Source organism: Micropterus salmoides, unplaced genomic scaffold (genome assembly GCF_014851395.1).
Source record: "Micropterus salmoides isolate LMB-PRFRI ecotype aquatic unplaced genomic scaffold, ASM1485139v1 Ms_hic_scaffold_1, whole genome shotgun sequence".
NCBI lineage: Eukaryota > Metazoa > Chordata > Actinopteri > Centrarchiformes > Centrarchidae > Micropterus > Micropterus salmoides.
The window spans coordinates 20,906,257-21,022,636 of record NW_024040040.1 but is presented as its reverse complement, the minus strand read 5'-3'; the positions used below and the strand labels follow the sequence as shown (position 1 = coordinate 21,022,636).

At 41.8% G+C, this 116,380-nt stretch overlaps 3 protein-coding genes across 6 annotated transcripts; 2 read left to right on the top strand and 1 right to left on the bottom strand.

The window, feature by feature from the left end:
• Window positions 1-7,204: 7,204 nt before the first annotated feature.
• Window positions 7,205-33,062, top strand: acvr2ab (activin A receptor type 2Ab). The gene is made up of 7 exons (XM_038722140.1): window positions 7,205-7,444; window positions 14,363-14,506; window positions 23,969-24,114; window positions 24,227-24,341; window positions 25,004-25,142; window positions 25,262-25,392; window positions 26,762-33,062. Exons 1-7 carry the CDS (start codon window positions 7,220-7,222, stop codon window positions 26,951-26,953), a joined length of 1,092 nt encoding a protein of 363 aa, XP_038578068.1. The 5' UTR covers window positions 7,205-7,219; the 3' UTR covers window positions 26,954-33,062.
• Window positions 33,063-37,536: 4,474 nt separating this feature from the next.
• Window positions 37,537-43,847, bottom strand: orc4 (origin recognition complex, subunit 4). The gene is made up of 14 exons (XM_038722127.1): window positions 43,796-43,847; window positions 42,918-43,063; window positions 42,710-42,786; window positions 42,029-42,119; window positions 41,820-41,895; window positions 41,485-41,570; window positions 41,346-41,394; window positions 41,081-41,232; window positions 40,820-40,993; window positions 39,092-39,178; window positions 38,898-39,006; window positions 38,712-38,807; window positions 38,369-38,436; window positions 37,537-38,218 (listed from the first exon to the last, which is right to left on the bottom strand). Exons 2-14 carry the CDS (start codon window positions 42,972-42,974, stop codon window positions 38,036-38,038), a joined length of 1,305 nt encoding a protein of 434 aa, XP_038578055.1. The 5' UTR covers window positions 42,975-43,063; window positions 43,796-43,847; the 3' UTR covers window positions 37,537-38,035.
• A 2,945-nt stretch (window positions 43,848-46,792) lies between these two features.
• LOC119905256 (methyl-CpG-binding domain protein 5-like) lies at window positions 46,793-105,391 on the top strand. Of its 4 annotated transcripts, XM_038722104.1 has the most exons (9): window positions 46,793-46,871; window positions 73,809-74,409; window positions 82,908-83,023; window positions 83,275-83,377; window positions 86,185-86,356; window positions 86,889-89,297; window positions 103,353-103,558; window positions 103,649-104,782; window positions 105,308-105,391. In XM_038722104.1, the coding sequence occupies exons 4-9, from the start codon at window positions 83,288-83,290 to the stop codon at window positions 105,374-105,376; spliced, it is 4,080 nt and encodes a 1,359-aa protein (XP_038578032.1). In that variant the 5' UTR covers window positions 46,793-46,871; window positions 73,809-74,409; window positions 82,908-83,023; window positions 83,275-83,287; the 3' UTR covers window positions 105,377-105,391. The 4 variants fall into 4 exon arrangements, with proteins under 4 accessions (XP_038578032.1, XP_038578022.1, XP_038578012.1 ...); XM_038722094.1 differs by lacking the exon at window positions 82,908-83,023 and having other exon boundaries at window positions 103,652-104,782; XM_038722084.1 differs by lacking the exon at window positions 82,908-83,023.
• Window positions 105,392-116,380: the final 10,989 nt, after the last annotated feature.

Below are 116,380 nucleotides of genomic sequence, written 5' to 3'. Positions count from 1 at the left end.
TTATAATTACCTTATTTATTTATTCTCCCTTATAAATCTTCAACTTTATTTATTACTAATTTTTTTAATATATTTATTTATGTGTGTGTTTTAATATTTTTGTCTGTTTTATTCTTCCTTTGTATTTATTTACCTTATTTATTTCACCCATGGTATTTATTTCTGCCTGTCTTTTTTAAATTTTTTGTATGCATTTCTGCCTCATTATGCAATGAGGAGGGGCTGTGTCTCAAGGGGTCCTCTTACTCTGCTATTGGTGGACCAGTCGACAGGAGAGCTCCTACTCTGCCTGCAGACTCAACGATCTTGCCCCTCACACAGTCAGATGGCTTCCTTCAGTGCACTAGGTGTTTAACAACTCTGAAGACAATACTACCAGCAATGTCTTCCTTCTCTTTTCACGTAGACGCTCCGACAGACAGTGCTTTCAGTTTGCTGCATGCATGGACCAGAACTGCGTAGGGAAAGCACACGGTCAGCTGGCTGCAGCTAAATCTGGAGTGCACTCGTATTCAATTCTGTATGGTAAATTCAGTTTTAACGGAGCAGAGCGAGCTGACAGGCAGAGTTAAGACTTTTTTCTGTCCGTTTCTCTCTTTACAAAGACGCATGTTGCATTCAGAGTCTTCTCTGAGATGCGAGCACGACATACAACACAATTTCTCAAATACACATCGGATATCAGTATGAAAATAAGATTGATTGGATATACTCACAGGAAGTATAAAACCTGTTACATGCGTCTATTAAAAGTAAAGTAACACAAAAATGTCAGGAAATTACTTTACTTAGATTTCAGGACTGCAGTTGTACATTTGAAATACCTTCCTACCTTTCTGATAGGAACCTTCTTGAGGTGGTATAAAACATTTCTTCATATATTCTGATTTGAGTTATGGACAACTATGACCACATGAATTAAAAAAATTAAACATTTCACTGCCCAGTCAGCTATAACAAGTTCTTGTTCATTAGACTACATGCTGTACAGTATTTGTGGACAGATTTTGTCCCAGGATTTTATGCATTTCTCTTCTTCGTTGCATGGTTTAGAATGATAAGGTGAGAAATGGTCTGTTCTGAGTTCATCCTGCACTGCAGCAGCTAATAAAGTCCATTTAATCCCAAAAACGCTTTTCTTTTAGGCAGGCTGGAGCAGAAACCAGTAACGATGAAATGTGTGCTGTTCTCACATTCTTCCTCTGTATGTACACATAACAACAAGGCAGGGAAATATAAAGGAATTTATTTATTGTTTGGGTATACATTATTGCATGTACATGCTCACATCTGAAACAAACTTTACGTGCTTGATAACTCTCCCACCCCGCAGACATCTACACACCATACCGATTTATATTCATAGCGGCAAGTGCTATGTAGCTCCACATAGGGGACACAGGAAGTGACATATAGCACCTTCTTGCAGCGTCATAACCGCGTAACAAATTCACAGCCGCACCGGCAGAGCTCCAGAATGTGCAACTCGGCCGGCTCACACGCGGACGCGCGCTTACAAGTGCGAGGGCCCGCCCAACGCTGCTTGCAGCTTTAATAGTTATTTCGGCTCAGTTTGATCTCGTTTATTGCAATTAAATCACAGCCAAGGGTTTACTTTGTGTTCATATAGCTGTAGTACCGCGGGGCTGTGTTTATTCGCTTAAAACGCGTGCGTGTGAACACTCAATGTCCAGTGGTCAAACTCGCGCGAGTAAAGCGAAGCGAATATTAAATTCGCTTTCGGTGTGAGCGCAGCTTTAGACGTCACTGTAGAGCAGCTGTTCTGCTGTAGACAGAGCCGCGCTGAACGAAAAAGCTCCACAAAAAGCCATATTTAAACATGTGGCTCTCTTCCTTCTCTACCTCACTATCATCTGCTCACAAATTCCCTTTCTTACACGTGAAATCCACCGGACCGGAGCTGTCTTCTGAGTTACGTGCATGCTATTTGTCCGAGCGGACACAGAGTGGGGGAGAGAGGGAGTTGTGGGGCAGATGCGTTGTCCAGCGCCAGAAACCATAATGAAAAGAACAGAAAGTTGTGAACACTTGTCATAATTCGGGCGAAATGTGACCCGTGAGAGGACAATGACAAACGGGAGTCTCCCGCGAGCTAACTGGAGCTATGTTGCTCTTTGTTTACTTCTGCAGCCTGCAGCTCCGTGTGACGTCGTGTTATTCTTCTATATTCTATGTGAACTGTCAAACAAAAAAATCAGATTTGGGGAACAAAATCGGAATTGAACATTAAGGCCTGCAGTCTGAATGTAGATGGTTCCCATTTTAAATTATTTTGTTGACTTAAAATGTTCGGTTCTAGCAACCATTTTTATATTTTTCGAAGTAAGGTATAAAAAAATGTATGCTTTGATATTAGTACATAAACTCTGCTATTGTATCCACAATAGCAAAACACATTACCCAGCCCTTGTTGTTCTTAACCCAACAATTCTGTCTTTTGAGTATACATAGGAATCCTTTCATGCATCTGTCATTCATCTTGGTCTGTTTTCAGTTGTTCTGCTTACGAGCATCATTTAAGTTCCTATAATGTGCCATCTCACCTTTGGGGCCGTGCTTAGTAACACCTTCCTTGATGGGATGTGGGATTACAGATACCTGTGGCCCTTCGCGTGTCTCAAACCATAGCTTTTCAGCCATGGTCTGGAGTATGTGGGGGGAACAAAGGGTTGTTGAAGGATGACTCATCATCTCCTACCTTCCTTCTATCTGCCTCTATTGCATCCAGTAACTGACAGAAAATAATTTCTCTGTTTGCTTCTTATGTTCCTTTTCAACAAGCACGCCTTTCACATTATGGTGGAGGTAAGAGCAGTTCAATTGAAGTTGAAACCATATTAGCCCCCCCCCCCCCCCCGGGTTCAGAGCTTGGTATGAATTCTCCACCTCAATCCCAGACCGCCATTTTGTTCTTCTCTTTGCTTTTTCGACAGTGTCTTGTTTACTCGGTTCGTAACGCATTTCTGTCTGTCTTTTGTTTTATTTTTTTGTTTTGTTTTTCTGCCTGGGTTTATTGCATGGATGGGTTTTTTTTGTATTCCCTGCTGAAAATGTATTGTGCATGGTGGTAAGTAGCCAAAATGGCTCCGAATGCAGCCCCCTTCTTTGTACGAATGTCCACCTGTAATGTTTATGTAATGTATTGTGTGTGATGTGACCCAGTTTTCAGAATGGTATCTGTTAGACCTATGGCTCACCATGTTCCCCATGCAGAGAGACTGAGCGCAAGTGTTTGAAACTGAATCTGCAGCATGGTTTTCCATCTTATATGAGACTGAGGAGGAGTACAGATACTTTTGCATAAGTAGGAACATTTCCACTTACCTGGAACATTTTTCAAGCCAGAGTGTAAATTAGTTAAGTATAAGCATAAGCCTTTGCAAATGTGTTTTGGCTCAAAATGTATCGCACTAGAGTAGAAGTATGACTGCACACAATACTGAATATCCTAATGTAAAAAAGTATTTCGCTAAATAAAACCTAGACTCTCTAAAAGAGAGAGAGAGAGACCCTGGCTTATTGTCGGTCTAGGTTTTGTAGGTTATCTCCTTTTTAAGGTTATGTCAACAACACCTTGTTTTTGATATGACCTCAAGCTTTATGGTCACATTACTAATAAGATATGACCTTAAGGCTTTTGTCCAGAATAACTGCCCATTATACTTTGATGCCTTAAAATCATACTTGGCATTTGGATTCTGTTACGTTTACGAATACTTATCTGCACCCAAACCCAGAAAAAAACAAACCAGACCTAAAGGACCTGTTGTGATGTAATAGATGAAGGTGTAACCTGATTAGGACATGGGAGATGGTTTAGGGTTGGGAAGAACGCCGTGAAGCAGCAGATTCTGTTTTCCTGTTGCCTGTGGTCTGCTGACTAAGTGTAATGTACCCCCGTTGAGGCCACGGTGCCCTGTGATCGGACAAGGGATCCAGTGACTCCTGAGGGAGTCCTGGCTGGCCAGGGCCGCCTCGTCAGGCCAGAGCCCGGAAGACAGACAAGAGTTACCAGAAACAATGCAGACACAAAGAAAGAAAAGAGTCCTGCACTAACTTGGATGGTTAACTACTGAACGGTAGCTGAAACTAGAAAAAATAAGAAAACCCTGGCACCAGCAAGTTTTTAATTCAACTCATCTACCTCTCTCCTCCTCTACCAATGTACATTCTTGTATATACAAAACAGCATTGAAACAAATGTAGAAAACAGCTTCTGTGAAACTACAGATTTGTTTTTTTGTGGTTAGCACAATGTGTTCTTGAAGATGTTTTGCAAGGTGCCAACTTGGGACCATTTGGGCCGCTCTGTAATCCAACCTCAGCACCATCGAGGGCCATTTTCCCCCGTTATTTGTCTGGCATTCGGTGTGAAAGCATAGCGTAGAGACAGCAGGTCTGCCTCGCAGCTCTGTGTTAGAAGGAGAAGGCTTTAAGTAAACACACCAATTCCCACTCAAATTCTCCATTACCCCTTTGTTCTGCCAGGCAGTTTGTGAAAGACATGGACACACTGCTCCATATTTCATCCACAAAACAACAGAAAATAGTTTCTCCTTTATTCTTACAGGCTTCTTGTTAAATAGACAGACTACTACAACTTCCACTCATGAACGGATTAGACTGGATAAAACTTCATCATACCTGGAGAGTAATTTGGTAATTTCAGGAGCAAAAAATACAAGACAGAGTTTGCAGCCATGCTAGCAGCTCTCTGAGGCTGTCCTGACTGGCCTTACTTCAGCATGCTAACCTGCTAAAAATGACAATGCTAACATGCTGTTGTTTAGCAAGTATAATGCTTACCATGATTACCATCTTAGGTTAGTGCAGTGGTTGTCAAACTGGGGGGAAGGGGTATATTTTACAATTTTCGTGGGTAGGGTTGTGCATGTTGAATAGACTTAAAGTTGCATGAATATGATTCATATGGTGACCAACAAACAAAAGTGCTCTGATGCTAGCAAGGCTGTTTTGCTAACCTGAATCATTTTATTTCAGTCACCTGTTAATGATAGATGAAAATGAAGTCCACTTTTGCTGGGGTGGGGGGGGGCATGAACTTTTTTTTGGCTTCTGAAGGGGGGCGTGACAGAAACGATTGACAACCACTGGGTTAGCGTGTTAGCAAGCTAACATTTGTTAATAAACACTAAACACAAACTACAGCTGAGGCTGATTGGAGTGTCATTAGTTTTTCAGGTATAAAAAGTAAATAAGAAGTTTGATGAAAAGTCAAGGGATCAACACTGTTATTACGAACAAACCGTTCATTGATTTCACTTTCACGTCCTCTTATTGAGAAGCACTTGAACAGCATTGTTTATGCAATATGTTGTGACCTGACTGTCTGGCCTTTGAATTACTTTAACAGTTTTTTTTATTAATAAACCTTTTTCTAAGGGTACCTATCATAAAAGGCACCTCTCCAAGAATAAATGCCAATAAATGTTCATTATGTTTTATATTACCTTGTTTATACATTAAAATCCTGTTTTTTGGACAACATCACAGTGTACCAGCAGGAAAAAATAAGAACTTACTGAATTAATTTTTTAATATAGAGGATACACAAATTTAAATGTAAAATGATGAAACTTTCCGATTTTCAGTCTAAAGATTAGTACTTTCTTTTTGTGTGCACTAAGGGTCAAAGTTCATGACCAGTCATAACATTTAAAATCAAACCTATAAATGTTACTAAATGATATACAGTTTTTTTCTGTAGCCACAATAATCTTGTCAGGACAGGCATTAAAAGTTGAAGCCATACCTGTTTTACTGCTCATGCAGTTAAATGCTCCTTGGCTTTAGCTCATTTTTCAAAGTGGGAAGGCTTGGATTTCACCAGTGTTTGTCTTTAAGAGAAGTTGGGTGCCAGAGTCTCCACAGTAAACTGAGTAGAGCTAACCTGTGTGTGCTGAAATGTGCCTTTTTTTAAATTCCTCACAACCAAAAAGAAGTCTCTGTTGTTTCCATATATTAAATCCTGTTTGTCACTCGTAGCAGTAGCAAACCTTGTAACGCAGAAAGAGGGCATTTTATGGAAAGTCAGAAAAACAGACTCAGTTTGACGAGCACTTCTGATATAGTTTCACAGTGTTTCAGTGGATCCTGTGGGCCTCAGGCTCTTGAAACTTGCTCCAGCTTATCAAGCACCTTGTAAGCTTTCAGTTCAAGTAAAAACATGAACATTGGTGGTGTTGCAAGGGGAACGCTTTTTCTTTTTACTGACAGCAGCGATACAGAGGCACAGAAGAAAAGTTCAGATCTTACAGCAGCATATCTGGTTTCATCAAAGGCCATCAGTCATGTGCTAGTCTTTCTCCTCTACCTTGATCCTTTTGGAAATGTGATTTCCTCGTTGCATGCTTCTTTTTATCCTTCCCCTCTCTCTCTCTTTCCTCGCTCGCCCTTTGTCCTTCTCTGTGAAGTCACATGTGAACGTGATCAGCTTAATCCCGATCACCAGCTGTGTTTAACCTACTTTAGATTTGGAACACTTGGCTTCCTTGCTTTCACTTTTGTTTATGTGGGATTAGCATGAACACGCAGCGCACGCATGAGGTTTGACCTGGCAGGATGGGACCTTTTATTGAACCATTTTTTTTTCATTTGAATCAGCCCTGCTTCTTCATTCATGTTAAAGCCTCGTCTATTCTTTATGTGCCTTGCTCAGTGGTAGTCAAGCTTTTAGCAGCTCATTGGATTCAAACTGGCAATCTTCCAGTTACTATCCCTCTTCTGTGAACCCTAACACAGGCAGCCCTGAGAGGTTTAATTGAATTTAAAATGAATAAATCCAAACCCTGCTTGTTATACTGTGTCCTCACTGCAGGAACAGTAAATATAATACGAAACTTAAACATGCAGCACTTCCTGAACCAGACTTTCCAAAGTGCTTTAACAATCAAATAAACCAAACAGTAGACCCATAAAATAAATAAAGCAAGTAAAAGAAAAACGCAGTGAGGCTCCACAACATAAAAGATAAAGAAATGGGCTAAAAACAGCATGTTGGCAAAAAAATTATAGAAGCGCATCATCACATAAAAGCAAAGTGAGTCTATAAAATGTAATTGGTAAGATGTGATTTAAGATGTGAAGATGATAGTAATTCTGCTGGCCTAAGCTTCTCAGACACGTTGTTGCTGAGCCAAAAGCCCGGTTACCTTCAGTGTAAGCCAATGCTATTTAAATGCCCTGCAAAAAAAAACAAAAAACAGCTAAAAGAATAACACGGTCATCTCCATCTTTTTTCTCTGCCCTCTCTCCACAGGATCCCGGGCCATCACTCCCGTCCCCTGTTCTGGGACACAAACCTCTGCAGCTGATCGAGGTGAAAGCCAGGGGGCGCTTTGGATGTGTGTGGAAGGCTCAGCTGCTGAACGACTATGTGGCCGTGAAGATCTTCCCCATTCAGGTATTATACTGGGCTTTGACCTCTGGCGGCTTTCGTAGAGTGTGTACAAGTGCTGGTCATATAATTATAATATCATCAAAAAGTTGATTTATTTCAGTAATTCCATTCAAAAAGTGAAACTTGGATATTATATTCATTCATTACACACAGACTGATATATTTCAAATGTTTATTTCATTTAATTGTGATGATTAAAACTGACAACTAATGAAAATCCCAAATTCAGTATCTCTGAAAATTAGAATATTAAGACCAATACAAAAAAAGGATTTTTAGAAATGTTGGCCAACTGAAAAGTATGAGCATGTACAGCACTCAATACTTAGCTGGGGCTCCTTTTGCCTGAATTACTGCAGCAATGCGGCGTGGCATGGAGTCGATCAGTCTGTGGCACTGCTCAGGTGTTATGAGAGCCCAGGTTGCTCTGATAGTGGTCTTCAGCTCTTCTGCATTGTTGGGTCTGGTGTATCGCATCTTCCTCTTCACAATACCCCATAGATTTTATATAGGGTTAAGGTCAGGCGAGTTTACTGGCCAATTAAGAACAGCGATACCATGGTCCTTAAACCAGGTACTGGTAGCTTTGGCACTATGTGCAGGTGCCAAGTCCTGTTGGAAAATGAAATCTGCATGTCTATAAAGTTAGTCAGCAGCAGGAAGCATGAACGCCTTTGACGCTGACGTTGCTGACGTACTGCGGTAAGCGTGTCGACTCATTTCCGTTTCCGGTGCTTGTCTGTTGGTACCGTGTTGTGCTGCTCTTGCTAAATAACAGTTACATTTGTTAGATTACAGCAGCCAACTGTCCGCTAAACACTTATTCTTACAGTAATTTTGCCTAAGCACTCACAGTTCTTTCCATCTTTTAGTGACTGTTGTTCAATCTCATAGTTGTTCTAAAGTTTTGGTAGCTGACGCTACAGTACTTTAGCTTAGCCGTTAGCGACTTTAGCTTAGCAGCTAGCGATGGCTTCTCCTTCTACCTCTCTCTCTCCTACTTTCTCCTGCTCGGTGTGTCAGATGTTCAGTTACTCCCCTGCCTCCTTTAGCGGTAATGGTACGTGTAATAAGTGTAGTTTATTTGTAGACATGGAGACGAGGCTCAAGTGATTTAGAAGTCCGGCTCCGCACCTTGGTAGATCAGTCTTTAGCTATTGTAGCTAGCCAGTCCTCGGTAGTCAGTGCGGAACGGCCTGAGTTAGTCTCTGGTAGCCGTCCCCCGGGATTTCCTGAGCAGCCAGGAAGGGGTGGCTGGGAGACTGTCCAAAGGAGGAATAGTCGTAAGCATTCAAAGTCCACGGGGCACCATCAACCTGTTCACATTTCTAACAGATTTTCCCCACTCAGCGACACACCCGCTGAGAAACCAACTCTGATCATTGGCAGCTCCATTTTGAGAAACGTGAAGTTAGCGAAGCCAGCGGCCATAGTTAAGTGCATCCCTGGGGCCAGAGCGGGCGACATTGAATCTTATTTGAAACTGCTGGCTAAGGATAAACGTAAATACAGTAAGATTGTTATTCACGTCGGCGGTAATGACTCCCGGTTACGCCAATCGGAGGTCACTAAGATTAATGTTGAGTCGGTGTGTACATATGCAAAAACAATGTATAGCCGCATGTCGTCATTCCGCCGCTGGTTGTCAAGGTGGTGTCCAGCAAACGATGTGGGCTTTGTAGATCATTGGCAGACTTTCTGGGGAAGACCTGGTCTGATTCAGAGAGACAGCATCCATCCCACTTGGGAAGGAGCTCTCATTTCTAGAAATCTGGCCAAGTTTATTAGTGGACCAAATCCATGACAACCCAGAGTTGAGACCAGGAGGCAGAGTCGCAGTCTAACACACTTCTCTGCTCCTCCATTTCAGGAGTTACTTAGTGAAAATCCTATAGTGACTGTGTCTGCCCCCCGACCATCGAAATTATTTAAATCAAAGGTAAACAGAAGAGGAGCTGTACATAAAAACCTCAAAAAAATTAAAACCACAAGAGCAATAGTGCAAACGAATAGGAGAGTTAAATATGGACTCTTAAACATCAGATCTCTCTCTTCTAAAGGTGTACTAGTAAATGAACTAATATCAGATTATAATATTGATTTATTTTGTCTTACTGAAACCTGGCTGGGTGATGGAGAATATGTTAGCCTAAATGAATCCACCCCTCCCAGTCATATTAATACTCACATTCCTCGAGGCACAGGCCGAGGAGGTGGAGTTGCAGCTATCTTCAACTCTAGCCTACTAATCAGCTCTAAACTAAACTATAACTCATTTGAAAGCCTCGTTCTTGGTCTTTCGCACCCAAGTTGGAAATCACTGCAACCAATTCTCTTCGTTATAGTGTACCAAGCACCTGGCCCGTACTCTGAATTCTTATCTGAATTTGCTGAGTTTTTGTCAACTTTAGTCCTTAAAACGGACAAAGTTATTATTGTAGGGGATTTTAATATTCACGTGGACGTTGAGAATGACAGATTTAGTACTGCGTTTATCTCTCTGTTAGATTCCATTGGCTTCTCTGAGAGTGTTCATGAACCGACTCACTGTTTTAACCACACCCTCGACCTTGTTTTGGTGTATGGTATTGAAATTGAACATTTAGTGGTGTTCCCACAGAATCCCTCTTTGTCCGACCACTGTTTGATAACGTTTGAGTTTGTATTGCTGAACTACACGCCATTGGGCAGAAATTTCTATACAAGATGTCTGTCTGATAGTGCTGTAGCTAAATTTAAGGATGCGATTCCACCAGCTCTAAATACATTATCTAGTCACAAAGTAACAGAGGACTCCTATGCTAATTTCAGTCCCTCCCAAATCGATCATCTTGTTGATAGTGCTGCAGGCTCGCTGCGAATGACACTCGACTCTGTAGCCCCTCTAAAAAAGAAAATAATAAAACAAAGACGGTTAGCTCCATGGTGTAATACTGAAACTCGCAAATTAAAGCAAATATCGCGGAAACTTGAGAGGAATTGGCGTTCCACCAAACTGGAAAATTCTCGTTTAATTTGGCAAGATAGTCTTAAAACTTATAGGAAGCCCTCCGTAATGCCAGAGCAGCGTACTACTCGTCATTAATAGAGGAAAATAGGAACAACCCCAAGTTTCTTTTCAGCACTGTAGCCAGGCTGACAGAGAGTCACAGCTCTATTGAGCCAAGTATTCCCATAGCTCTCAGTAGTTTCAACTTCATGAGCTTCTTTAATGATAAAATTCTAGCTATTAGAGACAAAATTCACCAAGACCTACCCTCAACTGGCACCGAATTATCTCTAAACTCAGGAACCTTAGAAACAGCTGTAGAACCAGATATATGTTTAGACTGTTTTGCTTCCCTCAATCTTTACCAACTAACTTCAATAATTTCTTCATCTAAACCATCAACCTGCCTTTTAGACCCCATCCCGACTAGGTTGCTTAAAGATGTTTTACCCTTAGTCAGCACTTCTATGCTAGATATAATCAATCTATCTTTATCAACAGGCTATGTACCACAGTACTTTAAAGTAGCTGTAATTAAACCTCTTCTGAAAAAGCCCAAACTTGATCCGGATGTTTTAGCCAACTATAGACCTATATCTAACCTTCCATTTCTCTCTAAGGTTCTGGAGAAAGCAGTTGCTAAACAGCTGTGTGACTTTCTACAGAGCAATAGTTTATTTGAGGATTTTCAGTCAGGATTCAGAGCTCATCATAGCACAGAGACAGCACTGGTGAAAATTACTAATGACCTCCTTATTGCATCAGACAAAGGACTTGTCTCTGTACTGGTTTTATTAGATCTTAGTGCTGCATTTGATACCATTGACCATCAGATCCTATTGCAGAGACTGGAACATTTCATTGGCATTAAAGGAACCGCTCTAAGATGGTTTAAGTCCTATTTATCAGATCGATTTCAATTTGTACATGTTAACGATGAGTCCTCAATGCATGCCAAAGTTAGTCATGGAGTTCCACAAGGATCTGTCCTCGGGCCAATCCTCTTCACTTTATATATGCTTCCTTTAGGCAATATTATCAGGAAATATTCCATAAGCTTTCATTGTTACGCAGATGATACTCAGTTATATCTATCGATCAAACCAGATGAAATTCTTCAGTTAGCTAAACTTCAGATGTGCCTTCAGGATGTTAAAATCTGGATGACCTGTAATTTTCTCATGTTAAACTCAGATAAAACTGAAGTTATTGTTCTGGGACCCAGCACCTCCGTGATGCATTATCTAAAGATGTAGTTTCCCTTGATGGCATCGCCCTGGCCTCCATCACCACTGTGAGGAATCTTGGAGTTATCTTTGATCAGGACATGTCGTTTAAGTCTCACATTAAGCAAATTTCAAGGACCGCCTTTTTTCACCTACGTAATATTGCAAAAATCAGGAACATCCTGTCTAAAAATGATGCAGAAAAACTAGTGCATGCATTTGTTACTTCTAGGCTGGATTACTGCAATTCCTTATTATCAGGCTGCTCGAAAAAGTCCATTAAGACTCTTCAGCTGATTCAGAATGCTGCAGCTCGTGTTCTGACAGGAACCAGGAAAAGAGATCATATTTTTCCTGTTTTAGCTTCTTTGCATTGGCTTCCAGTAAAATCCAGAATAGAATTTAAAATCATTCTTCTTACCTACAAAGCTCTTAATGGTCAGGCACCATCTTATCTTAAAGAGCTCATAGTACCTTACTACCCCACCAGAGCACTGCGCTCCCAGAATGCAGGGTTACTTGTGGTTCCTAGAGTCTCCAAAAGTCCTTAAAAGTCCAAAAGTAGACTAGGAGCCAGCGCGTTCAGCTATCAAGCTCCTCTCCTGTGGAACCAGGTTCCAGTTTGGGTTCAGGAGGCAGACACCATCTCCACATTTAAGAGTAGGCTTAAGACTTTCCTCTTTGATAAAGCTTATAGTTCGGGCTGGCTCAGGTTAGTCCTGAACCATCCCTTAGTTATGCTGCTATAGGCCTAGACTGCTGGGGGATTTCCTATGATGCACTGAGCTCCTCTCTCCTCTACTTTCTCTCCCTCTGTATGCAACCTCATCCCATTATTGCATGTTACTAACACAACTTCTCCCCTTTCCGGTAGTCTTGTGCTTTCTCGTCTCTCCTCCTATCACTTCCTGCAGATTTTCTGGCTCTGGAGCTGTGGAGTCTGGATCTGTGGCTGCGGGTCACCTGCTGCCCCCGTGTTCCTGCTCGACACCCTCTGCTACAACAACTATTGTTACTAGTCCTATTGTTATTATAATCATTAACATTACGATTGTTATCATTAACACTACTATAAATATCTGTACCATTTTTCACTTAGTGTATACCAACATCACCTTTACTGTCTGTACTTCTGTGTGTGTATATTGTGTAGGCTGCCTCCCTCCCCTCTCTCTCCTTCCATCCCTCTCTTTTTCTCTCTGTTCCCCTCCTGCCCTCTCTCTCTCTCTCGCTCTCCCTCTCTCTCTCCCTCTCTCTCCTTCACCCCAACCGGTCGAGGCAGATGGCCGCCCACCCTGAGCCATGGTTCTGCTCGAGGTTTCTGCCTCTTTAAAAGGAAGTTTTTCCTTGCCTCTGTCGCCTAGTGCTTGCTCTTGGTGGGAACTGTTGGGCTTCTGTAAATAGCATCATAGAGTATGGTCTAAAGTATGGTCTTTATGAAAAGCGCTGTGAGATAACTGTTGTTGTGATTTGGCGCTATATAAATAAAATTGAACTGAATTGAAAGTGCTCTAAAACTTCCTGGTAGACGGCTGTGTTGACCTTGGAACCTCAGAAAACACAGTGGACCAACACCAGCAGATGACATGGCACCCCAAACCATCACTGACTGTGGAAACTTTACACTGGACTTCAAGCAACGTGGATTCTGTGCCTCTCCTCTCTTCCTCCAGACTGTGGGACCTTGATTTCCAAAGGAAATGCAAAATTTACTTTCATCAGAGAACATAACTTTGGACCACTCAGCAGCAATCCAGTCCTTTTTGTCTTTAGCCCAGGCGAGACGCTTCTGACGCTGTGTCTTGTTCAAGAGTGGCTTGACACAAGGAATGCGACAGCTGAAACCCATGTCTTGCATACGTCTGTGCGTGGTGGTTCTTGAAGCACTGACTCCAGCTGCAGTCCACTCTTTGTGAATCTCCCCCACATTTTTGAATGGGTTTTGTTTCACAATCCTCTCCAGGGTGCGGTTATCCCTATTGCTTGTACACTTTTTTTTTCTACCACATCTTTTCCTTCCCTTCGCCTCTCTATTAATGTGCTTGGACACAGAGCTCTGTGAACAGCCAGCCTCTTTAGCAATGACCTTTTGTGTCTTGCCCTCCTTGTGCAAGGTGTCACTGGTCGTCTTTTGGACAGCTGTCAAGTCAGCAGTCTTCCCCATGATTGTGTAGCCTACAGAACTAGACTGAGAGACCATTTAAAGGCCTTTGCAGGTGTTTTGAATTAATCAGCTGATTAGAGTGTGGCACCAGGTGTCTTGAATATTGAACCTTTTCACAATATTCTAATTTTCTGAGATACTGATTTGGGGGTTTTCATTAGTTGTCAGTTATAATCATCAAAATTAAAAGGAATGAACACTTGAAATACTGTATATCAGTCTGTGTGGAATGAATGTATACATTATACAAGTTTCACTTTTTGAATGGAATTACTTAAATAAATCAACTTTTTGATGATATTCTAATTATATGACCAGCACCTGTAGATGAATTAGGTTACTGTTTGTCTTTATTTGACTGTTAAAAAACGCTAACATCTGTTTATTTTACTGCAAGTGATTATTATATTCATATTTAATCACTTCTAATACTAGTTGTCCCTATCTTACTTTTCTTCTTCGAGATATATTTGACACTTTTGTAAATTAGATGGCTTGACAACAAAAATAACATCTGTGTCTGTCTCTCTGCTCTTGTCCAGGACAAGCTGTCTTGGCAGAACGAGTATGAGATCTACAGCGTGAGCGGCATGAAGCACGACAGCATCCTCCACTTTATCGGCGTGGAGAAGAGGAGCAACAACCTGGACCTGGAACTGTGGCTCATCACCGCCTACCACGACAAGGTGCGCTATCAGGGCTGGAGATATACCACCTGCAAACTGCAACGTTTTTGTCTTTTATCTATTGATTTATTTTTTGTTTTATAACATGAGACATAAGCCGCTTTTCCATTACCAGTACCAGCTCGGCTCAACTGGCCTCAACTGGCCTCAGTTTGGCCGTGCTCCGTTTTCCATTGCACATAGTATCCAGAGATAGTACCCCTCAATGTAGCTGGTCGTCATAGCGACGCCACACACAACTGCTGCAATATAATGTTCAATGCAACACACACACCAGCGACACACAAACAGCGGTCTCTTGATTTAAGTTAAAAAGTTTCAACATTTCTCAGAATGTTCCTCTGCCGTTGTTGCTGCAGCGGTCTGTGTGACGGTGGGAACAGACGGCTCTGTGAGCGGGCGGCTGGCCAGCCTTGGGAGCTACTCCCGCGGGTTGCCGCAGGCTTCCCCCACGGCCCCTCGTGGAGCCCCCCAATTTTTGTTCCACTATCACTTTACATAAAACTGTCAATATTCGAAATCTACACAGTTGATTTCTCACCTCAAAATTTCTCAGAAGTGGATTTAGTGATGAAATAACATATGAAGATTGTAAAATATAAAATTTTCTGCTGCTGGCAGCGCGCGCAATGATGATGCTGTGAATAGTGACTATTCTCTCTGACCAATCGGTAGTCTGCCATGTTTTCACGTCACATTTTAGTATCGCCTCAGCTCGCTTGGAACCTCGATGGAGGTGACATGAAAAAAGTACCTGGTAGCAGGTACAGGTAAAACATTTTTTGGAAAAGCAAAAAAGGCGAGGCAAGCCGAGTCGAGCTGGTACTATGCAGTGGAAAAGGGGCTTAAGGCAGTAGGTAATGTTTTAAAGAATCCTTTTTACCTAAACAGCACCTGCAATTAAATTGAATTAACTAATAAAAAAAAGTGTAAAAGAAAGTCCAAGAGATGAAGTGTAAAAGAAAGTCCAAGGGATGATTTTAGTTAAGTTTGAAGTTAAGAAGATAAGCTTGCTTTAGCTCAACACTCCCTATAGCATCCCTGCATCCAAAATAATTAATTTTAATGTCTAACTGAAACCAAAACAAAGAAATAAATCCACATAGTAAGAAAGATCCAGAAGAATAAAAATGGACCAAACTATGCTACTAGAGAAATCTGATTACTGATAACGCCTATGTTCCAGCTACCGCCTGATTTCTTCTACTAACCATGTTGTTTGTCCATGTAAACATCTTAATATAGTGGTCGTAGTGCATCTTCTCATGCTTATTGTACACCGATCAAAAGACTTCCAGGGCAGGCAGTTAATACTGGAAAAGGGGAAAACATGCATGAAAACTCCACCTTGTATTGCCTTCAGAGCTAATCCTTAATTACAACATGCTGTTCATGCTTTTTTCAAGCCTTGTAAATAAACAAGGCTTGAAAAAAGCATGAACAAATGTAAAGGTATGCTTGAGGTTTGACAGCCCCGTTGTGCTTCACTCACCCTCTCAATCTCAGTCTTTGAAGCATCTGGGGCTTCGAGTGCCTCTGTGTTTTGAGGGTCATTACCGACGAAGTGGAGAGTGATTCTCGTACGCTTCATTTGCTTGAATTTCCCAGCCAAGCCAAGAATTTGAATCACCGTGCTTGAAGATATCATTTCTGCGTGAATAAAGGTTGAAAAATTAAAGGTTGTGGGTGAGGTGGTGAGGTGGTGAGGCTTTACCCCAATAATAAAACTCTTAGTGAGCCACTTAACCCTGCAGCAGCTCTACAAGTGCTACTCTGATGTGTAGAAATAACATTGAAGAAACTTGTTTTTAAGGAGTTTTAGGAAAAGGTCATACAACCAGCTATTTATCAGAAACACAGTTTTTTGGTGCCTTGTCGAGCATGCACTGTAATTATTTTGTAAGCAGTCTTTTGAGGATACATTAACTTAAGATAAAAACTTTAACCTACAAAAAGCTTTTCCTTCTTGCCAGATTTTAAGAGCAGGTATCAAAGTATTGGCCACTTGAGTTTGGACTGAACCTTAGCTTGTGGAACAGCTGGAACAGTGATTGCAGGGTTCAGCGTCACGTTGACAGCTGATTTATGCCTTGATGTTTGACACATCTGAAAAGCTTTATGCGTTGAGGTTTGTAGGATCGGTAGCATGCCGTGGCTTGCTTTAAAGGATACAAGCTCCTCCAAAACTGTATTTTAATCTTTTCATATCTTGGACACTGCATAGATATTAATAGCTTTCAATGGATGCCTTTCAAAGGGATATTGTCTGAATGGGATCTTGAATTTTCATAATTTAACAGAAATTAATACAGCATTGAAAGCATTTGTCTGAAAAACAGGACAAAGTAAACAGATAAGATTAGATTTTTTTTTCCTACATCTGTTGGAGCTGCCTGCCCTCTAGTGGTAACTCCAGCAATTCCCCCCATCTTTGGCCTTGTCGCAAGTGACCTTGTATCATATTGACATACATTATGTAAGAACAAGGATAAGGAATGAAACAGATGACGCTTCAACATTAGGGTTGAAATCTTGGACATGCATTTCTTGTTTGGAGCCAAATCTCCCATCTTATTTCTTTTTTCTTACCTGCAATATTTATATAAAGGTACTTCTTCAAATGTGGCCAGTATCTAGAGATGATCAGCGTCCGTGCATATAACACATTTTTGGCAGATGTCTATTTCTAGTAGGTTGTTTCTTATTTTACCATTTTAATTCTACTTCATTCTCCACCTTATTTTAGTGTTTACTGACAACTTGAATCTGCTCACCTTGTGTTTCCCTTCAGCTCGCTCTCTCTTCTGTGTCTTGTAACGTAATAGATAACATCTCTCTTGTGTTTCTCTGCAAAATGCTAAAATATGTCTGCAAATATACCTGGGCAGTCGTTAACATACCTACAAGTGAATCCTGAACGTGGGAAACACTGGAAGAATTTGGACCAATGATTAAGACGGTGCTCTCCACCACCATCACTATAACACCAAATGATATAATATGAACTATCTTCACATCTGTGACGTCTGTGACTGTCTCTGATGTCCTTTTGTTATCTCTGTCGGTTTGTTTTTTCTTTCTATCTGCTGTACTCAGGTCTGTCCTGACCTGTGAGATGACCTGATGACTGACTGTTTTTTTCCTTTAATTTGTCACCCATCTGTACCTCTGCAAAGTAAAATAGTGCAAAACCTATTCAGAAATGTGAGCAGGTCTTTGCTGATAAAGCGCTTGTGTGGTCCACAAACCACAAACACCACAATAATGAGTAGATCAACAAATAGCATTTATCCGAGCTCTTATTATTCACCATGAACAATAAATTTTGAGGAAGTCTGCTTGGTGACTAAGGACTACTGTGGTTTTAAAAATACACCCAGGAGGTACAACATTTTATTTATCACCTTTCTTTGAAAAATTTTCTTTGAAGCCCCAGAAGTCACTTCCTGTTGTTCTGCTGTGATAATCATCCGTAAAGTTTCAGTATTCAATATTACAATCAAGCAGAACTGTAGGAGGCGTCAGTGCAGCCGTGCTGTAAAGACATTCTTTTATTGTGGGGTCCCTTGTAAAAGACAATACTACCAACAAGCTTTACTGAATTTCCACCCCATTAGGAATGTTGCTGTTACAATGGAAACAAGCATTATTTATTGTTGCATTATTGGTCGAATCACTTTTCATAACCCACATTTCTCGATGCGTTGAGTAGGTAATTTCACTGTGAAAAGTAATAAATTTAAATATTTAATACATGTAGAAAAGATTTAGGTTTCTAGGTCTAGGCATCTTTTTTAGGGCCCGAGCACGACCGTGCGAGGTCCCTATTGAATTTGCTCGGATTATTAGGGCCCGAGCACGACCGTGCGAGGTCCCTATTGAATTTGCTCGGATTATATATATATATATATTTTTTTTTTTTTTTTTTTTTTCTGCAAAGTAGGCCCAAATGACATGGCCTAAACATACTCGAAAACTCACCAAAATTTGCAAACATGTCAGAACCGGTGAAAAATTTCGTATTCTACAAGTTTCCCACATGGGCGTGGCAAAATGACTCGCTAGCGCCACCTAGAAAATTGGAAATGATTAGCCCCTCGTTCACGTTCAACCTACATGTACGAAATTTTCTGGGGACATGTATCGTATCAAGACGCACAAAAAAGCCTCAAGAACCCATAGCCTAAAGTCAACAGGAAGTCGGCCATTTTGAATTTTATGGCCATTTTTGGATGATTTACACACTTCGTACTTTAACGAACTCCTCCTAGGGATTTTGTCGGATCGACGTCAAATTTCTGCTGTGCCTTCTAAAGGCATTGACGATGAAAAGTTGTGCTATTTGCGAGTTTTCGTCAATGGGCGTGTCCGTGGCGTCGATGATTCGCAATGAAACAGGAAGTTGTTGTAACTTTAGTGTACATGCTCACATCTGGACCAAACTGTACATGTAGGATGAGAGTCCCGCCCTGAACACATGTACATGCTGACATTCACAGACAGTCATAGCGCCACCTGCTGGCAACAGAAAGTGACTTTTAACGAAGCAGCCCCCGCCGCACGTTTTACCTACGTGCACGAATTTTCTGTGGTACGTGTATCTTGTCCAGACGCACAAAAAAGCCTCTTGGAGCGATGCCCTAAAATCAACAGGAAGTCGGCCATTTTGAATTTTACGTCAAATTTTGGATGATTTACACACTTCGTACTTTAACGAACTCCTCCTAGGGATTTAGTCCGACCGACCTCAAATTTTTGCTGTGCCTTCTAAAGGCATTGAAGATGAAAAGTTGTGCTATTTGCAAGTTTTCGTCAAAGGGCGTGTCCGTGGCGTGGCGTCAAAGATCAGCTCTTCGCCATGACACGGAAGTTGTCGTAACTTCAGTGTACATGCTCACATCTGGACCAAACTTTACGTGCTTGATAACTCTCCCACCCCGCTATGGAGGACCGATCCTGACACAGTCAGAAATAAATACAGAAATAAATAAATGCTCAATAAATAAATAAGCATCCAATTAAATACACAAAAAAATAAAGTAAATAAATAAATGTAGGTAGTAATTAAATTATACAAGGGAGACATAAATGTATATATTTTAATTAGTGCCTTTACTTATTCACCTTTGTTATAATTACCATATTTGTTTATTCAACTTTATTTATTACTAATTTTTTTAATGTATTTATTTATGTGTGTGTTTTAATATTTTTGTCTGTTTTATTCTTCCTTTGTATTTATTTACCTTATTTATTTTCACCCATGGTATTTATTTCTGCCTGTCTTTTTTAAATTTCTGTATGCATTTCTGCCTCATTATGCAAATGAGGAGGGGCTGTGTCTCAAGGGGTCATCTTCTCTGCTATTGGTGGACCAGTCAGACAGGAGAGCTCCTACTCTGCCTGCAGACATCAACGATCTTGCCCCTCACACAGTCAGATGGCTTCCTTCAGTGCGCTGAGGTGTTTAACAACTCTGAAGACAATACTACCAGCAATGTCTTCCTTCTCTTTTCACGTAGACGCTCCGACAGACAGTGCTTTCAGTTTGCTGCATGCATGGACACAGAACTGCGGTATAGGGAGAAGCACACGGTCAGCTGGCTGCAGCTAAATCTGGAGTGCACTCGTATTCAATTCTGTATGGTAAATTCAGTTTTAACGGAGCAGAGCGAGCTGACAGGCAGAGTTAGAGACTTTTTCTGTCTGTTTCTCTCTTTACAAAGACGCATGTTGCAGTCAGAGTCTTCTCTGAAGAGGGCAATGAAGTCTCAGTAGTACCCGATGCGAGCACCACATACAACACAATTTATCAAATTACACAACGGATATACAGTATGAAAATAAGATTGATTGGATTATACTCACAGGAAGTATAAAACCTGTTACATGCGTAACACAGTAATGTCAGGGAAATTACTTTACTTAGATTTAAGTACTGCAGTTGTACATTTGAAATACCTTCCTACCTTTCTGATAGGAAGCCTTCTTGAGGTGGTATAAAACATTTCTTCTTATATTCTGATTTGAGTTGTGGACAACTATGACCACATGAATTAAAAAAATTAAACATTTCACTGCCCAAGTCAGCTATGACACAAGTCTTGTTCATTAGACTACATGCTGTACAGTATTTGTGGACAGATTTTGTCCCAGGATTTATTATGCATTTCTTCTTCTTCGTTGCATGGTTTAGAATATAAAGGTGAGAAATGGGTCTATTCTGAGTTCATCCTGCACTGCAGCAGCTAAAAAAGTCCATTTAATCCCAAAAACGCTTTTCTTTTAGGCAGGCTGGAGCAGAAACACAGTAACGATGAAATGTGTGCTGTTCTCACATTCTTCCTCTGTATGTACACATAAACAACAAGGCAGGGAAATATAAAAGGAATTTATTTTATTGTTTGGGTACATTATTGTTCAGTGTACATGCTCACATCTGAAACAAACTTTACGTGCTTGATAACTCTCCCACCCCGCAGACATCTACACGCCAATACCGATTTATATTCATAGCGGCAAGTGCTATGTAGCTCCACATAGGGGACACAGGAAGTGACATATAGCACCTTCATGCGGCGTCATAACCGCGTTGCAAATTCACAGCCGCACCGGCAGAGCTCCAGAATATGCAACTCGGCCGGCTCACATGCGGACGCGCTTACAAGTGCGAGGGCCCGCCCAACGCTGCTTGCAGCTTTAATATATATATATTTTTTTTTTTTCTGCAAAGTAGGCCCAAATGACATGGCCTAAACATACCCAAAAACTCACCAAAATTTGCAAACATGTCAGAACCGGTGAAAAATTTCGTATTCTACAAGTTTCGCACATGGGCGTTGCGAAATGACTCGCTAGCGCCACCTAGAAAATTGGAAAAAATTAGCCCCTCGTTCACGTTCAACCTACATGTACGAAATTTTCTGGGGACATGTATCATATCAAGACGCACAAAAAAGCCTCAAGAACCCATAGCCTAAAGTCAACAGGAAGTCGGCCATTTTGAATTTTATGGCCATTTTTGGATGATTTACACACTTCGTACTTTAACGAACTCCTCCTAGGGATTTAGTCGGATCGACGTCAAATTTCTGCTGTGCCTTCTAAAGGCATTGACGATGAAAAGTTGTGCTATTTGCGAGTTTTCGTCAATGGGCGTGTCCGTGGCGTTGCGTCAAAGATCAACTCTTCGCCATGACGCAAAAATTGTTGTAACTTCAGTGTATATGCTCACATCTGAACCAAACTTTACGTGCTTGATAACTCTCCCACCCCGCTATGGAGGACCGATCCTGACACAGTCAAAAATAAATACAGAAATAAATAAGAGCTCAATAAATAAATAAGCATCCAATTAAATACACAAAAAAATAAAGTAAATAAATAAATGTAGGTAGTAATTAAATTATACAAGGAGACATAAATGTATATATTTAATTAGTGCCTTTACTTATTCACCTTTGTTATAATTACCTTATTTGTTTAATCAACTTTATTTATTACTAATTTTTTTAATGTATTTATTTATGTGTGTGTTTTAATATTTTTGTCTGTTTTATTCTTCCTTTGTATTTATTTACCTTATTTATTTTCACCCATTGTATTTATTTCTGCCTGTCTTTTTTAAATTTTTGTATGCATTTCTGCCTCATTATGCAAATGAGGAGGGGCTGTGTCTCAAGGGGTCATCTTCTCTGCTATTGTTGGACCAGTCAGACAGGAGAGCTCCTACTCTGCCTGCAGACATCAACGATCTTGCCCCTCACACAGTCAGATGGCTTCCTTCAGTGCGCTGAGGTGTTTAACAACTCTGAAGACAATACTACCAGCCATGTCTTCCTTCTCTTTTCACGTAGACGCTCCGACAGACAGTGCTTTCAGTTTGCTGCATGCATGGACACAGAACTGTGGTATAGGGAGAAGCACACGGTCAGCTGGCTGCAGCTAAATCTGGAGTGCACTCGTATTCAATTCTGTATGGTAAATTCAGTTTTAACGGAGCAGAGCAAGCTGACAGGCAGAGTTAGAGACTTTTTCTGTCCGTTTCTCTCTTTACAAAGACGCATGTTGCAGTCAGAGTCTTCTCTGAGATGCGAGCACGACATACAACACAATTTATCAAATTACACAACGGATATACAGTATGAAAATAAGATTGATTGGATTATACTCACAGGAAGTATAAAACCTCTTACATGGGTCTATTAAAAGTAAAGTAACACAAAAATGTCCGGGAAATTACTTAGATTTAAGTACTGCAGTTGTACATTTGAAATACCTTCCTACCTTTCTGATAGGAAGCCTTCTTGAGGTGGTATAAAACATTTCTTCTTATATTCTGATTTGAGTTGTGGACAACTATGACCACATGAATTAAAAAAATTAAACATTTCACTGCCCAAGTCAGCTATAACACAAGTCTTGTTCATCAGACTACATGCTGTACAGTATTTGACTACAGATTTTCTCCCAGGATTTATTATGCATTTCTTCTTCTTCGTTGCATGATTTAGAATAAAAAGGTGAGAAATGAGTCTGTTCTGAGTTCATCCTGCACTGCAGCAGCTAATAAAGTCTATTTAATCCCCAAAACGCTTTTCTTTTAGGCAGGCTGGAGCAGAAAACAACTCACCTTTCTCAAGTTGTACAGTAATGTCACATGTGTATGAAGGTGGATCAAACCAGCTAATCTTAAATGTCAAAGTAGAGAGGAGCCTAGTAGGCCTATTTATTTTCATTCATTACACAATATGAATAAGCTATGCAGACAGTTGTAAAGAAAGAGTTACACAGTATTAGGGGTGTGGGCTGTATTAAAAGTATCCACTGTTCTCCCATGCTCTAACACACAGTAACGATGAAATGTGTGCTGTTCTCACATTCTTCCTCTGTATGTACACATAAACAACAAGGCAGGGAAATATAAAAGGAATTTATTTTATTGTTTGGGTACATTATTGTTCAGTGTACATGCTCACATCTGAAACAAACTTTACGTGCTTGATAACTCTCCCACCCCGCAGACATCTACACACCAATACCGATTTATATTCATAGCGGCAAGTGCTATGTAGCTCCACATAGGGGACACAGGAAGTGACATATAACACCTTCATGCGGCGTCGGAACCGCGTAGGAAATTCACAGCCGCACCGGCAGAGCTCCAGAATATGCAACTCGGCCGGTTCACGCGCGGACGCGCTACAAGTGCGAGGACCCGCCCAACGCTGCTTGCAGCTTTAATTTTTTTGTCATTTGTTTTATCCTCTGTCATAATAATTTTTGTAATAAAGTGAAATCCCCCCCCCCCCCCCCCCATTTCTTTTTATTATATAATATATTCATAGCAGTTTAAAGCCCACCGGGGTTATTGAATGACTGTAAGGAAAACAGGCCAGAAACTCTGACATCTATTCCTCTTTCTGTAGTAAACACACCTTTTCTCTCCCTGGCTTTCCCCAGGGCTCGCTGACAGACTACCTGAAGGCCAACGTGGTGTCGTGGAACGAGCTCTGCCACATCACTCAGACAGCAGCCCGTGGCCTGGCCTACCTCCACGAAGACATCCCGGGACACAAGGATGGACACAAGCCGTCCATCGCTCACAGGTACGCTGTCGAAATATCTGGGCTCATAGAGATCTTTTTGCCATGCTTAAACTCTGGCTACAGGAGTTCTACACTCAAGTACATATTAACCTTGTCTCTTTTTGTGTCTTAGGGACATTAAGAGTAAGAATGTGCTGTTGAAGAATAACCTGACAGCCTGCATAGCCGACTTTGGTCTTGCCCTGCAGTTTGAAGCAGGAAAATCTGCAGGAGACACACATGGACAGGTACAGTTTATAGATGGTGTAAAACATGAAATACTCATCCACCTCTTTGCCGTGTTTCCTGCCTTTTTAGGTTGGAAACTGGCTTCAAATAGAAGTGTTTGTTATGGCGGCACTTTTTTTGAGTGTAACCCCAAAGAGTCCTGAGTTCTGTGGGGAATGTTACTGAGCCACCATCATGAATATTGGTTTGTGAAAATACCTGATAGCGTCTAAGGGTGGCAGTGTGGGCAAAAAATTGAGTATGGGGACTTGTTCTGTTCTTGTAGGCCTTGAAGGTCTGGAAAATATTGGTAAATATTGTAGGTTATAACAGATCGGGTCCATTTATGAGTTCTGTGTCACGGGTCAGTTTACAGAATGTTCTCCACACAGTTTAATCATCTGTTTGGTTTCAGTGAAGTTTTGAGTCAAAGAGAGAAACTCTTTGCTTTTATTAAAATAGTTTTAATGGTTAAAAAAACATGTCAAAATCATTTGAACTGATTGACTGTTTTGGTTTGATGTATCTGCCAACTAAGCAACAACACCTTTCGATGACAAGCATCAATTTTTGCCGTCTCAGCCCATCTGTGAGCTGCGTCATGACTTTCTTCTGTCTTGTGCTTCTGTTCTCTTTCTGTCCTGATGCTGACCTTTTACCTCTGGTCCCTTTGAAACTGTAGGTGGGAACACGGCGCTACATGGCTCCTGAAGTCCTGGAGGGCGCCATCAACTTCCAGCGCGACTCCTTCCTGCGTATCGACATGTACGCCTTTGGCCTCGTCCTTTGGGAGCTTGCGGCGCGTTGCACCGCCGCTGACGGTGAGACTGACGCATCAACAGAAAAACACTGCATTCAGTTTTGTTTTGTCCAGCAACATGTGCACACTGTGTGTAGTCAGATTAGTTTTAACGTTGGAGATGTGGTTGTATGTTAACAGGCCCAGTGGATGAGTACATGCTGCCATTTGAGGAGGAGGTGGGTCAGCATCCGTCACTGGAGGACATGCAGGAGGTCGTCGTTCATAAGAAACTGAGGCCCTGCCTGCGAGACTGCTGGCAGAAACATGCGGTGAGCAAGGACAAGAGCTTTGTTGACGCTGCTGAGTTCTTAAGGGATTGTTCTGTAATCGGGTGGTCTCTGGTTTGATTTGATCAACTTGTTGCACAATATTTAATAAATATGGTATGTAAATAAATAAACCAGGAATGCCTAAAACAGGACTGTTGGACATCTCAAAGGTAGTTCAAAACCTAAAATACAGTCAGTTCTTTTTATGAGGTTTTAAAGTTGTTTACCACATTACTTAAGTTTCATTTTATAGCAAATATCAGATGTAGTTAGATTTGTATTTGGTATTTTTTCAAGGCAGTGTTGCGTAGGAAGGCATAGAAGAGAATTTATCAAGTCAGCGTTGAAATGTCTGTCTGCAGACCTCCACTGGTGCAGGCTCCACTCTGAGGTGGGCTCCACTGTCAGGACAGGAAACACATGCAAAAAATGCAAAATAAAATCATGCAATTTGACAATAAACAGGAAATGCACTCACAAATTATAACATAAGATTGTGTAGACACTTCTAGTGGAAGTGATTGATTTATATTTAATTAATTAGTCAACCATGTAACATGAAAACTATTAATTCCTTAAAGGTAGCATGTATATTAATATAGCCTGATCTGTTATGTAGCACATAATGTGGGTATCTGTCTACTAGTACCAGTATCTTATTTACATGTGCTATTAATTTTTTCTTTTAAAAATAGGACATAAACTCTGTCCATATAGCCTCACGTCAGTTAGTGAGCATCAATTCACAGAAAAACATAAAGGTCGTTGATTGAACAAGGCCTTCCTGTCTTTCTCAACAAACACACACTTGTCATTTATAATTTTCCTTATATTGCATTTTACTGCAACCAGCTGAATTTTAACTATTGGAACTGGACTATATGAACCATTGCTAGTAAAAATTGAAAACGTATTTAAATACATCCTGTATAACTGTATCATTAATTCTGTAAATATCCACTTTTTAAAAAAAATTTAAGAGACACATTCACTCAACTGTAAGTAAATAGTAGTGTCCACAGAAAAAAGCTAATCTGATCAGACTACTTAAGGAGCTAACGCTAACCAGTGTTGACGTGTACTACCTTCAAAACGACAAATAGCCCACGCCCATGTGTAACATTCAGTAATTTGCGTGATTTTGATTTACAAATATTGATAGCGGTGGCTATTTTGATGGCGAACATATGCCAAGACCCCATGTATTCAGATTGTTTTAAATTTTTGATAATCAGTCACCTACCGTTGCCACGACTTGTGGTGTAGCGAAAAGGGACCACGAACTCATCAGTGAAGCTCTGACAGGCAGAATCTCTCTCTCTCTCTCTCTCTCTCTCTCTCTCTCTCTCTCTCTCTCTCTCTCTCTCAGGGTCTGGCTATGCTTTGCGAAACCATCGAGGACTGCTGGGACCACGAGGCCGAGGCTCGCCTGTCCGCCGGCTGCGTCGAGGAGCGCATCGGCCAAATGCAGCGCCAAGCCCCAATCATCGGCCCTGAGGAGATCACTGTTGTCACCATGGTGACAAATGTGGACCTCCCACCTAAGGAGTCCAGCTTATGATTGGCTGATCAGCAGACACTGGATGAGCTAGCAGAAACACGGATCAACGCGAGGGGATGAACTGCTGACCCTGGATGGTTGGCAGAATGTTTTTTTCTTTCTTTCTTTCTGTTTTTATCTTTTGGGGGGGGTTGTTCCTTAAAAGTGCGGGCCGCTACTCGCATTCAGGAAACACCCTGCGCCCACCTCACCACATCATATGATATCCACCTCATTTTGATATGTGTGCCTGAGGATTTTAACATTTTAGCGAAACGCTTCAGGATGTTACAACGACGTCACCGAGTGATAGTGCTGCCACGCTGGGACAAACACTTTATTCATGTATTGTTTTTATATACATACACTCACATAGGAGGGTGACCTGTTCTGCTCGGTTTTCTACAGAGAGAGAGAAGACCCGCCCGAGAAATCTCACAGACCTCTCAATGCATTTTAGTGTAAAAAAAAAAAAAAATGCAGGAAAAAAGACGAGCACTTGGCTCTGGATACATTTGCTGTTTTGTCGTGTTTTGCCTGTTTTGTTTTTTTTTGTTTTTTTTTTTTTTGAGGAAATGACTATCGTTCTGCCAATAAGCAACGGCTTCTGAATGTTTATAGTGTAATGCTGCTGTACATAGTGTATTATGGACTCAGACAACTTGGTAATCAAGCTTATTTTAAAGGGGGAAGGGGGGTCCATTTTCAAGCATTACGACGATAAAAACCATAAACCTCCTTCAACCAGGTATACCTCACTTCAGATGGACACAGTATAAATTAGTCCCTCTCCCTGTTCACAGTCATAGCTCACACTTTCCACAACCTTGGCTCGTGGCATCCAAACATTCTGCTGTCACCCGTGTCACCCATGGGTAATGTAGTCAGCAAAGCCTCTGTAAATGGCCATACACACCGTAAACACGAGTGTTTCTCCCTTTTTCCCCTCCCTTTCTCAGTCTCACGTTTAGTTTGGCTCCACTTTGATATTTGACTGAATAATAACTTTTCTCCTTGTGGTTCTGTTTTTAGATTTTCTTCAGGTAGTGTCGGGGGGGGGGGGGGGGGCATGCCCCCATGATGAAGTTGTCATGTAAAGTGATTTTTCCCTTTTGGTTTGCCGTGTCAACTGTCAACAGAGTTATAGTATCTGTAGCTGACAAGACTCATTTTGGCCATGAGATCTGGATATACTGTGTGTGTGTGTGTGTGTGTGTATATATATATATATATATATATATATATATATATATATATATATATATATCTGGATTAGCGCTGGGTACCTTTTTAGATATTTGGTATCGGTACCAAATGAGAAGGTATTAAAACATTTCAAGGTTGTCAAACTCTTGGAGCATATTCTTCTTGTTCTTATCATTTTGTGTGGTCTGGTTCTATTTAGAAAAAGCAGATTAACCAATCATCCAATATGTAGAGGTATCAGATTTTAAAGTGCAGTTTTGAGGAGGTTTCCACGGGTACCCAGCCCTACTTTGGAATTATACCTGTATTTAGCTGAGCCAGCATGCTTTTGATTTGATTGCACACATCTTTATTGGATTACTATCAAGAGTTTCTGCTCTTTTTTGATACACCTCAGGAATCTTTGCTACTCACCACCTCCTCACACCCTCCACCTCTTCCTCCTCATCCTCACCTGTCTCGGACTGAAATACCTCCTCTCTCGCTGATTCTTACGCTTCCCCTCTCTCTCTCTCTCTTTCTGGCCTCATCTCGACTTGGAAGGGTTTAGCTGTGCTGCCATGCTCAAAAATGTGAAAAAAGTGTACTCTCTGAGTAGAAATTGTAAGCTATAATCTGTTCTGTCTGTAGAACCTGGTCGACCCTTGCCTGTCCCTATACAGGTGTTTATTTAATCCTATAGAACCAGTCTAAACCTAGTCAGTTAGTTAGCAGGTTTTGATAGTCCTTGGTCTGGCCTTGACCCCGAAGGCCAATTTATGCTTTTGCGTCAAGTAAAGTCTAGTAAAATTGGCTTCAAACCGACCCATTTCTTGGGAAGTTACGTTTTTGGGGAGGTGTTTATTCAGGCTACACGTAGGCTACAGCGTAGATTAGTTTGAATGTGTTGATGCTGTCTTATTAAACTAAAGTTCTTGAGCAACAGATCAGACCTTTGTAGCTGTGGACAACTAGCTGGATAGACAGCATGTCTTGTGTCTTTTGTTAAGACAGACTGCTCTAAGTTAACAGGTACAAGTAGGTGGTAAAAACAGTAAACTGCCAGTATGGTGCGGTTTATGGTCCTCACACAGGGCTGAAAGGAATGGTTTTAAAATCCTGCAGCAAACGGCCACACAGCTAACCAACAAGTTGAGGCGAGGAATCTCTTTGTCCTTTTCATCCTGGTGCCATTTCTACTTATCCACGTTAGTTACTCTTGTAGATGTCAGGCAAAACGGATGTATCTGTCACTGTTGTGAATGCAACGATGACATTTTTTGAGTCTTTATTTCCCCTGAGGGACATTGAACACTGGTGCCGGCAGACCTGCAGTCTCTCCTCAAGCTTTGGGGCGGTTTCACAGGATACAGTTTAAAACAAGCTTTTTAAAATCAAGTCTACCAAACCATTTCACATTCAGGGCAATACACGATTATGCTTTTTAACATGCTTAGCATTTTAAGCAGACGCTGTACTGTAGTGCTCGAGGAAATAAGAGCCAAGTCAACAAGTAAAACGCAAAAAAAATGAAATTGGATTAGTGATCATTTCTGGCAAAGCAAACAAGTCTATGATTGAGCTAAATATTTGTTTTGTGTGTATTTCTTTCAGTTGTAAAATTCAGACTTTACAGGGCTTAACAGTTGACCTGATTAACCATTTTCCACCAAATAACCCAGGAACTAGACGAACTAAAACGTGAAGGATCTTCAGACTGAATGTTTTCTTGAGCATGTTTGTATTTGCTTTCCTGCTACACCTCTAAAATGTTAGAGATCGGGTAAATCAGGAAGAGGTGACCCTAAAAGTACGACAAGTTTGAAATATTCTTTCAGCTCATGATGAGAATAGTACAACACAGCAAACCTGAAGGAAGTTGAAGCCATCATCTTATTTACTTATTGTAGCAAGTATGATATTTGCCCAATATTGCTTCCTTTGCTGCTGCTGTTTTTCAGTTAACTTTTGTTCAAAAACAGCCATTGTCTAAAGTCCTCATGAAGCCTAAGCAGTCAGGGACGATCAGTACTGCAAGCCCCAGCAGCCCTTCAATAAGTACTACCTCATTCGCAGGGATTTCTTTGGGGTAGGAAGTATGGCAAATAAACCAAAATCATAACCAGGTTCCTCTAGTAGAAAAAGGATTCAAATTCTTCAAAAAGTTCTGAAACTGGGGAAAAGTTCCAGTTTGGGTGATTATTTGTTGGAGTAAACTCCAGTTTCTTCCCATAAGCTTGAGACAGAAACTAAAAGGCTGTGTTGCATTATCTCATTCTGTGAACATTTTCCCTTACTATACAAGACTGAACAACAGCAGAAGGCTTCTAAAGGATCATTGACATCTCAACACATGCTGACTGGCACAAACAGAAAGGGAAAACAGCAGTGTTGCCCCTTCTTTTTTGTCCTTATGTTCGTGTCCTCAAATGCAAAACTTCTTCACCAGTATTTTAAGCAGCCAAGTGGATCAAAACAGCCTCCAAATGTTGGTTGGTTACCTGCCAAAGTGGCCGGTAGAGTCCACAGACCTACCAGCCACAGCAAAAAAAATAACAACAATGTGCCAGCGTTTGGTTGGCGGTCGCATCCCAGTACTGTAGGTAGATGGTGGAACATGTTCAATGTTTGAAAGCTTGAGTTTAGACTGTGCTTGAGAAACCGGCCCAAAACCAACAAATACCATTCAGGGATTCAGTACTATGCTTTTCTAAGTTCTCGCGAGTTATATGCAACCAGTGCCGCAAACTACCCTACACTTCTGTAGGATCAGCTGCAGGAGTGACTTTCAATACACACACACGAATAACTTGTAGCATTTTAATTTTTTTTTTAATCCGTGACCTTGCATATTGATATGTTGTATTTATTTTTTAATTTACAGGCCTATGGTTTTGGGGATCAGAGCTCAGGTGCAACTCGGAAAGTTGTAAGAGTTGGCACGATTTATGGTGTTGTGGGGGGGGTGTTCGGTTGTAATTCAGGAAATACTTTCATTAATTCAAAAAGAGAAGATATAAACTGTAATGTGATTCTTTCTATTCAGTCTATGGACAAACAACCGAGAATGAATGTTCTTCAGACTCCTGGATTCTAGTATTGTGTGTACTTTGATGGATAGAGCCCGGCCCTGTATAACTTTAGAGGGCTTTGCGTTTGGTTGGTTTCGTGTGATTGTCCCCTGTAGAAACTAGTAAAGCCAACGCACTCGGAGATCCATTCATACACCTCTTGGTTAGTACGGCTGCCGTCTGAAGAAGTGAACCAGTACCTGCTCAATGAACTGCGGCAATGTACTAGAAGGCTGACCATATGATCCATCCAGAAAGAAAATTTTGTGCATTATTTAATAGTTTATGTTAAAGCTCCCAAGAAGAACCTTAACAGTCCTGCTGCACCAAAAAAAGTACCAATATCTGCTTCCTCAGTCTTTAAGAAGCATTTGAGTTTATCCAAAAATACATCCCTGGCTCTGTTTGTCTTGTCTGAACTTGTGTCCAGGTGTGAACACAAGTCTCGTCTGCCATTTTGTCAGACAATCACAGCTCAATCTCTTGGCTTCCCCTCAGGTCTCGAGCTATCTTAGCAAACCTTTTCTGTCTCAACTGTGGTCTAAATGTAGTCAGAACGTTGTCATTTGAAGGTGTATGAATGGGTTTTCTCAGCATGCAGGTTTTACGAGTTTCTATCTCGGCTTCCTCCAGCCCAGCACCTCACATTGCTGTGCATATAAACTACCAGTGAAACATTTGTCTTGTTGCCCCCGCTATTTTAAGCAGTCTAGGACTTGTACAGACATGAGAACATAAATACCTGTATCAACTATATACTCTGAGCTGAATCTTTATAAGTGCGTGTTGAACTTCAGTGTTTCCTCTACATTCATTTATACTTTTCTTGTGTTTTTACTCAGCAGCAGGGCTTGGTCCTGCTGCAAAGAAATTGTCCTTCATTATGCGAAATATAACTTAAGTTGAGCTTTGTGTAATCTAAGAACTAGAGGTTCATTGGAGTACCAAGGCACCCAAGAAAGCACTTAAGTTTTCTCTGCAGGAAATAAATGACAAACATTCAGCCCAGGGCGTCCTTCAAGGAGCCTACTACTCCACTGACATTTACATTTTAAAGAACCCTGAAGCTCTTTAAGAGCTGTTGCAATACTCCATATGTGATAATGCAATCACCCACTACAGGTATTTCATTCCAGCATCTCGATGTCCTGCTTTTTGCCACTGTTGGTAAGAACTTTAGAGGAAACATTGAACTCCAATGACCTCGACACTGACACTGTCTTGGCAGCAGGATGAGTCTGGTTGCCAGGCCTGAAATTTCTACAAAAAAAAAGCAAACACTACAAGCATTTTTGACCCCATATTTCTTGAGGCTCTCGAGTTGCAGCGTTGATCCAGGATCTGCCAATGCAGCTTCTGACGGTATTGATGCTCACAGGGTTTCTGGTTTTCAAGGCTGGAAGAAACTCAGAAATGTGATCATTTTTGGTTCATGAAACTTGAGTGGGTTGTTTAAAAAAAGTCTAAAGTGATGAAAATGTCTTGTTTCTTTACTCCTGATATGTGTGACTACGCTTTATGTTTCTGACAAAACAAGAAACTAAGGTCTGGAATTTCAAACTGGAAAATGCGTAGGAGGTACAACAAAAGCATCCCACTAGTTGTTCTTGAACAAGTTTTTACCAGCTCCAGGGGTTCTCACCCTGACCTCTGACCTCCCAGTGAAGGGACACTGGAGGATTATAGAAAAGATAAATCCCATTTTAAAGTGTTATAGCAGGAAAAACCTTCAGAAACCCTGGAGACATTATCACAGAGGAGACTAAATTGATCCCTGATCAGCGCTGTGACTCACGGCTAATGTTGGCCAGCTATGGTTTTTATCAGCTGAAGTGATCCACGTGATGTAAATAAATGTGTTTTTAGATTGTGAATGCTTCTGTTTTTCCTTTTTCATTGAGTCACATAGTCTGACTGAGATTACTTCATTCCTATGCATGTGACAACTGAAATGAGAACCTCTTACTTGACAGGTTTTTAATTTCCTGAAAATAACATCCATTTAAACCCAAGTAAATATTCATTAATTATTCTTTTATTTGATATATGTATGATAGCATGCCTGTCACATGTTAGCACATTCAGCTGACCTGCTCTGTACTGACTAAAAGACTAGGTTGCACTAGCTAGTATAAAATGTTATTTCCTTTCCAGGAAACTGGTGAAATTATTCAGTAATGGTTTGGAAATTAAGAACCTTTAAAGTGTTACCAGTAGGGTAAGTTATTTTGCAGAATAAGGTTTCATGTAAAACCATGAAAAGTACTCAGGCCAGCTGTAATATTACAATTCATGTTACAGGTTAACATTTTTTTTCCACACAGAGGATGGTATTCTGTAATAATAGGCTGCAGGATCCTATTTGTGAACATTTTAAAACCTTTATTTAATCATAAGTTTTGTTGAGGTTTTGGAAGATTTTTAATTTGTTCCATTTAAATGAAAAATACCAGCATTAAAGAGTGTGGGAGTGAGATTTCCTCATCCTTCAGCTAGAAGTGTCCTTGAGCAAGACCATAAAAATCTAGGACGTCTCCTTCAGGGAAGTAATAGAATTAAATTATTACTTGCACTAACTTTATTTTTTTGTTTCAAGCTTTTGAATGACAATGCCATCAGAGGGTGGACAAGCCTACAATTGTAAGTCCTACAAATGTTCTGGTACCTCTGGATGTTGTTTAATAGACCTGTTAGCTGCATATGTCGTGTTTTTCTAGGATGTAATAGGAAATTAAAGCTGCAAGCAGCGTTGGGCGGGCCCTTGCACTTGCAGCGCGTCCGGGTGTGAGCCGGCCTGGAGCTCTGCCGGTGCGGCTGTGAATTTGCTACGCGGTTCCGACGCCGCATGAAGGTGCTATGTCACTTCCTGTGTCCCCTATGTGGAGCTACATAGCACTTGCCGCTATGAATATAAATCGGTATTGGCGTGTAGATGTCTGCGGGGTATGGAGGACCGATCCTGACACAGTCAGAAATAAATACAGAAATAAGTAAGTGCTCAATAAATAAATAAGCATCCAATTAAATACACAAAAAAATAAAGTAAAAAAATAAATATAGGTAGTAATTAAATTATAGAAGGAGACATAAATGTATATATTTAAATTGGCGCCTTTACTTGTTCACCTTTTGTAATAATTACCTTATTTATTTATTCTCCGATATAATCTTCAACTTTATTTATTAATTACTTATTTTTTAAATGTATTTATTTATGTGTGTTTTAATATTTTTGTCTGTTTTATTCTTCCTTTGTATTTTTTTACCTTATTTATTTTCACCCATGGTATTTATTTCTGCCTGTCCTTTTTACATTTCTGTATGCATTTCTGCCTCATTATGCAAATGAGGAGGTGCTGTGTCTCAAGGGGTCAACTTCTGCCCATTGGTGGACCAGTCAGACAGGAGAGCTCTAGGCCTTCTCTGTTTGCACACATCAACGAGCTGCTCTTCACACAGTCAGATGGCTTCCTTCAGTGCGCTGAGGTGTTTAGCAACTCTGTTTGAAGACACTACCAGCCATGTCTTCCTTCTCTTTTCATGTGGACACTCTGACCTACAGAGTTTTCAATTAGCGACTTATACGTACACAGAACTGCAGGAAAGTGAGCTGTTGTTTCTGAGAGCCACATCAGTTAGCCGCAGCTAAATCTGGAGTGCACTCCTATTCGACTATGTACGGTAAATGCTCCCACACGGAGCAGCTCCTTCCTCTGCTGTTTTCAGCTGCTGTTTCAACAAAAACGCCATTCAGAACATAACCATATTCTTCAGAGGAAAAGAAGAAGGAGGAGAAGGAGAGCAACAAATAACCCCCAAACAATAAAATAAATTCCTTTTATATTTCCCTGCCTTGTTGTTTATGTGTACATACAGAGGAAGAATATGAGAACAGCACACATTTCATCGTTACTGTGTGTTAGAGCAAGGGAGAACAGTGGATACTTTTAATACAGCCCACACCCCTAATACTGTGTAACTATAACAAGTAGAGAACAGAAGAAAAAGATGTTCTTTCTTTACAACTGTCTGCATAGCTTATTCATATTGTGTAATGAATGAAAATAAATAGGCCTACTAGGCTCCTCTCTACTTTGACATTTAAGATTAGCTTGTTTGATCCACCTTCATACACATGTGACATTACTGTACAACTTGAGAAAGGTGAGTTGTTTTCTGCTCCAGCCTGCCTAAAAGAAAAGCGTTTTGGGGATTAAATGGACTTTATTAGCTGCTGCAGTGCAGGATGAACTCAGAATAGACCCATTTCTCACCTTATTATTCTAAATCATGCAACGAAGAAGAAGAAATGCATAAGAAATCCTGGGACAAAATCTGTCCACAAATACTGTACAGCATGTAGTCTAATGAACAAGACTTGTGTTATAGCTGACTTGGGCAGTGAAATGTTTAATTTTTTTAATTCATGTGGTCATAGTTGTCCACAACTCAAATCAGAATATAAGAAGAAATGTTTTATACCACCTCAAGAAGGCTTCCTATCAGAAAGGTAGGAAGGTATTTCAAATGTACAACTGCAGTCCTGAAATCTAAGTAAAGTAATTTCCCTGACATTTTTGTGTTACTTTACTTTTAATAGACGCATGTAACAGATTATATACTTCCTGTGAGTATAATCCAATCAATCTTATTTTCATACTGTATATCCGATGTGTAATTTGATAAATTGTGTTGTATGTCGTGCTCGCATCTCAGAGAAGACTCTGACTGCAACATGCGTCTTTGTAAAGAGAGAAACGGACAGAAAAAGTCTCTAACTCTGCCTGTCAGCTCGCTCTGCTCCATTAAAACTGAATTTACCATACAGAATTGAATACGAGTGCACTCCAGATTTAGCGGCAGCCAGCTGACCGTGTGCTTCTCCCTATACCGCAGTTCTGTGTCCATGCATGCAGCAAACTGAAAGCACTGTCTGTCGGTGCGTCTACGTGAAAAGAGAAGGAATACATTGCTGGTAGTATTGTCTTCAGAGTTGTTAAACACCTCAGCGCACTGAAGGAAGCCATCTGACTGTGTGAGGGGCAAGATCGTTGATGTCTGCAGGCAGAGTAGGAGCTCTCCTGTCTGACTGGTCCACCAATAGCAGAGAAGATGACCCCTTGAGACACAGCCCCTCCTCATTTGCATAATGAGGCAGAAATGCATACAAAAATTTAAAAAAAGACAGGCAGAAATAAATACCATGGGTGAAAATAAATAAGGTAAATAAATACAAAGGAAGAATAAACCAGACAAAAATATTAAAACACACACATAAATAAATACATTAAAAAAATTAGTAATAAATAAAGTTGAATAAACAAATAAGGTAATTATAACAAAGGTGAATAAGTAAAGGCACTAATTAAAATATATACATTTATGTCTCCTTGTATAATTTAATTACTACCTACATTTATTTATTTACTTTATTTTTTAGTGTATTTAATTGGATGCTTATTTATTTATTGACTTCAAATTTCTGCTGTGCCTTCTAAAGGCATTGAAGATGAAAAGTTGTGCTATCTGTGAGTTTTTCGTCAATGGGCGTGTCCGTGGCGTCAAAGATCAACTCTTCGCCACGACACAGGAAGTTGTTTTAACTTCAGTGTACATGCTCACATCTGAAACAAACTTTACGTGCTTGATAACTGTCCCACCCCGCAGACATCTACACACCAATACCGATTTATATTCATAGCGGCAAGTGCTATGTAGCTCCACATAGGGGACACAGGAAGTGACATATAACACCTTCATGCGGCGTCATAACCGCGTAACAAATTCACAGCTGCACCTGCAGAGCTCGAGAATATGCAACTCGGCCGGCTCACACGCGGACGCGCTTACAAGTGCGAGGGCCCGCCCAACGCTGCTTGCAGCTTTAATTCTAAATTGCATTCTTTCACCTGCCAAGGGTTTTTGTACTTCCTGTCCAGGCTAACGTTGACCGCAGTCTTTCACCACTAGAAGGCAGCACTCAAACACTCACAGCAACTGATTCTTGTTTCAGTTCTGAAATTTGGGCTAAAAGATTGTCAGAATTAAATAACAGATGTCTAGTTTTACTCACAATCTCATCAAGAGGTCTGTTTTTTGTAAAGAATGTCCATTTTCACAATCTATATTTGATCAAATCCACAATTATTTTTCAAACATTAAAGGCTCAAAGGAAGGAAGGAAGGAAGGAAGGAAGGAACAAAAACCTTGTTGAAAGTGTACAAACACTGCTGGATCTTACGGATGTCATGGTGATGATCTAATATATCCCTGTAAATTTTGTCAACAGGTGTTCAGTGTTTCCACTTAAACATTCACTTGTAATTCTGTTCTGCACCAACAGCCTAATATCGGTGGTAAACGTGACTTTATTTAAGAAAAAAAACAAACAAACAAACAAAAAAAACTTCATCCTGATTACAAGTCGACTTTCAAAATGTGAGTAACTTTATGCTGAAGCTGTCATTTCAATGTGATTATGTGATCTTCTGAGTGAAACGTGATCCCAGGAATACAAAACTCACCATTTCTAAAATGACCACTGACCGTGACTTTTCAAAACACTAACAAAAAATATTCTGAGCGCTTGAAAAAAAATACTGGACTGAAACAAATGCACTGCTTGTGTAGATATAACTCTCTGACATACTGGCGGCCTTGATTTTCCCTGGTTCCGGATAGCTTTCACTGGGGGCCTTGGTTCGGGATGTAGTGCTCAATTCACCAGTCCAGTATCTGGATGTAAGACAAACCTCAGAAGCTTCTTTCTTCTGTATTATTTTCCCCAAACTTCTCTGTAGCAGTGCTGGTGAAGAACAGCAAACAGCTACGTAAAGTCCAAATTTAATCAGCTGAACGCCGACATGGCCCACTGTTTGATGTCAGTGGGGCATTGTGGATACTTCTGCAGGGCCTCCATGATCTGGCTGTGGTCTAGCATGAGCCTCATCAGCTGGTATTCCCTCTGTGTTTTGGCTGAGGGGCCATCGACCGGCCGGATGAGCTCCAGCTGCTGCAGGTGTTCAAAGGCCTGAGGATGAGGAAGAGGTCTTTAAATTTGCCATTTTTATATACAAATAAATATATAAATCTCTCTTAAAGGTGTCTTCCCATTGGGGCTGGACAACCTCTCAAACAGCATATAAAGTAGCATAGGACTCTTTAAAAGCTTTATACAGACCTTCATGATGACAGGCGGGTCAAAGTTGTACATGGAGTTGGACTTCCTCTGCAGGAACTTCTTAAACTCTAAAAACAACATGTCAAACTAATTATGTACACTGGCTGATGTCTGATTGTTTTTAGCATCAGGACTAAACCTTTTTCCTTGATGACTTGTGTTTTTCCTTTATAAGCTCTTTTTTTTCGCATATTTGCACAAGTACTATAAAACTAAAAGCCACTTTTCCAATGTCATCTTGAACAGCTCTCCTGTGTCACTATTGTGTTGTGAGATTTTTTTCTTTCGTCCATCATTAAAACGTCAAAACAAACCAAAAACTACACGCAGCGTCCTGTCGTACCGTTGTGAACCATCTGGAGGTTGAACGGCTCTCCTTCATAAACGTCATTGAGGTGTTTCATGGCGATGACAAGGCACAGCTCCAAGATGGACAGACCTAGAGAGAGAAAAGCAAACAAATATAAACACATGGACTTAGTGGAGAGGTCTACGTGTGAAGACATTTCTCTCTGGATTTTGTTTTTACCGTGGAGCATATTAGCTTTGGTGTCTGCAAAACATAGTCTGCTGGCCTCCAGCAGGTCTGCAGGTTTGATGGCAGGTTTAGATACAGACACGCGACACAGACACAACATCTGGAAGTAAAAACAGAAGAATCAAACTGTAGATACTTTACATGGAGAATGAATCTTAAATAAAAGGATAATGATGGTTTTGTACCAGCAGCATGTGCATTGAACGGAAGTCTTTGCTGGAGTTGAAGTGTCTCTGTAAAACATCCTCAACCGATTTGTCTTTAACCAGAGTCTGAATAAAAGAAAACATAAGAAATAATAAATAAAATGTGATTAATGCTACAAGCTGCCTTTTAGTTTCTGTAAAATCAGACCACTGGTGTAGCAGATATGGACCTTAAGTACAGGTGCATCTCACAACATTAGAATGTTGTGAAAAAGTTATTTTTTCCCCATAATTTAAGTTAAAAAAAATTAACTTTTAATATACTCTAGATTCAATAAAGTGCAATATTCCAGGCCTTTTTTGTTATAATCCTGATGATTACGACTTACAGCTCATGGAAATAAAAAATCCATATCTCAAAATATTAGAATGGAATAAAGAATGTCTAATACAGAAATGTTGACCTCTGAAAAGTTGAAAAGTTCTGAAATAGGTTTATTTCTGCTCTCAGTACTTGGTCAGGACTCCTTTTGCATGAATTATTACATCAATATGGCATGTCATGGAGGGAATCAACCTGTGGCTCTACTGAAGTGTTATGAAGCCCAGGTTGCTTTGATAGCTGCCTTCAGCTCGTCTGGATGGTTCGTCTGCTGTCTCTCATTTTCCTCTTATAATATGCCAGAGATTCGCTGCGGGGTTCAGGTCAAGTGAGTTTGCTGGCCAATCAAGCCCAGTAACACCATGGTCAGCAAACCAGTTCCTAGTGGTTTTGGCCCTGTGGGCAGGTGACAGGTCCTGCTGGAAAAGGAAAGCAGCATCTCCATAAAGCTTGTCAGCAGATGAAAGCATGAAGTACCCTAAAATCTCCTGGTAGACACTGCATAGATTCTGGACCAAGACCAGCTGATAACATGGCACCCCGAATCATCACTGACTGTGGGAACTTCACACTGGATTCTGTACCTCTCCACTCGTCCTCCAGACTGAGACCTGAATTTCCAAATTAAATGCAAAATTTACTTTCATCTGAAAAGAGGACTTTGGACCACTGAGCAACGGTTCAGTTCTTTTTCTCCTTAGCCCAGGTAAGACACTAGCAATGTAACACCTGTAGGTCATTTCCTGGACTCCTCTGTGCTTGGTGGATCTTGATGCACCGAGTCCAGCCTCAGTCCCCTCCTTGTGAAACTCCACCAAGTTCTTGAATCTGCTTTGCTTGACATACCTCTGAAGGCTGCAGTCGTCCCTTTTGCTTGTGCACCTTTTCCTTCCACACTTTAAACCTTCCAGTCAGCTTTCCATGAACATGCTTTGATCCAGCCCTTTCAGCAGTGACCTTCTGTGGCTTCCCTCCTTGTAGAGGGACTCAATGAGTGTCTTCTGGACAACTGTCAAGTCACAAGTTTCCATGATTGTGGTTGTGGGTACTGAACCAGACTGAGAGATTAAAGGCTCTTCTCATGTCAACATTTCTGTATTGTACATTCTTTATTCTAATATTTTGAGATATGGAGTTTTAATTTCTATGAGCTGACAGCCGTAATCAAAGATTAAAACTAAAAAAGGTTTGAACTATTATACTAACATTTTCACAGTATTCTAATTTTCTGAGATGCACCTGTATAGCGCCTCCTCCAGGTCAATCTGTGGTATTTTAATGCAAGAACTAGAAGACCAACACTAAAACAGAAACCCCAGGTTCAGACATACTCTTCTCTGATTTGAGATCTCTAGACTGAGCCGAGATCATTTCACTGATTTCACCTTTACGCTGGTGTTCCAGTCCTGAGCGAAGCTGTCGTCGGGGAAGTTGTGCAGCAGGCTAAGCTGGATTCGGACCCGCTCCAGGTACTGAGGGAACGTCAGGCTGCTCAGCAGGTGGATCTGACGGTGGGAGAACCTCGACTTCACCCGCTTCTCCAACAGCTCCAGAACATCCTAGATGCAAATGACCACAAAAAAAGCATTAAAGCAAAACTCCACCAGCCTTATCTTGAAAGGTTGGGAGGACTGAGCGAGGCCCACCAGTCTGCAGGTAAGGCCGACCACAGCAATGGGAGCCTGGGCAGACTGGGAGACGTCAAACAGGTTGTAGAGCAGCGTCTGGTTCTTATGGTGGGCAAACAGGTCGAACTCATCCAGGACGAACAACACCGGGCTGCTGCTACTGCGATCACCTGGTGTGAAACCCAAACAGCAACCGTAGGTAACACTCAAAGCATAAACCACACCTTTATGGTCTTTAACTGAGATGATTCCATTTGAAAAACTGCATTATCAGTTTTCTAACCTTTCTTCAGCGCCTCCAGCAAGAAAGCCATATTCTCTGCAAAACTTCCCTGAAATGAAGCAGAAACAGGTTTTCTGGAACCGTTTCATTTCAACATTTGTGACAAAACTGTTGATAAAACTCTTTCCAGATAACTTACAAACACTTTGTCACCGACAACGTTTTCCAGGTGGAGTTGCCGCGTTATTTCTTTTAGAGCTATTCTGTCATCAGTCTGCAGGAGACCTACAGCAAAAAGACAAATGTGATTACCTGTACTCAAAGACATTTTTAATAAATAATAATAAAGTAAGGCTGCACAAAGACATCTATGAATCCATGTGCATTTAGAAACAGTAGATTCACTGGTTGAATATCTTCTATGGCCACAGGAAAGAACAAATCCAGAAATGAGAAATCTAAGAAGTAAGTAAATAAGTGTTTACGTTCTCAAATTCTGAATAAATAAAACTGGGTTTGGTGAGAAATCAGTACCATTGAGATGAACCTGTAGCAGGTTTTTTTGCACTTCTTTTTCCTCCAGCAGATCTCTCAGCACACACTTCAGCAGCTGCAGACACATAAACACAAACAGGTAGGACAATACAACCCCTCGCAGGATTTTAAAACCAATTCCTTCTTGTTTCAGCCATTTTTAACCCATAAGCACATAAGCAGCATGGGTTCTGGCAGTTTAGGCTCACCATTGTTTTTCCTGCCCCCCTGGGGCCGACGATTAGCACCGAGTTACTCTCCCCGTGGACGGCAGTGCGCTTCAGCAGCTCCAGGAGGTGTCTGAAAATACAGTGCTTTGACTACAATACCCATAATGCATAATACTAATATCAGTAATAATGTGTTATTTCGTAAAAGATACATTTTTGTTTTTTGTACTCTACTTAAGTGTCAGTAAAGTTTATGCAGTTCTCAGCTCCATGTAACGAGTGCAAATGACTAAATCCTCAGTCTTTGCAGGTGGATTTCTCTACCTGCTGCAGAGAGCAACACCGGGGATACTCGTGTTGTGTCCAAGTAAGCTGGGAACTGGAGCTTTTCCAGCCTCCAAAGTGGGACAGTGCTGTCAGCCGGGTAAGACTGAACTGGGTCAGTGAAGCTCACACCAAGTCCCCGATCGTCTCTTCATTACAGATGACAATCCTACAACAGCTTCTATTTAAACATTCAAGGATTTCTGAATCATATCTTCATCTTGCCCCTTCTAACTATACCACATCCCTCTCTAAAGAAGAGACCTGTAAATTACCCACATTTATATCTAAACTAGAGCTGAAGCACAAAATTCATCTGCAACTATTCTGATATTCTTTCTAGCAAAAATGACAAAAAGTCTATGGTTCCATTTGATCAAAATGAAATAAACCCACTTGTGTTGAGCTTCCACTCCCTCCGGCCTGTCAGGGAGCTGCTGATGGCAAAGCCGCTCCCTTAAGATCTCCTGAACCTGAACAAATCAGAGTAACACAAATTATCATGTGCTTGCCAGCCAGACGCTCATATGTATGTAAATAATCGTGAAGAACAGTCATCTCTCTATTGACATAAACAAGTTAGAAGAGAATAACTGATACGAACCTGTGTGATGCATTCCCCTACTGGCAAATGAGCATCTTTCATCTTCCTCTTACTCATTGTCCCTCTAAGCTGCAAAACACTTTGTGTATTGATTAGACTGCCTGATGTGTGGTGCCCAAAATGTGCAGCAGGGGCTTCAAAGGGTCCTTATTGACATTCCAAGAAAATGACAACTACTTTAGTATGTTTTTATCTTATTAAGCAGCATTACAATATGAAATAGTAATTATATCACAATTACTTTCTAGGCTCCAGTTTTACTTTCTGCCCACTTAACGATCTCGTCACCAACAGTACTGAGCTACAACTCTGAACATACAAAGTGGTTTCAATGAGCCCCTTAGTCCTGGACTTCGACAAGTTGACACCAAACTCCAATCCAGTATTCGTCAAAACACTTTAATGCCGCTTAGTGACATACGTGAGTTAACGTTGTAACGTTTAACAAGGTCTATCATACATGAGGATAACCCAGCCTTCAATTCGGCATATAGTTAATGTAACAAGAAACATCTAACGTTATTTAAATACAATTTCCACTTTAATAACTTCCCCGGAGGTGTGTTTACATATATTATAAAATACCTGAAAGTGACTCGTAATTATTCAGAAGCAGTCGCAAACTGTATTCAATACTATATTAATATTTGCCGTCAAGCAAGGAGGAACTAATCTGTCATAATTTAAGAATGGAGTTTGGTCTCACTTTCTCTCCACGCTGAAAGTAACGTCACCGGGGCTCGTTAACTGCGCGCCGAAGAGGCAAACTACAACAGCAACAAGCTTTATCTTAACGAGCTAAGCTTACTCAGAGTATGTGTTACATTGACGTTAGTCTGCCTACAAATGTATATACATATAATAATAACGACACATACCAAGGGAAACCAAAGTACCAAGAGGTCCGAATCTTCGCGGGAATACTGCTCTGACGACTGCAATGACGACTTCCTGCTTTGACTGAACGGACTCTACGGCTCTGATTGGCTGAGGCTGTCAGATACAGTATGTGTATCACAGTTGCTCTACACAACAACAACAACAACAACAACAACAATAATAAATAACTGCAAATGGCAGTGTATGCATCCACTGCTGAAAACAGTATTTACTGCTATTTGAGTTAACTTTTAGCCTACTAAAAACTACAGTGCCCATGCATTTTAAGAAACTACTGAGACTTAAAAAACCCGACATATTTATATGCTTACTTTATAAACAAAATTAAAAAACGACTATTTATTTGTCTAGAAACATATTTGAAATGGCCATATCTTATCCAAATCCATATCCAAATGTTTAAGCCTATATATCCTACCTCCCACCTCCTTAATCTTTTTCAGACAAACAAAATCTAGTCAGGATTCATTAGATATATATATTAAGTGTACTTAATTGAACAAACTTTTATTTTAGGAAACATCTGTGTAATTCTGACAAACTCTGAAGGTGTGATGTATAGCATTTTTAAATGACACTGACTGCCCTTACACAGGCAATTATATGTAATTATGAATGGATTTATTTAAATCTGTAAAGCCATAACTGCCACCACTGCTCTGATCTCGATAAAATTAGGAGGCAATGGTTCATCTGAATGGCTCATGGGTTGCCAGCATAACAACATCTTTTACTCATTCACAATGATGATGAAGCTTTCGAGGTACTTTTGGTTGACTGGTGATAATAAAAAAACCACCAGTTATCCATCCACCAGATATCTCGCAAATCGACTCCGCTCACATTTACCCTGTCACATTATTCTAAAATACAACTCACACTCTCCACTCACATGTTTGCCCTTAAAAATACATGAAGAGGTCCTTTTACAGCTGCCAAATACACTGAATTCATTTAACGACTCCTCAGGTTTGACCTTAAGACAAAATTCAAGCATTTGCACCCGGAGCTGCATCTTATCTGTTTTTTCAGATGATTGAACTCTGAGGGAAATTATCTGTTTTTGCTTCAGTACTACTATCTTTTATATTTTCACATTTTTACCCACTTAAATTTTAGCATTATTTTATAATGGTTGATGAAATGCTAAACAGGTGATAGAGCAGGCGTTAAAAGTCTTAATGTGATACTTTCAAATTAATCAAATTAATTATTCACATTAGTACAATTTGCGGCTAATAGTCAAACAATCTTGTTGGCACAATATGCCTCATTAATATGACACAATATCTCCAAGCTATTAGCAAAATATTTTTTCTCCCCTGTTAATAGGATTATTATTAGTGAGTTTCATTACATTAACAAGGGTGTGATTTTTTTATAGCCCTGACAAGGAATGTGTATTTCTGTTGTATTTAATACTAAGGTTCGTGTATTTTGGTTTTGCATGTTTTAGCAATAGTGCAGAACAGATACACTTTATATTTTCATTTTTAAATTAATATTTATTTTCATGCATGCAGCCATTGGTTTCTATTCACCTTGATACAATACATATTTAATATGTACAGAATTTAAACAATAGTTTGTAGGCTATGTAATCCATCACACATGCTTTATTATAGATATTACCATGTAATACCGGTAATAATCATTAAGAGATAAAAAAAGTCTTAACTTTTAATGATCCTTTATCTTGTTCAGCCTGTCTCCTTCTGTTATACAGACTTAGAAAAAAATATCTGTTTTTTTATGTTTTTTCCAGTCTGTCTCACTGAACTGGTTGAAAATATGTTAAATGAAAACCTTTGTTGGACTGCTGGTACATATATAAACACCAATTCAAGATACACTAAACCATAACGATTTTATAAAAAGGAACATCACAGCAGAGGAGAAAATATTATCCGCTGTGGTCTACCCATAATTACTTCAATTTTAACATGACTGTTATATTAGTATTCATTTGAAATGTCTTGCCAAGCCTTTTCACCCTGCCAAAAAGTGTCAACATTTCTGCACAATTTTAGCATCGATCATCAGCTGCTTTAATGCAGAAATGATTTGGATTTGCCTTAGCCATCAGATATCAGTGGATCCCTTATAATAAGAAAGATACAGGTTGATAATCACAGCGTCCATTATCTTGTATTCTGTCACATTACTAAATAGGGTGACCAGATGAGAAAGGGTAAAATCCGAGACCGGTGGGGGGGGCTATCGGTACATTGAGTGTCAATGAACATTAACACACGTGAAAATCAAAACACAACGCTAAAATGTATTATTTTTCTTCATGAAGTCACCTGTCTATTATTAGGAAATACACATCTGTGGATGTAGGTAAGTCATGATCTTTTACCTAATTTTTATATTTATTTTATTCATGTCATCAGTGCAGTGTCACATCTGTCTGCGCAACGCGCGTGTCAGATCTCTCCGCCGTGCACTTTCCCTGTCGTCGCGACAGTAACGTCCACTAACTACAAGAAAACAAAAAGGGGAAAAGAGCCAAGTGTTACTTTGTGGGTATAACAACGCTGTTGACACAATTTAAAGATAACCTGCAACCCCTGCTGGAGCAAGAAAACTATACAACGATAAGTAGGCCTATTTAATGTTTAATTGGGCTATAATCAAAACTCATGTTAGGTCTCATTTTCGGGACAAACCGGAAAGGGGTCGGGACAACTGCTCGTAATTCGGGACTGTCCCGGATTTTTTGGGACGTCTGGTCACCCTATGACTAAAGTCAAATAAGGGAAATAACAGATACATGAACTTTTCTTCATTTTGCCCCAGGAACCCTGGAGAGCCCCAGACCCCTCTGTGGGAACCATTAGAGAGAAGCCCACCCACATATCCAGTTGTTCCTCGTTCTTTTTATAGTTTTATTCTAAACTTTTGCCATGCAGAGGTTATGTGTCTGAGCTCTGGAGGTAACGTGCATCACCTCCCATCTGGTGGCTGCTCCTGCCGCGCAGGCGCAGTGCGGCTCTCCATCATTTCCAATATCCCAGTGTAGGAGAACCAGCAGAGCCACAGAACTAATGGGTAGGCTTCTTATTTTTAATTTTTCAAAGGTCAGAAACGTACTATTGCTCGGCCATTTCACTGTTTCAGTGCCGGTATGCATTCGCCGGGATGCCCGGGTAAGAACGGACTATTTACGGTTTGATTTGACGCAGACAGAAACGTTGGTGCCTGAAAAGCGTCTCTCTCTCTTCTTCTTCGCTCTCTCTCTGCAAACGCATCGGGTTTGCACGGCTGTTACCTAGCATGTAGCATGCTAAGCTAACCCGTGCTAACTCGGCCTGGCCATGGCCTTGCCTTGCCTGGCCCCTTGGCGTAACCTAAGGCGGGCCTATCTGCTTTTCACTTCGACATTTTAAAGTCGGAACTTGGGTTTTGGGTCCTCAACATGCAGGGGTCCGGTTACGGTTCGCCAATAAAAAGCTAAAACGTTATTAGCGTAGCCGAGCTCGCCCTCTAATTCATTTTTGTTACAACAAGCTAGCTGTCTCAGCTAACTAACGGTAGCTAGACAGCTGACGCTTGGCATGTTAACCCTCAGCTAGTTCAGTTGCTGTTTCCAATGCATCAAACAGCACAGTGAGACTGATTTCGCTTGTTGACACGGTCACTTTTTTTTTTTTTTAACGCGGAGGCCCACAGACGATGGAGTTTCAGCTGCACGTCTCGCCCTGTGACTAACTAATGTTAAACAACCTTTAACGCCAGACGGCCGTCTCTAAAACGTTAATAAAGCAAACACTTGGCACAGTTGGTAGGCAGCCTGGCTAATGTTCACCAAGCTAATTGGCTATTATCTAACGCTCAGGCAACTGTGGTTGCTTTGGTAATGTACACAAGCGGTTGTCATGTTCTCCAGTTTTAGGGGGGAGAAAGTCTTGTCATGGAGCTAGCGACGTAGCCAACTTGATTAGCTGTCAACTTTGAAGGCTGCAGCAAAACAATATGGCTAATTCACCCCTAAAGCTAGCCTTAGCCAACTCAATGGAGTTACAGCGAGATTTAAATGCTAGGCTGAGAATTAATGGATTTAATCTAGCCAGGTACTGAGAGAGCAGTGGTGGATATTCTGTGGTTCAGTGTGAGGAGACCAGGACATTCTACTGTACCATTTTGATGTTGCACAGTTTGGGTCTAACGTTAATACCTTTAAAAAAAAAAAAAATCATGCCTAGGATTGTTACTCAAACAGTAAATGCTTTGTGCAGGGAACTGGTATTGCTACCTCTCCACTCTTGCTTTATTTAACTGCATATTACAAACCCTGTTCACTTTAAGACTAAATGCATTTTTATAGATTAGATATGCAGATCTCAATGCACTAAATATTCAGAAGTAGTTAAGGACATTTATGACTATAGACATACCCTGGACTGCCTAGTCAACCTTTTATATTACTTCCCAAACACTGCCTCTATTCAAGGTGACATATAGTAGAGCCACAGTCCTCTAATTTACCTGTGTCTGATCATGAATGTTCCACTGAATGCACCTGATTGTAATTTCTGATTCTTGGTGTAGCCTGCCTGTCTTCTGCCAGCTGGATCTAAACACCTCTGCAAATAACATACATGATGTATAGTGTGTGACAAAATAACGTAGACCTTAAATCTCACTGAGACATGAGGCACATTCAGGCTCAGACAAAAATGTCTTTTTAGGTTGCGCTGGACTGAGAACGTGTTCCCATGATTTTAATGTTCTGACAAAGCGTATCCTCTCACTTTTTATCTCTTCTAATTCACTTTATTTGTTTGGCACTCAGCAAAGAATTAAGGCTTCTGGTTGGTAATTTACTGTACTCCAAATGCTGGTAAAGATTTTGTTGTGTTCTCCTACAGTCATCGTTTAAGGGTTTTGTTCTGATCTGAATCATGAGGTGAAGTTCACCGGCTGCTGTACCAAGCTAGGAGATAAAAAGTTTACTTTTCTTGTTCTGGTCAGGATGAGTCAGGACAATTTAGAAAGGGATTGTGGGTTGGATAGACCTTCATGAGTTGAGTTAATTCCAGACATTAAGCTCCAGTGATCACTTCAATAAATAAAGAGCTGTTAGGATGCAGTCAATTTACTGTAAAATAACAAAATGTACCAAATATCACAATATGAACCACTTAAGAGACATAAGAGAAAGACAAATACTTCTTGACCATGTAATTAAATGCACACAAGCTACTTTGTCTGATCATATTCTTTCAAATTTAGACATTGAGATGTAACATTTTCATTTACATAAGCTGCCATCCTTAATGGTAAATTCAGTAACTCAAGAGCCTTTGGCTGGGGTTCCACTTGTCATTGTGATCTGAGGTCTTATCTAAAACATTTTCTCCTTACTGGGACTGCATTGCTATAAGTCTACTTTATTTATGTCTTTTTCTGCATTACCCTTTCCCCGAGTCCTCTTCTTGTTCCATATGCTGCTTGTATGAAGTTGAAGACTGGATTGAGTCCAAACTGTGTAGCATTCCCATCACATGCAAGGTTGTTTTGCGCCAAAACGCTAATAAACTTCCTGTGGTGCTGTATCTTTTCCTCAGTGTTATGTTGGGGAGGAAAATGGGAAATAATTTAGATTTTTGTTGATTGCTTTCACCTAGTAGAATAGGTCATATTTACTTTCTTAGATGCTACAAAATATATGACACTATTTTTGCAGTCGGGTCCCAAGTCGTGGACATTGGCGACTCTGCAGTTACGTTGTCAGGCTCCATGTTACTCTCTTTGTCATTTATTAAGGATTAGGGACAGTCCTGCCCAACAACATTTGTCATGGCAAAACAATAATGACAACAACAGCACACGCTGAGGACATGGTGGAACATTTTATTATAGGATTCAATTCAGGATCCTTTTCCATATTTATTTCCAAAATGAATAGCTGATTTGACCAGGTGATTAAAAACGTTTCATTGAATTACCAATTGTAACCATCGTCTCTTGAGTCACAGGAGTCGTCAGGCTTTGGCACTAAAATGCTCCAGAAGGACAAAAACTGTGTTCAGCTGCTGCACAATAATTGATCACATTTCACAATTTCCCTTTTTGTTTATGCTAGCAGCAATTGCAGAACATCTTAAAGGTCTAATATCTAATCGCTGTTATGCCTTCTTGGCCCTTAACCTAACTCGTACATGATCCATGGTTGTTTGTACTAGCAATGTGCACTCATCAAAGCTTGTGCGTATTTGGATATGCTATTTGTTGTAATTTTGTTGGATCTAATCCTCTTATAAATATTGTTTTCAGCCTGCTCTTGGCCCTATCAGCTCTACATACATTTCAGCAGTATACCACTTACAATTACAAACGGTTCTACTCTGTCTCTTGAAGTGCAGTGAAGCTTCATATTGCTGGTGCCATTGCAACTAGTCATTGGAAGAGAAATCTGCATTAATGCACACAATTTGCATGACATTTGATGCCGGGTATGCCGTTAAAGCTGAAATATATCAGCTTTGTTTGTTTTAATCTTCCAGAGAAAGTCAATCGGCAATAGTTTCACCAGTTCACCGGTATCTAAAGTATTTGTTGTATTGCTAAGTCCAATTTTATTTGTTAACTTAAATTGGACATCTGTGGCATAGGTTTTGATTTATAACTCAACACCCGTTTATGGCACTCCTGCAACACCAGACAGATGTTTCGTACGTGACCAGGCCATATTATGTTAAAGTTAAATCCCCCACAATAACAGTGACATTTGTCATTCACTTTGAGATATGATATGATGGTGGGCTATGCACGTGTTTGTATAACTGAAGTCATCCGGGTAACTTATAGGCTATTTCACCTTCTTTCATTACTGAATAGAGGAATACTCGGGTGCAGTAACCGTGTCTACGTTAGGAGTGGGAATCTCTGGGCACCTCACAATTCGATTATGATTCAGAGGGCTGCGATGCGATTTAGAAAATGATTATCGAGGCATAATTTTCTTCTATACAGGATCTCTGGATAATTACAAAGCATTTAATTTGCGCATTAAAATCGAAAAAAGAAACATCTCCTAATTAGCTTAAAAGGACTAGTTTGCATCCCTAATTTATTTCACTAACCTCATCTCCATGATCCCTGATTTCTTTAACAACCAGTTATCAGACTCCTCTGAAAACTGAAATATAATTATCAGTATGTACAGGATGTATACAGGACAGAGGTTTACATCAGTTTAGTCTAAGATTGTACCAGATGTTCTCAACCCTTGACAAGTAGGTAAGTTAGTAATGACATACAGCTGAGCTAATCAAGGTTACTTCGTTACTAATTTAACTAACGTTATAAGCAGCCAAAAACGTGCTGTGCAGGGGAGATGTTAGCTAGCCCTAACCACCTTTACTTTTCCAGCAGTTGGAGAAACTACGTACTTCTATTAACATATACACTGTGACCTGGACTGCACATTTACTACCAGACTGAAACTTACTGCTAATATTTTCCTCCGCTAACTTTCATCGTCATGTTCTGCCCCTCGCTCTCTCTCTTTCGCTCAGCCTCACTCGTACACACACACACACACACACACATATACAGAGAGCTGCCAAGCGCTGAGTGTTAACATGCTCACACAGTGCGTGAGTTAAAATCATTACTTGCGCATTGATATTAATGATTGTGTGACATTTAAGTAGGGAGGTTATTCATGCCGCAGCGGTGGTGTGCCAAATACAGGGGTGGTCTCTGTTATGTGCACGCTATAGACCATCCAGGCGCTGCACTTCGCGAGTTCCACTTTTTGCGTTTTGTCAACATTATGTTATCAATTAACATAAATAGTCGATTTTTTTGACCCTTGTTAATAAAGTCAGAATCTTCCACGTCCGCATCGCGATGCATCTAAGAATCAATTTATTTCTCCCACCCCTAAGTCTTGAGTTTATCCATTTACTGAGATAGAGAGCGGGGGTCATGGCGAGCAGAGGTTTTCAGTGGTCCAGGTGTGCGTTACTCAAAAGGTGAAGACTACTGAGAGTCTCTGCAACTTCCTTAACGTTGTCTCCATGATCAGCCATCTCCACTGGCATAAGCAGTTAGCAGGAACAAGCAATCTAAGCTGATGACTTGTTTCCACCACATCTATAGCCCCAATCTGATCTGTAGCCCCAATATTTAATTACAAATGCAAAAAGGCCAAAAATGTAATCTTAAAAAAGATCACCCTGCAGTAAAAGGTTACAGATTAGCAGTTTCTCATATGTAATTTGTACATGGTAGGCTGGTTCTAGAGTGTCAGGAAATGGTGGGGGAGAAATATGCAGTAAAATGGTAAGAGGTGAGATCTAAATTTGTGCCTTCACATTAGCAAGGTGGCAGATTTAGGGAGTGTTTCTTTGCCAAAGGTTGAGATGGAAACATTTGGCTAAAACACCTATGTCATTTCTAATCAAAATGTCTTTGATTTGAATCTGGTCCAGGATTTTTTGCTGCACATTACTCCCTTCTCTTCTTATCCTTCCTGTCTCTGATTTGAACAAACAAAAAAGACTAAATACCAAATAGAAACCTTTAAAAATGGAGGTGTCACTGTAAACGGCTACTCTGTACTAAGCTGAAAAACAGGACGTTTCTTCTTTTGATGTGAACACAACAATAGAAATTATGTTTTCTCTGTTGCATTTTCTAAATATGGAGTTCTGGGAAAGGAGATCTTAATGATGTGGTTCTCTGATACGAAGCTACACACCTCTCCTCCTGAGATGGTGAGGTACGTCTGTTGCTGCTGCGTATTTCCAGATAAACAGCGTACGTTTAGCTGCTGCTTCGTTTTTACTGTGCCACGGGTAGCACTAACTCCTTACCTCTCTTCCTCTGTGGTAGTGTCACTGGGTTTGGTCTCAGCAGCTCACAGGGCAGTTATGAGTCAGCAGCAACGGCGGCTGAGAGGAGGCTTTGCATGGAGCTCCATTACTTACATACTGAATTCAGCCCCATTTACCAGCTTTGATGGGCTTCTACTAGTGTTTGAAATTCACCTTCTGCGAGTGGGGGAAAATCCACCAAAATTACTACATAAAAATTATATAGGTTTATTAGGTATCTATCAATAGTGTCATATTTTGATTATCTAATATTTCTTCATGACAATTCTGATGTCTAAATTGGTTATATCAAGTTTTAGGGAGGGTCGCGAAATATTTTCAACTTCAGAAAGGGGTCAGACTGCCAGAAAGGTTAAGAACCCCTGCATTAGTACATGTACAGTGGGTACGGAAAGTATTCAGACCCCTTTAAAATTTTCACTCTTTGTTTCATTGCAGCCATTTTCCAAAAATCAAAAAAGTTCATTTTATTTCTCAGTAATGTACACTCAGCACCCCATCTTGACAGAAAAAAACAGAAATGTAGAAATTTTTGCAAATTTATTAAAAAAGAAAAACTGAAAAATCACATGGTCATAAGTATTCAGACCCTTTGCCGTGACACTCATATTTAACTCAGGTGCTGTCTATTTCTTCTGATCATCCTTGAGATGGTTCTACACCTTCATTTGAGTCCAGCTGTGTTTGATTATACTGATTGGACTTGATTAGGAAAGCCACACACCTGTCTATATAAGACCTTACAGCTCACAGTGCATGTCAGAGCAAATGAGAATCATGAGGTCAAAGGAACTGCCTGAAGAGCTCAGAGACAGAATTGTGGCAAGGCACAGATCTGGCCAAGGTTACAAAAAAATTTCTGCTGCACTTAAGGTTCCTAAGAGCACAGTGGCCTCCATAATCCTCAAATGGAAGACGTTTGGGACGACCAGAACCCTTCCTAGAGCTGGCCGTCCGGCCAAACTGAGCTATCGGGGGAGAAGAGCCTTGGTGAGAGAGGTAAAGAAGAACCCAAAGGTCACTGTGGCTGAGCTCCAGAGATGCAGTCGGGAGATGGGAGAAAGTTGTAGTAAGTCAACCATCACTGCAGCAATCCACCAGTCGGGGCTTTATGGCAGAGTGGCCCGACGGAAGCCTCTCCTCAGTGCAAGACACATGAAAGCCCGCATGGAGTTTGCTAAAAAACACCTGAAGGACTCCAAGATGGTGATAAATAAGATCCTCTGGTCTGATGAGACCAAGATAGAACTTTTTGGCCTTAATTCTAAGCGGTATGTGTGGAGAAAACCAGGCACTGCTCATCACCTGTCCAATACAGTCTCAACAGTGAAGCATGGTGGTGGCAGCATCATGCTGTGGGGGTGTTTTTCAGCTGCAGGGACAGGACGACTGGTTGCAATCGAGGGAAAGATGAATGCGGCCAAGGACAGGGATATCCTGGACGAAAACCTTTTCCAGAGTGCTCTGGACCTCAGACTGGGCCGAAGGTTTACCTTCCAACAAGACAATGACCCTAAGCACACCGCTAAAATAACAAAGGAGTGGCTTCACAACAACTCCGTGGCTGTTCTTGAATGGCCCAGCCAGAGCCCTGACTTAAACCCAATTGAGCATCTCTGGAGAGACCTGAAAATGGCTGTCCACCAACGTTTACCATCCAACCTGACAGAACTGGAGAGGATCTGCAAGGAGGAATGGCAGAGGATACCCAAATCCAGATGTGAAAAACTTGTTGCATCTTTCCCAAAACGACTCATGGCTGTATTAGATCAAAAGGGTGCTTCTACTAAATACTGAGCAAAGGGTCTGAATACTTATGACCATGTGATATTTCGGTTTTTCTTTTTTAATAAATTTGCAAAAATTTCTACATTTCTGTTTTTTTCTGTCAAGATGGGGTGCTGAATGTACATTACTGAGAAATAAAATGAACTTTTTTGATTTTTGGAAAATGGCTGCAATGCAACAAAGAGTGAAAACTTTAAAGGGGTCTGAATACTTTCCGTACCCACTGTAGGTAGCTGGATGTGGATGTCGAGTCGGCCGACTCCTCCAAATATTTGGCATTTTAGATTCTGGCTGGTGTCGGCGATGTGTTGACGTGTCATGTTGAGTAGTTCACACATAACGACTGCCGACCGCCGATTGATTGCTGATTTACCCCCAATCACTCTACAGTATCTTAGGTGTTTTTTAACCTGGACCCTATTTTTGCATATTTTGTGTCTGTGACTAAATAGGACAATTTTTTTTATTTGGTCCAGTAGTGAGCGAAAACACTGCAGTCGGCAGCAGTGAAACAGGGCTGCAATGTTATCCTTGCGCGCAATTGCGCTTGTGCTTTTTTTTGCCACAGACTGGCTCAGATTGTTATTACAAGTTTCTGACAACATTATGGTAAAGATCTCTAAAGAGACTGAGCTTTGTTTAATATGGCTGTCATCAAAGGTACCTGAATTCATAGATAAAAATAGTAATTTTACCGTCCATATCTCGGGGGTTGTTTGTCTACCGCTGCCTCGGTCGGTTAGTTTGTTTGTGTTATTGTGTGACTTTGTTATATCAATTTGTTTATCATCTGATTATGGCTACTTGAGATCACCGATCGCTGATCTGATCGCCAGGGGGCAGTGTTATGTTGCAGCATGTCAGTGAAATGCCAGCATAGAAGAGAATGCATATTTGACAAAGGCTTATTAGCTTTAAGAGAAACCACTAAAACATCTGTAAATGCACAGTACAGTGTTTCTCACAGAATTACCATGTAACTTTGGCGCCGCGGGGGGGGGGGGCCTAACCTTCGCCAGCCCAGCTGTATTCTAACGTTAACATAGCTATCCTTATTGGCTAGGCTCCTCGCATGCTTTCTTATAACTTATTTGAAAGTGGGTCTCCGACATTTGCAGCATTGTGTTAAGAAAATAGACAGACTTAACTTCTTAACTTAAATTAATTCGTTTTTCAGTAACGTTAAACACATGGCTCCATTTCTATGGGTTTGAGAGGGAGCAAGCAGAGGTGCTGAGCGAAGCTATGCGGTGTGCGCAGCTCCACAATAAATTAGGATTTTACTCATTAAATAGTTTGGTAGTATGTGGCGGTCAGCCTTGATATTGTGGTGTGTCGTGTTGCCACAAACAAATCAATGAATGGGAAACACGGCAGTGTGGTGCAGATTGTTACAGACAGCTACAGACTGTTTTTATGTCATCTTAGTTGTGATAGTGAGTTGGTTAAAATCGCCGTAATATCGGTGCATGAAAAACCAATTGCTGATCACTCCTTCAATCGTAAATAGGTGATCCAATGGCCAATTGGAACAAGCCTGCTATCTAGTGTCTGACAATATTATGGAGGTTTCCCTGCAGAGAGACCATTGTTTTAAGAGTAAGATCCTTTTTGTTCAACCAGAAACAGTCACTATATCGCTCTCATCAAAGCTACCAGACTCCCTTGATAAAAAATAATAATTTTATTTCTCCAGCCTAACACTGCCTCGGTGAGTTTGGTGTTGGTGATGCTATCCGTCGTCTATAGGCAGGACTTGACGATTCTGATTCGACTATGTAAATCCTTAGTTGGGGACAGCCCTAGTATTTTGACGCTTCTTTGACTAGGTAAGCCGTAGAAATACACTGTTCAAAATGCAAAATAATCTACTAGGCATGTGCACTTGCACGTATTTAATTGGCCACCATGACCTTTTGCTGCTGAAATTATTAATAATAAATGTCAGATTGGACTGCATTGGATTCAATACAGTATGAGAGGGCTGGGATTAAAAGCTAGACAACAAAAACCTCATTGTGATATTCAAAAAAATAAATTTTCAATCAAGTTTCAATCTCGCAGGTCACATTGTGTCTGTTAATTAAAGTCTGTCTGTTGTTTTCCAAGTGCTGGAAAATCGAAGGCGGTTAGCGCTGGCTAACATCTCCTCTTCAGACTGCGGTCTGGAAGCTGAGCAGGACGGTTTTTTGGCTGCTAGTTCAAGGTCATTTTTTGTGATTGATCCATTGGACCAAAAATTGACCACGCTTTCTGACTCTGTGGAAAAACTTGCTGGTGACACCAAAGCACTGGATCATTGTGTCAAAACCCTTGAAGCGGACCATGCCAATGACAAAGAAAGTTTAAGCTTTCTTTGTGAGCCCTAGCGGACTTTAAGAAAATAATGGAGGAGGAAATGTCGAGCATGAAAGACAAGCTAGACAACCGAGAGAACCGTGCAAGGAGACAGAACCTGAGACTTGTGGGCTTACCGGAGGGAGTGGAGGGGAATGACCCAATAGCTTTCTTACAAACCTGGCTTCCTAAAACAGTAGGCTTGGATGAAGACCATATAGAAATTGAACGTGCTCACCGTATGTTCCAGCGATGCCCCGGGGAAAGTGGCCTCCCGCGGGCCATCGTGATCTGGCTTCTCTGCTTCTCGGACACGGTGAGGATCCTAGATGCAGCGCGTAAGAAAAGATCACTCCTCTACGGCAACTCAAAAATTATGATATTCCGAGACATGTCCACAACGCCGTATAAGAAAAGGAAAGCATTCGTCCCACTCAAAAAGAAGCTCCACAACAAGGAGAATCACCACCCCGACATATTAGCTTGATCTGCCCTGCCAACGATATGCCGACCAATTCACCTGTGCAGAGGCCATTTGGGTAAGGGTGCTCCGATCGATCGGTTACCGATCATAATTGGCCGATAATGGCTTTAGCTAGTTTGATCGGTGGGCGCTAAAAAGGCCGATAAGAAAAGCCGATCAGACGATGCAATACTCGCCAGACAAATTTTCAACAGCAGCTAAAATGTTTCACTACGCTGTCTGTTTTCAAAGTAAGCTAGCACCAAAGTCCTTCTCAGACAAGAAGGGATTAACGTGCCCACATTATCATTTAAAATTACAGTTGAGCAGCAATCAGACAAGTCGAGCAACACGCAGGAGTGATCAATGTCGCAGCTGTGCTCATCTCACTCACACGCCACCCGCAACCGGAGTTTAACAGACACAGCGCATCAGGCAGAGAGAGACTGATCCTTCAGTGTGAGTTTCCTGATGCAAATAGCGGTGCCACTCAATCAGCTGATTGCATCGCTCTCTCTCTGTTTTCGTTACAAAAACGGAGACCTTTTGCTACGTTTCCGCCTCCTGTCCAGATTAAAAAGGTGATGCAGTCGATGATCAGAAGATGTTTGTTTGAAAACGCTGCTGACCGGATGGACAAAACAGAGGACTTTATAAAACGATGACACACACTCACATTTGGCTTTGTGAGTCGATCATGCAAAGCAAAAACACGATGCTTTAAGGAGTTTTAATTTTGGTATTTTTATTCAACTATACGTACTGTGTAAATAACAGTTAGCCTAGCCTACTGTGCATGTCGCTGTATTTACTTTGCGATAACTCCCAGACTGTTTTCCGCCGCCGTCTCTCACACCCCCGTGTTACTTTCAGTAACAGTTCAACTTTGTTGTCGGTCAATGCAAAAAAAAGAAAAAAGCCTGGTGTGGTTCTTGGTCTGTATTACTTTCTTCTTTTGCTCAATCGTCTGCTACTGCGGAGTAGACCATCTGCTTCATGTTTACACTGGCACGCGCATGCCCAGTGTAGGCTACCTGAACGGCCACTAGATGTGTGTTTTCAGTCGTTCTAATATAGACAGAGATCAACTCTGATACGCAGCTAAAACGCTGCTGTGGACGGAGAAGATCGGTTTCGTTATAAAACTGTTTTAAAAACGTAGCAGTGTGGATGTAGCCTCACATTACCCCACTCCTCTCTCTACTCCTCTCATGTCAACCCTCCCGTTTTCCCCGAGATTCTCCCGTATTTTTCCGTTCTCACCCGTTATTGGTTTCCGCGTAAATCTCCCGTATATTTAACCTTTATGAAATCAAATAAAAACTTTCTGGCCCTCTTTAAAGTGTGCTATTCTCTCCTCTGGTAAAGTCGGTGGCAGCATGTAAAATATGTAGACTGTGCTTCCTGCACAAGGATTAAAAATGAAAACAAACCACTGAAATTATATAAGGCCTATAGCCTACTAATGGAAAACCATATGAAATAAGAATAAATATAGTAGCCTATGTAATAGTAACAATTGACTGTATAATATGGAATTTACACTGTAGCCTATTTTTATTTTTTAAATTTTACTTATTTTCAAATCTCACTGAAGACAGTTTTGACTCCTCTCTGTAGCCCTTCTCCCTCTCTCCACTCCCCTCTCTCTCCTAAAGCCCACAGAACCTGCCTGAGCTTTCCAGAACAAAAAGTGGCTACTTCAGAGTGTATCATCGACTCATGATGCCTGTGCTCCTTTATCTCCTAAATATTTTGGCTACAGCCCTTTTTGTTGCAGTTTTTATGGTTGTAGTAAATTTATAAAGATGTTGTTTGTTCTGTTTTTGTAGTTTATTCCACAGGAAAGCTATATTTGTTAAGCTATAAGATGTTCACAGTAACCAGGCAAAGGCTGCTATGGTTTAAGTCTCTTACACAGATTGAGTGGAATTTGTTGCCCATGTTTCCTGGCAATAAAATAAACAGTTGTCATTTCTTGATACTTTATCATCTGTTAGCTTTAACACTTAATACATTGTTTTTAGGACCAATTAAATAAATATACAGTATACTGTATAATGCTACATGATAAATAACCGGCTCCAAATAGACCCAGTGATCAGTATCGGCCGTTACTGCTTTCAGCGATCGGTGATCGGCCCAAAAAATCCTGATCGGAGCACTTAATGACTCTCTGAATGACGTGACATGCAATTTTGATGTCCTAACCCCTTTTATGAAATCAAAATAAGTAAATGTTTTATAAAAAGCACATTTATTGAATCTATTAATCTCTGTTTATGAAATGATATGAACATAAATTGAGGGGATTACAAAGTGTAGGAATTATTAGACATTGTAGTCACAAAATGTCATACCGGATAACCTCAGGCTGAAATGCAAAAAAGCTAAATAAATAATTAATAATAAAAAATCTAATAAACCCTAACATCTCTGCCACAGGCATTAGGGTGCATCAAAAAACACAATTCTTTAACTTTGATATGGCTGGGTGCTAAAAGTGTTCCAATATATGTAGAAACAACACATGCAAAATATTTTTCCAGTACATGATGATTTAGGGGTGCCATCGCACATCTGTTTTTGTTGGATAAAGTGGTTAACAGTGCTCAATGGTCGCCATGGAGATAGGAGAGGTAAACAATACTACAGCTCAAGAAAACTGAGGTGATCTTTCTTTTTGAGGTGATCTTTCTGTGTTGGGTATGTATTATTACATACTACTATCATATCTGTAGTTGTGTCTTTGTATACTTATTTATCATAAGTCATTTAAGTCATATTTATAGGTATTTGGTGCTCATTACACCTAGTCAACAAGCTGCGGAAAACGTCTTCATTCCACATGACACCCTTAGCCGACCAAGTGTCGTGTCACTGGTTACAAGGTTGAAGATGTCACCAATGCAACAGGCTGCCTTCACGCGTGGCCTTGTTGCAGAGTCAGGCGGTGAATGTACACATCTCTCTGCATCTTATGCAACAGCAGAGCGAGCAAGACGCCAAGTGCTGGAGACAATCAGCGCGGAACAGCACAAGCAGTGGACACCACCTCCATTGTGCACCCTACACTGGGACAGGAAGTTAACACCAATGCTCAGCAATGTGCGCCAGTTGGAGGAACGTCTTACAGTGGTGGTTGGAGATGCAGAGCGGCTGAAACTGCTTGGTGTCCCAGCGTATAAGAAGCAGACCAATGAGGCATGTGGAGTGATCATTGCCCGGTTGACATGCAAGTTGCGGCAGGACTGGTGCTGCGCTGACCAGGTTGTCAACATGGCATTTGACACCACTGCGTCGAACACCAGCCATCTCACAGCAGCCTGCATTGCCATACAGCTCTCATTGGGCCGACCACTGCTTTGGTCTGGCTGCCGGCACCACATTGGTGAGATCCTCCTGAACCAGGTTTTCACAGACCTGTAGGTGGAGTCATCACGCTCGCCAGAGGTTACCTTGGTCACACGTCTGAGAGAGAAATGGAACCTGTTGCCACAAGAATCAAGCAGCCAATGGTCCCGCTACATTCCTGGCAACACCGAGTAACCACTCCTGGGCAATTTACGTGCTGAACTTCCAAGGCAGTGACCTTCCGATGACCGGGAGCGCTCCACAAGGCACGATGGATGGCCAAGCTGCTCTATACTCTCAAGCTGGCTTTGATGGAGCTTCACATCGGATGCTGCTTGGAATGACCTAACACTCTACCACCACCTGCAGGTATACAAGGCTGTAGATGAGGGCATTGCAACATCAGTGATCAAGGCGCTGGAGAGGCATCGCTGGTACCTGACAGGTGAGATGCTACCCCTGGCTCTCTTCAGCAGCAAGGTGCCCAATAATGACAAGCGTGCAATTGCCAGAGCGATCTTGGAGCACAAGCCCGCTGATCTCCCCATGCACGTCCCTGAGCAGCGCATTGTCACTGGCTTTGGCAAGCCAAAGTTCCCCACCCTCTTGCCAACCACCAGCTTGGCTGACCTCACCAATAAGGATTGCTGGTTTGGGATGCACCAGCTGCACATTGATCCAGAATTTACGTCTCTCGATGTGAAGGAATGGGCGACCAATGCTGCGTTCAAAAAAAGTGAGGTCAATGTACGTGCAATGAACGTGGTCAATGACTGTGCCGAGCGTGGCGTCAAGCTCACATCCGACTTCATCGCAGTGGCAAGGAAGGAGCAGCACCTGCAGAATGTGCTGCAGGCAGTTGAACATGACTGCAACCAACAGCCAAACCTTCGCCGCTGCAAACGCAAGCCAATTCCTGATTAGGACGGTTACTCTTGGGTGGACATATCTGGGGGGAGTTGCACTGGCTAGGTTCAGAGTTCCGGTTCCATTTCCTCTCTCTTTCTCCCTGGTGATGTTGCTCAATAGAGCAGACTCTGGCACAGACTGAGCAATTAAGTTTGAAGTTTAGTTAATGTCAGCTCTTACCATTAGGCCCTGTAAGTTGCCAGTGAGTTAGCCACTAGAGAGGGTTTGTTCTTTTAAGTTGTCAGTATCGGCCCTTGTGTTTAACAATAAGTCAATTAAACTTTATATGTGTGTCCGACATCCATCACTGCTGCACAAAATTCAGCGCAAGGCCACGTGAACGTGTCCCATTGAATCTTGAAAGTTCTGAGAAATGCCCAAGTTGCCCAAAGGGCAAACAAACAATTTTTACTTTGATAACCCTATAGAACATGTTACTGTAAAAGTTCACTGTACTCAACATTTCCAGGTCAACCTTTTGGCAATTAGACTAAAAATTGCACATTTTTCGAAATTTCGCCAAAGTTCATGTGTTAGGTGGCACCCCTAAATCTCAATGGAATTCCTCAAAACTTTGCAAAATTCATTTTTATGTTAATTGGAAGAAAATGCAATGCCAGCCAAATTGATATTTTGAAATTAAAATTTCCCATTCAAATTTGATGCACCCTAACAGGCATTATTGTTTGAGTGTTTACAACAGTATATTTATATATTACAAAGAATATGACATTCAGTTGATTGTTATGCTTTGGAGCATTCTGTCCCAAAACTCGCATTCAGCCAATGTCATCCGGGATAACAAGCAAAGTGGAGCAATTTTATTTTGACACGATATCAGACAGCATGTCACACAATCAGGAAGACCCTGAAGCACCCCCAAATATTGGTGAAAGGTAAGTATGTCTTTAATAAAATGTGTTTAACTTACACTTTTTACTCACTAGCACACTATATAGTAAAATCCTGTGTCATATGGGATAATGCTAAAAAGACATATATAATGTTGATTTTATGCAAATATGTTTATTTAGCAAGAATTATTATTATTTTAGACAATGTTTGTAAAAAATGCGTTGTTCATTGACTGATATTTAATGATGTGATTCAAGGTACTTTAACCCAATAAGATTTCTTTATTAAAAATGTTGTTCAATAACACGATTTTGTATATATGGTGTTCAAAGAAATGATGTGCAGTGAAGTGAGTGAAGTTCCCCTACTTTTTAACCCTTTACAGTTTGTTATGAATATTGATGTAGAGTGACTATGATATTCAATAAAATTGTTCAAGGTACTTTTCAGTACTAAATTAAACCTGATGTTGAAAAGTTGTGCAACTCCCAACAAAGATTTTGTACAAGTAAGATGCATCACTCTGTAGCTCAAGAGCGGAGCGTACAACACATAGGGTGAAAAGAGGAGCTGTAGCAATGTGCAGTATGAGGGGAAAAATATGGTGTTTTTTGAAAATTAAACCATGTAAACCTGTTCTGGTACAACCCCTAATTAAGATTTTGCACCTGAAAATGAGCATAATACCACCTCCTTAACCAAATCCGTGGAAGAAACCACACTGAGAGGGGATCTGTATTTCTTTGCAGTGTCGCCTAATTAATTTACTTAAACTATTTTGAGTGTGACTACCTTTGCATGACAAAAAAAATGTATTACTATGAACATTAATTATGTTGGATATAAATGAATTCAAGTGTCAACCTTTCCATTAAAATACATAATTTCACTTTATGGATTTGAGAAAACAATAATAGTATGATGCCAAGTATTGTAAAACATTTTGCATTTCAAATCATATTGCAGTGTTAAGCGGTGTGACTATAAGTTATACCTCATGGAAAAAGAAGAAGCATTTGTTGAAAATCAAGACACTCGAATCAGAGATCAGGACTCTTGAGAGGAATCATTCTCAGAGTTGAAATGAGGAGACCCTCAACACTCTAAATAACAAAAGGACAGAGTATGACATGTTAACAACACGTGTGGTAGACAACGCTATGGCCAGAACTAAACATCAATATTACGAACACTGGGACAAATGTGGAAAACTGTTAGCTTGGCAGATCCAGAAAGAGGACAGCTCGAGATGTATCCCCTCAGTCAAGACTAAGGCAAGTGACACCATAATTCACAAACCTAAGCTAATCAATAAGGCCTTTTAGAGACTTCTACGCAGAGTTGTACTCCTCAGGGTGTAGATTGTTGTAAGATTGCTAACTTTCTGGAGGGAATCGTGGTGCTGGGGATGGATAGGGGTACAAATAAATAAATAAATAACACTCCCAACACCAGTTCCAAAAATCTTCTTGAAGAAATTGGATAGCCAAATTTCTAGATTCCTGTGGAACGGTAAAGCTCCAAGAGTCGAGCTTAAAACTCTTTTTCGTCCCACTGAACAGGGAGGGCTTAATTTACCTGATTTTCAGTTGTACTATATGGCCACCCAAGCGAAGGCTGCTTGGTCTTGGACACAAAACAAACCCAGTGATAAAACATACAACCAAATTAAAGCTGCAAGCAGTGTTGGGCGGGCCCTCGCACTTGTAAGCGCGTCTGCGTGTGAGCCGGCCGAGTTGCATATTCTGGAGCTCTGCCGGTGCGGCTGTGAATTTGCTACGCGGTTATGACGCCGCATGAAGGTGTTATATGTCACTTCCTGTGTCCCCTATGTGGAGCTACATAGCACTTGCCGCTATGAATATAAATCGGTATTGGCGTGTAGATGTCTGCGGGGTGGGAGAGTTATCAAGCACGTAAAGTTTGTTTCAGATGTGAGCATGTACACTGAACAATAATGTACCCGAACAATAAAATAAATTCCTTTAATATTTCCCTGCCTTGTTGTTTAAGTGTACATACAGAGGAAGAATGTGAGAACAGCACACATTTCATCGTTACTGTGTGTTAGAGCATGGGAGAACAGTGGATACTTTTAATACAGCCCACACCCCTAATACTGTGTAACTATAACAAGTAGAGAACAGAAGAAAAAGATGTTCTTTCTTTACAACTGTCTGCATAGCTTATTCATATTGTGTAATGACTGAAAATAAATAGGCCTACTAGGCTCCTCTCTACTTTGACATTTAAGATTAGCTTGTTTGATCCACCTTCATACACATGTGACATTACTGTACAACTTGAGAAAGGTGAGTTGTTTTCTGCTCCAGCCTGCCTAAAAGAAAAGCGTTTTTGGGATTAAATGGACTTTATTAGCTGCTGCAGTGCAGGATGAACTCAGAATAGACCCATTTCTCACCTTATTACTCTAAATCATGCAACAAAGAAGAAGAAATGCATAATAAATCCTGGGACAAAATCTGTCCACAAATACTGTACAGCATGTAGTCTAATGAACAAGACTTGTGTTATAGCTGACTTGGGCAGTGAAATGTTAAATTTTTTTAATTCATGTGGTCATAGTTGTCCACAACTCAAATCAGAATATAAGAAGAAATGTTTTATACCACCTCAAGAAGGCTTCCTATCAGAAAGGTAGGAAGGTATTTCAAATGTACAACTGCAGTACTTAAATCTAAGTAAAGTAATTTCCCTGACATTACTGTGTTACGCATGTAAGAGGTTTTATACTTCCTGTGAGTATAATCCAATCAATCTTATTTTCATACTGTATATCCGTTGTGTAATTTGATAAATTATGTTGTATGTGGTGCTCGCATCGGGTACTACTGAGACTTCATTGCCCTCTTCAGAGAAGACTCTGACTGCAACATGCGTCTTTGTAAAGAGAGAAACGGACAGAAAAAGTCTCTAACTCTGCCTGTCAGCTCGCTCTGCTCCGTTAAAACTGAATTTACCATACAGAATTGAATACGAGTGCACTCCAGATTTAGCGGCAGCCAGCTGACCGTGTGCTTCTCCCTATACCGCAGTTCTGTGTCCATGCATGCAGCAAACTGAAAGCACTGTCTGTCGGAGCGTCTACGTGAAAAGAGAAGGAAGACATGGCTGGTAGTGTCTTCAGAGTTGTTAAACACCTCAGCGCACTGAAGGAAGCCATCTGACTGTGTGAGGGGCAAGATCGTTGATGTCTGCAGGCAGAGTAGGCCTAGAGCTCTCCTGTCTGACTGGTCCACCAATAGCAGAGAAGATGACCCCTTGAGACACAGCCCCTCCTCATTTGCATAATGAGGCAGAAATGCATACAAAAATTTAAAAAGGACAGGCAGAAATAAATACCATGGGTGAAAATAAATAAGGTAGAAAAATACAAAGGAAGAATAAAACAGACAAAAATATTAAAACACACACATAAATAAATATATTTAAAAAATTAGTAATAAATAAAGTTGAAGATTATAACGGAGAATAAATAAATAAGGTAATTATAACAAAGGTGAATAAGTAAAGGCACTAATTAAAATATATACATTTATGTCTCCTTGTATAATTTAATTACTACCAACATTTATTTATTTACTTTATTTTTTGTGTATTTAATTGGAAGCTTATTTATTTATTGAGTATTTATTTATTTCTGTATTTATTTCTGACTGTGTCAGGATCGGTCCTCCATAGCGGGGTGGGAGAGTTATCAAGCACGTAAAGTTTGGTTCAGATGTGAGCATGTACACTGAAGTTACAACAACTTCCTGTGTCATGGCGAAGACTTGATCTTTGACGCCACACCACGGACACGCCCATTGACGAAAACTCGCAAATAGCACAACTTTTCATCTTCAATGTCTTTAGAAGGCACAGCACAAATTTGAGGTCGGTCGGACTAAATCCCTAGGAGGAGTTCGTTAAAGTACGAAGTGTGTAAATCATCCAAAATTTGACGTAAAATTCAAAATGGCCGACTTCCTGTTGGTTTTAGGGCATTGCTCCAAGAAGCTTTTTTGTGCGTCTGGACAAGATACACGTACCACAGAAAATTCGTGCACGTAGGTGAAACGTGCGGCGGGGGCTGCTTCGTTAAATGTCACTTCCTGTTGCCAGCAGGTGGCGCTATGACTGTGGGTGAATGTCGGCATGTAAATGTGTTCAGGGCGGGACTCTCATCCTACATGTACAGTTTGGTCCAGATGTGAGCATATACACTGAAGTTACGACAACTTCCTGTGTCATGGCGAAGAGTTGATCTTTGACGCCACGCCACGGACACGCCCATTGACGAAAACTCGCAAATAGCACAACTTTTCATCTTCAATGTCTTTAGAAGGCACAGCACAAATTTGAGGTCGGTCGGACTAAATCCCTAGGAGGAGTTCGTTAAAGTACGAAGTGTGTAAATCATCCAAAATTTGACGTAAAATTCAAAATGGCCGACTTCCTGTTGGTTTTAGGGCATTGCTCCAAGAGGCTTTTTTGTGCGTCTGGACAAGATACACGTACCACAGAAAATTCGTGCACGTAGGTGAAACGTGCGGCGGGGGCTGCTTCGTTAAAAGTCACTTCCTGTTGCCAGCAGGTGGCGCTATGACTGTGGGTGAATGTCGACATGTACATGTGTTCAGGGCGGGACTCTCATCCTACAGGTACAGTTTGGTCCAGATGTGAGCATATACACTGAAGTTACGACAACTTCCTGTGTCATGGCGAAGACTTGATCTTTGACGCCACGCCACGGACATGCCCATTGACGAAAACTCGCAAATAGCACAACTTTTCATCGTCAATGCCTTTAGAAGGCACAGCAGAAATTTGACGTCGATCCGACTAAATCCCTAGGAGGAGTTCGTTAAAGTACGAAGTGTGTAAATCATCCAAAAATGGCCGTAAAATTCAAAATGGCCGACTTCCTGTTGACTTTAGGCTATGGGTTCTTGAGGCTTTTTTGTGCGTCTTGATACGATACATGTCCCCAGAAAATTTCGTACATGTAGGTTGAATGTGAACGAGGGGCTAATCTAATCTGCGGCGGCCCGCAGATATATTTAGAATACATCAGAAACTATAGTTGAACGGCTCATTACCTCGTTACCTCATTAGCGCTCCTCCACTAAACACGGCATTAGCTTTGTGGCTAATTTAGCAACAGGCAGCAGTAGGTGCTATAGCGTTTCGTCATTTTAGAGAATATTTAGAAGTGATGAACTAGGGACAAATGTGGACCGTTCGCTAGAACTGCCACACTGTTTGAAATACATCTACAGTTACGTCTGTCAGCAGCTTCCAACACCCAGCTACCGTAACATTAACCTGCTGTGAGCTGGTAGGAAGCCAGGACATGGCAGTGAAAAACGTGAGGGTTAGCAAGTCATGAATGTTTTCAGGAGAGGAGAAGTGACTGGGTCTGTTTTTATTATAATTATTATTAAGTCATGTAATTAACTTGACAAAAGACCGACTCACCGCTCAGACAGCCCTCTGCGTTTTTCTAAATGCTTTGTGTAAACTCCGGTCAGCTGATTGTTCTGTGGTTTTTGTAGTGAGGCAGTGTAGTTAACAGGGGAGCTGCAGCGGGTCGCCCTCTGGTGGGCAAACTATGCAACGGTCACGACATGAGTGAAGGATCTGACTAGGTTTCTGTTTTAATAGTCATATATCTGCTGTTATAAAAGGCCCATGCTGTTTAAATGCAATTAGCTCATATTGGCCGGACGATATATCGGTCGGGCTCTAGTTCTTAGTGCTAGAATCAGATGAGAACAGGACTTTGGCGAGGCTTTTGAAGACTCTGATTGGAACTTGATTTGTAGCAGCTCCCAATCATTCTCCTATAACTCTTGACACAAACTACTTAAGTTCAATCTCATACACAGAGTTTACTATTCACCAGAATGCCTCCATAAGATAAGTAGTGCACACCCAGAACACTGCCCTTGGTGTAAAGTTGAAACTGGATCTCTTATACATAGGGATGGGGATCGAGACCCGGTTCCAAAAGGACCCGATTCCAAAATTTCTCAAAACACGAAAATCAATAAGGTCCGAGCTTATCGATACTGCTATCGAGACTAGCGGGTCCTATGATGTCACGTTATGTCTCGAGCGTCAAATCTGATTTAATTTGAAACGCAATGGATAAGAAAATCATCAGGCTGCAGTCTCTGCCTGCTCTCTGTTGGCTCCAACACACACACACACACACACAGCAGCAGAGCGTGAGGCTGTGCTGTCGTGGTGGAATACGGTGAAGGTTAAGTTAGTTCCAAACTACTGCAATGTTAGTTGCTGATAGCTACGCTCGTTACATGCAATAAAACCTTTGCAAGTAAAAAGACAATACTTTATCAATACACCTTTCTCTAAGGTAACGTTAAACATGTAGAAATGGTTAATTTAATCAACTCTGTCCTCAGTATCTCAACCTGTTTGTTTTATACAAGCACAGCTAATGTTAGCTTGGCATTAGCCAAATGTTAAAAACGAGCTAAATAGAAAGCCGTCTGTCTGGAGCATAGACTGGTCTGTAGTCTCAAAAACTCAGCTGCTGGCTGAGACAAACCAGCCGCTCCTCCTTCTACCTGGTAACGTTACCTGCAGCCAGCGAAAGAGGAGGAGGGACTGATACAGACTGCTGGTATTTTTTCTAAACGTCACTCACTACTTGTGATTTCAGATAAAGTTATTGAGTTACTTTGCTGTTGTAAACATTAATGTTGCAGCTCTAGAAACAACATTTGGCTGTATTTAAAATATTAAATTAAAAACAACCAGGCAGTTAATATGTACACTTCAATATATGTTTATTTATTGCTAGTGATATGTCATCTCAATAACGTTATCGCATATTTACCTCACCGCGTAGGCCTACCTCATGCCCGTTGGGTCTGGTCTTACCAAATAACCATCACTAAATAATAGTAAAGTATCTGGAGCATTGTAAAGTGCTTAGTTCAACCCCCATCTGACTCTATACTAACCGTAGCATCAGAAATAAAAATAGCAGCAGCAGAGTACAGTAATAATGCTGTAATAATGTTAGCTACATATATATTAAAATTAAATATCTGCATTTCATTAGTACCTACTTGTTTGTATTGTTACAAATACTTTGCTTTAAAAATACCAGTCACACAGTGAGAAAAATTAGTTTTACAATCGCATCGTAGCCCTCATAATCATAATGAGGTGCCTAGAAATTCCTACCCTTGAGGTGATACATCGAGTAGGGCTGAACAATTTTGGAAAATGATCATTTTTTAATATGCGATGAATTTTTAAGCTCTTTACCTTCTGTATTACTCAGAACTGACGAGCAATAAATCAGTGTATAGTATGACCAACGCAATATTAGATAGATTACACTGTTCTTTCTTTTAGGCCAGGCCTGTGTTGTGATGAAATTAGGTGATGCATTAATTGCACGAATTATCATTATGACCAATGGTGGAGAAGAAATATCAAATTATAATAATATGAGAAAGATAATTTGAGAGTCAGGTCATTAAATAATGTATGATGTAACATCAGCAGGTCAGCCTACTTACAGACAAGAAAAACTAAGTTCACCAGTGTGAACTGCATTATGTAGTAAGCACTCGATACAAAACCCACACTTCAACCACCAATTAACGAGTCCTTATCTCAGTTCAAATTTCCTAGGAGTCCATCTCTCATCAAAAACCTAAAAAAATACTCAGTTCGAGGTTCAATTCAAAAGTTGTCCAACAAAAACAAAACCAAGTTACGCCTTCCGTGTTTAATAGACAAGCTTAGTAATTCTCCGTCAACACCGGAGTCCATACATATACATTCAATTACCTTACTTCACATGTCTTACTGTTGTACATTTTTCCTGTCCACCAAAGCGTGGATGGCCTGTCGATTTCACCCACAACACCGCAAATTTACCCGCGGGTGGCGGGTGCTACTTTCATTCCCTGTGTAACACTAAATTTCTGTAGTGTCAGCTTCTGTCAAGCTTAAGGCCATTATACAACAACAAGTCAAGGTACAGCGTTGAAGTTGATGCTTCCTCTGCAGACTGGTGTTTACTCTTGTGTGTCACGTGACCAGAACGTAATCACAGCCTTTGCGATTAGAAAATTTAGTTTTATCATATCGCAATAATATCGCAAATACAATTAATCGTTCAGCCCTAGCATCGGGAAATCGAATCGTTGACCTGATGGAATCGTGAGACCAGTGAAGATGCACGCCCCTAGGCAATAGGGCTGTGGCGGTGAAGTAATTTCCCCCGCTGTAATTTGTTGGGGCTCAACAGCATACTATGCAGGATGTTTGCCATTTTTAGTCAATGAAGTAATTTGGTGCCATTTAGCGTAGTAAATTTGCCTGTGGATCTCACCTCACTGCACAGCGAGCCGCTAACAGCAGCTTTATGGTCGGAGCAAGGTAGCTGCTGGGTGCTAGTCAAAGTTACACAACATTGCAAAGCAAATTCATTTCTGTAGTTTGACCGTGTCTAAATTAGCTGTATAGTTACTTCAGGGCATGTCATTTACATACTGCAGCAACGCACACACACAAGCCAGTTTTAAGTGTCAGAGACATGGAGGTTACTTCTGTACACTGGCTAAACTCTGGCAGAGGGACCAAAGTGTGAAGCTGTGTGGGAGCATTTCGGGTGCACCAAGACTGACTAGGGCGTTATTTAAGAGGTGACTGATCACCTGTTCAAAAAGTTGTCATTAAAAGGTTGCTGCTAAAGGAGCGAATACTTGCATCAAATTTGATGCAGCACCTGCGGGATCACCACCCAGCATTGCACGCCCAAATAAAGGTAATACATAATAACTGAGTTAAATAACATGACAAGTTGGTAGGGAATTAAATATAAATGTGTCACTTACAATTGATGCCATAGCGGAGAGTCAAGCTTTCAGTGCAATGTAAACAAACAAAGCAGGTGTAACCTTTCAGACCTGCAACAACAGCACCACTGCGCTATGAGACCCATTATTTTCAATGGCTTGTGCCACGCCACGGCGGTTTGTTTCTGCGTCGAGCAACGAGCATCGCATTGCTTGACGAACTTCCAAACCAGCTTCCAAATCACTTCTTTTCTGAAAGTGCCTTTATGGAAGAATGTACTCCTCTGAAGACCTTCAGTCACTGGGCATTTAACATTACATCCTGTTGCCTTCTAACGTAATTAAATATTAAAAATCAACTTAAGTCATTACTAGTGTTGTTAAATTAATTAATCCATAATAATCGTGATAATCGTGAAACCGTGATTATTCCTCAGACTATAATCATACCAACAAAATCTGTAATCGTTGCATCTCTCTTAGTGTTGGGTGACGTCTACAAAATTTCCATCGGACGATGTCCACCATGAAACATCGGGATGGACGATGTCACTGGGCACACGCGCGTGGGGGGCAGCAGTCGTCTTATGTGCATGTGTTCTCGCACAGACTTCACCCTTAAAAAAAATGGGAAGACTATTAACTTTACGTTACAAGTCGCAGTGGATATTTTACGCATGGACCAGGTAAAGCAACGGTGAACACACAGTGCAGATGTTGGTTTCAGCTGTTTGATAGACTTCGTCATTAATAAGCCGACGTGCGGTTCACCTGCTGCCGTGATAACGGATCGCGGGTGGAAATATACGGGAAAAATACTTTATACTGACTTTATAAAACATACAGCTGATGGAGAAAATGGAGCAGACGGGGACAAGCCGGGGTGTTTACCTGAGGTGTGTGGGTGGGGAGAAGAGAATTCCGAGGCAAGTGAAAAGGATACTTAAAAACAATAATAAGAATGTCCGTGGTCATTAAAACCTGCTTTCACAGGGTGGTATAATGTGAACATTTGAGATTGTTTTGCTGGGGGAGCGGGGGGTTTACAATCACAATGCCGGCTTGACGTCGTGATGTCTGTCAGCCATCGCTGATGGACGATGGCATCATCTATCCCTATCCACAACAAACACCTGCGCTGTAGTAAGGGTATAACTAAATTTCCACAGAAAGCAACATGCGAAACAGCTGCAGGCATCCGACACACTATGCTCGTTATTTAGTGAGGATTACTGTTCACAGTTTCTCTTGACTGTCCCTCAGTATCACAACGTTAGTCCAACATCGCCGAGCCTGCTAGCCACATTAGCCGTGCAATATGCTAATGCCAAGTTTGCTTCAAAATAAACAGTAAAACAACACAAAACACAGTAACACTTACAGCTTTTAAGTTTTAAGTCGGGCCACGTACAGCCCATGGCGATCCGTCCTTAAACTGTTACAGAGCTCGTTAAGCTTGTGGAAGTTTCGAAGCACTAATTTATTAATTTAACACGAACTGAAGTGTAAAGTATGAACATTGCGGTAGTAGCAGTGCTTCAATTTTGCACTGCCGGTGCGCTGTGAATTTTCTACACGCTTTGGACACTGCATGAAGGTGTTATATGACACTTCCTGCGTCCCATTTGTGGCGCTACATAGCACTTGGTGCTATGATTATAAATGAATATTGGCGTGTAGATGTGTTCGGGGCGGGACAATTATCAAACACGTAAAGTTTTGTGCAGATGTGAGCATATACACTGAAGTTACAACAACTTCCTGTGTCATGGCGAAGAGTTGATGTTTGACGCTACGCCACGGACACACCCATCGACGAAAACTCACAGGTAGCACAACTTTTCATCGTCAATGCCTTTGGAATGCACAGTAGAAAATTGAAGTCGATCCGATTAATTCCCTAGGATGAGTTCGTTAAAGTACGCACCCTGTAAACCTTGAAAAAGAGGTTAAAATTGCACTTTTAATTAAAAATGGCTGACTTCCTGTTGAGTTTAGGTTATGGGTTATTGAGTCTTTTTTGTGTGTGTTGATATGATACATGTCCCCAGAAAATTTCATGCATGTAGGTTGAAGTAGGTGCGGGGGCTAATTTTTCCAACTTTGCAGGTGGTGCTATAGAGCCATTTTGCCACGCCCATGTGCGAGACCCTGAAAATACGTAATTTTTTGTTTGAGATGGAAGTTTTATTAATTAATGAAATGTATATGAAACCTACATTGCTGTAGATTTCAGAGCGTGACTGGTGTTGAAGGGAAAATGGGGTATAGTTTGTCAGAAGTGACGTCATTCAACTGCATTATTCTCTACAGTATAACAGTATATATTTAACGCTAGTCAGAAATGGTGTTATAGATTAGAGCTGCTGTCATTTAGGATGATATATCGGCCTCGTGAGTGCAGGTATCAGCCAATGCCTATTATCTCAAAATGCCAGAATCGGCCGACTTTATCACTAGTGAAAAATAGAAGGGAGCCTACATTCCCTGAGCAGGTTAAATTGTGTGATTTAACTAATGCAAAGAAAATGGATTGTACTGACCATTAACTCATGTGCATTCCTCTTCTCTTCTGCCCTCACAGGAACCATGGGAAAACCACTACCCAACTGTGTTTGGGAACCAATATGTTGAACATTCTTTATTTGTCAGACTGAGGGACGGTATTCTGGGTGGGAAAGGACAAATGGTAATAAATTAATAATAGAAGACTTTCCGGCACAGCACACGCCGACTCCAGAGCCTCCTTTTTCAGCTAGCATGTTCCTGAGTCAGATGGCTATGAATGACAAGATGCAGTAATGGAAGTCCACGCACCATTCAGCACTGTAACCATGAAGCAGCTCAAAGGGTAGGGTCTTCTGTGAGGTCACCTCACCCTACCCGACTACCCACCCATCAGCTCCACCTGAGAGCCTACGTTGAAGCATAAGGTCAACTGTCTCCGAACCCTCCCATCACCACCACCTCCACCACGGCTTTGGAAGACAAACATGACGTGCATTGCAAAGACACTGGTTGATGTCTGATATATATACCTCCTGAGGTGTCGAGCGTAAAACCAGTGGAGCAATGAATGGCGGAAAGGACTGTGAGGCGGGAGATGAGAGGCAGGCTGTTCCTGTCCAGGTCCCTATTGGCTGGCAGCGCAAGGCGGAGCACGGTGGTGGGGTTGTATACAAAAGGTAATAAAAATTCAATTCCCTAAATAACTACCTTTGAGCTTCCATTGAGCAAGTTACTTGTTATGCATTTATACTGTGACCATGTTTTGTATGATTGCAACTAACAATAATTTTTGATTCATCTGCTCATTATTTTCTTGATTGTTTGATCTACAAACATCAGAAAAGTGTGTGAAAAAGTTGATAAGAATTCTCAAGAGAGATTAAAATGACCTTACTTATCATATAATGCAAAAAAGCAGCAAATTGTCACATTGAAGAAGCTGGAATTAGACTTTTTGGCATTTCTGCTTGAAAAATGATTTGAAAATGATTAAATGATTCTTTAGTTATCTTAAGTTAATCCTTGTTCTGGCACTGCCAATAAAGCTCATTGAATTTAAATTTAAAATTCAAGATAAATGTTTTCAATATTCACACAATGCAGATGCAATGCAAAACAAACAAACAAAAAATTCATACGGCACAATAAGGAGCTGGTTGCCCTCATAGACGTCACCCGTTGGTTTGTGGACTGCCGTCTTGAAGCCTTGAGTTTGGGCGTTAAGGTGCCGCCATGTTGATTTTTTTGCATCCAGTGGCACCGGACGTGACCATATTTGTAAGAGACGGTGGAGCCAACGCCTCCGTGTGGAGCTAGCTAGCTTGCTTAGCTAGGTTCATCTGTAATTTACGCTAACTGTGATGTAACCAGGATGAAATTTTGTGTAGTGAAAACAGGCTTAAAACAAAACCTACTCACCAGAGAAAATGAGCAGCCAACTCCTTAATTAACTTTTTCAATGGCGCTGGTTAAATTTACACAGTGCCGGGGGTATGAGTCACTCTAGCCTCATTGACTGGTTGCCATGGTAACGACTTGTCAATCACAGATCCCATCCTGAAGCATACTCTGCTTTGGTCTATTTTCGTCTAAATGGGACCATAATTTAAACTCATTATGAAAGTGTTTACTTGGGTAATAAATCAGATGAAGTAGGGTCATTTTGCCATTATTTCTAATGGAGCCGGACTTCTTTATGCAACCAGAGCAGTCGCACCCTGCTGGCCGTTGGATAGAATGCGGGTTTAAGGGACTTCCGTCTTCGCTTCTCAGACCGAAAGCTTCCTGCTTGGTTGCCCTACAAAACATCATCCTGTGTAGGGCGCGCTCTCCACGGTGAGAGCCTCGCCAATACCCCTGTCCCTCTCGCTGTGAGCTTAACCGTGAGAGGGGGGCTGCACAGCGTGTGCACGAGAAGTGATTGACTCAGCGTTAGACTCCTCCTGGATGTTTTTGTTCAGGCATGGAACCTGATTTATTTCCCCAACATATAATCTGTCTCATTTAATACTGTCAGCATATAGTGATAGTTTCAAGTTTTGGAAAATATGCCAAAAGTTACCTACTGAACCTTTAATGACTTCAAATGACTCACTTGTCGCAACATAAAACAGAAACAAGAAGCAAATCCGAATATTTGAGAAACTGGAGCAGTGAAAGCTATAAATGACTCAAAGGACTCATCAGTTATCAAAATTGTTGCAGGTGCATTTTCTATTAATCAACTATTTTGATCAGTTTTGGGCATCTAGGGATGTTGTAGTTGTTTTGACCAAGAAAGTTCAGAAATTAGACAAAATGTTTACATTTGACAAACAATTTGGAAAGACTGTATCTTGATATCGTCATACACATTACATTTAAAAGCAAACTGTCCCACCTGAGAAGCTGGAACCAGAGATTGTTGCACATTTTTGCAACAATCATTGAACTCATGTATTTATGAGTTGAACAATTATGTGGCCAAAGGTAGATGGAGTTAAATTGTAGAACTTGAGTCATTTATGTAATATATTAGTGGTAAACATCAGGTTTTTCATAAAATTTGAATGCAACTGGCATTTTCACTAATGAGTTAGATCCCTACATAGACTGGCAGTCGGTGTCTGCCTCTCATTTCTGCTGCTTTACTGCAGCTGTGACCTCCTGATAAAATACATAATGTTTACTAGAACCCAACTGATATATTGTCCGGCCGATATGAGCTAATTGCATTTAATCGGCATCAGCCGTTTATAACAGCAGATATATGACTATTAAAAAAGAAACCTAGAGTCAGATCCTTCACTCATGTCATGGGTGTTGCATGGTTTGCCCACCAGAGGGCGACCAGCTGCAGCTCCCCTGTTAACTACACTGCCTCACACTGCCTGTGTGAGCAGTGAGTCAGTCTTTTGTCAAGTTAATTACATGACTTGAATAATTATAATAAAAACAGACCCAGTCACTTCTCCTCTCCTGAAAACATTCATGACTTGCTAACCCTCACGTTTTTCACTTCCATCTCCCGGCTTCCTACCAGCTCACACCAGTTTCATGTTACAGTAGTATGGTGTTGAAAACTAAGCTGCTGACAGACGTAACTGTACATTTATTTCAGTGTGGCAGTTCTAGCGAACGGTCCACATTTGTCCCTAGTTCATGACTTCTAAATATTCTCTAAAATGACGAAACGCTACAGCAGCTACTGCTGCCTGTTGCTAAATTAGCCACAAAGCTAATGCCGTGTTTATCAGTGGAGGAGCGCTAACATTAATGAGCCATTAAACTATAGTTTCTGCCGTATTCTAAATATATCTGTGACCCTGTAGTTAGTCGGCGTGTCGGAAATGATTAAACGAGAGTGGACACGTAAATAAACGGGAGCTGAACAAGAATCTAACACGGCCTCCTGTAGCTCCTCTTTGTGTGACGTTGTAGATGTGAAACGCTGTAGTCAGAGCCGTAACGGCTCTGGTTGTAGTTATAACATTAGTTCAATGAAATCTCAAAGTTGCAGGTCCTCGTTGTAGACATTCCTGAAGTATTAGATGCATTCAACAGCAGCTCACTGTATCCTAGACAGGATGATATATACTGATGGTGGTTAAATGGTTTCACGTAGCTTTGGTTAGAATTAAAGAGTGCCGGTAAAGGGATGAACTAGATGTGAATGTGCTACATTGAAATTATGGCAAAGTGTAAAGTGAAATGCACATGCTTATTATCTCTCACTCTCTCTGTTTACAGATGGCTGAAAAATTTGCACCTTCCGGTAGCAAATATTTATTGATGTGCAATTGTTAACATGTTCACTTTTTGAGACTGTAATCCATTTTATTAACATAATCCCTTTAGGAAAAGGTTTTATAACCTACACACATACCAGCTTTCAATATTGGCCTGTAAGTGTAGTTTATACAGTAAAGGGGTCTACTATCCAAATCATTCTTAAAATCAAAATATCGGCTCAAAAATCGTCTCTTTCTCACTATAATTTCGGCATCAGCCCCCAAAAAGGTGTTACACGTCACTTCCTGTATCCCCTTTGTGGCGCTGCATAGCACTTGGCGCTATGAATATAAATGACTATTGGCGTGTGGATGTCTTCGGGTTGGGACAGTTATCAAGTATGTAAAGATTTGTTTAGATGTGAGCATGTACACTGAAGTTACAACAACTTCCTGTGTCATGGTGAAGAGCTGATCTTTGACGCCACGGCCGACTTCAGGGCATCGCTCCAAGAGGCTTTTTGGTACGTCTGGACATGATCCATGTGCCACAGAAATTTCATACATGTAGGTCAAACGTGCGGCGGGGGCTGCTTCGTTAAAGGTCACTTCCTGTCCTGATGTGAGCATGTACACTGAAGTTATAATAACTTCCTGTGTCATGGCGAATCATCGACGCCATGGACACGCCCATTGACGAAAACTCACAAATAGCACAACTTTTCATCGTCAATGCCTTTAGAAGGCACAGCAGAAATTTGACGTCGATCCGACTAAATCCCTAGGAGGTGAAACGTGCGGCGGGGGCTGCTTCGTTAAAGGTCACTTGCTGTTGCCAGCAGGTGGCGCTATGACTGTGGGTGAATCTCGGCATGTACATGTGTTCAGGGCAGGACTCTCATCCTACATGTACACTTTGGTCCAGATGTGAGCATGTACACTGAAGTTACAACAACTTCCTGTTTCATGGCGAATCATCGACGCCACAGACACGCCCATTGACGAAAACTCGCAAATAGCACAACTTTTCATCGTCAATGCCTTTAGAAGGCACAGCAGAAATTTGACGTCGATCCGACTAAATCCCTAGGAGAAGTGTGTAAATCATCCAAAAATGGCCGTAAAAATTCAAAATGGCCGACTTCCTGTTGAGTTTAGGGTATGGGTTCGTGAGGCTTTTTTGTGCGTCTTGAGAGATATATATATATATATACACACACACATGTCCCCTGAAAATTTCGTACATGTAGGTTGAATGTGAACGAGGGGCTAATTTTTTCCAATTTTCTAGGTTGCGCTAGCGAGTCATTTTGCCACGTCCATGCGCGAAACCCATAAAATATGTGTGCAAAGTTTGGTGAGTTTTCGAGTATGCTCAGGTCCCCAAAATGGAGCTTACTTTGCAGAGAAAAAAAAATAAAAAATAAAAAAAATATATATATATATATATATATATATATATATATATATATATATATATATATATATATATAGATATATATATATAGATATATAGATATAGATATATATATATATATATATATATATATATAGATATATAGATATATATATATATATATATAGATATATATAGATATAGATATATATATATATAGATATAGATATATATATATATAGATATATATATATATCTATATATATAGATATATATATAGATATATAGATATCTATATATATAGATATATCTATAGATATATAGATATATATATAGATATATAGATATCTATATATATATAGATATATATCTATATATATAGATATATATATAGATATATAGATATATATATAGATATATATATATCTATATATATAGATATATATATATAAAAATTAAAATTAAAGCTGCAAGCAGCGTTGGGCGGGCCCTTGCACTTGTAGCGCATCCGGGTGTGAGCCGGCCGCGTTGCAAATTCTGGAGCTCTGTTGGTGCGGCTGTGAATTTGCTACGCGGTTCCGACGCCGCATGAAGGTGTCACTTCCTGTGTCCCCTATGTGGAGCTACATAGCACTTGGCGCTATGAATATAAATCAATATTGGTGTGTAGATATGTTCAGGCCAGGACAGTTATCAAGCACGTAACGTTTGGTGCAGATGTGAGCATGTACACTGAAGTTACAACAACTTCCTGTGTCGTGGCGAAGAGTTGATCTTTGACGCCACGCCACGGACACGCCCATTGACGAAAACTCACAGATAGCACAACTTTTCATCTTCAATGCCTTCAGAAATTTGAGGTCGGTCGGACTAAATCCCTAGGAGGAGTTCGTTAAAGTACGTGAGTGTACGGAGTGTGTAAATCATCCAAAATTTGACATAAAATTCAAAATGGCCGACTTCCTGTTGATTTTAGGGCATCACTCCAAGAGGCTTTTTTGTGCGTCTGGACAAGATACACGTACCACAGAAAATTTGTGCACGTAGGTGAAACGTGCGGCGGGGGCTGCTTCGTTAAATGTCACTTCCTGTTGCCAGCAGGTGGCGCTATGACTGTGGGTGAATGTCAGCATGTACATGTGTTCAGGGTGGGACTCTCATCCTACAGGTACAGTTTGGTGCAGATGTGAGCATATACACTGAAGTTACAACAACTTCCTGTTTCATGGCGAAGAGTTGATCTTTGACGCCACGGACACGCCCATTGACGAAAACTCGCAAATAGCACAACTTTTTATCGTCAATGCCTTTAGAAGGCACAGCAGAAATTTGACGTCGATCCGACTAAATCCCTAGGAGGAGTTCGTTAAAGTACGGAGTGTGTAAATCATCCAAAAATGGCCGTAAAATTCAAAATGGCCGACTTCCTGTTGGGTTTAGGGTATGGGTCCTGTTAATGGAGCCTACTTTGCAGAAGAAAAAAAAAAAAAAAAAATCTTAGCAAATTCAATAGGGATCTCACACGGTCGTGCTCGGGCCCTAATAATCTTATCAAATTCAATAGGGATCTCACACGGTCGTGCTCGGGCCCTAAATATAATCTTTACAAATTCAATAGGGACCTCGCACGGTCGTGCTCGGGCCCTAATAATCTTTACAAATTCAATAGGGACCTCGCACGGTCGTTCTCGGGCCCTAAATATAATCTTTACAGATTCAATAGGGACCTCGCACGGTCGTGCTCGGGCCCTAAAAAAAAATATATACAGTGAGGAAAATAAGTATTTGAACACCCTGCTATTTTGCAAGTTCTCCCACTTAGAAATCATGGAGGGGTCTGAAATTGTCATCGTAGGTGCATGTCCACTGTGAGAGACATAATCTAAAAAAAAAATCCAGAAATCACAATGTATGATTTTTTAACTATTTGTATGATACAGCTGCAAATAAGTATTTGAACACCTGAGAAAATCAATGTTAATATTTGGTACAGTAGCCTTTGTTTGCAATTACAGAGGTCAAACGTTTTTCACCAGGTTTGCACACACTGCAGGAGGGATTTTGGCCCACTCCTCCACACAGATCTTCTCTAGATCAGTCAGGTTTCTGGGCTGTCGCTGAGAAACACGGAGTTTGAGCTCCCTCCAAAGATTCTCTATTGGGTTTAGGTCTGGAGACTGGCTAGGCCACGCCAGAACCTTGATATGCTTCTTACAGAGCCACTCCTTGGTTATCCTGGCTGTGTGCTTCGGGTCATTGTCATGTTGGAAGACCCGGCCTCGACCCATCTTCAATGCTCTAACTGAGGGAAGGAGGTTGTTCCCCAAAATCTCGCAATACATGGCCCCGGTCATCCTCTCCTTAATACAGTGCAGTTGCCCTGTCCCATGTGCAGAAAAACACCCCCAAACATGATGCTACCACCCCCATGCTTCACAGTAGAGATGGTGTTCTTGGGATGGTACTCATCATTCTTCTTCCTCCAAACACGGTTAGTGGAATTATGACCAAAAAGTTCTATTTTGGTCTCATCTGACCACATGACTTTCTCCCATGACTCCTCTGGATCATCCAAACGGTCACTGGCAAACTTAAGACGGGCCTTGACATGTGCTGGTTTAAGCAGGGGAACCTTCCGTGCCATGCATGATTTCAAACCATGACGTCTTAGTGTATTACCAACAGTAACCTTGGAAACCTTGGTCCCAGCTCTTTTCAGGTCATTAACCAGCTCCTCCCGTGTACTTCTGGGCTGATTTCTCACCTTTCTTAGGATCATTGAGACCCCACAAGGTGAGATCTTGCATGAAGCCCCAGTTCGAGGGAGATTGACAGTCATGTTTAGCTTCTTCCATTTTCTAATGATTGCTCCAACAGTGGACCTTTTTTCACCAAGCTGCTTGGCAATTTCCCTGTAGCCCTTTCCAGCCTTGTGGAGGTGTACAATTTTGTCTCTAGTGTCTTTGGACAGCTCTTTGGTCTTGGCCATGTTAGTAGTTGGATTCTTACTGATTGTATGGGGTGGACAGTTGTCTTTATGCAGCTAACGACCTCAAACAGGTGCATCTAATTTAGGATAATAAATGGAGTGGAGGTGGACATTTTGAAGGCAGACTAACAGGTCTTTGAGAGTCAGAATTCTAGCTGATAGACAGGTGTTCAAATACTTATTTGCAGCTGTATCATACAAATAAATAGTTAAAAAATCATGCATTGTGATTTCTGGATTATTTTTTTTAGATTATGTCTCTCAAAGTGGACATGCAATTACAATGACAATTTCAGACCCCTCCATGATTTCTAAGTGGGAGAACTTGCAAAATAGCAGGGTGTTCAAATACTTATTTTCCTCACTGTATAATCTTTACAAATTCAATAGGGACCTCGCACGGTCGTGCTCGGGCCCTAATAATCTTTACAAATTCAATAGGGATCTCACACGGTTCGTGCTCGGGCCCTAATAATCCTTACTATTTCAACAGGGACCTCGCACGGTTCGTGCTGGAGCCCTAATAATAATAATCTTTACAGTTTCAACAGGGACCTCGCACGGTTCGTGCTCGGGCCCTAAAAAAAAAAAAAATATAATCTTTACAAATTCAATAGGGACCTCGCACGGTCATGCTCGGGCCCTAATAATCTTTACAAATTCAGTAGGGATCTCGCACGGTTCGTGCTTGGGCCCTAATAATCCTTACTATTTCAACAGGGACCTCGCACGGTTCGTGCTGGGGCCCTAAAAATCTTTACAATTTCAATAGGGACCTCACACGGGCCCTAATTAAATCCTTAACAACACCACTATATATAGGTGACCAGACGTCCCAAAAAATCCTGGACAGTCCCGAATTACGAGCAGTTATCCCGACCCCTTTCCGGTTTGTCCTGAAAATTAGACCTAACATGAGATTTGATTATAGCCAAATTAAACATATAGGCCTACTGATCGTTGTATAGTTCTCTTGCTCCAGCAGGGGTAACAGGTTATCTGTACATTGTGTCAACAGCATTGTTATAGCCACAAAGTAACACTCGTGCTCTTTTCTCCTTTTTGTTTTCTTGTGGTTAGTGGAATTTACAGTGTAGTTTCAGGCAGCCACGGCACGGCGGAGAGATCTGACGCATGTTGCGAAGACAGATGTGACACTGCACTGATGACATAAATAAAATAAATATAAAAACTAGGTAAAAGATGTTTTCTTGTCTTCTGAGTCGGGAATAAATTTGTGGTGGAGGAACTAAAGCCTTTGTAAGATTTCCTCATAAAAATATTCAGTTAAATGCAAAATATCTTTTGCTTTTAGAAGTTTCAGTCCACAAATATGAAATGATATTCAAAAACCCATTTCAAACAATGCAAATGAGTGCTGCAACACATGATATCATAAAAGGAGTATTTGTGCTATGGAGCTTACATTGTTGTTTTCTGTGTGCAGTCCCAGTGGCTCGATGCTGTCCAGCTTGGAGCAGGTGAAGACCTACCTGCTGACAGATGGAACCTGCAAATGTGGCCTGGAGTGCCCACTCATTCTCCACAAGGTAATGTTTTTGTACTGATTCATTTAAAACAAAGCAGTCGGTGGAGATTTTACAGCTGCCTTTAAACTGGGCTCCAGAAGACATTTTAATTAAAGATTAAGATGGAAGTCCCAGTCTGCAAATTAAATTTAAATACTGTTGCCCAAAAAAAGTACAGCTAAACAAAGGGATTAAAAACTGTCAATCAATCCTAAACTTGCTTTAGCAGGTGGCATTTCTGTACGAGAATGTTCTTCCTTTTATAAAAAGTTTTTTTCATTGGGTAAGAAAAAGGTAGTAAAAGGAACCGTTGTAAACTAAATGTCATGCAATAGCAGTTGACATCAAAGAGGATTTTGGTTTTGTTTGGGGAATCACGTGTCTGATCCCGTCCCTGCTGTTTGGAGACATAGGATGAAATGAAGTGTACCACTGAATACTTTTTGTTTCTTAAGTACATACTCATAGTTACTCAGCTCGGAGGAGAAGTAGAAGTCAGTGAAGACATTGCGTGCTTTGTTGTGCTGGGGTTTTGACCACTCTATCATGTTATTCAGAGAGTCCGTGGGGTCTTAAAGTCTTAAAGGGTAATAAATGGGCTTAATTATGTGAAAATTAATCCCATTACTAATGTGAAAATACTGTTTAGAAAAAAAACAATATTGTGTGCTAAAAGTGTGGGTGAATGTATTTATTGATGTAGCAAAGCCAAAATTACTAGATGGGCACCGCGTTGCGACTGTGTGATTCTGCTCTGTAACATTAGGCGCAGGGGTCTACAGTGCGAGCATTTCACTGTCATTCGCCCCTAAGAATAGATCCGTGCAAACTGACCATAATCTTCCACCATGCCGGACCCCCCCTGGGCCGTTCAAAACATAGTCGGACTGAGCTCCGTGGCCCCTCGAACAACCCCATTACTCAAACGAATGAGATGCACCACCAGCAGCTGAATCGGTAAGACAGAAAAAAACAGGGAAAATATAAGCAACGTTTGGGTTTGGATAACGTTAGCTGGCTATTTAGCTGAATCGGTGCCTTTTATTGAAACACGTTCAACTTTTCATAAAGCCGATGTGCTCGTCAGTGTCACTTTTTGGGAACAGATCAATCACAGCCTGAATGGAGCGGGACATTAAAAAAAAGTTTGATGTGCTACAGCTCAACTTAACCAATCGTTCTGTATAAATTGTTATGATTATTGAAGAGTTTGTAGCCTGCTTAAAATTAAAGAGACTAACTAGCATGTAGAGCATTTTTCTTTCACAAAGTTAATGAATAAAAACAAGGCCAAAATGAAACGGTAACTGGAATTAGTATTATAATAGTGATATGCTATATACTGTAGACTACTATTATATGAAATTATAATGAATATAGTAACATCATATAAATAACATCTGTATCAACAATTTACTATTATACTTTTAACATAATGTTATAATATCATACTAATAAAGTCATTTATACAAGTTCCTCCTCCAGGTTGTGGATAGATGTAGATTTAGCCAGAGTCAGGATGCCGGTGTGCCAGGATGTTCTTTTTACACACAACACTTTTCAAGGTGTCACCGGTTACAGATCAAAGTGGCTCTTAAAATATGTTGAAAAGGTCTTGAAAAAGGTCTTAAAAGGTATTGAATTTTACTTCAGGATTCCTGTATACCCTGTTATTGTAAACATCAATCTATGCCATACATTTGATTAATTGTTCCATTTAAGTGCTAAGTGTACATGAATGGGAAAACATTTGATTTAATATTCCAAAAGCCTCATATGATTTTGAGGTTTGTTCATTTTAATTGTTCATTTAATTTCTTTTACAAGAATGTAATGACATTTAGAAGTTTGTTCCATTTGGTAATTGCTTGTAAAAACTGACTTGCGTCACGAGTAGATGTTGATTGATGACGGGGATCAGGAACTTTTCCTGAACTGGCTATAAGTCACTGAGAATGTGTATTAGCTAAATGTCCCTTCAGATTATATGATATTTTAATGCAGAGCAGACAATCAGCTCTTGATGTGTCTTGGCCTCGAGATAGGACACATTACTTATTTGACATGCGTTACCACAGCTAGGAAGGAGAGAAAGGTAAAGAGGGAGGAATGAGGAGTAAACATGTCTGTGCGGAGGAAATAGTGTCACACTAGTCAAACCAAGGTGAAAACAACTTCTGACAGGCTATTGTGTATGAGTGTTTTGTTGTTTTGTTGAAATGGTCTTTTGAGTGTCAAAAAGTCACTCGTCAGCTTAAAAGGTGGCTGTAAAAACATTGTAGTTTTGTCCTTTACGGAACACGGTGGCTCTGGTCAGCTTGAATGAATGTGAGTGACAGTGAATTCCAATTGTGACGAGTTTTCACGGTCGGAAAAAGGATAAAAATGTCCAGAGAAAGCTCTCAAACCACTCCTGCAGCATAATCCACTTCTCCACTCTACACACTATTCCATATGCTCATCATGTAAGAAATAAATTGCTGACCTCTTCTGCTCAACTCTGTGACAGACCAAACAAATGTCGGGGTGCTGGGAGGTGTCCACTGTTACTGTCACATTACATGGGTAATCTGACCGATTATCCTTCTTGAAGCAAAATTTGGCCATAACCCACTGTGTCTGTCGGATCAGGCCAATATGAAGCTGATATCTGGGAAATGTTGACATCTCTGCTCTATTAATGTTTTAATAAAGCAGATGTTACCCGCACCCTCCCCCAAACCCAAAACATTCTCTCATGACTTGTAGGGGCATCACCCTTTTGAGCAAAAGTAAAAAAAACATAAAATTATTTTAATGTATTTATCTGTTCAAATCTTTTTCCTCAGGTGTTCAATTTCGACCCTGGGGCAGCTGTCAAACAGAGGACGGCAGAGGATGTGAAAGCAGATGAAGATGTCACCAAACTCTGCATTCACAAGAGGAAACTTCTCGCTGTGGCCACGCTGCACAAGAGCATGGAGACACACCCACCTCTGACGCTGACCAGTCCAGGGGGGGGTACGAGTACAAAATCCAGTTGTTCAAACTTATTTGAACTTGAAAATCAATGTTTCAGTTTGACTGCAGCCTTCAGACACATAACATAATATCCAGAGGTAAGCCGGTTTGTGCTTCGACGCAGTAATTCAGAAACACCAGCAACCAGTGAAAGGTTGGTGAAATATTGGTGTTAATTTAGTCCACATTACCAGCCAGTTTAGTAGGAAATCTCTTTAATGTTGATTAGACTATTCTAATTGACAACACACAGAATCAATGTAGCAAGTGATTTGGGGTTTTCGAGCCTTTGTTTTCAGAAATTATACAAAAATAAAATTTTTTATTGTTTTGTGGTTACTTTTTTTTCTTATTGTTTAGACTTCTGCTTTAGAGATCAAGCAGTTTATGTACTGATATTAACTACAGTAGTTTGTCATTTTTATGGTTTGCCAGCCACTGTGGCCTGTAGATAACGATGACTTTCCTGCCCTGCCTAAAATTTTCTGTGTTGGTATTGATTTAACTCAAATGTGCTTTGTTTGGCCTTAAGGTACATCATCTGTGGTTGCTGTGCATTCGACGACTCAACGAGCAATAAGGACTAAACCTCACGATGGCCTGCCCAATGCTGTTGGCCCAGACTGCAAGAATCCTTTCAAGATGATAATGGCAGCTGGACAACAGCACCAGCAGAGACTGTATCCACCCCAGGAGATGGGAGGAGCCCAGCAGCCAGAGCTCTACTCTGGGTACTCAAGGCCGCAGAGGTTGGGCAGTGGGGAGCCAGGCCCCAAATCCCCTTACCGGGGTGGGTATGGAGGTATGCTGAGCCCACCACCCTCCAGTGCTAAGCTTTATGGAGATGGCTCTCAGTCTCCCAGTGCAGAGACTCTAGGCAGCCCTGAGGGCTTTCCAAGGACCAATCCTTGTGGGTTTCCAGGAGCTGGCAGTCCTGGCTCAGCCTCCATCCATGGGAACACTAGGACGCCTCTTTCCCCACCCAGTTTAATGCTCCATGGTTCCCCCGCGGGCCAGCCATCCTGCGCAATGACAGGAAGGACTAGCACACCCCTTTCTCCGACGGCCACTGCCAAAAGCCCTGTCATGAACATGAACATGCCGCGGGGGAACTTCCCCCCTGGCATGGATATGCCCCGTGCAACATTTCATCATAAAACACAGCCCCCTGTACATCCCGTACCACCACCTCCATCTATACCACCTTCCTGTGCCCTTCAAAAAAGGCAGTTGACCTCCGAAAAAGACCCCTTAGGCATCCTGGACCCCATCCCAAGCAAGCTAGTCAGCCAGCCCCTCACCAACGTACCAAACCCCTCCAACTTCCAGCCTAACATCCACTCTCAGGTACCAATGATGAATGTAAACATACCCCCTCCCGCTATTGTTCCCTTGCCAAGCAACTTACCTTTACCCACAGTGAAGCCTGGGCCTGTGGGGCATGGCGGCCATGTTCAAAGGACTCAACAGGGTGGTCCGGCTTCCTCCATGTCTCCCTCTCCTGTCACTTCCCCTGTCCACATGGCTGGACCTGCCCATGGGAGAATGGAGGCCTCCCCTCATCGTTCACGCTCATCCTCCACCTCCTCTGACCATGGGAACTTTGCAATGCCCTCGGGGCACCAGGCCCCATGTGGCACCATGAAGGTCCCTCCTCGCTCTCCCAGGTCAGCTATGGGATCTCCCAGGCCAGCTATGCCCTCCAGCCCCTCCACCAACAAAACTGACCCTCTCCACCAGTATAAAGACTCCCAGCTGCTGCCAGGGATGGGAAATTCGATTGGCACCCAGCAGCACAGCAACCCTATGTACTCACCCACTTCTTCCTCATCATCATCCTCTTCTCTGGCACTCCCCAGCGCTTCCCAGAAGGGCCACCCTGGACTCCTGGGGATGCCCCTCAACCAGATCCTTAACCAACAGAATGCCGCATCCTTCCCTGCCAGCAGTCTCTTGTCAGCCGCAGCCAAAGCACAGCTAGCAAATCAAAACAAACTCAGCGCTGCTGGCAACAGCACTGCTGGCATGGCTGGTGGTGGTGTTGGTATGGCAGGCATGGGGGCAGGTGGAGGAGGCAATGGAGCAGGTGGCGGGCACCCTGGCTCTATAAGCGGCCCTCGAGGCATGGAGGGACTCAGCACTTTAAACCCAATGCTCCCGCCAAACTCCACCATGCTGCTCAACACTCCTGAAGGCCAGAGTGGTCGGGCGGCTCTTAGAGACAAGCTCATGGCCCAGCAGAGGGACCCCATGCGCAAACGGAGGCAGTCGTCGGGCAGCTCTGTTGTAAATCATGACAACAGTAACAACATGGTCTACAACATGCTTAACAAACGAGTTATGGGAGGACCCCACATGCCAGGGCCCAGTGCCACTGAGCAGCTACGAAAAGTGGGCCGACTTGGAAACCTTCCCCCAAACACCTCCATGGCCCAGCTTCTCCAGTCCATGAGCTGCCAGAGCTCCCATAGCCTGGTTGGGAACAGCCATCGTCCAGGTCTTAGTCCCGGCCTAGGGCCTGGTCCTCAAGGAGCTGCACAGCTGCACTACAACGACAGCACAGGTATGGTCCCTGGTGGCCCTCAGCAAAACCTCCTAGCTCAGCAGAGCCTGCGGGGTCCAGGAGATGCCATGCAGCACTGCCAGAACATTGACACTTCTGGGGGTCATCTGGGCTCTCGTCCAGGCCAGTTCCCTGACATGATGGCCCATATGCAGGCCTCTACAATGAGTAATTGTGGGCCTATGGGGCCAGGAGGTGGACCGGTGGGCCCTGATGGCATGCCGCTGGGACGTCCCAACACTAACCCCCCACCGCTGTCCCATCCTGGCCCTCACCCCTCACAACCGAACCTCGTTCACAGTATGGGGCGGACTAACATGTTGGTGATGTCCCATGGAGGAGGTGATGCAAGTTGTACACAGACCATCTCTGATACAGGTGAGACATCAGCCCCACTGCTCAGAAACTGTATGATACGTAGAAAGAAGGCTGAGTTATGTTTGTTTCTTTTCAATACTTTACCCATAGTATGTCCATGTGCTGCTAAATATTTCAATTTAGAGACATTGATACTTCAAGGCACGATTTTATTATTTCATTTAGGGAAATTTAATTATTGTCTCTATTTTCTAGACATATTTCTGACATTTGCTTTTCATGGCTTAAACAATTCTAGTTATGTTTATAATGTAAGCATGACCGTGATTGCAGTCATCATAGTGACTAGTGATTAGACTTTTGTCCCATATTTTTATCAGTTGTTGAAATGGCAATATAAGATATGTAATAAGATGCTAAAAGCTGCTTAGATCATTAATGATAATAATCCTGAACACTAAATTTAGCAAAATAATTGGAACGATCATTTCAGCTCTGCATTTACATCCACCCAACTAGTAAATGTAGTAGCTGAGTAGCTACTTTAATAACCCCCTACTTCCATTTATAAAAATCATAAAAATAATAATTAGATGGTGACATTTCAAAACAACTGACAGTACACAAAGTAAGCAGCCAGTCCAAACTGACCTCCCTGTGGCTGGAGGATTCTGTTGATATCCTGTGTAGCTAATGAGTGTATATGCCCCTCCCTTCCTTGTGATAAGCTAGTTGTTGGATGAAGATGTGGTTTCTATGGTTATGAGTGAACTAAAACCAAAGGATTTAGGTGATAGGCCCCAAGCCTAGACAGTTGGGCTCCTCCAGTATCTCTGTGCTAATGAGCAGGCCCCTCATCTTTGGAAGCTCAACTAATTGTCAGTCAGCCAGTGTTTCTCTTTGTTTTATTTGTATGCTAGCATCAGTCTATGGTGTAAGAAGATGGAAATGGGACCTGGATCACGCTTTAAGGGAAGCAGTCCAGATAGGGTGCTCTAAAGAGCTTCTCCCAGCTAGCTGGTCGCTATAGTAACGATAGACCCTGAATAGAGACCAGAGAGAAGCCTTTGATGAGGGTTTAGGCCTGTGTGTGTGTTTGAATGACTTTGTGTACACGTCTATGACTACTTGTGTATTACAGTGTGTGCACTTCTGTTAAATTGTGTGACTGAATGTTTTTTTTTTTGTGTGTGTGTGTGGACACACATTTGCGTTAGCGTCTGTTTTGAAAGCACTGAAAAGACCTAGATCTTTTTTCCCTTTCTTGCCTGCCGTGGGACTAGACTATAAGTTGTATGTCTGTGTGTCCTCATACGGTTTATAATGGAGATATCACCAAGGTCCGCTGCAGGCCATCTGTTCTTATCACGTTATTCTGTATTTCTCCGAAGTCAAGTAATTGAAATTCAGGTGGTCCTGTGAAGGGAGGGTAGGAGGTAGCCCATGACGTTTGAGGTAGGGATGGGAGGAAACCGTTGTTACATATTGCAGTTTTGACATTTACAATTTTCCATTCTTTGTTTATGAGTCAACTAGGGAGTCCTGATCACGTATTTCGTCAATTTAATATTGGGTATCTACAGATCCCATGTCCGATACGATACTAGGATTTGCATAAATGTTAATTAAATATGTATCTGACACATAATAACAGCTGTATCCACCTTACTTTTCACTGTTTGATCCTGGTTAAAAACTATAAAGTTGATCAGCTTAAATGATATCAGGGTACCAGCAGGGTCTTAAAAGTAATAAAAAATTTAATTTAATATTCTCAAAGTAAGGACTTAAAAGTATTAAATTTTGTTCACAAAGGTCTTAATTTTTTCTTTTCCTTTTGTGGGATTGAATAAACTACTGCAGTGCCCATTCACAGGGGTCGATGTGACACTTCCCTGCGCTTTTTGTTCAAAATGTGTCTCACATTGGTTTCACCTACAGCAGTGGTCAGCAATAGGCGGCCTGCAGGCCAAATTAAATAAATAAATACTTTTGATGGAGGCTGCTGCTGAAATAGGTCTTAGTCATGTCAGCAACAGTTACTCACATAATCACTTCCTCTTGCTAGAGTAGATTAAGTGTACTTCTCTGTTTATTCTCTTTTCAAAATAATTGTAACTCAATTATTTGCTCAACCCCTCAGCCTGTTTTTATTTTCCATTTAAGTCTTTTAACCCTGATTGTACACTGCACTGTAACTTTTATTATATTTTAATGTGTATTTTTTCAATTTCCCTATGTTGCTTTTAAACTTTTTTATATTTCCCTGTTGCTTTTATGTTTTATGTAAAGCACTTTGAATTACCTTGTTGTTGAATGTGCTATACAAATAAACTTGCCTTGCCTTAGATTGTGACTACAAAATTAAAGCGCAGGAAGGTTTTGCTTTATTTCGAGTTGAATTGAGAGCTTTTTCTTTGAAAGTTCTGAAAGACAAGAAAAGAGTCTGCGACTTGCTTAACATACCTCTGAAATCAGATGTTTCTCTCAGGAAACTGAGAAGCGCAGGACTTCCCTCTGCCTGGAGATGCAGGGGAAATTAACATAAGCGTCCATAGGTTGATGGATGTACATCAATCGCCGGGACACACACACTCGAGCACATGCTTTATTGTGAACAGTCTTTTCATAATTTATTTGTTAAGGAGGGGAAAAAAATATGTTTGCACGAGGGGGGATGGAAATTCACACCCGCCACCCTCCAAATGCGCGTGGATTTTCCGTTTGGCGGCTAAATGTTGGAAGGCCACCCACCACATTGGCAGGTAAATATATTTGGCATGATATCGCCATATAATTTGTAATTAGCAGCAGAAGGACGTTCGTGTTTGTTGTGAGTCGCACGTGAATAGGTCCCCAATGTACCAAGGGATCTAAAATTGCGTAACACACGGATTAGGGGGGTTCATTAGGCCCCGAGCACGAACCGTGCGAGGTCCCTATTGAAACTGTAAGGATTATTATTAGGGCCCAGGCACGAACCGTACGAGGTCCCTATTGAAACTGTAAAGATAATTAGGGCCCGAGCGCGAACCGTGTGATGTCCCTATTGAATTTGTAAAGATTTTTTTTTTTTTTTTTTTTCCTGCAAAGTAAGCTCAATTTTGGGGACCTGAGCATACTCGAAAACTCACCAAACTTTGCACACATGTCAGAACTGGTGAAAAGTTTCGTATTTTATGGGTTTCGGGCATGGGTGTGGCAAAATAGCGCCACCTAGAAAATTGGAAAAAATTAGCCCCTCGTTCAGGTTCAACCTACATGCACGAAATTTTCTGGGGACATGTATCATATCAAGACGCACAAAAAAGCCTCAAGAACCCATACCCTAAAGTCAACAGGAAGTCGGCCATTTTGAATTTTACGGCCATTTTTGGATGATTTACACACTTCGTACTTTAACGAACTCCTCCTAGGGATTTAGTCGGATCGACGTCAAAGATCAACTCTTCGCCATGAAACAGGAAGTTGTTGTAACTTCAGTGTATATGCTCACATCTGCACCAAACTGTACATGTAGGATGAGAGTCCCGCCCTGAACACATGCGCCTCCTGCTGGCAACAGGAAGTGACTTTTAACGAAGCAGCCCCCGCCGCACGTTTCACCTACGTGCACAAATTTTCTGTGGTACGTGTATCTTGTCCAGACGCACAAAAAAGTCTCTTTGAGCCATAGCCTAAACCCAACAGGAAGTCGGCCATTTTGAATTTTACGGCCATTTTTGGATGATTTACACACTCCGTACTTTAACGAACTCCTCCTAGGGATTTAGTCCGACCGACTTCAAATTTGTACTGTGCCTTCTAAAGGCATTGAAGATGAAAAGTTGTGCTATTTGCGAGTTTTCGTCAATGGGCGTGTCCGTGGCGTGGCGTCAAAGATCAAGTCTTCGCCACGACACAGGAAGTTGTTGTAACTTCAGTGTATGCTCACATCTGCACCAAACTGTACATGTATGATGAGAGTCCCGCCCTGAACACATGTACATGCTGACATTCCCCACAGTCATAGCGCCACCTGCTGGCAACAGGAAGTGACTTTTATCGAAGCAGCCCCCGCCGCACGTTTCACCTACGTGTACGAATTTTCTGTGGTATGTGTATCATGTCCAGACGTACCAAAAAGCCTCTTGGAGCGATGCCCTAAACCCAACAGGAAGTCGGCCATTTTGAATTTTACAGCAATTTTTGGATGATTTACACACTCCGTACTTTAACGAACTCCTCCTAGAGATTCTGTCGGATCGACATCCAATTTCTGCTTTGCCTTCTAAAGGCACTGACGATGAAAAGTTGTGCTATCTGTGACATATAACCCCTTCATGCAGCGTCCGAAGCACGTAGCAAATTCACAGCCGCACCGGCAGAGCTCCAGAATATGCAACGCAGCTGCCTCACACCCCAACGCGCTACACATGCGAGGGCCCGCCCAACGCCCAATAAAGCATACTTACAGGTTGTGACTGTTAATTTCCAGGCCCAAACAGAGTTGCATCGTCTTTTAGGACTAAACATTGTGACGATCTAACGTTATGCTGCCTAGCTGAAAAATGCTACCATAGCGCACATCGATAGACTCGACTCTACTCGGCCCTGCTCCGTTTTCCATTGCAGATAGTACCCAGAGATAGTACATAGCTTGTCGTCATAGCGACGCCACACACAACTGCCGCGACGTAATGTTCAATGCGACACACACCAGCGATCCACCCAGCTTTCTTTTTTTTTTTAAGTTAAAACGTTTCACCATTCCTCAGAGTATAAAGACAGATAAGCGGTATGAAAATCTTCCAACTGTGTTTTCCTCTGCCGTCCCCCGCAGCCACTTGCGGAGCTCCTCAACTCCGAAAATATTCAAGCACATTTTTGTTCCGTGTCAATATTCGAAATCTGCACAGCTGATTTCTCACCTCAAAACTTCTCAGAAGTGGATTTAGTGATGAAATTCCATACGAAACTGTAAAATATAAAACTTTCTGTTGCTGGCCTCTGTCTGGTGCACGCAATGATGATGCAGTGAATAGTGTATATTCTCTCTGACCAATCAGCAGTCTGTTGTGTTTTCATGTTACGTTTTAGTATCCCTCAGCTCGCTTGGAACCTCGACGGAGGTGAGGTGATACGAAAAACAGTACCTGGAAGCAGATCCAGGTACAACATTTCTATAATGGTAAATCAAACAAAGGCGAGTCGAGCCAAAGGGCCTCTCCTCAGACTAGCTTGATTTGAGTGCGTGTCTGACCCCGCTAGCCGCTTGGTAAGCTTTCTGACGCGTTTTCATTGTGATGTCACAAGTAAAGGAAGTGAAGGGCTGGACTACAAACGAGCTGTTTTCAAGCGGTTCAGAGCAGAGCTTTCTGTGGGAGATGGGAACTCCCTTTGGGCTGGACTTTGGGCTTTTTCATTTTGCAAACTTGTTACTTGCACAAAAAAGATATATAACTCAATAAAGGAGAGGGGAAAAGCCAAAAAGCATAATGCCACCTCTTTAAAGAAAGGATCAGATAGTGACACCAGTCCATTAAAATATGCCCAGATAGGGCCCCGATACAGTGGACACACCTGTAATGTAAAACTAAAAAGAGCCATCAAAATTATTTAACTTAAATGGCTAATTTGTTGTGGGCCATGGACCTTGTCACTTTTTTGGCCTGGTTGTGGTGTAGACTGCCATGTGTGTCCTGTTGTATGTTGATAATTAAAAAATTGTTTTAGTCACTTTTGAAGTGAAATGCCAAGCATCATTCTTAAGCCCACTTGTCCTCATTTATACACATTATAAGTCAGATATATTGTCATCATTGATGTGGACACGAAATGGAGATGAAAGCTTTAGAGTTGCCATTGTAAGCAGTCGTGTTTTTGTGTTTACATTCAGTATTTCTCACCAAAATGCATTGAACATATCGTTAAGACCTAACAAACATGTGGAATGCATTTTTAAATAAATTTACAATGGTTTTCTTAAACCTGCAGTTAACATTGACTTGCGGTCCTGTGCTTCTACTTTTTTAATTGGTGCTTTGCTCCCATTCATGTATATTCTTATGTCATGATCGTTAAACAGGTAATGCAAAAACAATTAGGGGACCCTTTCATTAAAACATTGCTCTGAAGTGTTTCTAGTGGCCCAAATTCATTGTGGTTTTTTTTTAAATAAGAAAAGAAATTGCCACTATCTAGGGCCCCTGTTGACAAAAGCACATAAGCACTCCACAGGCCCTTGGGATAAAGAAATATTCTGGCAGATGTTATGCCTTTGAGCAGCTCTGTAGATTTTCACATACTTGAAGCTAATTTGGATGACATGTTGAGGATCTTAAGAGCACTGAAAGCTCTTTGAAAGTGGCCCAGTCAGTGGCTTTTTAGCATTAGCCTGTAACCATCTGTTTCTAGACAGCTAGTGAGCTTTGAACAGCCCATCAACAGACATCCCCCACGCCACACAAGACCTCATGCCACCCAGCTGACCCCCCCCCCCCCCCCCCCCCAGCAAGCTAAAATCACCGACCCTCCTCACCCCCCTCGTCCACCCACACAGCTCCCCCAACAAGCTTTCTGGCAGTGGACAGCACCACCAATCATCACTTGGTTCCCATGGCAACCTCCCCCCCGGCAACAGCCGTCACTATATCATAGCAGTAGTGGAGGAAGGGGGGAGGGGGTTGGCCGAGTCGTGGCTGCCAGCGTTAAGAGAGGAGAGAGAGGGAAAGAAAGAAAAGAGGAGAAAACACAGAGAGCACACACAGCTGTCCTTCAGCTACTTAGCATCGCACCAGCTGCTCCAGTCGCCACTCGTCCACACACACGCACAAAACACAGCATTAGGCCTCGGAGATTTTGTATTTGCTTCGGCTTTGTCTGCATAACATTGCTGTTGGGCTTTCTCTTCATTCATTGATACGTCTGTGGCCTTGATGTAAGTTGCTCATGTTCTGTCCTTGTACGCTTTGCTAACAAGTCTGTCTGCAGCACGTGTCTGGCATCGTGTCCTTCTGCTAGTTGGGTTCAACAGATTGTTAATGTACAACTTTTTTATTTAATTGTAAAAGTCTTTGTCGGGAAAGAGCTGGCCCAGCTTTGACATTCAACATTCTACAGAACTGCTCTCTCCTCAGAGAGACTGGTACCAGGAAAACAAGTACAATGGCACCAGTTTAGAGAAATACAACTACTGTAGTTAAATTGTTTCTCTCAAAGCTCTAATTGCATAACATTCACACTCAAGGATGTAAATCCTGTCAAAAACTTGTGTGCAAATTTTTTAGCTAAGTTTCCTGTGTAGTGAATTTATTTGGGCCGCCCACCCAAATAGATCTGCTTCCACGCATTATTTTTCTGTTCTATGCAAAATCCTGAATGGAAATCCAATGGATCGCATTTTTGCAAGCTATGCTCAAATTATGTACTGATGTGCCATTATACACTGCAAAAGTTAGACATTTCCTCTACTCATAGCTTAGCAAATGACATATTATTAGGGGTCCAAGCCCGAATGGGGCTGGGAACCCTATGATTTTCGTTAGGATTTTTATTAGGGGTCAAAGCCCGAGTAGGATTCCCAGTACCAGCGGAGCTGGGAACCCTATTATTTTCACTTGAATTTGTAAAGATTAAATATATTTTTAGGGCCCGAGCACGACCGTGCGAGGTCCCTATTGAATTTGTAAAGATTATATTTAGGGCCCGAGCACGACTGTGCGAGGTCCCTATTGCATTTGTAAGGATTATTTTTTCTGCAAAGTAAGCTCCATTTTGGGGACCTGAGCATACTCAAAAACTCACCAAACACACATGTCAGAACTGGTGAAAAATTTCGTATTTTATGGGTTTCGCGCATGGGCGTGACAAAATGACTCGCTAGCGCCACCTAGAAAATTGGAAAAAATTAGCCCCTCGTTCACGTTCAACCTACATGCACGAAATTTTCTGGGGACATGTATCATATCAAGACGCACAAAAAAGCCTCAAGAACCCATATGCCCACATGCCGACATTCACCCACAGTCATAGCGCCACCTGCTGGCAACAGGAAGTGACCTTTAACGAAGCAGCCCCTGCCGCACGTTTCACCTACGTGCATGAATTTTCTGTGGTGCGTGTATCTTCTCCAGACGCACAAAAAAAAGTCTCATGGAGCCATAGCCTAAACCCAACAGGATGTCGGCCATTTTGAATTTTACGGCCATTTTTGGATGATTTACACACTCCGTACTTTAACGAACTCCTCCTAGGGATTTAGTCCAACGGACTTCCAATTTGTGCTGTGCCTTCTAAAGGCATTGAAGATGAAAAGTTGTGCTATTTGCGAGTTTTCGTCAATGGGCGTGTCCGTGGCGTGGCGTCAAAGATCAACTCTTCGCCATGACACAGGAAGTTGTTGTAACTTAAGTGTACATGCTCACATCTGCACCAAACTGTACATGTAGGATGAGAGTCACGCCCTGAACACATGTACATGCTGACATTCACCCACAGTCATAGCGCCACCTGCTGGAAACAGGAAGTGACTTTTAACGAAGCAGCCCCTGCCGCACGTTTTACCTACGTTTACGAATTTTCTGTGGTACGTGTATCTTGTCCAGACGCACAAAAAAGCCTCTTGGAGCGATGCCCTAAAACCAACAGGAAGTCGGCCATTTTGAATTTTATGGCCATTTTTGGATGATTTACACACTTCGTACTTTAACGAACTCCTCCTAGGGATTTAGTCGGATCGACGTCAAATTTCTGCTGTGCCTTCTAAAGGCATTGACGATGAAAAGTTGTGCTATTTGCGAGTTTTCGTCAATGGGCGTGTCCGTGGCGTCGATGATTCGCCATGAAACAGGAAGTTGTTGTAACTTCAGTGTACATGCTCACATCTGCACCAAACTGTACATGTAGGATGAGAGTCCAGCCCTGAACACATGTACATGCTGACATTTACCCACAGTCATAGCGCCACTTGCTGGCAACAGGAAGTGACTTTTAACGAAGCAGCCCCCGCCGCACGTTTCACCTACGTGCACGAATTTTCTGTGGTACGTGTATCTTGTCCAGACGCACAAAAAAGCCTCTTGGAGCGTCAAAGATCAACTCTTCGCCATGACACAGTAAGTTGTTGTAACTTCAGTGTACATGCTCACATGTGAACCAAACTTTACGTGCTTGATAACTGTCCCACCCCGCAGACATCTACACGCCAATACCGATTTATATTCATAGCGGCAAGTGCTATGTAGCTCCACATAGGGGACACAGGAAGTAACATAACACCTTCATGCGGCGTCATAACCGCGTAGCCGCACCGGCAGAGCTCCAGAATGTGCAACTCGGCCGGCTCACACGCGGACGCGCTTACAAGTGCGAGGGCCCGCCCAACGCTGCTTGCAGCTTTAATTTTATTTTATTTTTTTATTCTTCCGCCGCTAATTCCACTACTGCAGCCTAGACGGTAACTGCTAGGGACACGAAACTCATAGAGTAGGTACAAGCCCCTGCAAATAACTCAGGTGCAAAAATCCGCACACTTCTACCTCTAGGGGGCGCTATAAGCAAGGTCAACGCGTTTGGCCTTGGAATTCCCGCCTACGAAGGTGGATATCAAAAATCTAATATCCATGTGTTTGGGGGATTGAGCTGAATCTCGTGGTATAGGCCACGCGCATTTCCGCCTAAACTTTTTTTTCGCTACATCGCGAAAACTGAAAAACCTATTTTAATTAACTCCTCCGAAGCCGCAAGTCCAATCAACACCAAACTTGGCACGGATAATCTCTGGACCAAGCTTATGAAAGTTTGTAGAGGAAATTTTCATCCGACAAAAAATGTCACAATTATATGCTAGCAAACCTTTTGCAAAAAACACTACTAATAGCAAATGATGTCATATCTTCGCTTTGGAATGGCCGATCGACAACAAATTTGGAGCGTTAATGTGGGACGCCCCCCTGAGGGCCTCTGCAAAATTTGGTGCAACTTGCCTTTAGGGGGCGCTATTTAATCCAAGAAAATTGTTCCTCTATAACCACAAGTCACACTGACATGAAACGACTGCCAAATTCTTCAGCATGCTTCCCTTACTACAGGCACCAAACTTCACCCTAATATGCCCATAGGCGCTCTTATTGTAGATTAAAGTCATCAAAAAAAATCCCATTGATTTACATGCATTTTATATCACCATAACCACAAGTCCGATTGACACCAAATTTGGGTCAATTGTTCCCCATGGGGCCCTGATGACACCTGACAAATTTGGTGCACTTCAGCCAAAAGGTGGCGCTATAATCGAAGCTGAAATGCCGTGGAAAAGCACATTCAGTTGAATGGGATTTTCAACCATGGCACATGTTGCCTAGGTTTGGAATGGCCGATCAACACCAAACGTGGGGACCTTATGTGGCACGACTTCCCGAAGGGCTGTGTGAAATTTGGTGTCAATCGGCCTCTAGGTGGCTCTACTAACTGAATATCATATAACGCTCCCATAGACATCAATTCATTTTAAATCTTCATAATCGCAACACCCTTTCATTTCAAACTCTGGCAGTTTATTCCCCGCGGGTCCCCCGAGCCATGGCGGGGCGCCCTGGTCGACTCGCACGCCCTACGCGGGGCAAGGGGACGGTTTGCGCCGGGAGGCTTGGACCCTGCTTGCAGTTCTAGTTAGGGCCCGAGCACGACCGTGTGAGGTCCCTATTGAATTTGCTCGGATTATATATATATATATTTTTTTTTTTTTCTTTTTTCTGCAAAGTAGGCTCAACTGACATGGCCTAAACATTCTCGAAAACTCACCAAAATTTGCAAACATGTCAGAACCGGTGAAAAAATTCGTATTCTACAAGTTTCGCACATGGGCGTTGCAAAATGACTCGCTAGCGCCACCTAGAAAATTGGAAAAAATTAGCCCCTCGTTCACGTTCAACCTACATGTAGGAAATTTTCTGGGGACATGTATCATATCAAGACGCACAAAAAAGCCTCAAGAACCCATAGCCTAAAGTCAACAGGAAGTCGGCCATTTTGAATTTTACGGCCATTTTTGGATGATTTACACACTTCGTACTTTAACGAACTCCTCCTAGGGATTTAGTCCGACCGACCTCAAATTTCTGCTGTGCCTTCTAAAGGCATTGAAGATGAAAAGTTGTGTACACTACTGTAACTGTACATGTAGGATGAGAGTCTCGCCCTGAACACATGTACATGCTGACATTCACCCACAGTCATAGCGCCACCTGCTGGCAACAGGAAGTGACATTTAACGAAGCAGCCCCCGCCGCATGTTTCACCTACGTGCACGAATTTTCTGTGGTACGTGTATCTTGTCCAGACGCACAAAAAAGTCTCTTGGAGCCATAGCCGAAACCCAACAGGAAGTCGGCCATTTTGAATTTTACGTCAAATTTTGGATGATTTACACACTTCGTACTTTAACGAACTCCTCCTAGGGATTTAGTCCGACCGACCTCAAATTTCTGCTGTGCCTTCTAAAGGCATTGAAGATGAAAAGTTGTGCTATTTGCAAGTTTTCGTCAATGGGCGTGTCCGTGGCGTGGCGTCAAAGATCAACTCTTCGCCATGACACGGAAGTTGTCGTAGCTTCAGTGTACATGCTCACATCTGGACCAAACTGTACATGTAGGATGAGAGTCCCGCCCTGAACACATGTACATGCCGACATTCACCCACAGTCATAGCGCCACCTGCTGGCAACAGGAAGTGACTTTTAACGAAGCAGCCCCCGCCGCACGTTTCACCTACGTGCACGAATTTTCTGTGGTACGTGTATCTTGTCCAGACGCACAAAAAAGCCTCTTGGAGCGATGCCCTAAAATCAACAGGAAGTCGGCCATTTTGAATTTTACGTCAAATTTTGGATGATTTACACACTTCGTACTTTAACGAACTCCTCCTAGGGATTTAGTCCGACCGACTTCAAATTTGTGCTGTGCCTTCTAAAGGCATTGAAGATGAAAAGTTGTGCTATTTGCGAGTTTTCGTCAATGGGTGTGTCCGTGGCGTGGCGTCAGAGATCAAGTCTTCGCCATGACACAGGAAGTTGTTGTAACTTACGTGTACATGCTCACATCTGAACCAAACTTTACGTGCTTGATAACTCTCCCACCCTGCTATGGAGGACCGATCCTGACAGTCAGAAATAAATAAATGCTCAATAAATAAATAAGCATCCAATTAAATACACAAAAAAATAAAGTAAATAAATAAATGTAGGTAGTAATTAAATTATACAAGGAGACATAAATGTATATATTTTAATTAGTGCCTTTACTTATTCACCTTTGTTATAATTACCTTATTTGTTTATTCAACTTTATTTATTACTAATTTTTTTAATGTATTTATTTATGTGTGTTTTAATATTTTTATTCTTCCTTTGTATTTATTTACCTTATTTATTTTCACCCATGGTATTTATTTCTGCCTGTCTTTTTTAAATTTTTGTATGCATTTCTGCCTCATTATGCAAATGAGGAGGGGCTGTGTCTCAAGGGGTCATCTTCTCTGCTATTGGTGGACCAGTCAGACAGGAGAGCTCCTACTCTGCCTGCAGACATCAACGATCTTGCCCCTCACACAGTCAGATGGCTTCCTTCAGTGCGCTGAGGTGTTTAACAACTCTGAAGACAATACTACCAGCAATGTCTTCCTTCTCTTTTCACGTAGACGCTCCGACAGACAGTGCTTTCAGTTTGCTGCATGCATGGACACAGAACTGCGGTATAGGGAGAAGCACACGGTCAGCTGGCTGCAGCTAAATCTGGAGTGCACTCGTATTCAATTCTGTATGGTAAATTCAGTTTTAACGGAGCAGAGCGAGCTGACAGGCAGAGTTAGAGACTTTTTCTGTCCGTTTCTCTCTTTACAAAGACGCATGTTGCAGTCAGAGTCTTCTCTGAAGAGGGCAATGAAGTCTCAGTAGTACCCGATGCGAGCACCACACAATTTATCAAATTACACAACGGATATACAGTATGAAAATAAGATTGATTGGATTATACTCACAGGAAGTATAAAACCTGTTACATGTGTAACACAGTAATGTCAGGGAAATTACTTTACTTAGATTTAAGTACTGCAGTTGTACATTTGAAATACCTTCCTACCTTTCTGATAGGAAGCCTTCTTGAGGTGGTATAAAACATTTCTTCTTATATTCTGATTTGAGTTGTGGACAACTATGACCACATGAATTAAAAAAATTAAACATTTCACTGCCCAAGTCAGCTATAACACAAGTCTTGTTCATCAGACTACATGCTGTACAGTATTTGTGGACAGGATTTATTATGCATTTCTTCTTCTTCATTGCATGATTTAGAATAATAAGGTGAGAAATGGGTCTATTCTGAGTTCATCCTGCACTGCAGCAGCTAATAAAGTCCATTTAATCCCAAAAACGCTTTTCTTTTAGGCAGGCTGGAGCAGAAAACAACTCACCTTTCTCAAGTTGTACAGTGATGTCACATGTGTATGAAGGTGGATCAAACAAGCTAATCTTAAATGTCAAAGTAGAGAGGAGCCTAGTAGGCCTATTTATTTTCATTCATTACACAATATGAATAAGCTATGCAGACAGTTGTAAAGAAAGAACATCTTTTTCTTCTGTTCTCTACTTGTTATAGTTACACAGTATTAGGGGTGTGGGCTGTATTAAAAGTATCCACTGTTCTCCCATGCTCTAACACACAGTAACGATGAAATGTGTGCTGTTCTCACATTCTCCCTCTGTATGTACACATAAACAACAAGGCAGGGAAATATAAAAGGAATTTATTTTATTGTTTGGGTACATTATTGTTCAGTGTACATGCTCACATCTGAAACAAACTTTACGTGCTTGATAACTCTCCCACCCCGCAGACATCTACACACCAATACCGATTTATATTCATAGCGGCAAGTGCTATGTAGCTCCACATAGGGGACACAGGAAGTGACATATAACACCTTCATGCGGCGTCGGAACCGCGTAACAAATTCACAGCCGCACCGGCAGAGCTCCATAATGTGCAACTCGGCCGAGTCACGCGCAGACGCGCTACAAGTGCGAGGGCCCGCCCAACGCTGCTTGCAGCTTTAATTATGTTTATAATGGTTTTGCAGGAAACCCCTCATCCCTTGGCTGTGGTATGCACGTCAACTCCAGCGGAGGTCAGATGTACCAGCAGCAGGTCCACCAGGGCATACAGCAGGGGGTGGCCTCCCACCCAGCCTACCAGGGACAGCAGCACTTCTCTGACAACCCACCTTACACAGACAACAACAACACTAATGCTGGCTCCATGGCCTGCCTCTACCAGAACTACCAGGTGGGATGAGTTTTATTTTGGCTTCTGTAGCATTTCAAGATGTTTTAAAAAATTAGAAGTCATGTTGTGACGTTGCTGTTGTGTGCATAGCAGGGGATGTTGTCGCACCCACAGTTCGGGGAAGGGCAACAGCCCCAGGTTGAGGGGCTTCCAGCGTGTGCACCTGGCTCTGACAGGGGCCCAGGTGGAGGACCAGAGTCGGTGGACGCCATCTACAGGGCTGTGGTGGACGCCGCCAGCAAGGGCATGCATGTTACCATAACCACCACGGTGAGTGGGACCACGCAGGCGAGTTCAGTGCCTGCCCTCAGCGCCATGAGTGCCTTCACTGCCTCTTTAGGGGAGCCCGTCAACCTCCCCAAAGCCGTTAGCACAGTCCTGCATGGGCACTTGGAAGGGGAGGTGTTACCCCAACAAGCCAGGCCAAGGCAGGTGAGACTGGGACGGGGTCAGAAGAATATGGATCCAGGGAAGAGCACCCCAGACGGACCCGAGGCCAACGACTACTTCCGTTCTCCTGGCCGTGGAACCCCCAGGGGTCAGTGGGAGGGGGAGACGCAGCACGGAGGAGGCTTCGACCCTCATAGCAACAACAGCGCCTGGGGTGGTGAGGAGTTTCTGGAGTGCTCTACCCAAGTGAGGAGTAGTCCATGCATGGAGCGACCCGCCAGCCTCGCCCCCGCCCCACCCTGCCCCACTGAGGGGTCCAGCGACCATGGTCTCTCCATGGGCCATGATAAGGCCTTTCTCGATGATGGCTATCGCTTCAACAACTGCAGTCGGATACCTGCTAACTACAAGGAGCGTCTGGAGCAGATGGTGGAACGCTGCGCTCACATCAATGGTGCCACAACCCACTTCAACACCCGGTGTTACGGAGAAGTCCTGGGCCCCCCACGGCAGGAGCTGACGGGGGACGACCAGTCGCCCAGCTCATCCACTAGCCTGGAAGGGCCTCTGGCCACAGCCAAAGACTATAGTCACTACAACGGCCATTTCAACGGTATGGCGCCCAGCCCCTCGGACACAAAGAGCCTGAGCAGCGAGGAGGACCTGCGGCAGCCGGACTCTCCTTCCTCAGAACTGCTTCACTACCGGTCCAGGACCTTCAACATGGGAGAGCTGGTCTGGGGCCAGTTGAAGGGCTTCCCACCCTGGCCTGCCAAGTTGGCTGGGGACGAGCAAGTGCACAGCGCTGCTATGCAGCTGCGGGAGCAGGCCAAGGTGAGAAAAACGTCTATGACCACCTGTCATCATTTTATAAGACAACTTGAATTTTCAGACTAGATAAGACTGACGTGTGAGTGACGGCTACTTCAGTATTCTTAACAAACTTACCAGCCGGCAACATTCCCTATAAAGCCATATCTTAAGTTTTATAGATTCTTGTTACAGCTAATTATTTTCCTATGTAAAATGGATGCCTGCCAGAAAGGCAAGCTGACAGAATACGTTATATTTGACTGTAACCAAGTTTTCTCCCAATAGAAACCTATTGGAACACTGAAAAGTCAGAAGAAAACAAGCATTTTTGTCCACTGGCCATAGTGGCAGATGGATTCCAAAATGCTCCAAACTATTTCACCTGCCAAATCTGAATTTCAGAATAGAAAAGGTCTTACTAATGACTGCCAGATTAACTGATGGACAGTACAACAAATTCACCATCATTTTCTGGCTGTTGTCATTCTCAATATACTACCAAATGGTCCTTAATGTACACTGATGTTTTCTCTTGTCTCGATCCAGGTAGAGCCAGAGAAGCTGAAAACACTAACTCACGACTTTGACCGAGCCGCCAAAAGAGGCCTGAAGTAAGTATATATGCACACCATATTGTTGCTTTAGTAAAACAATTTTAAACATCACACTAGATGGTCTATGATTCTGTGCTGTATTTTAAACAAGCTGAAAGTTACAGGTTGCAGCTTAAATCTTATATCGTCTGTCTTGCTCATATTATTGCCTTATTGACCCTAAGCCACACCCTTAGTTACTGTTGCTACACATTTTAAGCTTTCCAGTTTAGCATTGCACATAGGCAGTTTGCAATGATAACTAGGGTTGGGTATCGTTTACAATTTTACGATACCAGAACCAAAACCAGTACCCTTTAAGTGATACTGAAACCAATATAGTACTTCATTTGATAACTTGTGTAAAATGCCACATAGTAGTTGATTAGTAGCATATTTAGGGCCCGAGCACGACCGTGCGAGGTCCCTATTGAATTTGTAAAGATTATATATTTAGGGCCCGAGCACGACCGTGTGAGGTCCCTATTGAATTTGTAAAGATTATATATATTATTAGGGCCCAAGCACGACCGTGTGAGGTCCCTATTGAATTTGCTAAGATTATTAGAGCCCGAGCACGACCGTGTGAGGTCCCTATTGAATTTGCTAAGATTATTAGGGCCCAAGCACGACCGTGTGAGGTCCCTATTGAATTTGCTAAGATATATATTTTTAGGGCCCGAGCACGACCGTGCGAGGTCCCTATTGAATTTGCTCAGATTATATATATATATTTTTTTTTTTTCTGCAAAGTAGGCTCAAATGACATGGCCTAAACATACTATAATATGCAACTCGGCCGGGTCACGTGCGGACGCGCTACAAGTGCGAGGGCCCGCCCACCGCTGCTTGCAGCTTTAATATATATATATATTTTTTTCTGCAAAGTAGGTTCAAATAACATGGCCTAAACATACTCAAAAACTCACCAAAATTTGCAAACATGTCAGAACCGGTGAAAAATTTCGTATTCTATAAGTTTTGCGCATGGGCGTGGCAAAATGACTCGCTAGCGCCACCTAGAAAATTGGAAAAGATTAGCCCCTCGTTCACGTTCAACCTACATGTACGAATTTTCTGGGGACATGTATCATATCAAGACGCACAAAAAAGCCTCAAGAACCCATACCCTAAAGTCAACAGGAAGTCGGCCATTTTGAATTTTAAGGCCATTTTTGGTTGATTTACACACTCCGTACTTGAACGAACTCCTCCTAGGGATTTAGTCGGATCGACGTCAAATTTCTGCTGTGCCTTCTAAAGGCATTGACGATGAAAAGTTGTGCTATTTGCGAGTTTTCGTCAATGAGCGTGTCCGTGGCGTCGATGATTCGCCATGAAACAGGAAGTTGTTGTAACTTCAGTGTACATGCTCACATCTGGACCAAAGTGTACATGTAGGATGAGAGTCCCGCCTTGAACACATGTCCATGCCGACATTCACCCACAGTCATAGCTCCACCTGCTGGCAACAGAAAGTGACTTTTAACGAAGCAGCCCCCGCCGCACGTTTCACCTACATGCACGAATTTTCTGTGGTACGTGTATCTTGTCCAGACGCACAAAAAAGCCTCTTGGAGCCATAGCCTAAACCCAACAGGAAGTCGGCCATTTTGAATTTCACGTCAAATTTTGGATGATTTACACACTTCGTACTTTAACGAACTCCTCCTAGGGATTTAGTCCGACCGACCTCAAATTTGTGCTGTGCCTTCTAAAGGCATTGAAGATGAAAAGTTGTGCTATTTGCAAGTTTTCGTCAATGGGCGTGTCCGTGGCGTGGCGTCAAAGATCAGCTCTTCGCCATGACACGGAAGTTGTCGTAACTTCAGTGTACATGCTCACATCTGGACCAAACTGTACATGTAGGATGAGAGTCCCGCCCTGAACACATGTACATGTCGACATTCACCCACAGTCATAGCGCCACCTGCTGGCAACAGAAAGTGACCTTTAACGAAGCAGCCCCCGCCGCACGTTTCACCTACGTGCACGAATTTTCTGTGGTACGTGTATCTTGTCCAGACGCACAAAAAAGTCTCTTGGAGCCATAGCCTAAACCAACAGGAAGTCGGCCATTTGAATTTTACGTCAAATTTTGGATGATTTACACACTTCGTACTTTAACGAACTCCTCCTAGGGATTTAGTCCGACCGACCTCAAATTTCTGCTGTGCCTTCTAAAGGCATTGAAAATGAAAAGTTGTGCTATTTGCAAGTTTTCGTCAATGGGCGTGTCCGTGGCGTGGCGTCAAAGATCAACTCTTCGCCATGACACGGAAGTTGTCGTAACTTCAGTGTACATGCTCACATCTGCACCAAACTGTACATGTAGGATGAGAGTCCCGCCCTGAACACATGTACATGCTGACATTCACCCACAGTCATAGCGCCACCTGCTGGCAACAGGAAGTGACTTTTAACGAAGCAGCCCCGCCCCACGTTTCACCTACGTGCACGAATTTTCTGTGGTACGTGTATCTTGTCCAGACGCACAAAAAAGCCTCTTGGAGCGATGCCCTAAAATCAACAGGAAGTCGGCCATTTTGAATTTTACGTCAAATTTTGGATGATTTACACACTTCGTACTTTAACTCTGAAGACAATACTACCAGCAATGTCTTCCTTCTCTTTTCACGTAGACGCTCCGACAGACAGTGCTTTCAGTTTGCTGCATGCATGGACACAGAACTGCGGTATAGGGAGAAGCACACGGTCAGCTGGCTGCAGCTAAATCTGGAGTGCACTCGTATTCAATTCTGTATGGTAAATTCAGTTTTAACGGAGCAGAGCGAGCTGACAGGCAGAGTTAGAGACTTTTTCTGTCTGTTTCTCTCTTTACAAAGACGCATGTTGCAGTCAGAGTCTTCTCTGAAGAGGGCAATGAAGTCTCAGTAGTACCCGATGCGAGCACCACATACAACACAATTTATCAAATTACACAACGGATATACAGTATGAAAATAAGATTGATTGGATTATACTCACAGGAAGTATAAAACCTGTTACATGCGTAACACAGTAATGTCAGGGAAATTACTTTACTTAGATTTAAGTACTGCAGTTGTACATTTGAAATACCTTCCTACCTTTCTGATAGGAAGCCTTCTTGAGGTGGTATAAAACATTTCTTCTTATATTCTGATTTGAGTGTGGACAACTATGACCACATGAATTAAAAAAATTAAACATTTCACTGCCCAAGTCAGCTATAACACAAGTCTTGTTCATTAGACTACATGCTGTACAGTATTTGTGGACAGATTTTGTCCAGGATTTATTATGCATTTCTTCTTCTTCGTTGCATGGTTTAGAATAATAAGGTGAGAAATGGGTCTATTCTGAGTTCATCCTGCACTGCAGCAGCTAAAAAAGTCCATTAATCCCAAAAACGCTTTCTTTTAGGCAGGCTGGAGCAGAAACACAGTAACGATGAAATGTGTGCTGTTCTCACATTCTTCCTCTGTATGTACACATAAACAACAAGGCAGGGAAATATAAAAGGAATTTATTTATTGTTTGGGTACATTATTGTTCAGTGTACATGGTCACATCTGAAACAAACTTTACGTGCTTGATAACTCTCCCACCCTGCAGACATCTACACGCCAATACCGATTTATATTCATAGCGGCAAGTGCTATGTAGCTCCACATAGGGGACACAGGAAGTGACATATAGCACCTTCATGCGGCGTCGGAACCGCGTAACAAATTCACAGCCGCCGGCTGAGCTCCAGAATATGCAACTCGGCCGGTTCACGCGCGGACGCGCTACAAGTGCGAGGGCCCGCCCAACGCTGCTTGCAGCTTTAATTAGGGCCGAGCACGACCGTGTGAGGTCCCTATTGAATTTGCTCGGATTATATATATATATATTTTTTTTTTTTTTCTGCAAAGTAGGCTCAATGACATGGCCTAAACATTCTCGAAAACTCACCAAAATTTGCAAACATGTCAGAACCGGTGAAAAATTTCGTATTCTACAAGTTTCGCACATGGGCGTTGCAAAATGACTCGCTAGCGCCACCTAGAAAATTGGAAAAAATTAGCCCCTCGTTCACGTTCAACCTACATGTAGGAAATTTTCTGGGGACATGTATCATATCAAGACGCACAAAAAGCCTCAAGAACCCATAGCCTAAAGTCAACAGGAAGTCGGCCATTTTGAATTTTACGGCCATTTTTGGATGATTTACACACTTCGTACTTTAACGAACTCCTCCTAGGGATTTAGTCGGATCGACGTCAAATTTCTGCTGTGCCTTCTAAAGGCATTGACGATGAAAAGTTGTGCTATTTGCGCGTTTTCGTCAATGGGCGTGTCCGTGGCGTCGATGATTCGCTATGAAACAGGAAGTTGTTGTAACTTCAGTGTACATGCTCACATCTCGACCAAACTGTACATCTAGGATGATAGTCCCGCCCTGAACACATGTACATGCCGACATTCACCCACAGTCATAGCGCCACCTGCTGGCAACAGAAAGTGACCTTTAACGAAGCAGCCCCCGCCGCATGTTTCACCTACGTGCACGAATTTTCTGTGGTACGTGTATCTTGTCCAGACGCACAAAAAAGTCTCTTGGAGCCATAGCCTAAACCCAACAGGAAGTCGGCCATTTTGAATTTTACGTCAAATTTTGGATGATTTACACACTTCGTACTTTAACGAACTCCTCCTAGGGATTTAGTCCGACCGACCTCAAATTTCTGCTGTGCCTTCTAAAGGCATTGAAGATGAAAAGTTGTGCTATTTGCAAGTTTTCGTCAATGGGCGTGTCCGTGGCGTGGCGTCAAAGATCAACTCTTCGCCATGACACGGAAGTTGTCGTAGCTTCAGTGTACATGCTCACATCTGGACCAAACTGTACATGTAGGATGAGAGTCCCGCCCTGAACACATGTACATGCTGATATTCACCCACAGTCATAGCGCCACCTGCTGGCAACAGGAAGTGACTTTTAACGAAGCAGCCCCCGCCGCAGTTTCACCTACGTGCACGAATTTTCTGTGGTACGTGTATCTTGTCCAGACGCACAAAAAAGTCTCTTGGAGCCATAGCCTAAACCAACAGGAAGTCGGCCATTTTGAATTTTACGTCAAATTTTGGATGATTTACACACTTCGTACTTTAACGAACTCCTCCTAGGGATTAGTCCGACCGACCTCAAATTTGTGCTGTGCCTTCTAAAGGCATTGAAGATGAAAAGTTGTGCTATTTGCAAGTTTTCGTCAATGGGCGTGTCCGTGGCGTGGCGTCAAAGATCAGCTCTTCACCATGACACGGAAGTTGTCGTAACTTCAGTGTACATGCTCACATCTGCACCAAACTGTACATGTAGGATGAGAGTCCCGCCCTGAACACATGTACATGCTGACATTCACCCACAGTCATAGCGCCACCTGCTGGCAAAAGGAAGTGATTTTAACGAAGCAGCCCCCGCCGCACGTTTCACTACGTGCACGAATTTTCTGTGGTACGTGTATCTTGTCCAGACGCACAAAAAAGCCTTTCGGAGCGATGCCCTAAAATCAACAGGAAGTCGGCCATTTTGAATTTTACGTCAAATTTTGGATGATTTACACACTTCGTACTTTAACGAACTCTCCTAGGGATTTAGTCCGACCGACTTCAAATTTGTGCTGTGCCTTCTAAAGGCATTGAAGATGAAAAGTTGTGCTATTTGCGAGTTTTCGTCAATGGGTGTGTCCGTGGCGTGGCGTCAAAGATCAAGTCTTCGCCATGACACAGGAAGTTGTTGTAACTTCAGTGTACATGCTAACATCTGAACCAAACTTTGCGTGCTTGATAACTCTCTGACCCCAGACATCTACACGTCAATACCGATTTATATTCATAGCGGCAAGTGCTATGTAGCTCCACATAGGGGACACAGGAAGTGACATATAGCACCTTCATGCGGCGACATAACCGCGTAGGAAATTCACAGCCGCACCGGCAGAGCTCCAGAATGTGCAACTCGGCGGCTCACACGCGGACGCTACAAGTGCGAGGGCCCGCCCAACGCTGCTTGCAGCTTTAATTAGGGCCCGAGCACGACCGTGTGAGGTCCCTATTGAATTTGCTCGGATATATATATATATTTTTTAGGGCCCGAGCACGACCGTGTGAGGTCCCTATTGAATTTGCTCGGATTATTTTTTTTTTTTTTTTTTTTTTTTTTTTTTTTTTTTTTCTGCAAAGTAGGCCCAAATGACATGGCCTAAACATACTCGAAAACTCACCAAAATTTGCAAACATGTCAGAACCGGTGAAAAATTTCGTATTCTACAAGTTTCGCACATGGGCGTGCAAAATGACTCGCTAGCGCCACCTAGAAAATTGGAAAATTAGCCCCTCGTTCACGTTCAACCTACATGTACGAAATTTTCTGGGGACATGTATCGTCAAGACGCACAAAAAAGCCTCAAGAACCCATAGCCTAAAGTCAACAGGAAGTCGGCCATTTTGAATTTTATGGCCATTTTTGGATGATTTACACACTTCGTACTTTAACGAACTCCTCCTAGGGATTTAGTCGGATCGACGTCAAATTTCTGCTGTGCCTTCTAAAGGCATTGACGATGAAAAGTTGTGCTATTTGCGCGTTTTCGTCAATGGGCGTGTCCGTGGCGTCGATGATTCGCATGAAACAGGAAGTTGTTGTAACTTCAGTGTACATGCTCACATCTGGACCAAACTGTACATGTAGGATGAGAGTCCCGCCCTGAACACATGTACATGCCGACATTCACCCACAGTCATAGCGCCACCTGCTGGCAACAGAAAGTGACCTTTAACGAAGCAGCCCCCGCCGCACGTTTCACCTACGTGCACGAATTTTCTGTGGTACGTGTATCTTGTCCAGACGCACAAAAAAGTCTCTTGGAGCCATAGCCTAAACCAACAGGAAGTCGGCCATTTTGAATTTTACGTCAAATTTTGGATGATTTACACACTTCGTACTTTAACGAACTCCTCCTAGGGATTTAGTCCGACCGACCTCAAATTTGTGCTGTGCCTTCTAAAGGCATTGAAGATGAAAAGTTGTGCTATTTGCAAGTTTTCGTCAATGGGCGTGTCCGTGGCGTGGCGTCAAAGATCACTCTTCGCCATGACACGGAAGTTGTCGTAACTTCAGTGTACATGCTCACATCTGGACCAAACTGTACATGTAGGATGAGAGTCCCGCCCTGAACACATGTACATGCTGACATCACCCACAGTCATAGCGCCACCTGCTGGCAACAGGAAGTGACTTTTAACGAAGCAGCCCCCGCCGCACGTTTCACCTACGTGCACGAATTTTCTGTGGTACGTGTATCTTGTCCAGACGCACAAAAAAGTCTCTTGGAGCCATAGCCTAAACCAACAGGAAGTCGGCCATTTTGAATTTTACGTCAAATTTTGGATGATTTACACACTTCGTACTTTAACGAACTCCTCCTAGGGATTTAGTCCGACCGACCTCAAATTTTGCTGTGCCTTCTAAAGGCATTGAAGATGAAAAGTTGTGCTATTTGCAAGTTTTCGTCAATGGGCGTGTCCGTGGCGTGGCGTCAAAGATCAACTCTTCGCCATGACACGGAAGTTGTCGTAACTTCAGTGTACATGCTCACATCTGGACCAAACTGTACATGTAGGATGAGAGTCCCGCCCTGAACACATGTACATGCTGACATTCACACAGTCATAGCGCCACCTGCTGGCAACAGGAAGTGACTTTTAACGAAGCAGCCCCCGCCGCACGTTTCACCTACGTGCACGAATTTTCTGTGGTACGTGTATCTTGTCCAGACGCACAAAAAAGCCTCTTGGAGCGATGCCCTAAAACAACAGGAAGTCGGCCATTTTGAATTTTACGTCAAATTTTGGATGATTTACACACTTCGTACTTTAACGAACTCCTCCTAGGGATTTAGTCCGACCGACTTCAAATTTGTGCTGTGCCTTCTAAAGGCATTGAAGATGAAAAGTTGTGCTATTTGCGAGTTTTCGTCAATGGGTGTGTCCGTGGCGTGGCGTCAGAGATCAAGTCTTCGCCATGACACAGGAAGTTGTTGTAACTTCAGTGTACATGCTCACATCTGAACCAAACTTTACGTGCTTGATAACTCTCCCACCCCTATGGAGGACCGATCCTGACACAGTCAGAAATAAATACAGAAATAAATAAATGCTCAATAAATAAATAAGCATCCAATTAAATACACAAAAAAATAAAGTAAATAAATAAATGTAGGTAGTAATTAAATTATACAAGGAGACATAAATGTTATATTTTAATTAGTGCCTTTACTTATTCACCTTTGTTATAATTACCTTATTTGTTTATTCAACTTTATTTATTACTAATTTTTTAATGTATTTATTTAGTGTGTGTTTTAATATTTTTGTCTGTTTATTCTTCCTTTGTATTTATTTACCTTATTTATTTTCACCCATGGTATTTATTTCTGCCTGTCTTTTTTAAATTTTTGTATGCATTTCTGCCTCATTATGCAAATGAGGAGGGGCTGTGTCTCAAGGGGTCATCTTCTCTGCTATTGGTGGACCAGTCAGACAGGAGAGCTCCTACTCTGCCTGCAGACATCAACGATCTTGCCCCTCACACAGTCAGATGGCTTCCTTCAGTGCGCTGAGGTGTTTAACAACTCTGAAGACAATACTACCAGCAATGTCTTCCTTCTCTTTTCACGTAGACGCTCCGACAGACAGTGCTTTCAGTTTGCTGCATGCATGGACACAGAACTGCGGTATAGGGAGAAGCACACGGTCAGCTGGCTGCAGCTAAATCTGGAGTGCACTCGTATTCAATTCTGTATGGTAAATTCAGTTTTAACGGAGCAGAGCGAGCTGACAGGCAGAGTTAGAGACTTTTTCTGTCTGTTCTCTCTTTACAAAGACGCATGTTGCAGTCAGAGTCTTCTCTGAGATGCGAGCACGACATACAACACAATTTATCAAATTACACAACGGATATACAGTATGAAAATAAGATTGATTGGATTATACTCACAGGAAGTATAAAACCTCTTACATGGGTCTATTAAAAGTAAAGTAACACAAAAATGTCAGGGAAATTACTTTACTTAGATTTAAGTACTGCAGTTGTACATTTGAAATACCTTCCTACCTTTCTGATAGGAAGCCTTCTTGAGGTGGTATAAAACATTTCTTCTTATATTCTGATTTGAGTTGTGGACAACTATGACCACATGAATTAAAAAAATATTTCACTGCCCAAGTCAGCTATAACCAAGTCTTGTTCATCAGACTACATGCTGTACAGTATTTGACAGATTTTGTCCCAGGATTTCTTATGCATTTCTTCTTCTTCGTTGCATGATTTAGAATAATAAGGTGAGAAATGGGTCTATTCTGAGTTCATCCTGCACTGCAGCAGCTAATAAAGTCCATTTAATCCCAAAAACGCTTTTCTTTTAGGCAGGCTGGAGCAGAAACAACTCACCTTTCTCAAGTTGTACAGTAATGTCACATGTGTATGAAGGTGGATCAAACAAGCTAATCTTAAATGTCAAAGTAGAGAGGAGCCTAGTAGGCCTATTTATTTTCATTCATTACACAATATGAATAAGCTATGCAGACAGTTGTAAAGAAAGAACATCTTTTTCTTCTGTTCTCTACTTGTTATAGTTACACAGTATTAGGGGTGTGGGCTGTATTAAAAGTATCCACTGTTCTCCCATGCTCTAACACACAGTAACGATGAAATGTGTGCTGTTCTCACATTCTTCCTCTGTATGTACACATAAACAACAAGGCAGGGAAATATAAAAGGAATTTATTTTATTGTTTGGGTACATTATTGTTCAGTGTACATGTCACATCTGAAACAAACTTTACGTGCTTGATAACTCTCCCACCCCGCAGACATCTACACGTCAATACCGATTTATATTCATAGCGGCAAGTGCTATGTAGCTCCACATAGGGGACACAGGAAGTGACATATAGCACCTTCATGCGGCGTCGGAACCGCGTAGGAAATTCACAGCCGCACCGGCAGAGCTCCAGAATATGCAACTCGGCCGGCTCACGCGCGGACGCGCTTACAAGTGCGAGGGCCCGCCCAACGCTGCTTGCAGCTTTAATTTTTTTTTTTTTTTTTTTTTTTCTGCAAAGTAGGCTCAACTGACATGGCCTAAACATCTCGAAAACTCACCAAAATTTGCAAACATGTCAGAACCGGTGAAAAATTTCGTATTCTACAAGTTTCGCACATGGGCGTTGCAAAATGACTCGCTAGCGCCACCTAGAAAATTGGAAAAAATTAGCCCCTCGTTCACGTTCAACCTACATGTACGAAATTTTCTGGGGACATGTATCATATCAAGACGCACAAAAAAGCCTCAAGAACCCATAGCCTAAAGTCAACAGGAAGTCGGCCATTTTGAATTTTACGGCCATTTTTGGATGATTTACACACTTCGTACTTTAACGAACTCCTCCTAGGGATTTAGTCGGATCGACGTCAAATTTCTGCTGTGCCTTCTAAAGGCTTGACGATGAAAAGTTGTGCTATTTGCGCGTTTTCGTCAATGGGCGTGTCCGTGGCGTCGATGATTCGCATGAAACAGGAAGTTGTTGTAACTTCAGTGTACATGCTCACATCTGGACCAAACTGTACATGAGGATGAGAGTCCCGCCCTGAACACATGTACATGCCGACATTCACCCACAGTCATAGCGCCACCTGCTGGCAATAGAAGTGACCTTTACGAAGCAGCCCCGCCGCATGTTTCACTACGTGCACGAATTTTCTGTGGTAGTGTATCTTGTCCAGAGCACAAAAAAGCTCTTGGAGCCATAGCCTAAACAACAGGAAGTCGGCTTTTGAATTTTACGTCAAATTTGGATGATTTACACAATTCGTACTTTAACGAATCCTCCTAGGGATTTAGTCCGACCGACCTCAAATTTGTGCTGTGCCTTCTAAAGGCATGAAGATGAAAAGTTGTGCTATTTGCAAGTTTAGTCATCAATGGGCGTGTCCGTGGCG

What these genes read in the sequence shown, in the direction of transcription:
- acvr2ab (XM_038722140.1), top strand. Translation starts at nt 7,220, where the DNA reads ATGCCCTGCAAAAAAAAACAAAAAACAGCTAAAAGAATAACACGGTCA. An exon ending in TGAAGATCTTCCCCATTCAG is followed by an intron (nt 7,445 to 14,362) that starts GTATTATACTGG and finishes GCTCTTGTCCAG; the next exon opens with GACAAGCTGTCTTGGCAGAA. An exon ending in ACTGCTGGCAGAAACATGCG is followed by an intron (nt 25,393 to 26,761) that starts GTGAGCAAGGAC and finishes TCTCTCTCTCAG; the next exon opens with GGTCTGGCTATGCTTTGCGA.
- orc4 (XM_038722127.1), bottom strand. Translation starts at nt 42,974, where the DNA reads ATGAGTAAGAGGAAGATGAAAGATGCTCATTTGCCAGTAGGGGAATGC. An exon ending in TTGTCGGTGACAAAGTGTTT is followed by an intron (nt 41,395 to 41,484) that starts GTAAGTTATCTG and finishes GCTTCATTTCAG; the next exon opens with GGAAGTTTTGCAGAGAATAT. An exon ending in CAAAGCTAATATGCTCCACG is followed by an intron (nt 38,808 to 38,897) that starts GTAAAAACAAAA and finishes TTCTCTCTCTAG; the next exon opens with GTCTGTCCATCTTGGAGCTG.
- LOC119905256 (XM_038722084.1), top strand. Translation starts at nt 74,297, where the DNA reads ATGAATGGCGGAAAGGACTGTGAGGCGGGAGATGAGAGGCAGGCTGTT. An exon ending in GCCCACTCATTCTCCACAAG is followed by an intron (nt 83,378 to 86,184) that starts GTAATGTTTTTG and finishes CTTTTTCCTCAG; the next exon opens with GTGTTCAATTTCGACCCTGG. An exon ending in ACAGACCATCTCTGATACAG is followed by an intron (nt 89,298 to 103,352) that starts GTGAGACATCAG and finishes ATGGTTTTGCAG; the next exon opens with GAAACCCCTCATCCCTTGGC.